The following is a 121,327-nucleotide window of genomic DNA, read 5'->3' as shown; positions in this document are numbered from 1 at the left end:
GAACATGAGCTCTCCACTGGAGTCTGTAGCTCCAATAATCCCCTCCGGCTCCTCGAGCAAAGCCTCGTGGCTTTTCTGACTCTTCTTTCTTCTTCTTTGGTTTGCTCTCCTCTCCCTTATCTTCAGAATCAGAATCAGCTCTGCGTTTGCCTCCCTCCGATTTCTCTGTCTCATGTGCTGTTTTCTGTGACTGCAGAAACTCAGCAAGGAGGTCGGGGCAATCCAGGTTCTCTTCTGGCTCCCATGCGTTGTCCTCATCTGAGAAGCCCTACCACTTTAGGAGGTATTCCACTTGGCCCTTTACCACTCGCCGGTCGAGAACTTCTTCCACCACATATTCCTCTTCCTCCTCTTCTAGCACCTCCTCCACTTTCTTCTTGCTTTGTTTTTTCCCCATAGTGCCCGCCAGCTTTCTGGTGTAAAGGGTGACGCTGCTCAGAGCAGCGCCCAGGAGCCCGAGAGGAATCGGTGCTGCGCTACTGGCGCGTCGCGTGGGGTCGGCTGGGGGAGTGGCGCCCAGGAAGGCAGCAAGCCGGGTGGCCGCAGTGCAGCCCCTCACTGAAGCCCCGCAGGCCCGGGCAACGGCCCTCCCCTCGGCCGAACAAAAGAGCCTGGCACGCTGCGCTGCCCGCCGCCCGCCGATAATCTATTTAAATCTTAATAAAAATTCCAAAGTCTTTGAGGAATATACAGGATTTCATAAGAAGGAAAAGTCCATCTTCCTGGGAGACTTCAGTTAATTAGAGGTGACTCCTTACTGAGGTTGAGTGGGGATTGCCAGTTGGTTAAAGACCAGTTAGATCGATGGGTGAAGAGGCCCTGGGGGTTGTGTCAGTCATTCCAAGATGTATTCAACAGGAACCAAGCAAAATGGTGCAACAAGTCAACTGCTGAGGTAGGGTCCACATGGTTAGTACAGGAGGATAAAACGTTTGGAGGGAAAAAGAGAAGCCTTTCCCTGCTTCATCCTATTGACCTTTTGGCTAAAGGGATGTGATTGAAAAGGAAGTGGCTGATGCCCTAGGTAGAGAGGACAGTGAGAGCAGCTGGCTATGGTCTCACTTGGGTTACATTGTCTGTGTCCTGGGTCCTTCCGTTTCCTTTTCTCTTTCCTTTTCTTTCTCCTTACTTTCCTCTTTCCTTTCTCTTTCTTTCCTTTTCTCTTTCCCTTCCCTCTTCTTTTCTTCCCTTCCTCTCCTCCTCCCCTCCCCTCCCCTTTCCTTTCCTTTCTGTTCACGTCCTCGTTTTGGTAGAACACCTCCGATAAACAACTTCTTTTTTTGAGATAGAGTCTCGCTCTGTTGCCAGGCCGGAGTGCAATGGTGTAATCTCGGCTCACTGCATCCTCTGCCTCCCGGGTTCAAGAGATTCTCCTGTCTCAGCCTCCGGAGTAGCTGGGACTACAGGCGTCTGCCACCTCGCCCGGCTAGTTTTTTGTATTTTTTAGTAGAGATGGGGTTTCACCGTATTAGCCAGGATGGTCTTGATCTCCTGACCTCATCATCCGCCAGTCTTGGCCTCCCAAAGTGCTGGGATTACAGGCTTGAGCCAGGTCTTGATCTCTTAACCTCGCGATCTGCCTGCCTTGGCCTCCCAAAGTGCTGGGATTACAGGCGTGAGCCACAGTGCCCGGCCTCCATAAACTTCTTAAGGAAGAATGCCTGGGAGATGATTACGTTTTTAGTCTGTGATATGGTTAAGCATTTTGTCCTCACCCAAATCTCATCTTGAATTATAATCCCCGTAATTCCCACATATCAAGGAAGAGACCAAGTGGAGGGAGGTAATTGGATCATGAAGGTAGTTTCCCCCATGCTGTTTTTGTGATAGTGAGTGAGTTCTCACGAGATCTGATGGCTTTATAAGGGGCCCTTTCTCCTTTGCTTGACGTTTCTCCTTCCTGCCACCTTGTGGAGAGAACCAGCTACAGGCAGTTCTTTATAACAGTATGAAAATGGACTAATAGTGGCCGGGCGCATGGCTCACGCCTGTAATCCCAGCACTTTGGGAGGCGGAGGAGGGCGGATCACCTGAGGTCAGGAGTTCGAGACCAGCCTGGCCAATGTGGAGAAACCCTGTCTCTACTAAAAATACTAAATTAGCCAGGCATAGTGACGTGTGCCTGTAATCCCAGCTACTCAGGAGACTGAGGCAGGAGAATCTCTTAAACCTGGGAGGCAGAGGTTGCAGTGAGCCATGATTGCACCATTGCACTCCAGCCTGGGCAACAAGAGTGAAACTCTGTATATATGTATATGTATGCTATATATATACATATATACGTATATATACTATATACATATATACTCTATATATACATATATGTGTGTGTATATATAGTGTCTGTGTGTGTGTGTGTGTGTGTGTGTGTATATATATATATTTGCTGTCAGCCTATGATTTTAGGTTGTGTTCCTTTGAGGCCAAGCCTGTCTGGATGCAAAGTTGGTCACCTTTCTTTACAACTAGGCTGCTCTCTCCTTTTCCAAATGGCCTGACGTTACTGCTTTTATTGTGTGAGCACCTGAGTCCAGAGAGGGCAGAGAAGGTAAAGGTGAAGGAGGGGGAGAAGAATTCCCAGTATGCATTGTTATTCTTTTCCAATCAAAGTACTAAATTCTTTACCTGGATTATTTTATTTAATCCTTTAAATAACTCCTTGAGGGAGGAATTTATTTTTATTCCCATTTTATAGGTGAAAAAATGGTCCTCAAATTCTGCTTTTTCCCTTTCCCAAACACGTCCTTTTATTGCCTGCCCAGGTATTCTGGGCTCCCAGAGGTGGCCAAAAGGAGGGGCTAAGGAACACGTTCATTACAGCCTAGGGTACAAAGAGCTTGGACTTTGGCCTCAGACTTATCTTGGTTTGAATTCCAGTGCTGCTACTCACTGTCTATGTTAACACTTGCAAGTTATGCAAACATTGTGGACATTCACAGGTTTTATTTTCTGTAAAATCAAAACCAGTGTGCAATAATATAATGTATGTAAAGATTAAGACATGTAAAGTGGCTAGCCCGGTATCCTCGGTGGATAATAAATATTGGTTTCTTTCTGCTTCCTTCTTTCAATTGGAGATGATGGCGATGAACTGGAGCTTGAAGTTGCCTTGTGGAAGGAGATGAAGGAGAAGGAGCCTTTGTGGGAAGTGACCGGGAAGGCAAAGCTCACCCTGCAGTGGCGAGTTGCCATGTCTATAGACTGGTTGTTGCATCCTGAGTTCCTGGTTCACGGCCTAAAAAGAATGTAGGGTGAGGCTGGGCACAGTGGCTCACACCAGTACTCCCAAACTTTGGGAGGCTGAGGTGGGAGGATTGCTTGAGTACAGGAGTTTGAGACCAGCATGAGCAACATAACGAGATGTCATCTCTACAAAAAATACAAAAATTAGCCTGGTGTGATGGTGCATGCCTATAGCTCCACCTTCTCAGGAAGCTGAGGCAGGAGGATCGCTTGAGCCTGGGAGACTAAGGCTGCAGTGAGCAAGATCATGCCGCTGCACTCCAGCCTGGGTGATGAAGTGAGACCCTGTCCCAAAAAAGAAAAGAAAAAAAGACTGTAAGGTGTTCTTCCAAAAGGCTAGTACTGGGCAGTGCCAGTCAGTTCTCTGACCCAGCCCTTAGAATACTTGTTACCCCTAGTTTCCTGGCAGAGGGAACTATAAAGACTGAATAAGCAGGGTGGGAGGGGTGGGTGAGGCCCCACTCTCCAGGGGTGGCCAGGATGCCTCAGCATGGGGGACACTCTCCAATGGAGCTGCAGGGCTGAGAATCAAGGTCCAGAAAGGAAGAGTATCTGGAACCCAGGAACATTCCACAGGGGGATCTTTTTTTTTTTTTTTTTTTTCCTTTTTTTGAGATGGAGTCTCACTCTGTCGCCCAGGCTGGAGTGCAGTGGTGTGATCTTGCCTCACTTCACCTGCCGCCTCCCAGGTTTGAGCGATTTTCCTGCCTCAGCCTCCCAAGTAGCTGGGACTACAGGTATTTTGTATTTTTAGTAGAGGCGGGGCAGAGTGAGACTCTGTCTCAAAAAAAAAAAAAAAGAAAAAGAAATGTTTGGAAAGACATCAACAAAATATACTTACAGAATTAATGAATGAAGTTTCTAAGAACTTCATTCATAACCCTGGTGCATAAAAACCATTTTCCCACATAATGCCTTCAATTTTCTCTAGGTCAGAAGGTGGGGGAAAAGTTCTTACTGGTAGCTATTACTCAAAATGAACACAGGAGGTCTCCACTGCCATGCCTTGGCCTAAAATGATCTTGGTTTTCCTTGGAAGTCATCTGCATCTGCCTCTCATAAGACTGTTAACTTAGTCCTTAAGGTTCAGAACAAAAATAGAAAATGTTTATGTGGGCCGGGCGCAGTGGCTCACACCTGTAATCCCAGCACTTTGGGAGGCTGAGGCGGGCAAATCACATGAGGTCAGGAGTTTGAGACCAGCCTGACCAACATAGTGAAACCCCCTCTCTACTAAAAATAGAAAATCAGCGTGGTGGTGCTTGCCTGTAATCCCAGCTACTTGGGAGGCTGAGGCAGGAGAATTGCTTGAACCCGGGAGGCGGAGGTTGCAGTGAGCCAAGATTGCGCCATTGCACTCCAGCCTGGGCAACAAGAGTGAAACTCCGTCTCGGGGGCGGAGGGGGACGGAAAAAGAAAACATTTATGTGCTGCTCTGGGAGATTCATTTTGACCAGATATCCAACTCTGAGCATCAGGCTCTGATTTTGCCTGAAAGTGTAAGTTTTATGTCAGAGAACCATCTAGGCAAATGTTCAGTGATGACTAAATGGGAGAGATGGAAAATGTAAGACATTCCCAGTCACCTCCCAAGGAAAACGATTTCCTGTGTTGCACAGGGAGGCTCGGGTAAGCAAGCATCCGACTGCTATGGCCTGGGAGGGGGACACCATTTGAGAAAGGATTCAAAGAGAAAAAAAATGAGACTGGGCGTGGCGGCTCATGCCTGTAATCCCGGCACTTAGAGAGGCCGAGGCGGGAAAATCACTTGAGCCCAGGAATTTGAGACCAGCCTGGGCAACATGGTGAGGCTCTGTCTTCACAAAAAATAGAAAACTTAGCTGGGCGTTGTGGTGTACGCCTGTGGTTTCAGCTACTTGTGGGGGCTGAGTTGGGAGGACCCTTTCAGTGCAGGAAGTTGAGGCTGTGGTGAGATATATAATTGCACCATTCACTCCAGCCTGGGTGACAGAGAACCTGTCTCAAAAGAGAGAGACAGACAGAGAGAGAGAGGGAGGAACAGGGCTGTGTTCATGAGTTCTTTACCGATGAGGACTGATGAGGTTTGGGTGCCATTCTGCTCAATAAGCTAAAAGAAACAGGATGTTTTCTAATAAAATTCCATCTCTGTATCAGAGCCCAGCAGGCCTGCCTCACCTGGGTCTCCTCTCACCTGCTGCTGCCTCGATTCAGTCTCAGGCACTCTCTGTCTCTCCCATGCCCTTCACCTGGTTGATCTCCTTTCAGGCTTCAGGGTAAACGTTTCTTCCTCAAAGAGTCTCTCCCAGAATTCCCCTGTCTCAGTAGATTTCCCCGTTATTCTCTATCACTGGCCCCTGGTTTTATCCATCAAAGAACTTTCATTATTTTTTATTTTATTTTATTTTTTGAGACAGAGTCTTGCTGTTGTCGCCCAGCCTGGAATGTAATGGCACCATCTCAGCTCACTGCAACCTCTACCTCCCGGGTTCAAGCAATTCTCCTGCCTCAGCCTCCTGAATAGTTGGGATTACAGGTGCGTACCACCACGCCTGGCTAAGTTTTGTATAAACTCACCTAGGGCAGGGATACCATCTGTTTCATTCACTGGTGCATACTGTTGAAAGGAAAACTTCAGCTGAATTAAATTTAAAGGAGTTTAATTGAGCAATGAATGATTCGTGAATTGGGCAGACCCCAGAATCACAGCGGATTCACGGAGACTCCAGGGTTGCCTTATGGTCAGAACGAATTTATAGACAAAAAAAGGAAGCGATGAACAGACATGGGCAGTGAGGCACAGAAACAGCTGGATTGGTTACAGGTTGGCATTTGCCTTATTTGAACACAGTTTGAATAGTCAGCAGTCTGTGAGTGGGTTGAAGTATGGCCACTGGGATTGACTCAAGTGTCATTACCGGTGCATGCTCCCAAGTGAGGTTTTCAATCTTGCCCGCCTGTTAAGCCAGGTTGCAGTTTATCTACAAGGATTCAAATATAGAAGTACGGAATCCTTCTCAGGCCATATTTAGTTTGCTTTAACAATGTGAACCTAGCACATAGTAGGTACTTAAGGTAGAATGGCTGAATCGAGCTTAATAAGGAAATAACTAATGGGTGAATGAGGTGCTTGTGAATAAGGAAAGTGGCACTAGGAGCCTCTAATCATTTAACGATTATTAATAAATTAATAGAAAATTAATGCAAGTTCCCCAGTCATTTATGTCCAAAAGTGAGGTATATTATCTGCCTTAAATCTGGTATTCTTTACCTAGATCAGCCTTCAAGGCTTCACTTGTGATGAGAGAACTGGGTATGAAGCAAGTGGGCTGAAGCGAACAGAAAAAGAATTCACTCTGAAGCCTGTGGAATGTGTTTGTCATAGGCAGAGAGAGAGAGTCAGAACTCTAAAGCGTCTACTGGTCATGGGGTAGATGCGGTCCAAGTAAGTTCTTTGTGTTTGCCTAGGACAGTGGTTCACAGATTTTGGTATCAACAAGAACGGTTAACTTCTATTTATTTATTTATAATAGATGGGCTATGCACCCTGAAGGAGGAAAGAGGGGATTGAAAGTTCAGGAACACAACAAGATGAAAACAACATTTTTGTTTTGAGACAGGGTCTCACAGCTGGGTGTGGTGGCTCACACCTGTAATCCCAGCACTTTGGGAGGCCGACACAGGTGGATCACAAGATCAGGAGATCGAGACCATCCTGGCTAACACGGTGAAATCCCATCTCTACTAAAATACGAAAAATTAGCCAGGCGTTGTGACAGGCAACTGTAGTCCCAGCTACTCAGGAGGCTGAGGCAGGGGAATTGCTTGAACCCAGGAGGTAGAGATTGCAGTGAGCCGAGACCATGCCACTGCACTCCAGCCTGGTGACAGAGTGAGACTCCATCTCAAAAATGAGAGAGAGAGAGAGAGACAGGGTCTCACTCACTCTGTTGCCCAGGCTGGAACACACTGGCCTTATCTTGGCTCACTGCAGCCTCAACCTCCCGGGCTCAAGTGATCCTCTCACCTCAGCCTCCTGAGTAGCTGGGACTGCAGGCATGTGCCACCATGCCGAGCTAATTTTTTTTAATTTTTATTTTTAGTAGAGATGGGGTTTCGCCAGGTGGTGCAGGCTGGTCTTGAACTCTTGAGCTCAAGCTATCTACCCACCTCAGCTGTCCAAAGGGTTGGGATTACAGGCATGAGCCACCGCGCCTGGCTAGAACAGTTAACTTTTATCAAGCACTTGCTAGGTACCAGGCATCATGCTATACACTTTTCAGGTGATTATTATGGTTAATTCTCACAAGAAAACTGTGAGTTGGGTACTAATATTTTTTCCATTTACCGATGAGGAAACTGAAGCACGGAGAGGTGCTGTAATTAGTCCAAGCTTGCTGTGGTTTTAATGTGTTGCTTCAGTGACTCTGTGCACACCAAGCCTGGGGCCACTTCTCTGGAGGAAGGGTTTCCATGGCTTCCCTGAGGCCTCAGCAGGACTTGGCCCCTTGGTGTGTGAGTTCTCTCTTTGAATCCTTGGAACCTTGGCCCACATTCGGGGTGGCAACTCCACACCTCAGGCTGGACGAAGAGATGTGAATGTGGTGTGCAGAACAGGGGCCCTCTTCAGAATTTTGCCCACAGACATCCACAGTTTAGGTAGAATAAGTACAGCTAAATGAGTGGAGAATGAAGGACAGGCATAAAGAAAAGCTCTAAGTCCAGATGCAAACTGGAGGCTGCAAGGATAAGGGCAGTGGAAAGACCATGGGCTTGAGAGCCAAGATAACCCAAATTAGAACGCCAGTGCTTTGCTAGTGAGATGATCTTAACAAGTTACTTAATCATTCTGAGTCTGTTTTCTTGTTGATAAAAGAGAGATAATAACCTACAGAGAAGACCTGGAACTATCTCAGTGCTTTCTAAAATATATTAGGAAAGAGGAAACAAGTGTCAAGGAAAAGAATGTGGTTTAAGAAAATAGATAAAAGGAGGATGAGTTTGCAGAGAAAACCTCCATGCTGAATGAATTCCTGGAAATTGATTGCTTCACCCACGCCTAACATCTCTAGGTCAAAGGGGCAGAATGTTTGACTTAAAGATAAGATGAATGGCCAGGACCTATTACCAATTTAACACTGTTTTTAGACCCACATCAGAAAAAGCCAACACGAAACTACATTCGTAAGGTGGCATAATATCATAAGGACAGAAATTAGAAAGTAAAGTACTTGATTGCCTCATTTTTTTACTACCATTTTTTAAACAGAGATGGGGTCTTGCTATATTGACCAGGCTGCTCTTGAACTCCTGGTCTCAAGCAACCCTCCTGACTTGGCCTCCCAAAGTGTTGGAATTACAGGCATGAGCCACTGCAGTAGCCCTGATTGTTTTAAATAGAAGAAGGTAAAGTATTTTCTCACAAAAATTTCTGAATGTGGGAGGCAGCCTACTGACATTTTTTCACTTAACAATCTCCACTTTATAGATCCACCAAATACCAGTATGCTTTTATATTCCTTACCCTGCAGAATCCTATGTGTGTGACCAAGCAAACCCTGCTTCTGTGTGTGATGACTGTTCTGCTTGTTTGTTGAGTTTCATGTGAAATTCGAGTGGGGCTTGCACTGCTGGTGATATCCTAAGGCATCTCATTCAGCTCTCATCATTGCTTTTATTTAATTTTTTTTTTTTTTTTTTGAGACAGAGTCTTGCTCTCTCACCCAGGCTGGACTGCAATGGTGCAGTCTTGGCTCATTGCAACCTCTACCTCCTGGATCCAAATGATACTTAAGCCTCAGCCTCCTGCATACTGGGATTACAGGTACCCACCACCACACCTGGCTAATTTCTTTTTGTATTTTTAGTGGAGACAGGGTTTTGCCATGTTGGCTAGGCTGGTCTCAAACTCCTGGCCTCAAGTAATCCGCCCAACCTCGGCCTCCCAAAGTGTTGGGATTACAGGCGTGAGCCACTGTCCTCAGCCCACCATGGCTTTTAAACATGCTTAACTTCACTATCTTCACATGCTTTGGAAAAAGGTATTTTGAGCAGTGAGTGTGCAAGGCAGGTTTTCCATGCTGAATTTTATAATTTTAATTAACAATAGTTAACATTTTCCACTAGTGTTACCAGAAAGGGGTCCCTATCCGGACCCCAAGAGAGGATTCTTGAACCTTACGTAGGAAAGAATTCAGGGCAAGTCCGTAGAGTAAAAGTGAAAGCAAGTTAATTAGAGAAGTAGAGAAACAAAAGAATGGCTACTTCATAGACACAGCAGCAGTATGGGCTGCTCAACTTAGTTATAATTATTTCTTGATTATGTGCTAAACAAGGGGTAGATTATTCACGAGTTTTCTGGGAAAAGGACAGAGATTTCCCAGAACTGAGGGAACAGGCTATATATGGTAACTTCTATATAGGGTCTTTTAGAGTATATCGACTACAGTCTTTTAGACTGTCTAGGATAACTTCTATATAGGGTAACTTTACAAATGCCATGGTACTTGTAAACTGTCATGGCACTGGTGGGAGTGTCTTTTAGCACATTAGTGTAGTTGTGATACAATGAGCAGTAAGGACGACAAGAAGTCACTTTCATCACCATCTTGGTTTGGGTTGGTTTTGGCCAGCTTCCTTACCGCATCCTGTTTAATCGGCAGGGTCTTTGTGACCTGTGTCACATGCTGACCTCCTATCTTATCCTGAGATTAAGAACGTCTAACCTTCTGGGAATGTGACCCAGGAGGTCTCAGCCTTATTTTCCAAGCCCCTATTCAAGATGGAGTCACTTGGGTTCAAACACCTCTGATGGATGGGTACGGTGGCTCACACCTGTAATCCCAGCATTTTGGGAGGCCGAGGCGGGTGGATCACCTGAGGTCAGGAGTTCAAGACCAGACTGGCCAACATGGCGAAACCCCGTCTCTACTAAAAGTACAAAAATTAGCAGAGCATGGTGGCACGTGCCTGTGATCCCAGCTACTCGGGAGGCTGAGGCAGGAGAATCACTTGAACTCAGGAGGTGGAGGTTGCAGTGAGCCAAGATTGTGCCACTGCACTCCAGCCTGGGCAACAGAGTGAGACTCTGTCTTAAAAAACAAACAACCAAACAAACAACAACAACAACAAAACACCTCTGATACTAGTAGTAATAATAGCTATACTTATTGAGTACTGACTAATCCTACCAGCATCTTTAGGAGGCATAGGAATTATTATCTTCATTTTACAGATTAGGAAACTGAGGCACAATGAAGTGAAGTATCTTGCCCAAAGTCATTTGGCTGGTAGAAGAAGCTGGACCAGTGCTCAAGGCTTCTAGTTGCAGATGCTTCTCTTCTACTGTAAGACAATCCAGGGCTCAGCACAGGACTATAAATCCACAATACCCTGGGTAAGGCTTAGCTCTCAAACGTTTCGCTTTCCAATTCACTTGAGGGCTAGGTGACTGATTGTTCTCCATCCTCCCCAATCCTCCAAGCCCCCAACTATGCTATGGATTTTGAATCACCATCCTTGAGGTTTGTTTGGTCCCTTGCCCAATATATATATTTATCTAGTGACTGCACTTATGCTGAACCTACACATGGTCATAGGATTACACAGGGAGTTCACCTAAAAGCAACAAAACCAAGGATTACTCATCAGAAGTACCAGGGCTAACGATTCTCTGGCTGATGTTGAAATTTAACACCAACTATGGAGTTCAGTGTGTTGGATAGGGGGTTGGCAATGTGTGACACTATCAAGCTTCAGACCAAACCAAAGACCTTTCATGTATGAAGCTCTGTCCTACACAACTCTGAACATGGCCCCAAACACCACTTAGTTGTACTGAGCAATTACCTACACCTTCTCCTGGAGTTCTAGGCCAGTGGATATGTCAAATAGCCATATGTACCTTTTTTCTTTTTCTTTTCTTTCTTTTCTTTTCTTTTCTTTTTCTGAGATGGAGTCTCACTCTGTCGCCGAGGCTAGAGCACAGTGGCACGATCTCGGCTCACTGCAACTTCCATCTCCTGAGTTCAAGCAATTCTCATGCCCCAGCCTCCTGAGTAGCTGGAACTACAGGTGCATGCCAACACTCCTGGCTATTTTGTATTTTTTTGTGAGACGGGGTTTCACCTTGTTGGACTGGGAAGCCTGGTCTCAAACTCCTGACCTCAAGTGATCCACCTGCCTTGGCCTCCCAAAGTGCTGGGATTTCAGGTATGAGCTGCTGGGGTTGGCCTAAGCACTTTTTATAGTGTGGCAATTACTTGAGCATTCAGATTTCCAAAGTAGGATGCATGTGGATGGTGAGTAAATGGTAGCAGAACTCAGATAAGAGTGGGATGCAGCAGTCAGGAATGACGCCCGTTCTTTTAAACCAAGACCCTGAGTGGGGAAGGCAAGTCAACCAACATTGACTGTAGGATCAACTCAAAAGCTGGTCTTTACATGGGAACACATTCTGGTTGCTCTAATGGCTTTAAGTCTTAGCATCCATTACTCCAACATATACTGTGTTTTTGACTGTGATTATAACTGCCAGCCCATATCTAAGGTGCATTTGGATGCCATACTTTTTCCTTTTTGATGTAGCCATGATAACCATCAGCATGCTTTGTTCAAGTACTTCATATTCAGTAGAACTTACCAGATAAGAAACTCAGGAGCTGCTCCTCTCTGAGCCAATGAGAAACTCAGTTGCTGCTCCTCCCACGGGCACTTATCTTTAGTTGAGTTAGCCTTTAATCAGATTGCCATTATGACTGGGCTCTGTTCTGAAAGAAAGACCTCATAAATCTTGTTTGATGATGCCAAGTAAGTCATGTCTATTTGCAGATTTCAAGATTATTTCTAAGAATTCAGGCTAGGTGTGGTGGCTCATGCCGGTAATCCTAGCACTTTGGGAGTCCAAGATGGGCAAATTACTTGAGCTCAGGAATTGAGACCAGCCTGAGCAACATGGTGAAACACCATCTCTCAAAAAAAAAAAAAAAAAAAAAAAAAAAAAAGACAGGCGTGGTGGTGGGTGCCTGCAGTACCAGCTACTCAGGAGGCTGAGGTCAGAGGTTTACCTGAGCCCAGGAGGTTGAGGCTGCAGTGAACCAAAATTGCATCACTGCACCCCAGCCTGGATGACAGAGTAAGACACTGTCTCAAAAAAGAAAAGAAAATAATTCAATAGCCATTAGGGCAGGCTTTGCACAATCACATAGACAAAAATGTCCTCTTTTGCTGGGCATGGGGACTCACACCTGTAATCTCAACACTTTGGGAGGCCGAAGTGGGTGAATCACCTGATGTCAGGAGTTTGAGACCAGCCTGAGCAATGTGATAAAACCCCATCTCTACTAAAAATACAAAAAAACTAGCAGGATGTGGTGAATCATGTGGTGTGTTCCCTGCTACTTAGGAGGCTGAGGCATGAGAATCACTTGAACCTGAGAGGCAGAGGCTGCAGTCAGCTGAGACTGCACCATTGTACTCCAGCCTGGGCAACAGAGCCAGACTCCATTCCACCCCCCTACCCCCCAAAAAAGTCCTCTTTTCCTTTGAATATATACTTTTTTTTTTTTTTGTAAAGACAATCTAGCATTTTATATTAGTCTGTTCTCATGCTGCTAATAAACACATACACAAGACTGGGTATTTTATAAAGGAAAGAGGTTTAATTGACTCACAGCTCCACATGGCTGGGGAGGCCTCACATTCATAGCGGAAGGCAAAGGGGGAGCAAAGTCACATCTTGCATGGCAGCAGGCAAGAGAGAATGAGAGCCAACTGAACGGGGGGACCCCTTATAAAAACAACAGATCTTGAGAGATTTATTCACTATCACGTGAACAGTATGGGGGAACTTCCCCCATGATTCAATTATCTCCCACTGGGTCCCTCCCACAATACATGGTTATTATGGGAGCCACAATTCAAGATGAGATTTGGGTGGGGACACGGCCAAACCATATCATTCCACCCCAGCCCCTGCCAAATCTCATGTCTTTACATTTCAAAACCAATCATGCCTTCCCAATAGTCCCCCAAAGTCTTAATTCATTTCAGCATTAACTCAGAAATCCACAGTCCAAAGTCTCATCTGAGATAAGGGAAGTTCCTTCCACCTATGAGCCTGTAAAATCAAAAGCAAGTTAGTTACTTCCTAGATATAATGGGTGCACAGGTATTGAGTAAATACACCCATTCCAAATGGGAGAAATTGGCCAAAATGAAGAGGCTAAAGGTCCCATGCAAATCCAAAATGCAGCAGGGCAGTCAAATCTTAAAGCTCCAAAATGATCTCCTTTGACTCCATGTCTCACATCCAGGTCATACTGATGCAAGAGGTGGGTTCCCATGGTCTTGGGCAGCTCCACCCCTGTGGCTTTGCAGGGTATAGCCTCCCTTACAGCTGCTTTCACAGGCTGGCATTGAGTGTCTGTTGCTTTTCCAGGCACACGGTGAAAGTTGTCAGTAGATCTTTCATTCTGGGGTCTGGAGGCTGGTGGCCCTCTTCTCACAGCTCCACTAGGCAGTGCCCCAGTGGGGACTTTTGGTCGGGGCTTCTACCCCACATTTTCCTTCCTCACTGCTCTAACAGAGGTTCTCCATGAGGGCCCCACCCCTGCAGCAAACTTTTGCCTGGACATCCAGACATTTCCATGCATCCTCTGAAATCTAGGTGGAGGTTCCCAAACCTCAATTCTGGATTTCTGTGCACCCACAGGTTCAACACCACATGGAAGCTGCCAAGGCTTGGGGCTTGCACCTTCTGAAGCCATGGCCTGAGCTGTATCTTGGCCCCTTTTAGCCATGGCTGAAGTGGCTGGGACACAGGGCACAAAGACCCTAGGCTGCACATAGCACAGGGGCCCTGGGCATGGCCAGGAAACCATTTTTTCCTTCTAGGCCTGAGGGCTTATGATGGGAGGGGCTGCCTCAAAGGTCTATGATATGCTCTGGAGGTATTTTCCTATTATCTTAACAATTAACATTAAGCTCCTCGTTACTTATGCAAATTTCTGCAGCTGGCTTGAATTTCTCCTTGGAAAATTGGATTTTCTTTTCTATCACATGGCATCATCAGGCTGCAATTTTTCCAAAATTTTATGCTGTTTCCCTTTTAAAACTGAATGCTTTTAATAGCACCTAAGTCACCTGTTGAATGCTTTGCTGCTTAGAAATTTTTTTCCACCAGTACCCTAAATCATCTTCCTTAAGTTCAAAGTTCCACAGACCTCTAGGGCAGGGGCAAAATGCCACCAGTCTCTTTGCTGAAACATAGCAAGAGTCACCTTTACTCCAGTTTCCAACAAGTTCCTCATCTCCATTTGAGACCACCTCAGCCTGGACTTCATTGTCCATATCACTCTCAGCATTTTTGTCAAAGCCATTCAACAGTTCTCTGGAGAGTTCTAAACTTTCCCACATTTTCCTGTCTTCCTCTGAGCCCTCCAAACTCTTCCAACCTCTGCCTGTTACCCAGTTCCAAAGTCGCTTCCACATTTTTGTGTATCTTTATAGCAGCGCCCCATTCTATCAGTACCAATTTACTGTATTAGTCTGTTCTCACATTGCTAATAAAGACATATCTGAGACTGCATAATTTATAAGGAAAGAGGTTTAATTGACTCACAATTCCATGTGGCTGGTGAGGCCTCACAATCATGGTGGAAGGCAAAGGAGGAGCAAAGTCAAGTCTTGCATGACAGCAGGCAAGGGAGAATGAGAGCCAAGTGAAAGAGGAAACCCCTTATGAAAACATCAGCTCTCATGGACTTACTCACTACAAGGAGAACGGTATGGGGAAACCACCCCCACGATTCAATTATATCCCACTGGGTCCTTTCTATGACACATGGGAATTATGGGAGTTACAATTCAGGATGAGATTTGGGTGGGGACACAGGCAAACCCTATGATATTTATAGTGTGATACATTTGAATAGTATTAATTAGTAGATATAGGTGATATGGTTTGGCTGTGTCCCCACCCAAATCTCATCTTGAATTGTAATTCCCACAATTCCCACATGTTGTGGGAGGAACCCAATGGGAGGTGATTGAATTTTGGGGGCGGGTCTTTCCTGCGGTGTTCTCATGATAGTGAATGAGTCTCACAGGATCTGATGGCTTTAAAAGGGGCGTTTCCCTGGATAAGTTCTCTTCTCTTGTCTGCCGCCATATGAAACATGGCTTTCACCTTCCACCATGATTGTGAGGCCTTCCCAGCTACATGAAACTGTAAATCCATTAGACCTCTTTCTTTTGTAAATTGCCCAGTCTTGGGTATGTCTTTATCGGCAATGTGAAAATGGACTAATATGATAGGTCATCTGGATTAAGATGCCATTAAACCCCTAGTGCAGAAGATGAAAGTGACTCTAGGTATATCTGCCTCATTCTTTAATAATTTTACATTCTCACAGTTTCACATTGTGCTACGTCTACACAAATCCTAAGGATGCCATGAACAAACAACAAGGCAGACCAACCCTTGGTGATATGTATGTAGCTATGTTTTGTTTAATGAATTTGTGGTCTTAAGAGATAATGGGCAAAAGTAATTTATGGATGGAACTGGAGCCTGGCAGTCCAAGCCTTTTCCTGAAGAGGGAGGGACCTACTCAAGGCATCCACTGCAGAGCACATCCCTGGTGACTGTAAACCTGTGGCATCTGGCTTGCTGGCTTTTGCACTTTCCTTAGGGATCTGTCTGGCACCCACCATGGCTCTGGCTCTGGATTCGAACCCCTCTTTTCATAAATCCTGACTGCATGGAAAGCATGTTGTAAACATGCTCAGGTAGAAATGGAAACAACTCGAGAATTTGTACACGGGCCTTCTCTGGTGATTAATTTCAATTGGCAATAAGAGCCACAACCTAAAGGAACTGAATGTTTGAGTAATTCAAAGAGTCGCTTCTATGGGGGCATGCGTGTGTGTACGTGTGCACATGTCTATGAATTAAGTTATACGCAGACTTTGAATTTCATGGCCAGATGACTAGCTTCTTCTCAAATCTGGAAAAAAAAAAAAAAAATGCATTTAAAGTCTCACCCAGTTGGGCTTGCAGCTGTTTGAACAGTTTCTTCCAGCATTATGTCCCTATGCCCTGCAGCCTAATACCTTCTCAAGTTCATCTCCCCCCAGGCACAGCCTTGTTCCAGCCACACAGTAACCCCTTGCCCTGTACTCTGCCCCCATCATCCTCATTCTGACCGAGAACTAAGCTCTGATTTTTTTAATCTTGCCCAAATTCCTATCTAAGGGGTCTGGAGAGTCATGCCCTACAAACCATAAATTCTCATCAGATGGGTTTTATTTAGCCCTATATATCATGAGTTACTTTCCAACCTGACTCTGGCATAACATTACAAGACAAGGAAGAAAATAAAAATATTTTACCCCAAAACATATTTCTTTGCCATATCTTGAAAGGCCCTGCAAAGTTGTCCTTGGTGGGAGAAGATTTGCATCTGCGAAGAATCTCCATTAACATAGCTAGATCTTTTTCTTCCAGGTCCCCCCGCCCCCTGCCCCACAATGGTAAAGATATTAACTAAAAGTCTAGCACCTTTTAAAGATCTGAATAGGAAACATTTGTCATCAGTTGTCTCTAAGGGCAGCCACTGCAAAAAGAACCTTGTCCTCCACAATCTTTTATCTTAACCTGAACATTTCCTTTCTATCAATCCCAGGTCTTTAGACAAACTCAACCAATTGTCAACCAGAAAATGTTGGAAGTTCCCTCCTACCCCACCCGCCTTTGAGTTGTCCTGCCTTTTGGGACCAAACCAATGTGTTTCTTAACTATATTTGATTGATGTCTCATGCCTCTCTAAATGTATAAAAGCAACCCACCCCAACCACCTTGGGCACACCTCCTGAGGACTGGGTCCACAGGCCATGGTCACTCATATTTGGCTCAGAATAAGTCTTTTAAAATATTTTACAGAGTTTGACTCTTTTCATCGACATGACTCAAAACCCTGTGATAAATCTTCCTTGTCTAAATTATTTGACTGGCATAAGTTGTCTTCAAAGTATGGGTCTCAACCTATACTAGCAGGTTTAAAATACCCACTTTCCTAACTTTCTCCATGTTCCAGCTAAACTAGGGGGTGGGTGTGAAGATGAGAGCTGTCCAAAGACTGAACTTGGGTATGACAACATGTAGAAGTTTGGAAGATGAGAGGGATTCAATAACAAAGGGACATGGCCAATGAAGTAGAAGGAGAGCCCAGAGAGGGGTGCTGTAGAGGCCAAGAGAGCAGTGTTTCTTCCTGGAGAGGGTCAGGAGCAGTGTGGTCAAAGGCTGCTGATGTGTGAAATGAGATGAAGTCTGAGTGTTGCCCATTGGATCAGACAGTGTAAGCTCATGGTGATCTCATCGGTAATCTTATAAAAGTATCTTGGTGGAGTGTGAGGGCAGAAGCCTAATGAGAGTGAATTGAAAGAATGTGGGATGAGATCATACCACACCCAGCAGGAATTTATTCCTAACTCAAGAATCACATGAGTTGTCATTACTGATAGGAATTGGTGAAACGGAGACTCTCATATACCAGTGGAAACCCAGTACAATCTTTCTTGATGAATAGATAGATACTGATACAATAAGCCCTGATTGTGCGACTGCACTTCATCCTGGGCAACAAAGCAAGACCCTGTTAAAACAAAAGAAAACAAAAACCCTAAACAACAACAACAAAAACACACACACAAAATCCTTTATGAATTTATCCTGATATAACCAGAAGCTTGGACACAAATTTTATGCACAGGACTTCTGCTGAAGTATTTGTAAAATAACAACTGGAAACAATCTTTGTATTTCGTTTTAAGAACATAGACTCCAGGAATTATATTACTTATCCAATTATAAGGAAATAGAGAATGAACAACCCAAAATGGCCTATTAAATGTCCTTTAAGTATCATGGATTTTTTTTTCTTTTTTAAGTTAGAAATTGGCCAGTGTGGTGGCTCACACCTGTAATCCCAGCACTTTAGGAAACTAGGAAACTGAGGTGGGTGGACCACTTCAGGTCAGGAGTTCGAGACCAGCCTAGCCAACATAGCAAAACCCCCCATCTCTACTGAAAATACAAAAAATTAGCTGGACGTGGTGGCACGTGCCTGTAATCCCAGTGATTCGAAAGTCTGAGGCAGGAGAATCGCTTGAACCTGGGGAGATGGAGGTTCAGAGAGCCAAGATCATGCCACTGCACTCCAGCGTGGGTGACAGAGTGCCACACTGTCTGGAGAGAAAAAAAAAAAAAAAGCTAGAAATTGATATTGGGAGATTCTCATGTATAATAAGTGAAAAGACCACTATGACTATCCTGGTTAAAGCCACCATATCATCTCTCACTTGAAATGTTATGCCTATTAACAAGTCTTGCATCCTCTCTCTTCTGAATGGTTCTATTCTTGACACTGTAGCAAATAGGATTATGGAATTATTTATTATTATTATTATTTAGACAAAATCTCACTCTCTTGCCCAGGCTGGAGTGCAATGGCATGATCTTGGCTCACTGCAACCTCTGCCTCCCGGGTTCAAGCGATTATCCTGCCTCAATCCCTGAGTAGCTGGGATTACAGGCATGTGCCCCCCATGCCTGGCTAATTTTTGTATTTTTAGTAGAGACGGGGTTTCACCATGTTGGTCAGGCTGGTCTTGAATTCCTGACCTTAAGTGATCCACCCGCCTTGGCCTCCCAAAATGCTGGGATTATAGGCGTGAGCCACTGCATCTGGCCAGATTATGGAATTATTAATAAACATCTGTAAAACGTGATCTTGCCACTTCACTGCTTGTGTAAGCCTTAAATGGTCTCCATTTCTTGGTCTCCCATTCCGAATCATTATTGAGACCTCCAAGGACCTGCATGATCTAACCCCTTCCTGAACTCTGGCTTTCTTGCTGCAACATTCTGTGGCCACTCCCGCTCCAGGTCTCTTGCTCATGACCAGCCTGTCTCCTCTGCTTCAGTTGCTCTTTGTGTTTCATTTCTGCTCCAGGCCAGCTTAACTCTCGCTCATTCTTCAGGCCTAAGTTTATACTTTTGTTCCCTGACTCTTTTATGTCCTGAATCAACTTGGCCACAAGTAACAACCCAAACTGGTTCAGGTAACTGCAAAGTCCAGGGTTAGCATCAGGCTTGATGCAGGCCTCAAAAAGTGTCACTAGGATCTGTGTATCTCTCCTCCTCTTAGTCCAATCCTTGATGTTGGCTCCATAGAGAAGCTCAGCCTTCATGGTGCTAAACTGGCTGCAGCAGCTCCAGCTTCTTCCTTCGCATTCAAGCCTAACAGGAAGAGTGGATGCACTCTTAAGAGGGTTCCACAAAATGTCCCAGAATGTACTCTGTTTTTTTTTTTTTTTCCTGAGACAGAGTCTCACTCTGTCACTTAGGCTGAAGTTCAATGGCGCAATCTCGGCTCACTGCAACCTCTGCCTCCAAGGTTCAAGTGATTCTCCTGCCTCAGCCTCATGAGTAGTTGGGATTACAGGTGCACGCTACCACGCCCAGCTAATTTTTGTATTTTTAGTAGAGATGGGGTTTTGCCATATTGGTCAAGCTGTTCTCAAACTCCTGACCTCAGGTAATCCGTCCACCTCGGCCTCCCAAAGTGCTGGGATGATAGACATGAGCCACTGTGCCCAGCCCAGAATTTAGTCTTATTGGCTTGAATTATTTGACTCTGGGAATATGCTTATTTTAGAACCAATCATTATTGCTGTGGGAAAGCAATATTCTGATTGGCCAGGAGAGCATCATGTGCAACCCCTAAAGTTAAGAGTTCATGTGTGGGTTGGGTCCCCAAGCCCAAACTGAAAATTACAGGAAGCAGGGGAATGGATGCTGGGAAGGCAAACAGGAAACGTCCACCAGCAATTTCTTTGTTGCATGTTTGCTAACATTTTATCCTTTCCTTTCAGAGCATTCATGATAATTAAACATTTATGTATGCTATTATTTATTTCATATTTGTCTTCCCCCATAACACTGTACATTCACCCTGAGTGGGACCATGACTCCTCTCTTCACTGTTCTATGCCTAGTGCCAAGCACAGTTCTTATCACGAGAGTAGATGTTCAAACAATATTTGTTCCATAACTGTGCTACTACAAGAAACCCAGTAGGATGCAAAAGATACATACAGTAGGTGTCTCAGTTCGTTCGTGCTGCTATAACAAAATGCCTGAGTCTGGATAATTTATAAGGAATAGAAATTGATTTATCACTGGGCATGGTGGCTCACGCCTGTAATCTTAGCACTTTGGGAGGCTGAGGCTGGCAGATCACGAGGTCAGGAGATCGAGACCATCCTGGCCAATGTGGTGAAACCCTGTCTGTACTAAAAAAAATACAAAAATTAGCTGGCTATGGTGGCACTCATTTGTAATCCCAGCTACTTGGGAGGCTGAGGCAGGGGAATTGCTTGAACCCGGGAGGCAGAGGTTGCAGTGAGCCAAGATTGCACCACTGCTCACCAGCCTGGTGACAGAGCGAGACTCTTGCTAAAAAATAATAATAATAATAATAATAATAATAATAATAATAATAATAATTTCTCACAGTTCTGGAGGAGGCTGGAAGTCCAAGATCAAGGCATCAGCAGGTTCAATGTCTGGTGAGGGCTCAGTCTCTATTCTAAGACGGTGCCTTGTTGCTGCATCCTCCAGGGGGTGAAAGTTGAGTCTTCATGTGGTGGAAGGGATGAAAGGCTAAAAAGGGAGTAAGCTAGTTTCCTCCAGCCCTTTGGTAAGGTACTAACCCATTAATCCACTAATCATCACTTCTCCAAAGGCCCCACCTCTTAAAACTACCACAGTGGGGATTAAGTTTCAATATGAAGTTTAGAGGGGACTCTTATTCAAACCATAGCAGTAGAATTTCAATTTTGGTTTTAAAAACATTTCAGCTGGGCACAGTGGCTCACACCTATAATCCCAGCACTTTGGGAGGCTGAGGCAGGTGGATTACTTGAGCTCAGGAGTTCGGCACCAACCTGGGCAACATGGCAAAACCCTGTCTCTAAGAAAAATACAAAAATTAGCCGGGTGTGGTGGTGCATGCCTGTAGTCCCAGCTACATGGGGGGCTGAGGCAGGAGGATCACTTGAACCAGGGAAGTCGAGGCTGCAGTGAGGTGAGATCATGCTATTGCACTCCAGCCTGGGCAACAAAGTGAGACCCTGTCCAAAAAATAAAATAAAATAAAAAAATCTTTCTATCCTTTTCTATCTCTGTAGAATACAAACATGCAAGGAAATAGGCCAAATATAACAATGGTTATTTCTTGTTGGTAGAATTATTATTATTAGTTTTGAGACAGAGTCTTGCTGTGTCACCCAGGCTGGAGTGCAGTGATGCAGTCTCGGCTCACTGCAACCTCCGCCTCCTGGATTCAAGCAATTCTCTTGCTTCAGCCTCCTGAGTAGCTAGGATTACGTGCATGTGCCACCACGCCCAGCTAATTTTTGTATTTTTAGTAGAGACAGGGTTTGACCATATTGACCAGGCTGGTCTCGAACTCCTGACCTCAGGCAATCCACCCGCCTCAGCCTCCCAAAGTCCTGGGATTACAGGCGGGAGCCAGCTCACCTGGCCTCTTGTTGGTAGAATTAGAGGGAGGTTTTTATTTTATGTTTATTTTTTATTTTTTGAGATGGAGCTTTGTTCCTGTTGCCCAGGCTGGAGTGCAATGACGTGGTCTCGGCTCACTGCAAACCCACTTCCTGGGTTCAAGAGATTCTCTTGCCTCAGCCTCCCAAGTGTCTGTGATTACAGGCATCTGCCATCATGCCCAGCTAATTTTTGTATTTTTAGTAGAGACGGAGTTTCACTATGTTGACCAGGCTAATCTCGAACTCCGAACCTCAGGTGATCCGCCAGCCTCAGCCTCCCAAAGTGCTGGGATTAGAGAGGTGAGCCATTGCACCCAGCCTAGAGTGAGGTTTTGAAATAACACCTTCCGATATTTTCCAAATCTGCAATGAACCTATATTATTTTATAATTAAAAATTTTCTGAAAATACTCTTTAGAAACATATTAAGTAGAGTTTTTCCATTTGGAATAATAGGCCCTCTTTTGAAAAGTAAAGGGTGTTTGTAAAGAGCAAAAGGCCTCATACTAAAAGTTTCACCCTGACAAGATGAATTCCTCAACGCTGCAGAAGGGATTACTGGCGATGTTGATTACTTCAGACATTAATAAGAGGGCAGTAAAGAACAGCAGGATCAGGCTTCAATTAATGCCTGTGAAGGCACTGCGTAAGCTGACTTTGAAGTTGGCCTCTCCTTTGCTTCTTTCAGTTTCTTAAACTCACAGCTTGATCTTTCTCAGTTTCTCCGAAGTTAGTATTTTGGTTTATAGATTATCATTATTTTACTTTGTTATCATATCCCTAACTTGCTCTTCTCCCTTGCTGTGGACTTGATGGTGGCTTTTACTATACTCTCTCTGCATCTTCTGCTAATATTTAAATATAGAATGATCTGAGAAGTGAAACTTCTAAATCAAGTTGACCAAATGCCAGGGCATTGTTTTATGAGTAAATATACACACACAGAGTCACAGGCACCAGCTCATAAACAACCTAACCGGAACCACGTAATACACTGTACTGGTCTTCTATGACATTAGATTTTGAATCTAAAAGCCTCTTCAGGATCTGACCAGGGAACTCCTCTTTAGAGTGGTACATCTTGAGTGATAGGGCCTCTGGGTCCTCCCTGGGGTTTTGCTATTGGTGGGCCTGATGTGGAGTCAGGAGTTTGAACAGGAGCAAAGATGGGATACAGAAGTCAAGACTAAGGCTGGGTGTGGTGGCCCATGCTTGTAATCCCAGCACTTTGGGAGGCCAAGACAGGAGGATCCATTGAGGCCAGGGATTCTCGAGATCAACCTGGGCAACATAGTAAGATCCTGTCTCTACAGATTTCTTTTTTTTTAAAAGGAGAAGTCAAAGCTTGAAAATGCATGTTATTCTTCTGAGATAAATGAGTGACGAAATAAACACTGCTTAACTCTCACTGTTGTGTTCTGAGTAGGTCTGTCGGGGTAGGGCTTTAGGGGAAACCAACTTGAATCTTAGTGCCTTGATTCTAGGCTTATCCCTGCCTCTTATTAGTTTCTTTTTATACTTATTTTTATTATTATTATCTTTAAAATAGAAACGGGGTCTTCCCATATTGCCCAGACTGATCTCAAACTCCTGACCTTAAGCAATCCTCCTGCCTCGGCCTCCCAAAGCACTGGGATTACAAGCCTGAGCCACAGTGCCCAGCCTACCTCTTATTATTCTGTTGAGCCTCTGAGCCTCAGGCTCTCACCTGTACCATGTCCACAGTGCTCCCTTTCTTACGCATTATTTTAGGGGCAGCTAAGATAACCCTGTGAAGTGTCCGGCTCACTACAGGCCTCCCTCTTCGGTGATTTGGGGTATGGTGTGAGAATCTGGAGGGAAACACACTGGGTGGCAGAGGCCCCAGAGAGCATCCACTGCCCATCTCAGCCAGGCCAGGAGGAAAGGCAAAGGACACTAATACTTTTTAAGTTACCTGCCCCCCTTAACCTCCACATCTTTAATTACATCCTCTCCAACCATGAGCCACATGGTAAGGGAACCTTCTCCTGCTTTATTTTTTTAATTTTTACTTTTTGAGATAGAGTTTAGCTCTTGTTGCCCAGGCTGGAGTGCAGTGGCACAATCTAGGCTCACTGCAACCTCCATCTCCCAGGTTCAAGCCATTCTCTTGTCTCAGCCTCCCAAGTAGCTGGGATTACAGGCATGTGCCAACACGCCTGGCTAATTTTTTGTATTTAGTAGAGATGGGGTTTCACCTTGTTAGTCAGGCTGGTCTCAAACTCCTGACCTCAGGTGATCTACCCACCTTGGCCTCCCAAAGTGCTGGGATTACAGGTATGAGCCATCACTCCTGGCCTCTCCTGTTTTAATATTTGAATTAACTGTCATGGCAAGAGCACTGAGATGATTTCTTCAGCCTTTTTTTTTTTTTTTTTTTTTTTTTTTTTTGAGATAATCTCGTAGTGTTGCCCAGGCTGGAGTGCAGTGGGGATCTCGGTTCACTGCAAACTCCTCCTTCAGGGTTCAAGCGATTCTCCTGCCTCAGTCTCCTGAATAGCTGGGATTACAGGCACCCGCCACCACACCTGGCTAATTTTTGTATTAGGGGTTTCACCATGTTGGCCAGGCTAGTCTTGAACTCCTGATGTCAGGTGATCCACCCACCTCTGTCTCCCAAAGTCCTGAGATTACAGGCATGAGCCATGGCGCCCGGCCTGAGATTTCTTTAGCTTTGAAATTCACCTTTAGTAATTCCGTTTCTTTCCCACTAGCAAGGAAACCCTTATAGCAGAAGGCTCTGGATGGTGGCACAGAGCTGGGCCCTGTCCTGAAGTTACCTAGAAAGGAGGAGAAGCACAAACATTAGATTCTATCTAGTTAGATAAAGCATGATGTCCTGAGATAGGGAAGGAACAGGCCCTGCGGGGAGAACACAGGAGTTAAAAAGTAGCTCTCCTAGATTCACTTTTCTTTCAGGAAGCGAAATCACCCCACTGCCTGGGGTTTAACTGTTGTCAGACAGTCCTCTTCCAATGCCCCCGGCAGAATGTCACAAGTCCAGGTTTCAGAGCTTTGAGGCTGGAGGCTCTGGCTCTCCTGGGGGCTTGCAGTGATGCCCTAATGTAGAGAACACTCATTGCCTCTGGCCCCTGCCCACCTCTGGGCCTCCTGGCACTTAACTCACAGAGAGGCCTTTTTTTGAAGTCTTTCCAGAAGGACTTTTTTTTCTTCTTCTTCTTCAGAGCACTGGCTTCTCACATCAAGTCTCCTGTCACCTCCCCAGAGGGCACTTACCTGACCACTCAGCTAAATCAATGTAGCTTCCCTGTGCCCATCCCAGGAACTCAAATATCTCCTTCTTAGCACTCATTTGAATTTCTTATATTTTATATTTTATTTACTTGTTTATTATGTGTTGTCCCACAAGAGACTGTAAGCTCCAGGAGACAGACCACCTGTTTGTTCCCAGCTGGGTCCCCCAGGCTCTTGTTGCAGGGCCTGGCCTAGAGTGGTGAATATTTGCAGTGTGAATGCAGGCATGGATGGAGTTTCCCTTACTTTCAGTCACCTGGGTGGGCCTACATCCATAGGAAGGTACACAACAGATCCTGGGAAGGACTTTCACTGATTTGGGGTTCCAGGGATCACCCAGGAAATGGTGTTTTGTTTTGTTTTGTTTCCCAGACTGAGTCTCACTTTGTTACCTAGGCTGGATGATCTCAGCTCACTGCAACCTCTGCCTCCCTGTTCAAGAGATTCTCTCCTGCCTCAGCCTTCCTAGTAGCTGGGACTACAGATGTGTGCCACCACGCCTAGCTAATTTTTGTATTTTTAGTAGTGATGCGATTTCACCATGTTGGCTAGGCTTGTCTCGAACTTCTGGTCTCAAGCGATCCGCCCACCTCGGCCTCCCAAAGTGTTGGGATTACAGACGTGAGCTACCAGGCCTGGCCCAGGAAATGATTCTTAACTTTTGCAGGGTGTAGGATCTCTTTAGCTATTTGATAAAACCAGTGGACTCCCTTTCTCAAAAAAACAGAAATATGCATTCAAAACTTTGTTTACATCTAGTCTGTCTATCTGGTAAATATAATTAAAAGAAAAAAGAAAAAACTCTGCTTACAGGTTGGGGGTTTAGAGACTCTCAACGCCCCAGGTAAAATCTCTAGACTTAAGAAAAGTCAAGGGGAGGAGAGAAATTGGAGAACCTACTGTCTACACCACAACTTCTTAGGAGAGACTTCTTAAAAGGAGGGCGTGCTGCCGGGAGCAGTGGCTCACGCCTGTCATCCCAGCAGGTTGGGAGGCCGAGGCGGGTGGATCACCCTGAATGCAGGAGGCGGAGGTTGCAGGGAGCCGAGATCGCCCCATTGCACTCTAGAGTGGGCGACAGAGCGAGACTCCGTCTCTAAATAAACAAATAAATAAATAAAATTCTGCTTAAAATGATCTTTGCCCTTAGACTGCAGAGTTTACTTTTTAAAAAGTGAAATGGGGGCAGAAGGGGATAAGAAATCGCTTCTAGTTCCTTCTCTGCCCACTGCGCCCTCCCTAGGAGGCTCGGGATAAGACAGCCTCCGGCACTTTTCTGCGAGTATATCGGAAGTATCTTTGTCAGGTCTGATGAACGTTTGTGGAAGGAATACAGGACACAATCGTGCGGCAGAATCGCGAAAGGTCCCCCAGAGTTCTCCGCGCAGAGAGTTCCTAGCGGGCCATGAGCTCTCGCCTGCCCACCTGCTCCGAGCTGCGGGCTGTCGGGGTAGAGGAGCGCGCGCGCAGGTGCATTCTCCCCAGGTGCGGCCGCGCTGGGCGGGAGCAACTGCGGCCGAGGCGGGGGCGGGGAGGGGGTACAGAGGAGAGGCAGAAAGGAGGGAGGAGGAGGAGGAGGAGGAGAAGGGAGGAGGAAGGAGAAGGGAAGAAACAAGATGAGAAGTGGGGGGTAGCCGGGAGGAGTGCGCAGGGAGGAGGCAGCGGGGAGGAGCGCGCGGGGAGGAGGCAGCCGCGCTGGGAGGAGTCTGAAAACTTTCAGCGCGAGGGCATTGTGGGAAGCAGCCATGGTCTAAGCCGGGCGCCTCACCTGTCAGCCGCACCGGCTCTTGCGCTCGCCTCTCGCCCTCGCTACTCCAGCGCTCCTTGCTCGCAAGGCGGCGGCGGCGGCCGTCCAGCCACCATGGTGAGTGCGGGGGAACAGCCGGCCCGGGTAGGCTGTGGGGGCGCTCGCGCTCCGGGGAGGCACCTGGAGCGTCCGGGCCGGACGCGCGGCCGGGTGGGGGTGCGGGCCGAGTCCTGCCGGTCCCCCGAAGCGTGCGCCCCGGTGGACCCGCCGCCCGGGACGGTGCGGGCGCGCCAGGATCGCTTGCCCGGGATTCCTGAGGCAACGCGGGGCGGCGGCTCCATTCATTCATTCGATCCGCGTTGGCCGAGTACTTAGTCTATGCCGGGGTCGGAGCTGGGCGCGGGGATGTCGCGGGGGACTAGGCGGAGCCCCTGCTCTCCAGGAAGCTTACCTTCTAGGAGGGGTATGCGGAGGGAGGGAAGCATGTAATATACAAGTAAAATGAAGAGAGCTTCTATAGTAAGAAGCGCTCTGAAGTCTCAAATACAACCGGGTGGAGTGGCAACTTTTGATTTGGCAAAGCCTCTTCAAGGACATGACATTCTAGCTGCTGGAGGTCCTGGAGGGGCGCTACAGGTGGATTACAGAGAGCAAAGCGGGGGGTGGGGGGAGAGAAGGCCTTGTTTGTGGCAGGAGAGGTGGGCATGTGCCAGGTGAAGCGGGTTCTTATAGGCCAAAATAAGGAGTTTGGTTTTGGTTCCACCTGAGTAGCGGAAACCTTGGGAACGTGTTAGCAAGAAAACTGACCTTACCCGTTGTGCACTTTTTTTTTTTTTTTTTTTTTTTTTTTTTGAGATGGATCTCGCTCTGTCACCCAGGCTGAAGTGCAGTGGTGTGATTTCGGCTAACTGCAACCTCTGCCTCCTGGGTTCAAGCGATTCTCCTGCCTCAGCCTCCCGAGTAACTGGGATTACAGGTGCGCGCCACCACACCCGGCTAATTTTTGTATTTTTAGTAGAGACAGGGGTTTCACCATGTTGGCCAGGCTGGTCTCGAACTCCTGACCTTAGGTGATCCGCCTGCCTCGGCCTCTCAAAGTGCTGGGATTACAAGCGTGAGCCACTGCACCCGGCCTTGTGTGCACTTTTAAGAGATCCCTTTGGCTGTGGTTGGAGAATGGACTGAGGTGTGTAAGGGCGGGGGATAGGGGGTCAGGTTGGAAGCTGAGGCCGGCTGCAGCCCTGCTTGTGAGAGATCTGGTGAACTGCACTTGGGTGGAAGCGATAGCTCAGGCTCCTCTTGCTCTTGCCTGCTGTTTAGGGACAGCCTTTTGAGAGTGTGGTGGTCTGAAAATCTCTAGTCCCACTTCCCCAAGTGTGTGATCACTTCCCAAATCCACAGAAGGGAAGTGACCTGCACCCTGTGGGCCCACCGGAGGCAGGAGGGGGTGGGCCACGTGGGCTAAGAAAGTTGATTAACAAGGAGAGCTGAGCACCTGGCCAGCAAGACCACAGATGCTGGTTCCTGCTAAAGGTTTGGCTGCACACACTGGTGGCGTCATTTTTGTCTGTTGAGGGTTCCTTGTAAATACAGCGTGATGCAAAAACAATGCTGTAAACAATGGAGTAGCTTTCTTGGCTTGCTCAAGTTTCCCAAGGAACAAGGTGACAGATGCCCAGTCCACCAGGGTCATTTGCCTAACGGAGGCTGGAATAAGGCCCTGCCTTTCTGAGTCATCAAAGACTGCTTTTGTGCTGAGGAATGGGCCAAGGTCTTGTCTATGAGGAAAAGCTCCTCCTCTGGAAAATACCTATGGTGGAGTTTTATTTTTTCTTGCTGGTGTCATATGTATGATGAGTTGATCAGAAATGTGGGAAGTTTCTTCAGCTTTTCTACCAGATTTTGCCAAATGGGAAGCATTATTATTATTACTATTTTCTTCGAGATGGAGTCTTGGTCTGTCACCCAGGCTGGAGTGCAGTGGCATGATCTTGGCTCCCTGCAACCTCCATCTCCCAAATTCAAGCATTTCTCCTGCCTCTGCCTCCTAAGTAGCTGGTATTACAGGCACCTGCCACCATGCCCGGCTAATTTTTGTATTTTTAGTAGAGACGGGGTTTTGCCATGTTGACCAGGCTGGTCTCAAACTCCTGACCTCGTGATCCACCTGCGTCGGCCTCCCAAAGTGCTGGCATTACAGGCGTGAGCCACCACACCTGGTGGGGAAACATTAATATTATTGGGCATTTGTGATAAGCCAAGCAGGATATCCTGGTCTTTATATTCATGATCTCATTCAATCCTTGCAACAAACAAACGAGGTTAAGTCTGTTATGCTCATTGCATTTTATCTGCTCTGAACTGTTCTAGCAGTATGGCTTTGGACAATTCCTTGGCCTCTCTGTCTCAGTTTGCCCATTTGAAAAATGGAGATAATGTCTCCTAACTCATAAGGCAGAGGTTCTGAAAGTATGGCCTGGGTACCCCCAGGAGTCCCTAAGACTTTTACTGGAGGTCTGCAAGGTCAAAACTATTTTCATAACAATACTAAGATATTCATTTTCCCATTTCATTCTCATTCTCAGAAGACTACAGTGAAGTTTTCTTGCGTCTACATAAGCTGAGATAGTACAACAGATTGAACACAGATGCAGATAGGAAAGTCCAACTGTCTTTGATAAGCCCAGATATTAAGGAGATTTGCAAAATTGTAAAACAATGCCATGCTTTTCACTATTTTTTTTTTGTTTTGGAAAATATTGTTATTGGTCATAAAAATGTTATTTATGTTTAATGTGTAATAGGTTTACTCTTGTTTTTATTTATTTTTATTTATTTATTTTTGAGACAGGGTCTTTGTGTCACCCAAGCTGAGTGCAGTGGTGTGATCACGGCTCACAGCAGCCTCAACTTCCTGGGCTCCAGCAACCCTCCTACCTCAGCTTCCCGAGTAGCTGGGACTATAGGCACATGCCACCATGCCCAGCTAATTTTTTATTTTTGAGACAAGGCTTGTTCTGTCACACAGAGTAGGATGTAATGGCATGAACATGGCTCACTGCAGCCTCAACCCACTGGGCTCAAGGAATCCTCCTACCTCAGCCTTCCATGTAACTGGGACCACAGGTGTGTGCCATCACACCCAGGTAGTTTTTTGATTTTTATATAAATTAGATCTTACTTTGTTGCCCGGGCTGGTCTTGAACTCCTGAACTCATGCAATCTTCCCATCTTGTCCTCCCAAAGTGCTGAGATTATAGGCATGAACAATTGGGTCCAGTGGAATTTTTTACTTTTTACAGAGAATGGAGCCTACCTATGTTGCCCAAGCTGTATTGTTTAAAAATATATTAATATCTATTTTTTTCATTTTAATTTCAAATACAATAAATATCAGTGGATATAACCTACATAAACAAAAAGGTCTTTGGGATTGGCAGGCGGATCACCTGAGGTTGGGAGTTTGAGACCAGCCTGACCAACATGGAGAAACCCTGTCTCTACTAAAAATACAAAAGTAGCTGGGTGTGGTGGCTCATGCCTGTAATCCCAGCTACTTGGGAGGCTGAGGCAGGAGAATCGCCTGAACCTGGGAGGTGGAGGTTGCAGTAAGCCAAGATTGCACCGTCACACTCCAGCCTGGGCAACAAGAGCAAAACTCCATCTCAAAAAAAAAAAAAAAAAAAAGAAAAGAAAAAAAAAGGAGTGTAAAGGCATCCAAAAAGTTTCATAATCACTGTCCCAAAGTTTAACAGGTACCATGAGTGAATGGGTGTGAAGGTGCTTCAAGCAGCTTTGCCGTTGTAAGTGCTCAGTAACCATCACCTCTTCTCTGTTATTACCTTCAAGTCATAAGAAAGAATTGGCGGCCCTCGCCCAGCAGCTCTGAGATCTTCGTTGAGGCTCACTGTGTAACTCCCTGTCTTTCCTGGTGCTTCATTCCTGGCTTTTGCTGACTCTTATGCTAGGAAACTGGTAGATGCTTACTGGCAGATCTAGGCACCTAGTACTTTACACACAGAAAATGGTTCTTGATTCCATGGTGCCAGTGACCTTGGTTTCTGGCACAGAGATTTCGTATCTGGTGCATGTTGGGACTGTATTTGTTTCTGGATCACACTGTTTGAAGCAATTGTGTATTTCTCCATCTCACCTTTTAGAAATCTCTACCTTGGAAAACAGTGTTAGGGCTACCACGCTTCAGGAATCCCACGGGCTGAGCCCAGGGTGCTTAAAAAGGCTTATGAGGCAGAATGTATGTTGAATGGTTGGCAATGTTGACAGATGAAGGAGGATTATGTTGTTTATGTATGTATTTATGTATTTATTTTGCCTTTAACAAGATAGCTGTGGGGGTGTATAGGGTGACAGTTGAAATGCTTTGGGGTACTTTTAATAAAAACACAAGTGGATTTTGATGTATGTAGTCCACGTGCTTCTGAAAAGTTGAGGTGATTCAAAACCACATTGTGAACAAAACAGTAGAGCCACCCATTGAAAGAAATTCAAGTGGTGGTCGCTTTGGGAACATGAATAACCATCTTTTTGTGCCGCAAATTCTGTTCTCATAATGTGTGTTATTTATGTAAAGTAGGATAGACTTATGCTAAAAAAAAATCAAGGTTTTTTCTTGGGTGTATGATTTAAAATCTGACTTGAGAGAACTTATCAAACAGAACTGGAAAGCCATTTTTTATTCAGAATATATTTAAGTTTGAAATATTAGGAGTACACCCTTCTCCCCCCACAAAAAAAAAAAAAAAAAAAAAATTCCCTGTTCATTGTAGTCTCATGGAGCTGTGGAGGGGGAGGGTGACTTTTGCTGACTCCCAACTATGAACCTGTAGGTCCTGCCACGCCCCCTTCCCCTTCTATATCAATTTTATTGTCTGAGGCTTGAATGAATTGTAATAAGCATGTAATGATTTTGGCAGTTTAAGTTCCAGTTTGAGGGTGAAGTGATCTGTTACACTAATGAGTGCTTTCCTCCTTGGAGACTTGATCTAAGCTGCTGGCCAGTAGTTAGTGTAAGGTCGAGGGCTTTGGGATCCAGGGAGAAATGACCTTTGTGGTGTTCAGTTGTCCCCAGAGGGCTCACCTCTCCTGGCCCTTCCCACAGGTCTCCTAGAAACACCACTGAGAGTTGTATTTACTCCTCACCAGGATTGTTACTTCTGAGTTTCTATCACTCGTTGTTTTTTTTTTTTTTTTTTTTTTTTTTTTTGTGGTGAGTATTGTCAACTGCTGATAACTTTTGTGTGGCATTTTGCCAACAACAGCTGTAAGGAAGCAGCACGCTGTGTATTTGCTCAACTGTGTTGCCAATGTCTTGTCCTTTTGGGTCCCGTGAATTATTTCATTTTAAGACATAATGATAAAACCCTTTCCAACACACACATACACACACACACACACACAACTCCTTAAATAATCCCCCAGAATAAGTACCTTTTTTTTTTTTTTTTTTTGAGACGGAGTTTCACTCTGCTCACTCTGTCGCCCAGGCTGGAGTGCAGCGGTGCCATCTCTGCTCACTGCAAGCTCCGCCTCCTGGGTTCACACCATTCTTCTGCCTCGGCCTTCTGAGTAGCTGGGACTACAGGCTCCTGCCACCGCACGCCCGGCTATTTTTTTTGTATTTTTAATAGAGACAGGGTTTCACCGTGTTAGCCGGGATGGTCTTGATCTCCTGACATGGTGATCCGCCCGCCTCGGCCTCCCAAAGTACTGGAATTACAGGCATGAGCCACTGTGCCCGGCTGACAGAATAAGTTCTTCTTGATGTCTTCATGAATTGTTCTTTTGATATTGTTTTGTGGTTACAATAGCCAGTGGTTCTCCCAGAGACCTGAAACTTCACTGTGGTTCTGTGGTTCATTTCTTCCCTAGGGCCTGCCTTTGTCTCTCTCAGTCTCCCTTTCTGGTATACCTTGTTTTCCCCGATACTTTCTCTGTTTAACCTGACGTGTCCAGGAAAACTCCCTTTAAACCTATGATACGAAAGCTCCCCCATAACCTGTGATAAGAAAGAATGTACACAAATATCAGAGGCAAATGCCCCTAAATTCTCTCAGTGGCATATGAAACTATCCAGCCAGCACCCTGACTAAGGAAATGTATTTCTTGACCGGGCACGGTGGCTCACGCCTGTCATCTTAACGCTTTGGGAGGCCAAGGTGTGTGCATTGCTTGACTCTGGAAGTTTGAGACCAGCCCGGGCAGCATGGTGAAACCCCATCCCTACGAAAAATACAAAAAGTATTAGCTGGGTGTGGTAGTGCACCCATGTAGTCCCAGGGAGCCGTGATTGTGCCACTGTACTCCAGCCTGGGTGACAGAGTGACATCCTGTCTCCAAAAGAGAAAGGGCCCAGGGCTAGAGGCTCATGCCAGCACTTTGGGAGACCGAGGAGGGAGGATTGCTTGAGCCCAGGAGTTTGAGACCAGTGAGACTCTGTCGCTATTAAAGCGAAAAAAAAAATGTATTTCTTGTATCACTGCTAGTAATAAGGCAAGTTAAAAATTTTAACAGTGAAAAAGGGATCCTGAAAATCATTCAAGTTAGAAATAGAATGCTATTGACCATCATGAGGAAACTGGCCACTGCCAACACCCACTTCTAAAACCTTTCCTACAGGCATCACTGGGCTCTGAAAATCCTGCCTCTCAGTAGCTTCTGAAACTGCCTGGGGAAGAACATGATCCCTCATTAGTCTTTCAGTGTGATGGGGCATGAACCTAGTACATTCAGTTAAGAATAAGTGCACAAGAGATTCTGTATTTAATGTCCTTGTTGGATCTTCCCTAAGAGGATTTTCTGGGCTGGTAAGAAATGATTGGTGTGGGTCGAAGCTCAGTGGACACTGAAATGCTGTGGGAGACTTCCTTCTACGCTAGGTATATCAAAGATGATGAATGAAGGCATGGTTTGCAAACTGGGGTGCCTGTACCTTCTGTGTACTCATCGTTGTAGACAGGGGTTGTCAAGGGATAAACATGACCCATCCCTGGAGCATAGTTCAGTGCCTGTACCTTCTGTGTACTCATCGTTGTAGACAGGGGTTGTCAAGGGATAAACACGACCCATCCCTGGAGCATAGTTCAGAATGAGAATTCTTTTTTTTTTTTTTTTTTTTTGAGAGGGAGTCCCACTGTGTCACTCAGGTTGGAGTGCAGTGGCATAATCTTGACTCACTGCAACCTCCGCCTCCCGGGTTCAAGCGATTCTCCTGCCTCAGTCTCCTGAGTAGCTGGGACTACGGGTGCATGCCAACACGCCCGGCTAATTTTTGTATTTTTAGTAGAGATAGGGCTTCACCGTGTTGGCCAGGCTGGTCTCGAACTCCTGACCTCAAGTGATCTGCCTGCCTCGGCCTCCCAAAGTGCTGGGATTATAGGTGTGATCCATGGTGCCCAGCCGAAAAAATATTTTTCTGTTAATATATTAATATATTTGGCTCCCAGATGCAAAATTCACACACACAAACCCTAAGACATACATTGTTTATGACTTGCTGCTTAGGCTACCCTCCTCGTCTCATGAGGCCACCTGCCTTTCCTGCTGTTACAGTTATTTGGATAGAAAATTTGGAGAGACAATTTACTAAAGCAGGGGACAGTGAACTTTCTCTGTAAAAGGCCAGATGGTAAATATTTTAGACTTTGTGGACCCTACAGTCTTTCAGTATTCCTCAACTCTTCTGTTGTAAAGGGTAAGTGCCACAGACAAGACACAAATGGATGGAGCTGTGTTTTTTTTTTTTTTTGAGATGGAGTCTCACTCTGTCACCCAGGCTGGAGTACAGTGGTGTGATCTCAGCTCACTGCAACCTCTGCCTCCTAGGTTCAAGTGATACTCCTGCCTCAGTCTCCCAAGTAGCTGGGATTACAGGTGCCCACCACCTCACCTGGCTAATTTTTAAATTTTTTTTGAGACAGAGTTTTGCTCTTGTTGCCCAGGCTGGAGTGCAATGGCATGATCTCGGCTCATCACAACCTCCACCTCCCGGATTCAAGTGATTCTTCTGCCTCAGCTTCCCGAGTAGCTGGGATTACAGGAATGCACCACCACGCCGGGCTAATTTTGTATTTTTAGTAGAGATGAGGTTTCTCCGTGTTGCTCAGGCTGGTCTTGAACTCCCGACCTCAGGTGATCCTCACGCCTTGGCCTTCCAAGCTAATTTTTGTAGTTTTAGTAGAGACAGGGTTTTGCCATGTTGGCTAGGCTGGTCTTGAACTCCTGACCTCAGGGGATCCTCCCGCCTTGGCCTCCCAAAGTGTTGGGATTACAGACATGAGCCACTGTGCTTGGCTGGAGCTATGTTTCAATAAAACTTTATTTACAGCAATATGCGGAAGGCCAGATTTGGTCTGTAAGTCATGGCTTATTGACCCGTTTTCTAAGGCAGCTTCCACTAATTCATTCATGGGTATATTGGGCAAATAATTTGGATGCCTGCCCCATGACAGGCAGGATTGGCTACGTAATTTGCGGTGCCCAGAGCAAAATGAAAATGCAGGGTCCTGGCTGGACGCGGTGGCTCATGCCTGTAATCCCAGCACTTTGGGAGGCCAAGGTGGGTGGATCACCAGGTCAGGAGTTCAAGACCAGCTTTGCCAAGATGGTGAAGCCCCATCTGTACTAAAAATAAAAAAAGTGTAGCTGGGTGTAGTGGCAAACACCTGTAATCTCAGTTACAGGCTGAGGCAGGACAATAGTTTGAATCTAGGAGGTAGAGATTGCAGTGAGATGATCATGCCACTGCCCTCCAACCTGGGCGACAAAGTGAGACTCTGTCTCAAAACAAAACAAAATTATGGACTGCAGATACTGGGGAGGTGGGGGAAGGTAAGGGTTACAGTAATATCACATTTTTTTTTTTTAAAAAACATGATTTAGAAGTCTGTATAGAACTTTTTTCTTTTGTTGTGTAAACAAGTACTTACCTTCAGTTTCATTACTAAGAAGTCATGTCTTCAGTTCTAAACCCACTACATAAGAGAGTCCTGCCTTTCAAAGTCCATTCTGTCTCTGATAATCTAGTCTACATCAACCATTTTTGCAAAAACTATGGGGAGAGGGCAAGACTTGAATATACAATAAGGCAGGTTTGTCTCAGATGGATGCTTAAAGTTTGTTAGTGGTCAACTTTGAAAGGGTATGATGGATATACCATTGCTCGCCTCTTACAAAATTTTGCTTGTAACAGAAGTCATCTTTGTCAAGGTATAAAAGGCCCTGGGGATGGATTTTTAATGAGTGTTGAGTAGGAAGAAAATGAAAGTTCTTAATAACCATTAAGTGGTCATTACCATGCAGGGTGTTGAGTTTAGCATAGTAAGCATAGCCTCTTGAACAACGTTCAAAAAAAGCATCTCAAAATTAGCTGGGCGTGGTGGTGCTTGCCTGTATTCCCAGCTACTTGGGAGGCTGAGGTGGGAAGATTGTTCGAATCCAGAAGGCAGAGGTTGCAGTGAGCCGAGATTGTGCCCCTGCACTCTAGCCTGGGCAACAGAGTGAGACCCTGTCTTAAAACAAAAACAAAAACAAACAAACAAAAAATCTCTTTGAAATATGAATAGAGTTATTAATTTTGTTTTGTTATTTTTAATAAGTTATTATTTTTTATTGTTATTAATTTTTAAATTTCTATTTAATTAAATAAATATTATTTATTATTTATTATTTATTAATTATTAGTTATTAATTATTTAATTTTAACTTATTTTTAATAAGTTATTAATTTTGTTTTGTTTTGTTTTGAGATGGAGTCTCTCTCTGTCACCCAGGCTGAAGTGCAGTGGTGCAATCTCTGCTCACTGCAACCCCTGCCTCCCAGGTTCAAGCGATTCTTATGCCTCAGCTTCTCAGTTAGCTGGAATTACGGGCACACACCACTATCCTCAGCTAATTTTTGTCTTTTTAGTAGAGACAGGGTTTCACCATGTTGGCCAGGCTGGTCTCAAACTCCTGACCTCAAGTGATCCACCCCCGCTTGGCCTCCCAAAGTGTTGGGATTACAGGCGTAAGCCACCATGCCTGACCCCAAGTTATTAATGTTTTATTCAACTTCAGAGTTGTACTGAAAATTTCCTGGAATTTCTGCCCCCTATTTCCAGTCTCTTTTTTCTCCTTGGATGACTTGAAACACAACACAGGACTAGTCTGCTTCTCAAAGGACTCCAGGAGAAATTCAATCAGCGTATTTACTATAGGAAAAAATTAAACAACTGACAGGTGTTGTGGATATATTCAAAGTTGATTACTCTGTCAGGGAAAAATGATGAATGGAAAAATAATACTGTTTCAGGGTATTTCCTACCTGTTCATCTGTGTGTTCTTTTTTTACGAGACGGAGTCTCGCTCTGACATCCAAGCTGGAGTGCAGTGGCACAATCTCGTCTCACTGCAACCTCTGGTCCTGGGTTCAAGTTATTCTCCCACCTCAGCCTCCCTAGTAGCTGGGATTACAGGTGCCCGCCACCACGCCTGGCTAATTTTTGTATTTTGAGTAGAGATGGGGTTTCACCATGTTGGCCAGGCTGGTCTCAAACTCCTGACCTCAGGTGATCCACCTGCCTCGGCCTCCCAAAGTGCTGGGATGACAGGCCTGAGCCACCATGGCCAGCAATCTTTGTGTTCTTAACTGCAGTGGTTATTACTAATAGGAAAAAACCCCACAAGTATAAGATCTATTTCTTGATTACAAGATACTTGTCGTGTTGTTGGGCAAAATTTTTTACATGCATAGCAAATCTAGAGTGGAAAATTAAGCTCTGAAGTATGTCGTTAAATTATATAATTACTGCAGGAATTCAGTGGGGAGGAGATGGGAGACAGGCCTGGGGCTGAGCCTGGAAGGGCGGGATGACCCCGCCTTTGGTCTTCAGAAAGCAGTGTGTGTATGAGTGTCTGGATATATGTGTGAGAGGGAAGGGGTCAGTGAGCAGAATAAAGAAAGGGAATAATTATTAAGGAAATAGAAATGCTGGAGGAGAACTGGGTGAAGGTCGCCTATGAGGAACTGTTTTCTTATTGACACTCCCGTCTCCACCCTTTCTCCCCAACTCTTCCCCTCCAGTTAACCCCACTAACGAATTATTTATCCAGTATTATTGGAGGGACATTTCCCACGTGTAAATTTTTCACATAACTGAAAAACAAACCTAAAAAAAAGTTAGAGTTAAAAAATTATTAATAAATTCCTTTTAGGCCAGTTGCGGTGGCTTACGCCTGCAATCAGAGCACTTTGGGAGGCCGAGACGGGTGGATGATTTGAGGTCGAGTCGAGACCAGCCTGGCCAAATGGTGAAACCCTATCTCTACTGAAAATATAGAAATTAGCTGTGCATGTGGCAAGCACCTGTAATCCCAGCCACTCGGGAGGCTGAGGCAGGAGAATCACTTGGACCTGGGAGGAGGAGGTTGCAGTGAGCCAAGATCACGCCATTGCACTTCAGCCTGGGTGACAGAGCAAGATTCTAAAAAACAAAACAAAAAAACAAAAAAAAAAAACCACCTGCCATTTGAATTTGGGGAAATGAATCAAAAGTAGCTTGTGGCTTATCCAAAGTCAAGAGGTGCCTCAGCCACTCAACTGCATGGCTTAGGGGATGACCTTACCTTACCTTCTGCACAAGGTGTGATGCTGTTGAAACTGCAGGTCTATTTAGGAGTCTCTGTGTATGTCTTTTGTCTCTGAGTGGATTATCTCATGTATCTTTTTTGGATTTTTTTTGTGTATCTTTAAAAAACCATCTATAGCTGGGCCCGGTGGCTCACATCTGTAATCCCTGCACTTTGGGAGTTTGAGGCAGGCTGATTGCGTGAGCCCAAAAGTTTGAGACCAGCCTGGGCAATATGGTAAAACCCCGTCTTTACTGAAATAATACAAAAGTTAGCTGGGTGTCTGGGTGTGGTGGTGCAAGCCTGTAGTCCCAACTACTCAGGAGGCTGAGGTGGGAAGATCAATTGAGCCCTGGAAATTGAGGCTGCAGTGAGCCATGATCACACCACTGCACTCTAGTGCAAGATCCCATTTCAAAAAACAAACACACAAAAACAACAACAAACCATCTACCATCTCCCTCTATGCCCCTATATGTCTGCTCCCAGGCTCTTCCTCTGCCACTTTAATGTGTGCTTTGAGAAGGGAAGCTTATTTTTTAAATCTGTTTTTAAAAATTGACAAAAATTGAATAAATTTACACTGTACAACAGGCTGTTTTGATATGCATACACATTGCAAAATGGTTAAATAAAGCTAATTAGCATATGTATGACTTCACCTATTTATAATTGTGTGTGTGATGAGAACACACAAAATATACTCAGTAATTTTCAAGTATACAGTACATTGTTATTAGCTATAGTCACCATGTTGTATTGTAGACCTCTTGAATTTACTCCTGTTGTCTCATTGAAAGTTTATATCCTTCAACCAGTATCTCCCCAATTTCCTCTGTCCCCCCAGCCCCTGGTAACCACCATTCTACTCTCTGCTTCTATGACTTCATCTTTCTTTGATTTCACATTTAAGTGTGATCATATGGTACTTTTTCTGTGCTTGGCTTATCTCACCTAAGATAATGTCCTCCAGGTTCATCCATGTTCTCACAAATGACAGGGTTTTCTTCTTTCTAAAGGCCAAATAGTATTCTATTGTGTATATATATGCCACAATTTCTTTATCCATCCATTGATGGACATTCTACATCTTGGGCCATTGTGAAGAGTGAGGCAATGAACCTGGGATTGCAGATATCTCTTCCAAATGCTGATTTCGTATCCCTTGGGTGTATACTCAGTAGTGCAATTGCTAGATCATATGTGAGTTCTATTTTTAATTTTTTTGGGGGACCTTGATACTGTTTTCTATAATAGCTGTACTAATTTACATTCCCACCAACAGTGTACCAAGGTCTCTTTTCTCCAACCTTGCTAACACTTATTGTCTTTCATCTTTTTGATAGTAGCCTTTCTAACAGGTGTGAGGTGGCTTTTTACTGTGGCTCTTAATTTGCATTTCCAGATGATTAGTGATGCTGAACATTTTTTTCCCCATATACTGGTTGGCCATCTGTATATCTTTTTTTCAAGAAATGTCTATGTAAGTTCTTTGCCCGTTTTTTTTTTCAGTTGGGTTTTTTTTTTTTTTTTTTTTTTTTTGCTATGGAGTTGTTTGAGTTCCTTATGTATTTTGGACATTAACCCCTTACTGGATTTATGGATTGCAAATATTTTCTCCCATTCCATAGGTTGTATCTTCACTCTGTTGGTTGTTTTCTCTGCTGTGCAGAAGGTTTTTAGTTTGATGTAATAGAGGAGTTTATTTTATTTTACTTTTATATTTATGTATGTATGTGTGTATGTGTGCATTCATTTATTTTTTTATTTATTTATTTTTTTTTTGAGACGGAGTCTTGCTCTGTGCCCCAGGCTGGAGTGCAGTGGCGCGATCTCGGCTCACTGCAAGCTCCGCCTCCCGGGTTTACGCCCATTCTCCTGCCTCAGCCTCCCGAGTAGCTGGGACTACAGGCGCCTGCCACCACGCCCGGCTAATTTTCTTGTATTTTTTTTAGTAGAGACGGGGTTTCACTGTGTTAGCCAGGATGGTCTTGATCTCCTGACCTCGTGATCCGCCCGTCTCGGCCTCCCAAAGTGCTGGGATTACAGGCTTGAGCCACCGCGCCCGGCGCATTCATTTATTTTTGAGACGGAGTTTCACTCTTATTGCCCAGGCTAGACTGCAATGGCACGATCTCGGCTCACTGCAACCTCTGCCTCCCAGGTTCAAGCGATTCTCCTGCCTCAGCCTCCCGAGTAGCTGGGATTACAGGCATGCACCACCATGCCTGGCTAATTTTGTATTTTTAGTAAAGACGGGTTTCTCCATGTTGGTCAGGTTGGCCTCTAACTCCTGACCTCAGGTGCTCCACCTGCCTCAGCCTCCCAAAGTGCTGGGATTATAGACATTAGCCACCGCGCCCGGCCTATTTTTATTTTTTAAAGACAGGATCTTGTTATGTCATTCAGACTGAAGTGCAGTGGAGTGATCATGACTCACCACACCCTGGGCTCAGCGATCCTCTTGCCTCAGTCCCCCGAGTAGCTGGGACTACAGGTCATGATACCATGCCAAGCTCATTTTTTCTATTTTTTGTAGAGACAAGGTCTCACTATATTGCCCAGGCTGGTCTCGAATGCCTAGGCTCAAGCAGTCCTCCAATCTCAGCCTCCTAAGTGCTGGGATTACAGGCATGAGCCACTGTGCCTGGCCAGGAGTTGATTTTGATAGCAGCTTAAGACAAACACCATTAGAAAGGCAGAATTGCATATTGCTTGGAAGGATTGCTGGACTGGACGATGAGGGACTTCATTTCTGTACTCAGCTATGCCGATAACTGCCACCTCCCCGCAATGTCTAGCTTCTCTGGGGCCTGTCCTCGGTTGTCAAATGAGAACTTGGGCCTGAGATACAATCTTAAAAACCCTTTCTGCCTCTCAGTCTGTTATCAGCTACAAGAAAATATTAATATGCCTCTATGAACATAATGTACGTTATTTTCCGAGTATGTCACAATCCAAAGCAAGGCTGGCCTGATGCTCAGTTGTTAAGCATATGTCCTTGTGTTTCTGTTGCCCAGGAGCCAGGCTCATCCAAGTGTGGCTGGAAGATGGGGGTTTTCATGTCCACAGTTGGCTGGAGGGACCAACAGCCACGCACACAGGAGGCACGTGGCTGCATTGCTCACGAATCTTGCATTGCTCATGAATCTTGCATTGCTCGTGAATCTCTGTGTGCCTAGCTGCCATAGTAAGCACAGTTTTGGCTTCAATCAGATCAAGTGGAGAAGCAGCACAGCACTACTATTTTGCTTTAGGCATATATTTATTGAATACCTACCAGAATTGGGACATTATTAAGACATAAAACGTTAACAAAACTGGCTCGCTGCAGTGGCTCACGCCTGTAATCGCAGCGCTTTGGGAGGCCGAGGCAGGTGGATCATGAAGTCAGGAGTTCAAGACCAGCCTGGTCAACATAGTGAAACCCCGTCTCTACTAAAACTACAAAAAATTAGCTGGGTGTGGTGGCGGGCGCCTGTAATCCCAGCTATTTGGGAGGCTAAGGCAAGAAAATCGCTTGAATCCGGGAGGTGGAGATTGTAGTGAGCTGAGATGGTACCACTGCACACTCCAACCTGGGTGGCAGTGAGAGATTCTGCCTCAAATAAATAAATAAATAAATAGATAGATAGATAAATAAATAAACAACGTTAACAAAACTGATTATGCTTCTGCTCCAAGGAGGGAAGGCATGCATACCTAGAGCAGCTTGGATGTCGTTCTAAATAGAGGGTTTCTCTCAAGAGCATGGAAGGTGAAGGTATGATCGGGAGGCTCATGGTGCGTGGGGAACTATGTGCTTTGAGAGGGCCCTGAAAGTATGTTAGAGACTTGGATTAGTGAGAAGCGTATTTCAGGCATGATGGGGAAGGAGGAGCTGGGGCAGTGAGACTGGTTCCTGCAAGGTGTGTTTCAGGTTTGCAAAGCAGATTGGTTTGGCTGCACATGGGAACGAGTTTGGGAAACACCCACATACCCCTAAAACGTCAGTCATCTAGTCCCGGAGAAAAAGTGGAGTCATTTGGTGGAAGATGTTGATTTGCAAAGGAAATTTTCTTCTTGTCATTTGTCTGGAGGGCAGTCCAGGGAGGTCTGGCTTTTTTTATTTTTTCCCCTAGTTTAGAATCACTGAATCATCATTTCCTGGGGATATAGAATACAAGTAAAGTAAAGTAAATACAAGGTGCTGCTTGGGACAAACACTTAGACTGAAATTCTTGCCTTTCTGTGACTTTTTTGGATGATAGGGATAGTATGTACCCCTATAGATGTTACTGATTTAAAGTATTAAAGTGGTTTAAAGTTTTATGTTCATTTTCTGATATATAAGATGAGTTAAACAAGCACACCCCGTGCCTCAGAAAAACCTGAACTCATCTTTGCCTTGGACATTTTGAAAAAAATATATTCAGGCAATAAATATTTATTGAACAGCTATATGTCAGTCGATGCATATTAAGTTCCAAACCATTAAGTATATTTAAGAATAAAACATTTAAAAATGTAATGGACCTAAATGCGAAAACTTCAACTCTGGTCCCTTGTGTGAATCACTGGGAAAAAGACCTTTTTCTTACATCGGTTGCAAGATAAATGTCTTTCAGTCTGAGAAAAAAACCTTTTAAAAGTGAGCTTCCTTGAAATAATAGACTTGTCTGATTTATTAGCAAAATTGACATCAAAGTGCCTTTAAATCATGATAGAAACAAATTCTGGAGCTATTAGTTTAGCAAACATTATGCCAATAAAATTTGCATTGTTGCAATCTCTTTTACACATAAATCAGTTTCAGGGTCAAAACACTGATATTTTAAAGGCCACACTAAATCTTTCTAGCAAGTGTTACATTAAGATTTTTTTTAACATAGCTATCTTTTAAATCCCATTTTTCCTGAACTCATTTTTTATAACCAGTGAATATAATAGTATTTTATCAGTAAAAGTTCAAAAAGCAGAAAATTTAAGGTAACTAACTTAGCAATAATCACTGTGTTTATAGCAAATGTTTGTAACATGAGTGCTTCTATAATATACTACTAATTTAGAATTATATTCTGTACTAGAGTCTTGACTATGGAAACTAAGAATTTAGGACCTTGAGCAAAAATGGCCAAAAATGATGCAAAATTCTTTTTTGGTTAACTGTGAAATTAGATAATCACAAAGATAGTAGGACTTTAATTTTTTTTTTTTTTTTTTTTTTACACAAAGCATCTTGAAGCAGTATTTTTGTAACACCCTTGAAAGATATATAATTAAATGTCAGTTTTATTGCCAACTGCCAGTTATTTGTGGATGCCAATGACTTTATAGTTTATTTCTGTAGCTACACATTGCTAAAATTGGGTTAGATTTCTGCATTTTAAAAGAACGAATTAAAATATTTGGCAAGTGGAAGAAGTGAGCAAACAGTGTGCTTTTTCTCTAATGAGTGATGTAAAGAAAAATTATTTCCAGTAAAAGGGACCTGAAAATATCTGTTGCATTCTCCCTCCAAAAAGCTTTATGCAATTCAGCTACTTGGCAGGTAGATTAAAAATAAACAAAAAGCCAGTGTTTAAAATTGAAGATGTTAAATCTCTCTGCACGTAACTGATTGCTATGACACCGAAACAGTCCAGGGCTGGGTGTAGTTCTGGCACTCACTGTACTACTTACTGCTTTCATGTAGGGAGATGGAAGCCACCGAGTAGAGAACAAATGCCATATTCATTTCACTACTCACCCTCAGTCACATCACATGATAAGTGTAGAAAAAGGCCCTGAAAAAATACGTAGTGGGATTTGAGCATGAAGCCTAGTTCACTATCAGGTAATTAGCCCTGCAGTTACTTTAATGGCAATTAAAATAGTATTAAATTATTTCCCCATGCCTGAAGCTTAAATCTATAATCATTAAGTGATGTCATCTTTAAAGCAGCCAGTGGTCCTTAAGGATTTCTGGTATAAGAACAACTTTGAAAATTTGGCCTGCTGCAGTGGCTCATGCCTGTAATCCCAGCACTTTGGGAGGCCAAGGCGGGCAGATCACTTGAGGCCAGGAGTTTGAGACCAGACTGGCCAACATGGTAAGATCCCGTCTCTACTAAAAACACAAAAATTATCTGGGTGGGGTGGTGCATGCCTGTAATCCCAGCTAGTCAGGAGGCTGAGGCAGGAAAATAGCTTGAACCCAGGAGGTGGGGGTTGCAGTGAGTTGAGATTGTACCACTGCACTCCTGCCTGGGTGACAGAGCAAGATACCATCTCAAAACAAAAAAAAAAAAGAAAAAAAGAAAGAGAAAGAAAATTTGCTAATGTTTCTGGGTCTTTTCCCAAGAGCACTGCTTATAATTCCAAAATTTTTCATATGCTTCCAGGATGCCTACAGACACTCCTTTTCCTTCCAGATTATCTTGGAACCTAGGACTTGTTTTTTTTTTTTTTTGAGATGGAGTCTCATTCTCGCTCTGTTGCCCAGGCTGGAGTGCAGTGGCTCGATCTCGGCTCACTGCAACCTCTGCCTCCTGGACTAAAGCGATTCTCCTGCCTCAGCCTCCCAAGCAGCTGGGACTACAGGCGCACACCATGATGCCCAGCTTATTTTTGTATTTTTAGTAGAGACTGGATTTTGCTATGTTGCCCAGGCTGGTCTCAAACTCGTAAGCTCAAGGGATCCACCTACTTTGGCTTCCAAAAGTGCTGGGATTACAGGAGTGAATGAATTGTGCCTAGCTGGACATTTTTTATAGAGGTATAGAATCCAAGCTGCATTTGATACCTACCCTACCACTTATATTTTGACAATTCTGGGAAAGTCTTTCAACTGTCAACAACTTAATCTTTTTTGTCTTCAATATGACGCATTGCCTAGATTTGGGGATTAAACAATATAATGTACATAAAAGTGCCCAGCATCATGCCTGCCATGCAGTGGGTCATTTTTACTGATGAATGTAATTGTCATGTAGAATACCATGTTCTTGTTATTTGGTCAGCATATTTGTCTCTTTTTGGAAAAAGGTCTCCTGGGAAGTTAGATGATGATCAGAAAATTTCTTGGGAGAGCTTAGAATCAGAGTAGTAAGATTTAGTGGGCCAAATAGTCTCTGATGTTCTTCAACTCATAGCTGTTGTATCTATCTCCATTCCAGTTCAATAAATCAGCAGCAGATACTCAGAGAAGCCGGACAGGACATCTTTCCCCAGAGAGGTGGTCCCAAACTCTTCCAAATTGTTTTCTCTCTTTCTTTCTTTTCCCTTCCCTTCCCTTCCCTTCCCTTCCCTTCCCTTCCCTTCCCTTCCCTTCCCTTCCCTTCCCTTCCCTTCCCTTCCCCTTCCCTTCCCCTTCCCTTCCCCTTCCCTTCCCCTTCCCTTCCCCTTCCCTTCCCCTTCCCTTCCCCTTCCCTTCCCCTTCCCTTCCCCTTCCCTTCCTTTCTTTCTTTCGACGGAGTCTCGCTCTGTCACCTAGGCTGGAGTGCAATGGAGTGATCTCGGCTCACTGCAACCTCCACCTCCTGGGTTCAAGCAATTCTCCTGCCTCAGCCTCCCGAGTAGTTGGTATTACAGGCATGCACCACCATGCCTGGCTAATTTTGTACTTTTAGTAGAGACGGGGTTTCTTCATGTTGGTCAGGCTTATCCCGAACTCCCGACCTCAGGTGATCTGCCTGCCTCGGCCTCCCAAAGTGCTGGGATTACAGGCGTGAACCACCACGCCTGACCCCCACATTGTTTTCTTTTTCCGGGACTCTAAGCAGACCATTGCTGTTAACACATCTTTCTTCAGGCAGACCCTGGAGCCTGGTTGACTTTTGGTTGTCATCCAGTCATGTCTTACTAACATTATGCTGTGGTCATGTTGACTGGACCACCTCTCATACAGAGGGCTAATTTTATTGCCTACAGGCTACTTTATTTTATTTTATTGAGACGGAGTTGTCTCACTCTGTTGTCGAGACTGGAGTGCAGTGGCACAAGCTCGGTTCACTGCAACCTCCGTCTCCCAGGCTCAAGCGATTCTCCTGCCTCAGCCTCCCACATAGCTGGGATTACAGGCATGTGCCACCACGCCCAGCTAATATTTGTATTTTTAGTAAAGACAGGGTTTCAACATGGTGGCTAGGCTGGTGTTGAACTCCTGACCTCAAGTGATCCACCCGCCTTGGCCTCCCAAAGTGCTGGGATTACAGGCATGAGCCACTGCACCTAGACTGGGCTGTTTTATTTTAATTGCCAAGTTACGGGGGATTGTCTGTCATCTTTTATGAGCAGTCTGTAATAGGTTGATGCTGGTGTTACGGATCTATTTAACATAGACTCAAAAGCCTCATATTGGTAAACAGCAGTCCCATTGACACTGCGCATATGTGAAAACGGCATTGATTGCAGGGAGGATTGAGGCGTGGATGCCGGGAAGACCTCAGGCTTTGGTGTCAGACTGATCTCGTTAGAATCTCTCTCTCTGCCACTTACTAGCCTTTGAGCTCAGCCATTGACATAGGTATTATGGGACCCTATCCATGGTCTCCTGTGAATACTTTCTGTTCCTTGCTGTTGGTTCTCGTGATTGTTATGGTTTGTGGCTACTCACATTTCATGCTTCTCTTAGCAAAGCTATGTGTTTATGGCTTGGAAACCTGGCTTTGCTTAAAAAGACCGTTTGATCTCTTCATTTGTTTTTGACAAGTGACCAGTTGAAGTAGTTTTTTTCAGAAGCATGGAGAAGGAAGGAAGGAATAATTGCCCACTATCTGTCATAGAGGTTTATCATCAAATAAATTACACTGCATTCCTCATTTAACCAATTAACCCAACTGGTGATAAAGTAGTACAGTAAGTCTTCACTTAACACTGTTGATAGGTTCTTCGAAACTGTGTCTTTAAGCAAAATGATACGCTGTATGCCATAGGAACTTGAAAAAAGGAACTTGATTCTCTTTTTTTAAGAGGTCTGCCCTTATTGCCCAGGCTGGAGTGCAGTGGCATGATCACGGCTCACTGTAGCCTCAGTCTCCCAGGCTCAAGTGATCCTCCCACTTCAGCCTCCAGAGTAGCTGGGACCACAGGCATATGCCACCATATCCAGCTAATTTTTGTATTTTTTGTACAGATGTGGTTTCACTGTGTTGCCCAGGCTGGTCTCGAACTCCTGGGCTCCAGCCGACTTCCTGCCTTGGTCTTCCATAGTGCTAGTATCAGAGGCCTGTGCCACTGCCTGTCCCTGACTCTGGTTTCCGTCAATTAGCCTGTGGTAAAACTAGTTTTATTACATAGTATGTTGTTTTGCTTAAAGTTTCAGTTTTCAAGAACCTATTGCTGAAGTTAAGTGAGGACTTAAAAACTGTATTATATTCTGTGGAATAGAGAGTACTGTGTGCATAAGAACAGTTTATATGCTCGGATTATTTGCTGTAGAATTAAAACACTTTTATATTTATTAGGAAACTAGGACCGATTACCTTAGTTTTTCAGGGTTCACAAGTTTGGTTGGTTTTACAAATCTATGCATGCATTCATTTTACATTGGTTAGTACCACAGTCCTCAGGAATTTGAAGGTGGCTCGTAAACCTGGGAGGGAAAGTGATTTTTGTTTTGAGAGTTGGGTCAGACCCTAAAGAGTCATTACTTAGGGCTGACTGGAATTAATTAACCCGATCTTTTGCTTTCCTTGGATTGTATCCAAAATCAACCCTGGTTGGTTTCTGCCAGCATTAGCTCCTTCATACTCTGCATCTCAAAGATGTGTTATAGACTGCAGCCCATGACTAAAATTTACCAAGCAAGGAGAACTGATGACTATGTTCTTAGTTTGATACCAAAAAGTACTCAAAGATTTTCCAACATGGTTTATGGCACATTGACATTTATTTTCAGAATCAGTGATATTGTTTTGCTAACTCTGTCACCCCATTGGTAAAATGAATTGAAAGTCTAAGTGAAATACTAAATCACATTTATTTAAAATAAAGATTGGGGCCAGGTGCACTGGCTCATGCCTATAATCCCAACACTTTGAGAGGCCAAGGCAGGAAAATCGCTTGAGCCCTGGAGTTCAAGACCAGCCTGGCAACATAGTGGGACACCCCTCTCTACAGATAAAAGAATTAGCCCGGAGTGGTAGTGTGTACCTGTGGTCACAGCTACTTGGGAGGCTAAGGCAGGAGGATCTCCTGAGCCCAGGAGGTTGAGGCAGCCGTGAGCTGTGATCGTGCCACTGTACAGCAGCCTGGGTGACAGAGTAAGACCCTGTATCAAATTTAAAAAAAAGTAAATAAAAATTGAGTCTTAGTTCTTATTGTTAGCCTGAAATCTCCTGTGTAGTTTGAGAACACCTGTCATATTTTTTAGTTTAATGTACAAACCTCATTTTGATTGAAGTGTAACTGAGAGTTCTATATTTGAAATGAGAATGTTTTGCAAATAGCGGAGGTTCATGTGACCAGTGAGAATTTCGTTTGTGAAGTTTGTTAGGGTCTTTGGAAAACTAACCCCATGTTCAAGTCCCTGATTACTTTGTCCTGGAGGGCCAGGAATGGTCTAAATGTTACCTTTCAAGTGCATTTGATTTCAGAATTAGGTGATGCCTGAGGAGCAGAAAGGCCAATCCCTTGCCATTTTTGCTGCTTTATTAAACTTCTTATAGTGGACATGGTCTCTGCTGAGGCTGCCAGCTATGAACTAGATGGGGCAGAACAGAACATGAAAGGCAAAGAACAGCCAAGTCCCACTGTTAATGCAGAAAACAAAGAACAGAGTGCGAGATATCCAGTGATGCCAGCCGTATCCACTGAGGCTCTTCCCACTGTTTTTTTCTCTTACTTGCTTCGCGAAGTCTTTTTCCCAGTCACAGAACGTCAGGACCTCTCAGGGTTGGAAAGCTCCTGCCACTTCCATTTTCTGAAGCCACTGGTATGTGAAAAAATGAGGGTAGTGTGGAAACAAGGTTATACATATTGGGGCACATCTGATGCTAGTGGGTGGCACATTTTAAAGGCTTGTGCTTAACAAGGTAATGAATGTGTCATTTATAAAATACATTTCCTTCTGCCTTCTGCAGAATGTTTTAAGGATTTATATAGATGCATGGGCCCACTCTGTGCATGCCAGGAGCTTGGGCTGGGAGTAGGACATGTTCTTATTGATGTGTAAAGGACGTCTCTGTCTTTTGGCCTCATTGGGGTTTCTCCGTGACAGCCTAAATAAGGCCATGATTTTAAGTGTGGGACCCTTTGTGGATGTGAGGGCTGCCCCTCCCTTCTTACCCCTTTCACTCAAGGAACTACCTTCTATTCTGAGGATGATTTGTTTGTCTTTGCTATCCTATACATTGCTGTTCACCTTTTAGAAAATGTCTTATGAAGGGATAGAGGGGCTGTGTCAAAGTGTATTTGGCTTAGCTGTGTTCTCCAAACTGGGCTATAGTTGGTAAAAATATTCAGAGTTGAGGATCTGCTGCCAGCCTGCCCGGCTTCTAAGCCCAGTTCTACCGCTTATAGCTGTGTGACCTTGGGCAAATTACTTAATCTCTCTAATCCTCAGTTACCACATTTTAAAAGATGGAAAATAATTGTTATCCTCATGTGTTTGTTGTGGGGATTAAGTGAGGTAAAATACTTAGCACAAGATGTGACATGTAGTAAACGATATTCCAAATAATGTACAACAGTAGTAAATTAATATTATTTGGCACGGAGAAGCTGAACCTCATCTCCAGGCGTAAACTTCAAAGGCACACTTTGAAACTCATAGGAAAATTGCTCACTAAGGTTTCAAAATGGCATATGTGGGCCGGGCATGGTGGCTCACTCCTGTAATCCCAGCACTTTGGGAGGCTGAGTGGGTTAGATCACTTGAGGTCAGGAATTCGAGACCAGCCTGGCCAACATGACCAAAACTCTTCTCTACTGAAAATACAAAAATTTTTATTGTAAAATACAAAAGCTGGGCGTGGTGGCACATGCCTGTAATCCTAGCTACTTGGGAGGCTGAGGCAGGACAATCACTTGAGTCTGGGAGATGGAGGCTGCAGTGAGCTGAGATCATGCCACCTCAGTCCAGCCTGGGCGACAGAACAGGACTCTATCTCAAATTAAAAAAACCCAAAAAACCCCACACAAAATGGCATACATGAAACAGTAATAGAAGAAAAGTGATTTTTGATTGTTTTTATTGACAATTTTGAGTTCCTTACTCATTTTTATAACTTTACTGCACATTCCTGATTTACTCCTTCTCTCTCTCTCTACTACTGAACAGGAAGATGTGGCACTCAAAGGCAGTGGTTTAGCCTGTAATCCCAGCGCTTTGGGAGGCCGAGACGGGCGGATCACGAGGTCAGGAGATCAAGACCATCCTGGCTAACCCGGTGAAACCCCGTCTCTAGTAAAAAATACAAAAAAATAGCCGGGCGAGGTGGCGAGCGTCTGTAGTCCCAGCTACTCGGGAGGCTGAGGCAGGAGAATGGCGTAAACCCGGGAGGCGGAGCTTGCAGTGAGCTGAGATCCGGCCACTGCACTCCAGCCTGGGCGACAGAGCGAGACTCCGTCTCAAAAAAAAAAAAAAAAAAAAAAAAAAAAAAAAAAAAAAAAGGCAGTGGTTTTTCAGGCCAGGCTTTATAATCCCCGAATACCTTCCAAACTCTCTTAAACCAGAGTAGCTCTAATTTTACATTTTATTCTTCATAATTAAGTTTTATTTTTCAGAACTAGAGTTTCCATGTTTAGAAAAAAATCCTCAAAACGTAAAAGCCACTTCTCTAAGAGCAAGGAATTGGAAAGGGAACCAAAATTTACTGCTCTGGTGTTTTATAAAGGCTCACATGCTGGCTGGGAGTGGTGGCTCACACCTGTAATCCCAGCACTTTGGGAGGCCAAGGGGACTGATCATCTGAGGTCAGGAGTTCGAGACCAGCCTGGCCTGCACTTCTTAAAAGAATGTTACACTAAATGAATCTGTAAGAGAGGAATGTTTTAATACCTCATGATTTATTATAATATAAATGATAACTACCTACTTTATTAGGAGTTTTCTATTCATCATACGGTATTTGTTGAACATTTTCTGCATAGTATTTTTTGTTTTTTTAAGTGGGACAGCACATCTGTGCATTTAGGTATGTAGACCTTTGTGTGTTGTTTCTAGAAAGGAAATAGTACTGGCCAACATGGTGAAACCCCATCTCTACTAAAAACACAAAAATTGGCCAGTCGTGGTGGCACGTGCCTATAATCCCAGCTACTCGGGAGGCTGAGACAGGAGAATCACTTGAACCCAGGAGGTGGAGGTTGCAGTGAGCTGAGATTACACCACTGCACTCCAGCTTGGGTGATGGAGTAAGACTCTGTCTTGAAAAGAAAAAAAAAAAAAAAAAAGGCTTACAAGCCTGCATGTATAAATGGAAGAAGACTTGGGTCAATAAATGTGATATTTGTGTTATTTTATAATATTTGGCTTCTAAGAAGTATGTAAAACAAATGCTTTGTGACTACTGACCTGAGAATCGCTCTCCGGATTCCAGTATTTTGAAGAATATATGGTTATCATTGGCTTGTGGATAAAGGTCTAGTGTCAGATAGTTAAAACTGAACCTTGGAAATCATCTCACGTTCATCTCCCTGGAGATGCTGGTCAACTTACATAAACATGTAGAACTGGTTCTTGGCAAAATCTAGGCTTCTGACCACAGTTTATGCCACTGTGCCAGATTGTTTCCTATGGCCATTATTTTATCAGCTCAATAGTAAACAGGCAGAGAATAAGCAGGCCTTAAGACAATTATAGGACACCTAAAACCTTCAGCCTCCTGAGTAGCTGGGATTACAGGTGCCCACCACCACGCCCAGATAATTTTTTTGTATTTTTAGTAGAGACAGGGGTTTTGCCATGTTGGCCAGGCTGGTTTCGAACTCCCAACCTCAGGTGACCACCCACCTCGGCCTCCGAAAGTGTTGGGATTACAGGCATGAGCCACCATGCCCGGCCAAATATTTCACTAAAAATACAAAAAAATTAGCCGGGCGTGGTGGTGGGTGCCTGTAATCCCAGCTACTCGAGAGGCTGAGGCAGGAGAATGGCGTGAACCCGAGGAACAGAGGTTGCAGTGAGCCGAGATAATGCCACTGCACTCCAGCCTGGGCAACAGAGCAAGACTCTGTCTCAAAAAAAAAAAAAAAAAAAAAGGTTAAGATGGTAAATTTCTCAGACTTCACCACTCTACAGTTCATTCATGTAACCCAAACCACTTGTAATTCAAAAGCTATTGAAATAAAAAAAAGATGGGAAATTTCATGTTATGTATATTCTATCACAAAAAATTTTTTTAATTTGAAAATTAAAGTAATGGAGCTAAAATTTAAACCATAATAAAAAGATGTTGCACTTCTTAAAAGAATGTTACACTAAATGAGTCTGTAAGAGAGGAATCTTTTAATACCATAATGATTTATTATAATATAAATAATAGCTACCTACTTTATTAGGAGTTTTCTATTCATCATACAGTATTTGTTGAACATTTTCTGCGTAGTATTTTTGTTTTTTTAAGTGGGACAGCACATCTTTGCATTTAGCTATGTAGACCTTTGTGTGTTGTTTCTAGAAAGGAAGTAGTACTGCTTCCCTGGGCCAGGTGCGAACTGAAGAGTAATATATTTAGAAAATTAGATTACAAGGCTGGGCACTGAGGCTCACGCCTGTAATCCCAGCACTTTGGGAGGTCAGAATGGGTGGATTGCTTGAGTTCAGGAGTTTGAGACCAGCCTGAGCAACATGGCAAAACCCTGTCTCTACAAAAAATACAAACGTTAGTCTGGCGTGGTGGCGCATGCCTGTAGTCCCAGCTACTTGGGAGGCTGAGGTGGGAGGATTGTTCGAGCGCAGGAGGTTGAGGCTACAGTGAGTGGTAATTGTGCCACAATCTGGGTGATAGACGGAGACCCTGTCTCCAAAAAAAAAAAGAAAAAGAAAATTACAAAAGAGAGAGGGGTGGCCATGGGGTCAGGTGTCTTTTTATTTTCCCCTGTCATATGTTAAGCCATTTAGTCTAAATTTTCACTGGCTCAGCCATGTTTTGCTTTTGTCAAAAGACAACTGTGTTTGAGGTCAGGATCCCCAGATTCTTGTCCTGAACAGTTTAATAAGCCACGTAACTTTGAGAAGAGGCTTCTCCCCAGAACTGTGAGGGACAAAAATCATTGCTCCATGGAGCTCATATTATAGAGTAGAATAATGGCAATACATAAAAAGTAAATAGGCCAGACAAGGTGGCTCACACCTGTAATCCCAGCACTTTGGGAGGCCGAGGTGGGTGGATCACGAGGTTGGGAGTTCGAGACCAGCCTGACCAATATGGTAAAACCCCGTCTCTGCTAAAAATTCAAAAATTAGCTGGGCACAGTGGCGTGTGTCTGTATTCCCAGCTGCTTGGGAGGCTGAGGCAGGAGAATCACTTGAACCTGGGAGGCGGAGGTTGCAGTGAGCCGAGATCGCGCCACTGCACTCCAGCCTGGGCGACAGAGCAAGACTCTGTCTCAAAAAAAAAAAAAAAAAAGTGAAACAATAGTGGTGATGGTGCATTTTATATAGGGTGGTCAAGGTAGGCCTTACTAAGTAAGAAGGTTTTTTTTTTTTCTTTTCTTTTCTTTTTTTTTTTTTGAGACAGAGTCTCTCTCTGTCCCCCAGGCTGGAGTGCAGTGGCGCAATCTGGACTCACTGCAACTTCCACCTCCCAGGCTCAAGCAATTCTCTGCCTCAGTCTCCCAAGTAGTTGGGATTACAGGTGCCTGCCACCATGCCCAGCTAATTTTTGTATTTTTAGTAGAGACAGGGTTTCACCATATTGGTCAGGCTGGTCGTGAACTCCCGACCTCAAATGATCTGTGCGCCTTGACCTCCCAAAGTGCTGGGATTATAGGCATGAGCCACCATGCCCAGCCAGAAGTGGGGTTTTGAACAGATTCAGTGGGGGTAAGGGAGGGACCCATGAGACATCTGGGGGAAGTGTTCTGAGCAGAAGGCATAGCTGGTGCAAAGGCCCTGTGGTCTGGTGAACGAAGGGAAGAGTAGATGACTTCAGAGGTTGTGAGGGGGCATGTTGAGTATGGCCTTGCAGGCCATGGTGAGGATCTGGCTCTTTCCTGGAGAGAGGTTTTCAGCAGGGGAGTTACCTGCCCTGACCAAAGACAAATCTGGCTGTTATATTAATAACAGATTGTAAGGGAGCAATGGTTGAAATAATTCTTATAATGTTCTTAATGCAGTCTCCTCAAACTTCCCCAGTCAGTCCATTTTTATTTATGTTTTTTAGACGGGGTCTCCCTGTGTCATCCAGGCTGTAGTGGAGTGGCACAAACACAGCTTACTGCAGTCTCAACCTCCTGGGTTCAAGTGATCCTCCTGCCTCAGCCTCCCCAGTAGCTGGGACCACAGGCATGTTCCTCCACGCCCAGCTAATTCTGTAGCGATGGGGTTTCGCCATGTTGCCCAGGCTGGTCTTGAACTCCTGGGCTCAAGCGATCCACCTGCCTCGACCTCTCAAAGTGCTGGAATTACAGGCGTGAGCTACTGTGCCCAGCCGAGCCTGTTAAATTTTATTGAAAAACAAAGTGTGGAGTACTCTGAAGGAAACTGAGTATTTATAAGGAAATAAGTATTTATAAGGAAATTTAGTTGCTAGATTGTTTTCTAATGCATTAGTGTAGTGTGTTCTAGTCAATATGCTACAGAGTATCAAAAATGAGAGGTATGTGTAGGTCTGCCTAATGAAAAGATGGGTCATTTAAAATTAGGAATTATACATTCTGCAACTTTCTAACATAAAAGTGACTGGAAAGAGTCCTTTCTTCTGCAGTGCTTCAGGTACTTTATGGATTGACCAAAAAAATGGCATCCCCACCAAACATGTAGCATTGGATTCAATCCCAATTACTTAGCCTAGAGTTCTAAGCTTGTCAGAAGGGAGGGGCCCTTCCAGAGGAGCAGGGCAGCTCTCTGCAGCCCAGCTTCCCTGGGCCTGCCGGGTTAATGTTGCCTCATGTCTGCCAGTGATGTTGAGCAAGATGGGGTTCTCCTTGAACCTTGAGGCTCAATGCCGACCATGTCACCTCCTTCTGCTCTGGGGCCTTACTTCACCATTTAGGAAGAACTTATATCAGCTCTGTTCACTGTTTGTATAAATTCATTTTTGTACTGTTATAAAGAAATACCTAACAGCCTGGGCAACATGGTGAAACCTTGTCTCTACAAAAAAATACAAAAATTAGCTGGGTATGGTGGTCTGTGCCTGGAGTCCCAGCTACTGAGGAGGCTGAGGTGGGAGGATCACTTGAATTCAGGAGGTGGAGGTTGCAGTGAGCCAAGATCGCACCACTGCATGACCACACCTCTGTCACTGCCTGGGTGACAGAGTGAGACCTTGTCTCCAAAAAAAAAAAAAAGCCTGAGACTAGGTAATTCATTAAAAAAAAAAAAAAAAGAGGTTTAATTGACTCATGATTCCACAGGCTGTACAAGAAGCATGCTCGACTTCTAGGGAGGTCTCAGGACACTTAAAATCATGATAAGGAGAATGGAGAGCCAGACATCTTATGTGGGGGAGCAGGAACAAGAGAGAGAGATGAGGGAGGTTCCACACACTTTTAAGACAATCAGATCTCATGATAACTCCCTCATTCACTATCACAAGAACAGCACCAGGAGGATGATGCTAACTCAAGTATGAGAACTCAGCCCCCATGATTCAATCACCTCCTACCAGGCCACCTCTAACATGGGATTTCAGTTGAACATGAGATTTGGGTGGGGACACAGATCCAAACCTTATCACTCTGATTAAAAGAATGCTTACAAATACTGGGCTCTTTCTTGACCCAAACCCAATATCGACAAAGCCGTATTTTATTGAGTAGGGTGTGTTGAGGCAGTGTCTCTGAGTAATACCTATTTCTAACTGTCCAGAATTCCAGAAAGCCCAGTTCTTCCCTTCCTGTATTGGAGTAGCTACTGTATTTTGTATTTTTCTCTCTGTCTCTCTCTCTTTTTTTAGACAGGGCCTTGCTCTGTCACCCAGGCTGGAGTGCAGTGGCATGATCATGGCTCATTGCAGCCTCTATCTCCCAGGCTCAAGTGATCTTCCTGCCTCAGCCTCCTGAGTAGCTGGAACTACAGGTGTGCACCACTACACCTGTCTAAATATTTGTATTTTCAGTAGAGATGGGGTTTCGCCATGTCGCCCAGGCTGATCTCAAACTCCTGGGCTCAAGCAATCCTCCTGCCTTGGCCTCCCAAAGGGTGGGATTACGGAGGTGAGCCACTGTGCCCAGCCTATTTTGTATTTCTCTAGCAATCTTTACTTAAATTTTTAAACATTATGACAGTAATGTGTAATTATTGTAGAAACTTTAGGAAAAAACCAGAAATGTAGAAAAAAGCCATCTGAAATTATGCTCTGGGAGAGCCATTGCAATGTGGTTTATTCTATTAATTTTCTTCTTAAGATGTTATAAAAATAAATATGAACAAAGCTGAAATAATTAGGACCTGAAAAAGAAAGTTTGTGATCTCAGTTTCACACACACACACACACACACACACACACACACACACACATATATGTTTATATCTATAAGAATGTAAAGAATGTACATATATAAATATTGAAAGTATAAAGGTAACTTCTGACTGGAAGAAAAGTAAAAGGACAATCGAATTTATATCATCTACAGTTAAAATGACCTAAAAAGAATCCTTTGTTTATATAAAAAAGTGAAATGCGAGCATTACTTTCACACGGCATGCATTTTGCATTTCCTGACGTGATTACCAGGAGGTGTTATTTGGGTGTGGTGCTTTCAACAGTGAAAACATGGTCATCTACTGCACTGGAATCTGTCTCGTTTCTTTTTGACTTGACAAGGTGGCCTGCCAGAGAGGTATGTATGCAGTTTTTCTAGTGTTTGACCCAAGTTTGGCTTTTTATTTATTTTTCTAGAAGTTGAGAGTTTGATGTTCTTTTAAGTTCTCTTTCCCTTTGTAATGTGGTAAAATGTTTTCTTAGTAGAGTGCCAACTCTGGTGACATTTTTGCTTCTGCACTTGGCTGATTAGTGTTAGGAATGGAGGTTTCTGGTATCCTCAGCCTAGTGAAGGCACAGAACATATTCAAATTTAACCTCAGAATAATAATTATTTGTAAAAGTTCTGAGAAGGTTATAATTACAGATAATACATGGGTAAAAAAGAATAAAGCCAAAGGAAAAAATAACCGAACTCACTGAAACTTCAAAGCAAAGCAGTTTGAGGATCAGCCTTCAAGAAATGCCAGCTATTTCAAAACACATTGTTTAAGATTTATAAGAAGTTAGACATAGTTCTGAACTATAATAAGGCTTTAGCATATATTTGTTAAAGTAAATTAGAATGGTGTTGAATAAAAATATCAAGTACTGCTGGATGACTTAGTAGAATAAATTTTGAGACTAAATTTTATCTCGACATCAGAAGTGTAGCATTGTATGTTATATTGAAAGGCAGGAAACATAATCTTCAGAAGTATTTTGGGAAATTGTACATAACACCCTTTTTTTATGTTTGTTTGTTTTTGTTTTTGAGATGGAGTTTTCTTCCTGTCCCCAGGCTGGAGTGTAATGGTGCATCTTGGCTCACTGCAACCCCTGCCTCCCAGGCTCAAGCGGTTCTCCTGTCTCTGCCTCCCAAGTAGCCGGGATTACAGGCGCCAGCCACCATGCCCAGCTACTTTTTGTTTCTTTTTTTAGTAGAGACGGGGTTTCATCACGTTGGCCAGGCTGGTCTCAAACTCCTGACCTCAGGTGATCTACCCACCTCAGCCCCTCAAAGTACTGGTATTAGAGGCATGAGCCGCAGCACCTGGCCCATAATATGTTAAAGCTGCAGTGGTCACTATTTCATTCTTCCTAAGCCCGCTGATGAGTTTTCAAGGCTTCTGCCTAATGCTCTCTTTCTTTGCTGTGCCATTCTGAGGCAACTTCATTTCTGCTGTTGTTTCTCTATAAATATTTTCTTACAGGTTGTTTTCTTTTGACTCATGGTTGTATGTGTGTAAATTTTAAGCCTAAACCATTTCTATTGTTAGTTTAAGATATTTTTCAACTAACTAGAACCAGATCTGCCAATTCCCTGTAACACTGCTGCAAAATTCAGTCTTTTCCTAAAGGTAGATATTTGAGCTGGATGCCCAAACATAATTCACAGATTTTACATTAATATCCTTACTAAAAACACTCGCCTTCCTTTCATTTGATCTAGAAGAGTCTAGTAATTTCCAGAAACATCTTTATTTTATTTTATTTTTTTGGAAACAGTCTCTGTCAGTCAGGCCGGAGTGCAGTGGCATGAACTGGCTCACTGCAACCTCCACACCACCATAACCTCTGCCTCCTAAAATCAAGCCATCCTTCCACCTTAGACTCCTGAGTAGCTGAGACTACAGGTGTGTGTCAGCATGCCTGGCCTAATTTATTTTAAAAAGTTTTTTGTGGATATAGAGTCTCACCATATTGCCAAGGTTGGTCTTGAACTCCTGGGTTCAAGTGATCCTCCCACCTCAGCTTCCCAAGGTGCTGGGAGTACAGGCATGAGCCACCATACTGGGCTGATCCTCATCTTTTGTATCCTCCTGTCATTAGAATCAATGACCTTGAAAACTAGAAGAAAGGAAATTCTGGCATTGGCAGAGCAAGTGTGCTAACTTGAGATTGCATTGTGAAGTCAATTAGTGGGTACACTCCCAGGTTGGCAGCAAAGATCTGTAGCTGCTACTTTGGAGGTGTGGGATCTTTGTTCAGCCACTACTTGGCTGGTGGCTTCTGTCTCGCTGGAGCCAGGGGTAGGACCTAAATTTAAGAGCATGAAACTAGCTATCAATTGGGAGGTTCACATGTCTAGCTTTACTTGACTCTCATCACACTCTTTTTTTTCTTTGGAAAAGGTGCATTGTTTAGCCTGTGAAATCAGAGATGCAGGGTAGGGTGGATTGTGTAATTCAACATTCCACCTAAGTTTGAATAAAGACATCCTTGCACTTTACATTTGTGTTGTCCACTTCACCTTTCAAAGGTCAGGAAAATTGCATTCATTATTAAGTATCTTTTGGAATTGATACTTCCATCTTTTTTTTTTTTTGAGATGGAGTCTCGCTCTGTTGTCCAGGCTGGAGTGCAGTGGTATGATCTCGGCTCACTGCAAGCTCTGCCTTCCGGGTTCATGCCATTCTCCTACCTCAGCCTCCTGAGTAGCTGGGACTACAGGTGCCCGCCACCACACCTGGCTAATTTTTTCTATTTTTTAGTATAGACGGGGTTTCACCATGTTAGCCAGGATGGTCTAGATCTCCTGACCTCGTGATCCACCCGCCTTGGCCTCCCAAGATACTTCCATCTTTATAGTTCCTCTGCCTTGTTTTAGTGACTTCAAATTTCCTACATTATTTTCTAAACTCAGGCATACAATTTTCATCACAAAGGCATTACGTGGCCAGTCATCCTGGGACTTATAAGAACAATTTTCATTGAGTACGTTGCCTTTACCACCATCTTAAGTGCCATGCTGTTAGGAAAAAACTAATGAGTTGTTGCATGAAGCAAAAAGCAATTACATATGGAATTTTGAGCAGTAACATTTAGTAACACTAAAATTGCGCCATGAAATTGGGACATTAAAATCCTTACTGATAGCATTTTGCATACCATGTTAGCCCTTCTTGACTCATCTTGCATATACGTTAAAAAATTAATTTGCTGTATTTGAGTTTGAATAAAGCTTTAACTTTCTGAAAGAGTGAATTTATAAGTAAATTATGACCTGCTTGGATATGGAAGATCTTGAAGCTGGGGTGGATTGCCTTCATTAAGTGACAGTAATTTACAAGAAGAAAAACAACACTTCTTACTCGGTTGTTGGTAGATATATTTATGTTTGTTTACATTTAATAACATCATAAAAATTTAAAATTGCTTTCAACAGGTTCAAGCAGTCATAGGAAAAGTTTGGTCTGTACTATCAACCATACTGAAATTTTCATTGCTAGAAATGTTCAGATTTTAACACAATTAAGTTAATTGTAGTAATGGAAAGACCATCTTACTTTGGTTCTACCATATATTGATTTAGGTAGCACAGGATATAGATTTATTGCAGTTTCACTATGAAAAATGGTTGGTTGTTCAAAAAATATTCCCAGATTATTTGGTTTCCAGAAAGTTACATTTTTTTGAGAACTGTGAATGAACCATGGGGTAGAATCAAAACTCCAAAGAAAATGCCTCTTCCTGAAACCACTGATGAAACTGGTAACAATTTATTTCACACTGAGATCCAATATGTTTCAGAGTAAATGAAAGTCAAGTAGGCTATTAAAACAGTTTGGCTTTGGCCAGGCACAGTGGCTCACACCTGTAATCCCAGCACTTTGAGGGGCTGAGGCGGGCGGATCACGGGGTCAGGAGATCAAGACCATCCTGGCTAACACGGTGAAACCCCATCTCTACTAAAAATATAAAAAAATAAGCCAAGCGTGGTGGCGGGTACCCGTAGTCCCAGCTACTCGGAAGGCTGAGCCAGGAGAATGGCGTGAACTCGGGAGGTGGAGCTTGCAGTGAGCTGAGATTGTGCCACTGCACTCCAGCCTGGGCGACAGAGCAAGAGTCTGTCTCAAAAAAAATAAATAAAATAAATAAATAATAAATAAAAATTTTTTAAAAAATAAGATAAAATAAAACAGTTTGGCTTTGGTGCATTTGGGATTTGTGTGGTGATTTGTTAAAGTTGTTTAAGAGCTGTTGGCCAGGCGTGGTGGCTCACACCTGTAATCACAGCACTTTGGGAGGCCAAGGTGAGAGGATCACCTGAGGTCAGGAGTTTGAGGCCAGCCTGGCCAACATGGTGAAACCCCGCCTCTACTAAAAATACAAGAAAGTTAGCCGGGCGTGCTAGCAGGTGCCTGTAATCCCAGCTACTCGGGAGGCTGAGGCAGGAGAATTGCTTGAACCAGGAGAATCGTTTGAACCAGGGAGGCAGACGTTACAGTAAGCCAAGATCGCACCCCTGGACTCCAACTTGGGCAATACAGTGAGACTCTGTCTCCAAAATAAATAAATGAAAATTAAAAAATTTAAAAAAAGTAAAACTGGATGCTTTCTCAGTAAGGAAGAAAGCCCAGCAGACAGTGACTGTACCTTCCTCCCCTCCTTTCTTACCATCCTCCCATCTCATTTCTCTTAGAAACAGGGGTTTGCCTGCCAATACAAGGTTTGTTTAGTTATCTTAAAATCTCAAAGGAAGTAATGACTCCTCCTCTCAATAACGTTCCAGACCCTCAGTAAAGATACCCAAGCAATCTTTTCTAAGTTCCTCATTGCTCCCTAGGAAGAGATAAGGGCCCAAGCCAAACTGTTTTGATCAAGCTAAACTAGTTAGATGGCTTCAGATCTTTTGCAAAATGTTGGCAGTTCAAAAACTTTGCTTAGAGCTTTTTCTACCTATTTTATTGTCACTTCTTTGATAAATGTAATACTAGTGACACAGAATGACTCAGTACTAATGTCATTATTGTCTTCGGTTGAATTTTTATTTCTTCTATCTTAACCTCTGTAAGCCTAGGCCTTTTGGCTTCTCTGCTTGTTTTTATGATTGGCACAGAAACTCTTAGTATTAGATGGGGCAGAGGGAGCTTTAAGTGTTACCCTCTCATGGGCCAGGTGTGGCAGCTCATGCCTGTAATCCCAGCACTTTGGGAGGCTGAGGTGGGCAGATCACTTGGGGTCAGGAGTTCGAGACCAGCCTGGCCAACATGGTGAAACCCCATCTCTACTAAAAATACAAAAATTAGCCAGGCTTGGTGGTGGGTGCCTGTAATCCCAGCTACACGGGAGGCTGAGGCACAAGAATTGCTTGATCCCAGGAGGTGGAGATTGCACCAGCCTGGACGACAGAGCGAGGCTCTGCCTCAAAAAAAGAAAAAAGAGAGTTACCTTCTCATTATATGGATGGTTCAATATCATAGTGACTTTAAAAGTGGGCAGGGCCAGTCTAATTGGTGCCAGTGTGTATCTCTTTGCTTTCTACTCAAGGAGGAAATGTTGCATTGCTGTTTAGAGAATGGGCTCTGTAATCAAAGCCCAGCTTTGAAACCTTCTAGCTCATTGATGTGGAACAGGGTACTTAACTTTTTTAAGCCCTAGAGTCCTTATCAAGTGGGAATAATAATAGTATCTACTTTATTTAAAATATATTTTAAAATAAATATATTTAAAAATATAATAATAATAGTATCTACTTCTCATGGTTATGAGGAAGATTAAATTAGGTACTGCGTGTAATGTGCTCCTTCCATGGTATCTGAGACATGCTCTACACATGTCAACCATCAACTATTATAAATAGGTCTCTGGTATTAGCAAAAGACTTCTCTGGTTATAATTATTTGCATGACTGGAAGAAATGAATAGTATGGGTTTTAGCTTTGGTGGATGAGAAAAAGTGTCAGATGCTAAGTGCAAATAGCCCTGGACTGGGAATGTGGAGATCATCTTAATTCTACCTCAAATTGTACCACTGAAGGTATAATCACCAGGTCTCTGGGCCTTGATTTCTTCAGTTTTCTTTCTTCCCTATTTGTATACTTTTATTTCCCTTTCTTGTCTTATTGCGTTAGTTAGGATTTCTTGTATGATATTGAAAAGCAGTAATGGGAGAGTTCATCCCTGCCTTGTCCCTGATCTGAAAGGGAAAGCTTCTAGTATATCGCCATTAAGTATAATGTTAATTGTAGTTTTTTGTAAAAGTTCTTTATCAAGTTGGAGGCATTCTCCTCTATTCCTAGTTTGCTAAGAAGTTTTATCATGAATTGATGTTCAGTTTTCTCAAACGCTTTTTCTGTATCTATTGATATAATCGTGTGATTTTTCTTTTGTAGACTGTTGGTGTGATAAATTATATTAATTGATTTTTTTTTTTTTTTTAAGAGACAGGGTCTTGCTCTGTCACCAGACTGAAGTGCAGTGGCATGATCATAGCTCACTGCAGCCTTGAACTCAGGCTTAAGTGATCCTCCCACCTCAGCCTCTTGAGTGTCTAGTATTACAAGTGTGTTTCACCATGCCTGGCTATTTATTTTCTGTAGGGATGGAGTATCCATATGTTGCTCAGGCTGGTCTCAAACTCCTGACCTCAAGTGATCCTCTTGCCTCAGCCTCCTGAAGCTCTGGGATTACAGACATGAGCCACCATACTTGGACAACATTAATTTCATTTTTTATTTTTAAGACAGAATCTCACTCCGTTGCCCAGGCTGGAGTGCAGTGGTGCGATCTCAGCTCACTGCAACTTCTGCCTCCTGGGTTCAAGCAGTTCATCTGCCTCAGCATCCCGAGTAGCTGGGATTGGAGGCATGTGCCACCACGCCTGGCTAATTTTTGCATTTATAGTAGAGATGGGGTTTCACCATATTGGTCAGGCTGGTCTCAAACTCCTGACCTCAAGTAATCCGCCCTCCTTGCCCCACTCTGGGAAGTGCTGGGATTACAGGTGTAAGCCACCACACCTGACCATACATTAATTGATTTTTGATTGCTGATCTAGCTTTGCATCCTGGAATAAAGCCGACTTGGTTGTAGTGTGCAATTCTATTTATATATGATTGGATTCGAATTGCTAAAATTTTGTTGAAGATTTTTTTCACCTATGTTCATGAGAAGATTTCTTCCGTTTTAGGATAAGAAGTTTTGTACCAAATCAGCTTTATTGTCCTTTCTAATGCTAGAATTTTGTGAGTCTAGGAATGAGTTATTATTTCATTTTAAATACCTCACTGTGGTAGATACTAAATAAATATTTGCTAAGTTGAATGGAATCTGCTGACTTTATCTTTGGAATGTAGATGATCTGGTTTTATAATATTGAACTGTAACAAGATAGAAAACAACAGTGATGATTTTTGAGATTAAAAATAAAAAGCCATAAAATTCAAAGCCAGAGATATACGGTGGATTAGTTTGCTAAGCTGCCATAACGAAGTACCATGAGCTGAGTGGCCTAAACAACTGACATTTATCATCTCATAGTTCTGGAGGGTAGAAGCCCGGCAAGAATAATTTCTTCTAGGAACTCTGAGGGAGAATATGTTGCTTGACTTTCTCCTGGCTTCCAGTGGTTTAAGGGCAGTCTTTGGTGCACCTTTGCTTCGGTTGCATTGCCCCAGTCTCTACCTTCACCTTCACATGGTGGTGTGTGTGTATGTGTATGTGTATGGCTAGGCCCAAATTTCCTTTTTATGAGTCCACCAGTGACAATGAACTAGGGGCCTACCGTATGCTAGTATAACCTCATCTTAACTAGCTACATCTGCAATGTCTATTTCTTCTCTCTCTCTCTCTCTTTTTGAAATGGAGTTTCACTCTTGTTGCCCAGGCTGGAGTGCAGTGGCGCAATCTCGTTCTGTGCAACCTCCACTTCCTGGGTTCAAGTGATTCTCCTGTCTCAGCCTCCCAAGTAGCTGAGATTACAGGTGCTCGTCACCACACCCAGCTAATTTTTGTGTTTTTAGTAGAGATGGGGCTTCACCATGTTGGCCAGGCTGGTCTCGAACTCCTGACCTCAGGTGATCTGCCCACCTCAGCCTCCCAAAGTGCTAGGATTACAGGCATGAGCCACTGCACCCAGCTACAACATCTATGTCCAAATAAGGTTGACTTCTGAAGTACTGGGGGGTTAGGACTATAACATATGAATGTGGGGGACACAATTCAATTCATAGCAGGTGGATTATTCTGTCCTTTCAGTGTAACTACCTGTCTATCCTTCCTTCCTTCTTTTCTTCCATTAAATGTTACTGTGCCATACAGGTGAATGGGCAGCAGACAGACAATGTTATGAGGAATTGTCTTTACAGAGAGAATGTTCACATTTCACGTAAGTGGCTACTTAATAGTTCATAGCGGTTAACCTTTGATTCTGCAGGTTACTTGTAGCTGGCATTGACTTCATACATGTCAACAGTTTCTGTGTCTTGTTTCTATGTCTTTCCATTTTTTCCCCTTATTGTTCCTCTTATCCTGTTCTTCCTAGCTCTGTTCTACCCCCTCAGATCCACTTAATTTGCCTTTCCCTGAACATTTCACAGTAGCTAGTTCTGCCACCAGATGGTGTGCAAGGATTAGGAAAACAATTGAAATATGTTGGTCAAAGTCTTTTCAACATTTGATTTCAGGAAAAAGGCTGACATGACAGGCCTACCTGAGATTCTGAGATTGACAGCAGGCCCCAAATGACATTCTGAGATTGTGTAGATATCATTTTTTATATAAATTTTCCTCTCATTTATCATAGAAACCTGAGCCGGCAATCTTGAGAGAAAAAAAAACCTATAACATTTCATGTATATATAAAATGAGAGACTTTGATCTCAGAACAGATTTGACAATAATATTAGGCTGAGATATGGAAGCAAGGTTCTTGGGTCAGAGGACCACTTCCTCAATAGGTAGTCTCAGAAGCCACAGAAAGGAGAAATCTCTTGAGCCAAGCAAAGCTGTAGAGTGTTAGTGTGATGAGGGACTCCAACCATCATCTGATTCAGCGGCCTCAAATGCGGCCTGCAGCCAAAGGGAGCTTGCAGACCACATCCACACACAGTGTGCTTTGTTTAGCTTGAACAAGGTTTTATTTTATTTTATTTTATTTATTTATTTTTTTGAGACAGAGTTTTGTTCTTTTGCCCAGGGTGGAGTGTAGTGGTGCGATCTCGGCTCACTGCAACCTCTGCCCCCTGGGTTCAAGTGATTCTTCTGCCTCAGCCTCCCGAGTAGTTGGGATTATAGGCACCTGCCTATAACCATGGCCGGATAGTTTTTGTATTTTTAGTAGAGATGGGGTTTTGCCATGTTGGCCAGGCTGGTCTCGAACTCTTGATCTCAGGTGATCCACCTGCCTCAGCCTCCTAAAGTGCTGGGATTACAGGCGTGAGCCGTGTCCAGCCTGAACAAGGTTTTATTATTACTAACTGACAATGTTAAGACAACCCCAATATTTCACCTAATCATCCAGATTTCAGGCTTTTGGGAAAAAATTCTGAAGACTCAGCGACAGTGATTGACATGTTTTTCTTGGCCACACTTGACTATGGCAGAGTTGTGGCTGTGTCTTTCGTTGGAGCTTGTGATTCATAGTTGCTGCTCTTTCCTCCACCCCCTATTGTATGATGCTGAACCTTTACCCTTATTTAATATGTTACCTGACTCTGCCCAGCCTGTGAAAGGCATTTGGATATGTGACCTGGCTCTCCTATTTCTTGGATGAAGACATGAGGTCTGGAGAGAGAGACGAGGGGAGTTGGTTCAGGCCACACCTGCCTTCTGATCCACCCTAACTGGTGCTATGTCTGCACCTAGAAACCGGTGGGAAAAGAGTAGAAGTGATTCACCTTAGAGGAGTGATGTAGTACAAGTAAGGAATCAGCAGGGAAGGTGAAAACTCAAAATTCAAAATTCCGCTGCTGCCACTCAATTATAGAAAAAGAAGTTAGAGGACCAGGCGCTGTGGCTCATGCCTGTAATCCCAGGACTTTGGGAGGCCAAGGTGGGTGGATCACCTGAGGTCAGGAGTTCGAGATCAGCCTGGCCAATGTGGTGAAGCCCAGTCTCTACTAAAACTACAAAAATTAGCTGGGCGCAGTGGCGGGCACCTGTAATCCCAGCTATTCGGGAGGCTGAGGCGGGAGAATCACTTGAACCCGGAACATTGGAGGATGCAGTGAGCTGAGATTGCACCACTGCACTCCAGCCTAGGTGACAAGAATGAAACTCCATCTCAAGAAAAAAAAAAAAAAAAAAAGGATACTAGAAGAATATACATCCATAAGTGAAAAAATGGGGAACCCTGAAGTAAACACCTTACAGGGAACTTGAATAAATACAGAATCAGAAGATCATTGGTCAGCATTCAAGCGAAAGAAAGAAACTCCAGATTACTCACCTCTAAGTACATCCCTGCTGTTTCTGGGATAAACTTATTATTTAAATAATAATAATGGAAAGGTGATTGATGAGACCAGGTGATTAAGGAGACAAGGTAAGTAAGTCAGCTAGACAGCAAATAGTTTGTTGTTTCCCAAGAATGTCCTTCTGGGTACCTGTGAAATGGCTGTCAGAGGCTCTTTCCATCGGAACGTGGAAACTGTTAGAGAAATAAATAATGGGATGATTCTGAATGGGGAAGCATAGATTGTTTTTGCCTGCCTTGATGAAGATAAATGGGAGTATGAATGTGAGGTGCTGACCCCTGGATAATTTATTTTTTATTAATTAAAAATTTTTTTTTTTTTTTGAGACAGAATCTCTCTGTGTTGCCCAGGCTGGAGTGCAATGGTACAATCTTGGTTCACTGCATCCTCCACCTCCCGGGTTCAAGTGATTCTCCTGCCTCAGCCTCCCAAGTAGCTGGGATTACAGACGCCTGCCACCACGTCCGGCTAATTTTTGTATTTTTGGTAGAGATGGGCTTTCGCCATGTTGACCAGGCTGGTCTCGAACTCCTGACCTCAGATGACCCTGCCTGCCTCAGCCACCCAAAGTGCTGGGATTACAGGCATGAGCCACCGCGACCTGCCTGGGTAGTTTATTAATGATTACAGACATTTACTGAATACTCATTCTTTGCCGGACTCTACACTATAGAGGTTGACATGTGTAATATCGTTTTGTTCTCCCAGCATCACTGAGGTCCTTACCTTTTTTTCCCTATTTTGTTGATGAGGAGACTGGAAAGATCAGGTAACTTTTTCACATCGACTTAGCTCATAAATGACAGAGGTAGAATTTAAATACAAGCTCTCAAGCTACTGATTACCAAAGTTTTCCCACTTAACCAAGCTACTCCACTGCCTCCCAGCACCCTCTGCCTGGCCTAATAATAAATGCCCAGTGGGCCCTGGACAAAATCCGAAAGCAGTGATTGAGCTATACCATTTTGGCCGGATGGCATGCAACAAGCTTGAAAAAGCTAACATTTAAATTTGTGGAATGTAACAAATTTGTTTCAAAGGGTCACTAAAATAGAAGACTGGAAGATGTCAGTGAATCTTCATCCTAAGAACATGTGTAAAAGGTATCTGGGAAACTTCCATCTGGCAAATCTGATTTCTACCCAGAGCATGCTGGTAAAATCTATACTAAGGGTACATCACGAAAGACTTCAGCAGATGGCCTTTTTAAATTAATTTTTTTTTTTTTTTTTAATTTTTGAGACAGAGTTTCACTCTTGTTGCCCAGGCTGGAGTGCATTGCTGCAATGTTGGCTCATCGCAACCTCTGCCTCCCAGGTTCAAGCGATTCTCCTGCCTCAGCCTGAGTAGCTGGGATTACAGGCATGAGCCATCACGCCTGGCTAATTTTATATTTTTAGTATAGATGGGGTTTCCACATGTTGGTCAGACTGTTCTCAAACTCCTGACCTCAGGTGATCCACCCACCTTGGAAGTGGTGGGATTTGCAGATGGCCTTTCTAGGGAGAAGGCAACTTGGCTTGTGGAAGAGGGAACTAGATTTGGCTGGAGCCCTTTGAGAAGGTGAATGTGCCATGCTGCTGAAGAAACAGTGAACATCCCTCGTTTCCACCTTCAGAAAGCCCCTCTGATGGGTGTTCAGATGCAAGGGAGAAGGTTGAGAGGGAGTAGCCTTGGAAAGATAGTCTTGTGGCTTTCAGAGTGCGCTTAGAGGAAGGACATCAGGATAATTGTTTTAAAGGCTCATCCCGAAATGCAAAGGTAAACCATGGAGCCCTGGAGGAATGAGTGTTCAGATGAGTCGTGTGTAACATTTTTATAATTGATCTAGCAGAAAGAAGAGGGCAGCTGGGTCTCTTGGTTTGCAGATGCTATTAGGCGCTTCTGGCCAGAGAACTGTTAAACCTATCAGGATAAAGCTGCCAGAAGATGTGACAAATACAAGTGCTAATTGAGTTTATCGTATCTGGAGAAAAGTAATTCAAGTTGTAAGTTTCTGATACCCAATAAAACCCTGGGCTTTTTAAAGGAGGGCTTTCTCAAGAAAACCACAGGAGGGACTGACTCCTGGATAATTTATTTTATTTTATGTTTTATTTGGTTTTATTTTTTTGAGACGGAGTCCCTCTGTGTCACACAGACTGGAGTGCAGTGGTACGATAGTCTTAGTGTTGTAGGGGTTAGTTATAGGGGTTAGTGTTCTCTAACCCTTATAGAAAAGCCAAAGCACTTCTCCACCCAGAATATTAATAGAGGGCTAGTTGCTATTTCTCAGAATTTAAGAGTTCCACCAATATGTGAGTCCTCATTCTGAACAAGAAATGGAGTTAGGCATGATTCAGGAAGAAAAATGCAAAATGATAAGGGAATTAAGAAATCTATGGTAGGAAAAAAAGCTCAAAAAAGCTCTTTAATCCAAAGTTGATCGCTGAGGATCATATGTAGTAACTTCCTAAAGCACAAAGGATAAACACGGAATCAGTAAAAACTATCAATCCTTTCTACTTAAAACTTGTAGACTGAACACAGTGGCTCACGTCTATAATCCCAGCACTTTGGGAGGCCAAGGCAGGAGGATCACCTGAGGTCAGGAGTCGAGACGAGTCTGGCCAACATAGTGAAACACCATCTCAAAAACAAAACAAAACAAAAAAATGTATTAGGTGGTGGTGGGAAAAGGGGAGATGTTGGTCAAAGGGTACAAAGTTTTAGTTAGGTTGAATAGGTTCTGGGGATTTAATGTACATCTTGGTGACTGTAGTTAATAATAATGTATTATATACTTGAGCATGCTGCACAGATCATCCTATCACCTAGGTATTAAGCCCAGCATCCATTAGCTATTCTTCTGGATGCTCTCCCTCCTCCCACCCCCACTCCCCATTGTTCCCCCCATGTGTCCATGTGTTCTCATCATTTAGCTCCCACTTCTAAGTAAGAACATGCAGTACTTGGTTTTTTGTTTCTGCATTCGTTTGCTGAGGATAATAGCTTCCAGCTCCACTATGTCCCTGCAAAGGACATAATCTCATTCCTTTTTATGGCTGCATAGTATTTCATGCTGTGTATGTACCACATTTTCTTAGTCCAGTCTGTCATGGATGGGCATTTAGGTTGACTCCATGTCTTTGCTATTGTGAATGGTGCTGCAATGAATGTACACAGGCATGTATCTTTGTAATAGAATGATTTATATTCCTTTGGGTATATACCCAGTAATGGAGTTGCTCAATCAAATGGTATTTCTGCCTATAGGACTTTGAGGGATTGCAACACTGTCTTCCATAATGTTTGAACTAATTTACACCCCCACCAACAGTGTAAAAGTGTTCCTTTTTCTTCACAACCTCATCAGCATCTGTTGGTTTTTGACTTTTTAGTAATGACCATTCTGACTGGTGTGAGGTAGTATCTCGTTGTGATTTTGATTTGCTTTTCTCGAATGATTAGTGATGTTGAGCTTTTTTTTTTTTCGTGTTTGTTGGCTGCATGTATGTCTTCTTTTGACAAGTGTCTGTTCATGTCCTTTGCCCACTTTTTAGTGGGTTTTTTTTTTCTTGTAAATTTGTTTAAGTTCCTTGTAGATGCTGGATATTAGACCGTTGTCAGATGAATAGATTGCAGAAATTTTCTCCCATTCTATAGGATTCCATTCTAAAAACTGTCTACTCTGATGACAGTTTCTTTTGCTGTGCAGAAACTCTTTAAGTAGATCCCACTTGTCAATTTTTGCTTTTGTTGCAATTGCTTTTGGCATTTTCGTCATGAAATCTGCTCGTGACTGTGTCCTGAATGGTATTGCCTAGCTTTTCTTCTATGGTTTCTGTAGTTTTGGTTTTACATTTAAGTATTTAATCCATCTTGAGTTGATTTTTTTATATGGTATAAGGAAGGAGCACAGTTTCAATCTTCTACATATGGCTAGTCAGTTCTCCCAGCACCATTTATTAAATAGGAAGTCCTTTCCTCATTGCTTATTTTTGTCAGGTTTGTCGAAGATCAGATGGTTGTAAGTGTGAGGTCTTACTTCTGAGTTTTCTATTCTGTTCCACAGTCAACGTGTTTGTTCTTGTACCAGTACCATGCTGTTTTGGTTACTGTAGTATTGTAACATAGTTTGAAGTATTATAGTAGCCTCAAAGTAGTAGCCTTGTAGTATAGTTTGGGTAGTGTAATGCCTCCAGCTTTGTTCTTTTTGCTTAGGATTGTCTTGGCTGTTTGTGCTCTTTTCTGGTTCCATATGAATTTTAAAATATTTTTTTCTGATTCTGTGAATAATGTCAATGGTAGTTTAATGGGAATAGCATTGAATCTCTATATTGCTTTGTGCAATATGGTCATTTTCATGATATTGATTCTTTCTGTCCATGAGCATGGAATGTTTTTCCATTTGTTTGTGTCATCTCTGATTTCTTTGAGCAGTAGTTTTTGTTAGCTGTATTCTTAGGTATTTTATTCCTTTTGTGGCAATTGTGAATGGGAATCCATTCATGAGTTGGCCCTTGGCTTGCCTGTTGTTGGTGTATAGGAATGCTAGTGATTTTTGCACATTCATTTTCGTATCCTGAGACTTTGCTAAAGTTGCCTATTAGCTTAAGATGCTTTCAGGCTGAGATGATAAGATTTTCTGAATACAGGATCATGTCATCTGCAAATAAAGATAGTTTGACTTCCTCTCTTCCTATCTGAATATGCTTTATTTCTTTCTCTTGCTTGATTGCCCTGACCAGAACTTCCAATACTATGTGGAATAAGAGTAGTGAGAGAGCGCATCCTTATTTTGTGCTGCTTTTCAAGAAGAATGTTTCCAGCTTTTGCCCGTTCAGTATGATATTGGCTTTTGTCACAAATGGCTCTTATTATTTTGAGGTATGTTCCTTCAATATCTAGTTTATTAAGAGTTTTTAACATGAAGGGATGTTGAATTTTATTGAAGGGCTTTTCTGCATCTATTGAGATAATCATGTGATTTTTGTCTTCATATCTGTTTATGTGATGAATCACATTTATTGATCTGTGTATACTGAATGAACCTTGCATCCTGGGGATGAAGCCAACTTGATCATGGTGGATACGCTTTTGGATGTGCTGCTGGATTTGGTTTGCCAGTATTTTGTTGAGGATTTTTGCATTGATGTTCATCAAGGATATTGGCCTGAAGTGTTTTTGTTGTTGTTGTTGTTGTTGTTGTTGTTGTTGTTTTATCTCTGCCAGATTTTGGTTTCAGGATGATGTTGGCCTCATGAATGAGTTAGGAGAAGTCCCTCCTTTTCAGTGTTCTGGAATATTTTCAGTAGGAATGGTCCCAGTTCTTTGTACCTCTGGTAGAATTCAGCTGTGAATTCATCTGATCCTGGGCTTTTCTTGGTTGGTAGGCTATTTGTTACTGTCTCAACTTCAGAACAAGTTATTGGTCTATTGGTCTATTCAGGGATCAAATTTCTTTCTTGTTCAGTCTTGGGAGGGTGTATGTGTCCAGAAATTTATCTATCTCTTCTAGATTTTCTAGTTTATGTGTATAGAGGTGTTTTTGTGTTCTATGATGGTTAGTTGTATTTCTGTGGGGTCAGTGATAATATCCCTCTTATCATTTCTGATTGTGATTAACTGAATCTTGAAAGTAGATCTTAAATGTTGTCACAACACACACACACACACAGATTTTAACTATGTGAGGTGATGGATATGCTAATTAGCTTGATTGTGGTAATCACTTTATAATGTATATGTATAAAAATCACATTTTATACAATAAATATATACTATTTTTCAGGACATGTATTAAAGTGTATTACTCCACCTACAGGCCAGTAGACTCATGACATCCTCATTCTATGAACCTGCACAGGCTGAAAAAAAACTGTATTAGGTAAAATCAAACGATTGCTGGGCACGGTGGTCATGCCTGTAATCTCAGCACTTTGGGAGACCAAGCCAGGTGAATCACTTGAGGTCAAGAGTTTGAGACCAGCCTGGCCAACATGGCAAAACCTCATCTCTACTGAAAATACAAAAAAAATTAGCCAGGCGTGGTGGCAGGTGCCTGTAATCCCAGCTACTCAGGAGGCTGAGGTACGAGAATTGCTTGAACCCGGAAGCAGAGGTTGCAGTGAGCTGAGATCATGCCACTGCACTCCAGCCTGGGCCACAGAGCAAGACTCTGTCTCAAAAAAAAAAAAAAAAAAAAAAAGACTGGAGGCAATTTCTTTTCTTTGTATTTTTAGTCTTTGCATGTGTCAAAATGTCACATCGCTTGATTGATAATTTGGCTGGATGTAGACTTCTCATCTTTCAGCATCTACTATTGCAGGTTCTGGTTTCTGATCCATTGCATGTAAACTGTCTTCCTGGAATCTCAGGCTACTCTCTTTGTCATGGTTGTTCTGAAGTTTCATGTTGATGTGTTTCTAAAAGTCATTGTGCTGCATACTTGATGAGCTTTTTAAAATCTGAAGTCTCATCTACTTAGTTCTGGAAAAAATTTTGAATTCTTTCTTTGGTATTTTCTTCCTCTCCATCATCTCTGCTCTATCTTTCTAGATATCATTACATCTTCTTGTCTGATTGCCTATAGTTTATTTTTTTTTTAATTTTTTTAAAGACAGAGTCTTGCACTATCACCTAGGCTGAAGTGGAGTGGCATGATCACGGCTCACTGCAACCGCTGCCTCCCGGGCTTAAGCAATCCTCCTACCTCAACCTCCTGAGTGGCTGGGACTATAGGCATGTGCCACCATGCCTGGCTTTTAAAATTTTTTTTTTGAGACAGATTTTGTCATGTTGACCCAGGCTGGCCTTGAACTCCTGGTCTCAAGTGATCCACCCACCTTGGCCTCTGAAAGTGCCAGGATTGTAGGCATGAGTCACCACACCCAGCACCCCCTCTATAGTTTTATATATTCCATTAATTTCCCATCTATTAAAAATTATTTTTGAAGGATGGGAGCTCACTATATTTTCCAGCCTGGCCTTGAATTCCTGGGCTCAAGTGATCCTCCTGCTTCAGCCTCTGGAGTAGCTGGGACTACAGGCATTCCACTGCGCCCAGCTTACATCTATTTTTTGAGGGGGTCCAGTTTATTGGAGATACCTTTGACTTTATTTCGGTTATCATAGTTTTTGACTTTTAAGAACTTTTTCTTGTCTCTTTTTTTTTTTTTTTTTTTTTTTGAGGCGGAGTTTCGCTCTGTCGCCCAGGCTGGAGTGCAGTGGCCGGATCTCAGCTCACTGCAAGCTCCGCCTCCCGGGTTCACGCCATTCTCCTGCCTCAGCCTCCCGAGTAGCTGGGACTACAGGCGCCCGCCACCTCGCCCGGCTAGATTTTTGTATTTTTCAGTAGAGACGGGGTTTCACCGGGTTAGCCAGGATGGTCTTGATCTCCTGACCTCGTGATCCGCCCGTCTCGGCCTCCCAAAGTGCTGGGATTACAGGCTTGAGCCACCGCGCCCGGCCCCTTTTCTTGTCTCTTTTTAAAAAAGGAAACTCTGTTTTATTAACATAGGAGCATCCTCTTTTAACCATCTCTGAGTATATTGTGTGTGTGTGTTTGTATATAGCAATTTGTTCAGCTCTGTGATTTGTTACTGTATCTGGTGGGTTTTTTTTTTTTTCCTATTCTTTTCTGTCTCTTTCTTGTCACAGGCTGTTTTCAAATGCTTGGGACTCTTATCATCTACTCATATTTAGAAGCAGGGTGTTTAAATGCTGACAGGCAGTTCTGAGGGCATAGATAGGTTGACTGGAGTCTTCATTGTTAGTACCTAAGGTCTTTTCTCTGCCATTTAGTGGCTTCAGGGAAGAATCATTCAGTCTCTTGAATTAAGAGATGGGTTTTTCTGTGCAACAAAGCTAGAGATGGAGGTTCAGAAACCTTACATATATAGCTTTTCAGGCTCTGAATTAGGTTTAGGATCCAGGAGGATTGCAGACATCTGTAAATCTCTCTCTCTCTCTTTTTTTTTTTTTTTTTTTTTGAGACAGAGTCTTGCTCTGTCACCCAGGCTAGAGTGCAGTGGCGCAACCTTGGCTCACTGCAACCTCTGCCTCCCAGGTTCAAGCAATTCTCCTGCCTCAGCCTCCCAAGTAGCGGGGATTACAGGCATGTGCCACCATGCCCAGCTAATTTTTGTATTTTTCGTAGAGTTGAGGTGTCACCATGTTGGCCAGACTGGTCTTGAATTCCTTACCTCAGGGGATCTGCCCGCCTCCATCTCCCAAAGTGCGGGGGTTATAGGTGTGAACCACTGCACCCGGCCAAGTATCTCTTCTTAAGGGCGAAGATGATGTAAGTCCTTTGAGTGGGGATGTAAGCCTTAAGTATATAAGAACTGTGGCAATCCAGCCTGGTGCAGTGGCTCATGCTTGTAATCCCAGCACTTTGAGAGGCCCAGGTGGGTGGATCACTTGAGGTCAGGAGTTCGAGACCAGCCTGGCCAATGTGGCGAAACCCTATCTCTACTAGAAATACAAAAATGAGCCAGGCATGGTGGCACATGTCTATAATCCCAGCTACTCAGGAGGCTGAGGCACGGCACGAGGATCACTTGAACCCGGGAGGTGGAGGTTGCAGCGAGCCAAGATCACACCACTGTGCTCCAGCCTGGGCGACAGAGTGAGACTCCATCTCGAAAAAAAGAACTGTGGCATTTACACTGGAGCTTCTCAGATTAGGTAATGCCTTGCTTTGTGTGAACAGTGTCAGCAGCCCTGCTTGGGAGGCTACTGACTCTGGGGGCCGGAGCAAACTGTGCTAAGAGGTTCTCCAACTGCATGGAGTTCCTAAATTTCTATACCCTTGGATAGAGCAATTGGAAACTTATTGTGTGGTATAGTGTGTGTGTGTGTGTGTTGCATATGCATGTGCATTTTCACTTAGCTGTAGTCCCTAGAAATCTGCATGTGGCTCATGTCAGTTACTCGACAGGGAAACGTTCAGCCGTTCTCCCTTCTTTCAGAACGCTGCCTTATCCCTTGTATTCTAGGGACATGGTGCCCCCAAGTGTTGCTCTCAGGCATTCTCTGGGGAGACATGTCTGGTTTCTCTTGGGAATTCACCCTTTCAGTGACAACTTCCCCTATTTTGCCAACTCTGTCATCTCATTTCTGTCTCTATCTTCCAAAGTTTGGTTGAAGATTTCTGTCAACCTTCTTAGCTCAGGAACACCTTTCTCTCTTAAATGAAGACATATGCCTTTGCACACTCTGAAGGGTTAAGATGCAGGAGTGTTGCAGATGTCTACAAATATTTCTTCTTGTATTCATCCGTTCTTGCTTTGCTGTAAAGAAACACCTGAGACTGGGTAATTTATAAAGAAAACAGGTTTAATTGGCCCACGGTTCTGAAGGCTGTATAGGAAGCATAGTGGTTTCTGCTTCTGGGGAGGCCGGAGGAAACTTACAATCATGGTTCAAGGCAAAGGGGAAGCAGCACCTCACATGGCTGGAGCGGGAAGAAGAGAGAGAGGGGAGTTGCCACACACTTTTAAACAACCAGATCTCACAATAACTCACTCACTGACTCTCGTGAGAACAGCATCAAAGAGATGGTGCTAACCCATTCATGAGAACTCTAGATCCTCATGATCCAGTCACCTCCCACTAGGCCCCATCTCCAACACTGGGGATTGCAATTCAACATGAGTTTAGTGGGGACACAGATCCAAACCATATCACTTCTTTTTTTTTTTTTTTTTTTTTTTTTTTTCCGAGACAGGGTCTCACTTTGTCACCCAGGCTGGAGGGCAGTGGCATGATCTCAGTTCACTGCAGCCTCCACCCCCAGGGTTCAAGTGATCCTCCTGCTGTAGTCCCCCAAGTAGTTGGGACTACCACTGCACCACCATACCTGGCTAATTTTTGTATCTTTGGTAGAGATTATGGGGTTTCACCATGTTGCCTAGGCTGGTTTTGAACTCTTGAACTCAAGTGATCTGCTCACCTTGGCCTCCCAAAGTGCTAGAATTATAGGCATGAGCCACCACACCTGGCCTTCTTCTTCTTCTTCTTCTTTTTTTTTTTTTAAATTTAATACTTTTTTTTGTAGTGACACAGAGTTTCACTATGTTGCCTAGGCTAGTCTTGAACTCCTGACCTCAAGCAATCTTCCTGTCTCAGCTTCCCAAAGTGCTGGGGTTACGTGCAGGAGCCACCATCCCTGGATTGTTTTATTATGTTGATTACAATCTACTAAGTTTGTTTTGTAACCCACTGGATTGCACCTGTTGTAAAAACAACGCTCTGATTAATGTGAATGAAACCTAAACTGCAGATTCGCACTTTCCTGCCCTTTCACTTTCTTTAGTTTATTGCCAGAATTAAATGACGTTTCTTTGAAATTAGAGAAAAACAGTTATTAGGGCTCCTCCATCTTAACAAGGCAACAATGATCATTTTTAAATGATCCTTATCTATGACTGTTTTCCCTATGCATATATAATTGTCATCTTAGTTGTGTAGCTAGGAGATACTTTGGTTACACAGTACATACATTTCTTAAGACTTAATTTTTTTAGAGCAGTATTAAGTTCACGACAAAATTGAGTGGAAGCTACGAGATATCTCATATAGCTCCTGCCCCAACACATGTGGAGTCTTTCCCGTTATCAACGTCCCCCACCGGAGTGGTACACCTGTTGCAACTGATGAGCCTACGCCGACTCCTCTCTGCAGTTAATTTATTTTTTGTTTTGTAATTTCAACTTTTATTTTAGATTCAGGGAGTACAGTGTGAGCTTGTTACATGTAGAGTTCATTGTTGGTGTTGGACATTCTATCGGTTTGGACAAATTTATAATGACATGGATCCTCCATTATAGTATCATACTGAGTATTTGCACTCCCGTAAAATCCTCTGTCCTCCACCTGTTCATCCCTCCCCGACACACTGCCACAACCACTGGCAGCCCACAGTCTGCAATTCTTTTTGTCGTTACTACAGGGTCACCTGAGTAGTGTACTATCTCTTTGAGCTAAAGTTTTATTTGTTGAAAGAACTTTGGCATTTACTTAGTATTAGACCTTCAGATAGAATGTTGACTGATTTGTATTGAACTCATGGATATTCTTTTTATTAAGCACTTTTTTTTCTAACTACAGAATCATACATATGAATTTTGGAAAATACAGACAAGTACAAAGAAGAAAATAACATTTACAATTTCACTATTGTAAGATAACCACTGTAACACTTTAGTGTATTTCTTTCATGTAATTTTTTTTGCAAGAATACTTTTACATTTTTGCTATACTACACACACAATATAATCTTTTTTATTTTTATTTTTTTGAGATGGAGTTTTGGTCTTATTGCCCAGCCTGGAGTGCAGTGACGTGATCTCATCTCACTGCAGCCTCTGCCTCCCAGGTTCAAGCAATGCTCCTGCCTCAGCCTCCTGAGTAGCTGGGATTACAGGCACCCACCACCACACCTGGCTAATTTTTTGTATTTTTAGTAGAGATAGAGTTTCGTCATGTTGGCCAGGCTGATCTCGAACTCCTGACCTCAGGTGATCCGCCCCCTTGGCCTCCCAAAGTGCTGGCATTACAGGTATGAGCCATTGCGCCTAGACATCTTTTTTAAACAACATTGTATCATAAGCATTCTTTCTTTGTTGAAATTATTTAGTAAATATCATTTAAACTCTATTATTGGATATTTAGGCATTTTTTAGTTTGTTTTTGTATGCTAATATAAAGAAGTGTAGTAAACATCTAATGCCTCAATATTTGTCTGCATTTTAGGGCATATTCTTAAGAAATATTTTATTTATTAATTATTATTATTATTATTATTATTATTATTTTGGTAGAGATACAGTCTCCCTATGTCACCCAAGCTGGTCTTGAACTCCTGGGCTCAAGTGATCTTCCCGCCTTGGCCTCCCAAAGTGTTGGGATTACAAGCATGAGCCACCACACCTGGCCAAAGACAGATTTTAAAAGCAGAATTACTGAGACCGAAGATACGGGCACTTCTCTTGACACTTACTGCTGAGTCACTTTTCAGGAGAGTTGGAGGTCTGGGCGGGGGGTGATTGTTTTTGAAAGATGAGAGAGACTTGGGTTATTCAGCATTTGCAGGTGAGGTGCCCCAGAAGAGGGGGCACAGCCTGGCAGTGTAGGAGTGACGGTGCCGTGCTCTCAAAGAGGTAGGTGAGGGTTGAAAGCCAGGATATGAGAAGCGTTGTGCTCTCTGATGCAGGAAGAAAATACATCGTGTTGGGGAGTGGGTGTGACAAGTCTGTGCACACAGCTATACAAGGGTGGGAGGAGCCAAAGGAGTCCCCAGAATGACTTTTATCCTCTCAGAGTCAGGGAGTGAGGACGGAGACTGGGAATATGGGGGCATGGTGGTGATATGAAATGACCCACGTGGGGGATCAAAGGGGAAGATGCTTGGAAGTCCTTTGCATTGAGAGGTACATGGAGGGTCTCCGAGTACCACAGGAGATTCAGCCGAGCTTGGTCATCAGACCTTAACAGTGGCACTAATTTTGCAAAGCCCTCTTTGGTTTTTCTCAGGGGTGTCTAGTGACCTCCATGTAGAAGTAAAGGTGAGGGTGGATGGGCTGATTGGGTTTGGGAATTTGCAGAGTGGTTGTAGATGCAGGAAAAAGGACTGAGGAAGTGAAGATCAGAGCAGTGGCATTAAGTGATGTGTCATTATCTGGGCCACCGGACGACGGCCTCTCAGGTTGATGGAACCTGTGTAAGAGCACAGATTGCTGTAAATAAGGTGGTAATAGCCCCTATATGTAGTGTAATAGCCTTCAGAACCATGGGCCAATCACAGCCTGAGTATTTGTCTGAGCAGCTCAGGTCCTGAGATAGGAGCTAGTCCTGAAAGGCTGGTGTTTGGAGTGTGACAATGCTGGGGACAGGGCAAGTTCTCTCTTCTTAGAAGCTGGCTGTGGGTCCATTTCATGGATCCAGGTCAAGAGCAGGGAGATGTGAACCAAAGCTGCTACTGGAAGCCTTCAGGGTTCCTCTTCGCCTAGAAGGAGAATGCCGACACCGGCCAGAGCGCGGACTCAGCAGACTGGTGCTGCTCCGCTCCGTGCTTCCCTCAGGGGACTACCAGTGTCCCCCAGAACATGCTTCAGAAAGAGATTAGAAAACGCCCAGAGAAGTTTGCGTTCTGAGTCTAAATGAGAATTTGGGGCTGTGCCCAATTAGGTCAAGGATTGCTCTAGTAGACACTCTGAGGACAAAGAAAGCTGGAATCACCTGATGTCTTTGGGTTTGAAGGATAATCTGTTAACAAGTGAGACCTTCAAGATGGCGGCTGACAGAAGTTGTCCCTTTGGAGGTGGGGATGGAGGTCTTGGTGGGACCAGCTGCCCACTTGGTGCCAAGCATGTGAGTCAAGTGTAAGAAGTCAGCACGCCTCATTGGATGTTACAGCTGTTGCTGAAGTTTGTGTCTCTTGGGAGAGTCCCTCCATTGTTCCTTTTGTCCCAACAATATTATTGAAAGGGAATGCTAGAGTGTTGTTTTCCGAAGTCAGATGAACTTGTTTATGACATCTACTTGCATTTAAGTTGGCTCTTGGCAAATATTGAAAAAGTCTTCCCATGCCTTTTTTTCTACTCTCAAGCGAATACTAATCAAAAATGGTATTTTTTTAAATTAACCTTTTGAAGAGTATTATTCAAATACGCCCTGAATGACTAAACTGATAAATTGGATAAAATTAATTGCTGGAGGTGATGAACTCTTGTGAATCATTACAATTCATTCTTCCAGTTTGTTCAAGCTACCTCATTAAATCTGGAGAGGTGACAGACGCGACAACACAAGCCCAGTTCTCAAGCAGAGCAGAACTTGAGAGGGCTAAATCTCCGAACACTGCCTCATGCAATGCAATTATTGGATAAGTGTGAATCTATTTGTTACTGTTTTTGAGTTTGAAATGCATATTTGCATTTTATATGGGCTTAATGGATGTATTATTTTCCTGATCATCCTTTCTCCTTGAATTTGTTGTTAGAATGAAGCATTGCTCTTTGTTTGTTGTTCTACATTGTTGATTCTTGTTTAAGAAGGCAGGCATCTGATCCTGAGATAAGTTTGCATTACAGACCAACTAGAAAAGCATCCATTATTAAACCCAGCAATAGTTACACCTCTCAACAGAACTTCCAACGTTGATCTAGGTGCCCTGGATTAAAAGTAACATTTAGCCTATGGAGAATTCCCAGAGGATGCTCAACGATGATGATTATGAGATCTGAAAATAGAACCAATAAAGAGAAGACATAAAACCTGGTTTATTTTGTCTGGAAGGGAAAGACTAAAAGAAGACTTAAAGGCGGCTGGGCGCAGTGGCTCATGCCTGTAATCCCAGCACTTTGGGAGGCTGAGGCGGGCCAATCACGTGAGGTCAGGAGTTCAAGACCAGCCTGGCCAACATGGTGAAACCCTGTCTCTACTAAAAATACAAAAATTAGCTGGACATGGTGATGGATGCCTGTAATCCCAGCCACTCCGGGGGGCTAGGCAAGAGGATCACTTGAGCCTAGGAAGAGGAGGTTGCAGTGATCCAAGATTGTGCCACTGCCCTCCAGCCTGGGTGACAGAGTGAGACTCTGTCTCAAAAAAAAAAAAAAAAAAAAAAAAAAATTAAATCCGTGAAGTTAGTTATTCTTACAAAGATACTTGATACATTCTCCTTTTATATAATCTATGGATAAAGTCAGGGAAAACTGGTTTAAATTATAACAAGAGATTTAGGTTAGATGGCAGAAGAAAAATTTCTAGCAGGAAATGCCAGAGAACACCAGGCAAATGTGTGGACTTCATTTTCCCAGTAAAAATGGAACTGTTTAGTAGGCATTGGATTGAATAATCTTACCACTGTGATGATGCAATGCTGAGCCTTATTCTCTTGTGATCATATAACCATTCTATTTTATGCTCTTAGAATGTCAGTCACTTTTATGATCTCTTCTTGGAAGCAAAAATACCCTTCTCAATACAATTCTCAGAAGGTAGTGTTTGATTATTGAATTTGATTATTATTATTATTTTAGATAGATAGGGAGTCTTACTATGTTTCCCAGGCTACTCTCAAACTCCTGGGCTCAAGCAATCCTCCTTCCTCAGCCTTCCAAAGTGCCAGGATTACAGGTGTGAGGCACCACACCTGGCCAAGATTGTTGAATTGTTTATACCTGTGTTGTAGTGAAACAGATACTGGAAAAAAAAAAAAAATGCTGTGTTAAAATTCCAGACTGAAGGTGATTTTTCTTAAAGCTGCTGATGAGGAGGGTTTTTAAATTGGTTTCTCATAACCTGTGATGTCTTGGGCCTCATATTATTATGATGGATGTTTCTTTTCTAAGAAGATTACCTATTCACTATTCACAATAGAAAGTGAATAGAAAGATATGTACTCACTTCCATGCCCATCAATGGTGGAATGGATAAAGAAAACATGGTAATATACATATATATCATGGAATACTACACAGTCTAAAAAAGAACAAAATCACTGTCCTTTGCAGCAACATGGATGCAGCTGGAGGCTGTTATCTTAAGGGAATTAACACAAGAACAGAAAATCAAATATTACACGTTCTCACAAGCAGGAGCTAAACACTGGATACTTATGAACATAAAGACGGCAGCAGTACACACTGGGGACTACTAGAGGGGGAAGAAAGGGAGTGGGGCAAGGGCTAAGAAACTAACTTAAGGACTATACTCAGTGCCTGGTTGACAGGTTCAGTTGTACCCGAAACTTCAGCATCACACAATATACCCATATAACAAATGCACACATGTACTCCCTGAATCTAACACAGAAATTGAAATTATTTAAAAAGTAATTTGTAGTTACCAGAAAAAAAAAAGATGAATTATTAAGAACCTCAAGCTGGGCATGGTGGTTCATGCCTGTAATCACAACACTCTGGGATACGGAGGCGGGGGGATCGCTTGAGCCTAGGAGTTTGAGACCAGTCTGGGCAACATAGGGAGACCTCGTTTCTGCAACAAAATTTAAAAAGTATTAGCTGGGCATGGTGGCACATGCCTGTAATTCCAGAACTTTGGCAGGCCAAGGTAGGGGGAATCACTTGAACCTGGGAGGCTGAGGCTGCAGTGAGCTATGATCATGCCACTGCACTCCAAAAGAAGACCTCATATTCTGTAGGCTTGAGTTTGAGACCAGTCTGGACAACATAGGGAGACCTCGTCTCTACAAAAAAAAAAAAAAAATATATATATATATATATGTGTGTGTGTGTGTGTGTGTGTGTATGATGTGGGTGTGTGTGTGTGTGTATATTAGCCAGGCATGGTGGTCCATGCCTGTGGTCCCAGCTACTGGGGAGGCTGAGGTGGGAGAATCGCCTGGGCCTGGGAGGTTGAGGCTGCAGTGAGCTATGCTCATGCCACTACGCTTCAAAAGAAGACCTCAAATTCTGTAGACTGAGGGAGTGGGGGCAGTTAGGGGAAGATCTGAGTAAAAAGCATGGTTTCCCATTTGACCCTCAGATATCACCACCTAGTGAATTGTAATGGTTTATGTCACAACATTTAGGCCTCAGCCTTTTCAATAGAGTTGAATCTTTTTTTTTTTTCCGAGACAGAGTTTCGCTCTTGTTGCCTAGGCTGGAGTGCAGTAATGTGATCTTAGCTCATTGTAACCTCTACCTTCCAGATTCAAGCAATTCTCCTGCCTCAGCCTCTGAGTAGCTGGGACTACAGGCATGTGCCACCACATCCAGCTAATTTTGTATTTTTAGTAGAGACGGGGTTTCTCCATGTTGGTCAGGCTGGTCTCGAACTCCTGACCTCAGGTGATCCACCCACCTTGGCCTCCCAAAGTGCTGGGATTACAGGCATGAGCCACCGCACCCAGCCTGAAGTTTAAGCTTTTATCTGTAAAATGTTTTCTTAAAATCTAATAACTTTTTTGTTCCCAGTATATATAATTTCCTTCGTGACATAATTAACTGAAGCAATGCACTTTATTTTTTAAAAACAAAACAACTGAACAAAATAAATTATGATTCTAAACCTGATCTTCTGATACTGTGGATTGAGAAAACTTAATTCTTATAAAATAAAGATTAGGCCATCTGACAATTTCCAAAAATTAAATACACCATACCTGCAAGGGTTTTTAAAAATTTCTTTTTAAGAAAACATTCTACCAGAGCCTTAAAAAATTTAGTGATGGTGTCTCACTGTGTTGCCCAGACTTGTCGCAAACTCTTGGGCTCAAGTGATTATCCCACATTGGCCTCCCAAAGTGCTGGGATTACAGGTGTGAGCCACCAAGTGCTGTACCTTCCAAGGTTTTGAAGTAAATTTCCAGATGTTCTAATGTCTTCTGCTTATTTAAACCTTTTAAAATTCATCACCATCATTTCAAATACACATTTTGAAACTTATTTGAAAATAAAATCAGGTTGTTTCCTGGTGTAGCCAATACAGTGTCTAAATTGTTAGGAGTCTATGGTGATGCCAAAGACAATTGTAACTTGAGATGGTTGATTCTAAAGCTCTCAGCCAAGTAACATGCAAAGTGGAGAAAAGAGCTTACATTTAAGGCTGGATGCAGTGGCTCATGCCTGCAATTCCAGCATTTTGGGAGGCTGAGATGGGCGGATCACCTGACACCAGAAGTTCAAGACCAGCCTGTCCAACATGGTGAAACCCCGTCTTTACTACTAAAAACACAAAAAAATTAGCTGAGCATGGTGGTGTGCACCTGTAATCTCAGTTACTTGGGAGACTGAGGCACGAAAATCGTTTGAACCTGGGAGGTGGAGGTTGCAGTGAGTCGAGATATGCCACTGCACTCCAGCCTGAGTGACAAAGCAAGACTCTGTCTCAAAAAAAAAAAAAAAAAAAAGCTTACATTTAAGACAGCTTCTCACTTTCTCTTGCCCCTTGCTTCAGCCTCACTTCCTTTTCTTCTCCCCTTTATTTCTATATTATCATTATGTTTCTATAGTTAAATATGGTGCTGGAATGTAATTTTTAAAGTAAACCCTTCTATTGCCTTAACATTTTTTTTTTTTTTGTCTTGTAAAGGAAGAAATGTTTTAAAAACAGAAGTACTACTACTTTCTTGATGTATTTTTCCCTATATGTGTTTATAACACTTAAAAAGTATTAAAATAAGGCCAGGTGCGGTGGCTCATGCCTGTAATCCCAGCGTTTTGGGAGGCTGAGGCAGGGTGATCACCTGAGGTCAGGAGTTCGAGACCAGCCTGGCCAACACGGTGAAACCCCATCTCTACTAAAAATACAAAAATTAGCTGGGCATGGATGTGGGGACGCCTGTAATTCCAGCTACTCAGGAGGCTTTGCAGGAGAATTGCTTGAACCTAGGAGGTGGAGGTTGCAGTGAGCTGAGATTGTGCCACTGCACTCCCGCCTGGGCAGCAGAGCGAGACTCTATCTCCATCTAAAAAAAAAAAGAATTAAAATAAAAAACTTAGTTTTCTCCTCTAATAAAAGTAAACTACGTCTGTGATATACACGTTTCTTTTTTTCTCTGATGGGTTAAATATAATTTGCCAGATGAGATAGTTTTCATGCTGATAAGTGTTTTTTCATCTGTTCAGAATTATCTTTCTATGTAAATCCATCACTGAATTTCAGTGTCTTTGCAGAACGGCAGAATGACTTGGTTGATCAGGTTCTGTTTTTTGTGTGCTTTGTTTGTTCTAGATACATTTCATATTGCTCTTCAGTCGACAAGGGAAACTACGGCTACAGAAATGGTACATCACTCTGCCTGACAAAGAGAGGAAGAAGATCACCCGGGAAATTGTTCAGATTATTCTCTCCCGTGGTCACAGGACAAGCAGTTTTGTTGACTGGAAGGAACTAAAACTTGTTTATAAAAGGTGTGAGTAACTTTTTTGAGAGCTCAGTTTCTCAGTCTTGCTTTGGTTTGTTCTAATCCTGAACATTTTAGATTGCTATACCAATTCCATCACTTACTGAAATCTTTGAAGGCTGGGGCCCAGATATTTGTACCAATAGACTAACTAGAAAATAACTCTCATTTTATTGAAAGAAATTCTAGGTGCCAGGATTCAGGATTCTAGGTAAATAAACTATACCTTGATAGTGCATGCATGCATTCAAGAAAAGTGGTATGAAAACCTGTTCCATTCCTGGCATTGTTCTTTTTTAATTTTTTGGAGATGGAATCTCACTCTGTCACCCAGGCTGGAGTGCAATGGCACAATCTCGGCTCACTGCAACTTCCACCTCCTGGGTTCAAGCGATTCTCTTGCCTCAGCCTCCCGAGTAGCTGGGATTGCAGGCCTCTGCCACTATGCCTGACTAATTTTTGTATTTTAAGAGAGGTGGGGTTTCACCATGTTGGCCAGGCTGGTCTGGAACTCCTGTGCTCAGGTGATCCACCTGCCTTGGCCTCCCAAAGCGCTGGGATTACAGGTGTTAGCTATCATGCCCGGCCATTCCTGGCATTGTTCTAATGGCTGTAAATACATCAGTGAACAAGACAGATGACATTCCTGGTCTCATGTAGTATACATATTTATTAAGTAACTAAATAAAATATTTTCAGTTAGTAACAAGTGCTTTGGAAAAAATGAAAGTTAGTGTGACAGAGAGATGGGGATGTGTTCGGTGGGACAGCTCTTATTATGCCTATTACTTGAATTTGTAATGAGTACATTGAGGACACAAAGAGTTTAAGTAGTCCATTCCCAGTCACAGTAATTGAGTGTTAATTGCTAGAGCCAGGCTTCAAATCCAGATCTTTTTGGTTTTAAAGCCTGCATATTCTTTTTACCATACCTGCTTGCCATGGCAAGACCATTACTAGAAAGCACCCTCCATAGGTGAGAGAACTAAGCCTGAGAGGTAACATGATTTTGCCCTTGGAGACCCAGGCAATTGATGCCTAAGCCAGGAACAGAACACAGCTAACTTGACCTTGTATCCAACACCCCACTGCAACTCCTGGAAGCAGTTATGCTCCTTAGATATGCTCTTGCAAAGGGTGTTTATAAAACTCATTGGGAAAAACAGAGGTAACCTTCACAGACTGATATTCAATGGAGTAAATTACCAGCAAGTGCCCGCAAAGCTCCATCTGCTGGGCCCAAGGTTGGAGTCTGACAAGTTGAGGAGGGAGGCTCACACAGAATGACTGAAGCCCATTGTCAAGCTGTAGGGTGGGGAGCGTGGGCTCCTGACAGCACTGGTCAGGGCTTTCTATTTTACAAAAAACAATGGACAAGCTGGAGAGGGGTGTGAAGACACCCTGATTACCAGGGGCGAAAGGATAATAGCTCTTCAAGGTACAATTTTGTTGAGAGCCTTTCATGCGTAATTAACGGAAGTAATCCAACCCCCACAGCATTTTCATATATTCTGATTTATATTTCAGGAGGCTATTGGGGGTGATGGATAATGATTTCATTCTTGGATGAGGAGAGTCTCGGGGGGGAGGAGGTGACTTTACAAATTCATGGGAAAAACTGTCTCCAGATTGCTTAATGTATCGTCATATTTTGCTTTTGTTATTTTTCATTTCAAGGTATGCTAGTTTATATTTTTGCTGTGCAATAGAAAATCAGGACAATGAGCTCTTGACGCTAGAGATTGTGCATCGTTACGTGGAGCTGCTGGACAAATATTTTGGAAATGTAAGTGTTGTCCATGTCGGTTAGGATTAGCTACAGTCCCCATCTCAGCTCTTACTTCAGTTCTGTCTCTCATCGCATCCCTTTTCTCTCTCACATCTAAAATATGAATTGAACTTGAACCAAAGATCACCTTAGTCCCCTAAGATTAGAATACAAGACTTTTCTCCCTACCTGTAATTCTCAGTAAATGAAAGACCCAAAGATTTCCTTTTTCCTTTTTAAATAGAGACAGGGTCCTGCTATGTTGCCCAGGTTGGTCTTGAACTCTTGGCCTCAAGTAATTCTCCCACCTTAGCTTCCCAAAGAGCTAGGATTATAGGCATGACCTACCATGTCCGGCCACCCAAAGCTTTCAAGAGGTGGATGTATCTTTATCTTCATACTACAAATGCACCAGAGACCTTATTTCAGTGAATCAGAATTTAACTCTGAAGGATTTCTTGATATTCTGTTCTTTATACTTCGTTGACTTTGTCATCTCTTTTCTGTTTTGACTTTTTATCCTTTCTCTGGCTTTTTTTCTAAGCTATAAGTATTCTTAGTTATTTATGCATGAGAAAAATAGCAACAAACAAGAAAACCAAATCCTTTTCTTTCACATTGCTATTCAATAATCTTTGTGCGTTTTCTGCCAAGTGATGTGCTATACTAGGTGCTCCTGTCCTCAGAACTCATTCACTTGGCAGTGCTTACAGCATGGGTCCATCTTTAGTCTCCAAGGAAATCAGCAAGTTACCACTGAACCCTCCTGTGGGTTGACACCAGCGATTCCTCTTGAGTCTTCACCTGCCTTCACCTGCTTCTCGCTGCAGCATCGTACCCTCATTCACCATGACGCTTTCTTTAAATTCTTGATTTTGCCATGACATTGATTTCTGCTGACTCTTGTCCTGTTATTTCTGAAGGCCCCTCCTTGGTTTCTTCCACTCAGCCATCCCTAAATGCCCTCATTTCTTCCTAACTCTGTGTGTACTGACTCTCTGCCCTGGAAATCCCTTACTATGTGACTCTTCTTCCCCTGGTTGGTGACAGTCTTCACTGGGCTTCTCATGGTCCAGAACCAAACTCATCTACTGAAAATCTGTTCTGTCTTGTGATTGGAATTTGTTATGTTCCAGGATCCTTCCGTGCAAAAGGATGCTGTTTCTTTTGTCTTTTTCTACACTTTACCGGAATCTGCCTCTATCTATTCAAATTGGGCTGACATTCATTTCCTTCTTTCCACTCTCACTGGTATAGGTTCACTTGGAATTTCAATTTTGCTTTTCTCTTAAACATCCTACCTGGCTTTTTATGCCTCTGAGCTTTTCTCTGTTCGCCCTCTGGCCTTATTAGTTACCATCTTCCTTAAAAAACCCAGATATAGGTGTGGCATTCCTTCACAGCCACTTTCCATCATGTACAATAAATAAAATCAATCTCCCTAGCCTGTCGTTTAACCTTTCAAAGCATGGATCCCTGACCACTCCTCCAGCCTTATTGCACTTCCCTTTTTTATTGATTGATTTATTTATTGAGACAGAGTTTTGCTCTTGTTGCCCAGGCTGGAGTGCAATGGCATGATCTCTGCTCACTGCAACCTCTGCCTCCCGAGTTCAGGTGATTCTCCTGCCTCAGCCTCCCGAGTAGCTGGGATTATAGGCCCCCACCACCATGCCTGGCTCATTTTTATATTTTTATTAGAGATGGGGGTTTCACCATGTTGGACAGGCTAGTCTTGAACTCCTGACCTCAGGTGATCCGCCTGCCTTGGCCTCCCAACGTCAGGCGTGAGCCATCGCCTCCAGGCTACATTTCCCTTTTTATATACCTGAGAGTTCTCCAGCAACAAGGAATGACCTTGGAGTGTCCTTCATTGGCACCCAATTTGCTCGACCACCAAATTGCAATTCTCTTGAGACCATGCTTTGTGACTCATTATATAACCCCCACCGCTTAACTTGTAACAGCTGTGGGCCAGATCTGATAGCAAATGTTCCAAAACATTTAATCCAGTTAACAGTCTCAAGAAATAAATCACTGGATTTGGAAAGTGTTTTCTTCTCTTAGTACCCTCTTCCTTTACTCACTGAAGATTTTTGTTAAGTGTTAGGATAATTTGCTTCCAAAAGAGTTTTTTTTAATTATTATTCTCTTTAACGGAATGAGCAGTATTTGCAATATTGAACACATTTTATCACATTTGTTGCAACACTTTTCATAAGGATGAACACTGGATAGACTTCTAAAAGAATTTTTCCTCCCTCCCTTTTCTTCCCCGTTGCAAATAATATTGTAAGACCTAAAATGTTGCTTCAGGGATTTCAGGTTGTTGGTCAGTATATAACAGCAATAAGACAACTAGACCATCTTTTCTTTCTCTTCTTGGTGTACCCAGTTTATTTTCATTTTTTAAAGGAGAAATTTGCAAATGTATAATAGCATGTTTTCAAACATATTATTTAATTTAATACTTTCTACTGTTCAAATGAATTCTCACATTTTTGTACTTTCCTTTGAAATAAACTACAGACTTCGCCTTTGGCAAGAGCCTGAAGAAGTTTCCCTGAGGTCTGAGCATTCCCGTAACCTACCTTTTCTTTCTCATTTCTGAACTCTGGCCTGACCTGGCGCATTTTCGTAGATTAAATCCAACTGTGATAATGTGAATTGTGGCTGAATTTTGATCTCAATCTATCTGACCAAATTTCAACCAGACATCTCAGGGCATTCTGCTTCTCAAGAGAACTTGAGTGACCTTCGCCCATGCTAAACCCAGTTAAAGTGCAAAGAGAGTCAGAATGAATTCCCATTTCTCTAACATTAATTTTCCATTCTATTTTGGTATACCTTTGGAAGCTCTGTCTTTGTCATGTACCAAAATTTAATTTATTAAAAAATTCAATGAATCTTTCATTAAGCTAAGAGCAGCTAAGAGCAATTCAAGGCTATGTGCCCAGTAGAAGTTCAGTTCTTATTAATTAACAGTAATGAGCAAAGACGTCCAGTACTGATTCTCATTGACATAATCTCAGCAATAAAATATTTCTCTTTGGTTTTCTTTTCCTCCCATATTAATACTAAAGCTTTCCTTGAATTCTGCCCTTATATAATGTTATCTAGGGGAAAACTTGGTACTGAGCTTCTCTTATAACACTGGAAAATATTATCTGCTGAAGACAGATGGATGAAAATCTCTGGCTACTAATTTAAAATATATATATTTTTAGCACTTTTCAATTCCAAGGAGATTTACAAGGATTAACTAGTTAATCTTCCGATCTTCAGTAAGTAGCATTAACCCCAAATTATAGAGGCTCAGGGGAAATGCCTCAAAGTCTCATGCCAGATAAAGGTCTGAGGATTTAGATACCTGCCATATTTCTGCATTACAGACTATAGTGTGAATTTTTACTGGTGCCTCCATGTGTGAGGGTGTTGATGTCCCAGAGAGCTTGTGAACTTGATGTAGGGAGTTTTTTGTGTGTTTGTTTTTTGCTGTTGGGGAAGAGCGCTGTGAGTCCCCCAGATGCTGGTGTAGGCTCACTGACTCACCAGTTCAAGGATTTGGGGCCTATTATGTGTCTCTGTTTTACAGATGAGAAAAATGGCCCTCAAAAGGGTTAAGAAGTATTTACTTTGCTAACCTTGTAGGGCTGCTGGGAGGGGCAAAGAGATGATGTGATAGCAATACTCAACAAACTCTTCATTGCTATATAGTTGTACATTGCATTATAATTATTCTTGTTTTATTTTATTTTATTTTATTTTGAGATGGAGTCTCACTGTTGTCACCCAGGCTGGAATGCAGTGGCGCGATCTCAGCTCACTGCAACTTCTGCCTCCTGAGTTCAAGCAATTCTCCTGCCTCAGCTTCCCTAGTAACTGGGATTACAGGCGTGCACCACCACGCCTGGCTAACTTTTGCATTTTTAGTAGAGATGAGGTTTCGTTAGGTTGGCCAGGCTGGTCTGGAACTCCTGGCCTCAGGTGATCCACCCACCTCGGCCTCCCAAAGTGTTGGGATTATAGGTGTGAGCCACTGTGCCCGGCCTGTTCTTATTTTATATATAGCTTTATGGTACTTATATAGTTTACTGTTATTTGAAGCATTTGCTGCATGTAACTTGAAACTTTTTGTATTTACTTTAGAGCATAATTTAATAAGGACATGTGCTTCTTAGATTCTGTCCAAAAGGATTCAGTTGGTGAAATGCCAGAAATAATCTCACTGCATCATGAATTCTGCTGTAAGAAAAGAACCTGACGCCAAATTACAGTAAAGCACAAGGCTAGGACATTGAAGATAAAGTTAAATGATAGTTTCTATCTTTGCCCATGTTGCCCAGTCTGGTCTCGAGCTTTTGACCTCAAGTGATCAGCCCGCCTTGGTCCCCGAAAAGTGCTGGGATTACAGGTGTGAGTAATTAGGCAGTAGCTTCAGAAACGTGAACTGGGACTGGGAACGGTGGCTCATGCCTGTAATCCCAGGACTTTGGGAGGCCAAGGTGGGGGGGGGATCACTTAAGGTCAGGAGTTCAAGACCAGCCTGGCCAACATGGTGAAACCCTGTCTCTACTAAAAATAAAAATAAAAAAATTAGCCAGGCCTGGTGGTGTATGCCTGTAATCCCAGCTACTCAGGAGGCCGAGGCAGAAGAATTGTTTGAACCCAGGAGGTGGAGGTTGCAGTGAGCCGAGATGACTCCACTGCACTCCAAGCCTGGGTGATGGAGTAAGACTGTCTCAAAAAAAAAAAAAAGAAAAAGAAAAAGAAAAAGAAAAAAATATTGAATATGAACTGGTCTAAGGGTCTTCCTGGATGTTCTCTCTCATTCTCAGATGGCAGCAGACTCAAAGAATAACCGTAGGGTAGCACTTTCCAGTTGCTGTATGTGAAATAGTTGCTCAGTTGTAACATTCTTTATAATGCCTATGGAACTTGCATATTCATTTCTCTTCAGATCTAAAGATAGTAACTGTATATCAAGGGGTGTGTGTGTGTGTGTGTGTGTGTGTGTGTGTATCATGTCTCTAACTCTGCATACCACCTTACCTTACCCTTATCCCTTGAAACTAGTACAGTAAATTAATTGCCCCATGGCTGCTGGAGGACCCAGACCTGGAGATGCGTCAAAGTGGGGTATAAGAAGTTCCTAGAGAATTTTCATTAGTATCTGTCAGGTTCACTTTGCAGGATTTTAATTGTTTGTTTCTCCTAATGAGGCTCCTGTCTGTCTTGGATTCCTGGTCTACGCCTGCCTTGAACTCTGAGGTTCCTCAGCTTGCTACTGTGACTCCTGACTTGTGCCTTTTCTGACCTCTGGTAACTGCTTACTTCTCATACCTTCTTTCATGTACATGGATGTCTGATCTATTGTGATTTCTCTTTGTTTCTTTCTATTGTTTAAAACTGCAAAAATGTTGCATATTTTTACATACCCCTCTAAACATATAGTTTTTAAAAATGGGATTTCATTCTGCATATTATTCTGCAACTTTCTTTTTTTCCCCCTTACTAGTCTATCTTAGAGCTCTTGCCATATTTGTGCATGTAAATCTACCTCATTCTTTTCAGCTTCTACATAGAAAATGCTTGCAACATATACAACAGCAGGGAAAGGAGACAGTATCTGTGATACCGAAAGAATCATTCAAATTTCTAAGATAAATATTACAATAGAAAAAAACAAAGTCTTTAAGAAGCAATTTGTAGACAAGGCAAGAAATGGAAAAGGCCAGTGCACATCTAATAAGATGTACAGTCTCACTAATAAGCAGGGAAGTACAAGTTTAATTAATGTTCATCTGAAAATTTAGAGACTATCCATTGCTGGAGATGGCATAAATAGGTAATCACTCCTACTGTTAGTGAAACTTTTAAGTTTTATAGACTACTTTGGAGGACCACATTTTAGTATTTATCAGTTTTAAATATATAAATCCTTTGACCCAACAATTCCCCGAGGTATTTATTCCTACGCTATACTCAAATTAGTGTACAATATACAACAAAAATTATGGCAGCATCATTTAGAATAAAAAGTGGAAACAGCCCAAAGTCTGCCCATATCCATAAAGGAACTGCTTAAATGAACAATGGTATACCCCCAGTATGCCATGGTAATTCTGTGTAGAAGTTGGATTCATTTTGATCTGTCAACTTAAACCATGTTCCTTGTGGAGTTTGCTAGTTTATTGACCTAACTTGTAAATTATGGAGGAATTTGCTAGAATATTGACATCTATTTCATGCAAAGTTATAGCATTCAGTACAACCATAGAATTGTATCTGGGATGCCATTAATCTCTTCTAGCATATTAGAAACAAGGCCTATATATATTTATTTTTATTCTTTCAGAAGGAGTCTTGCTCTGTCATCCAGGCTGGAGTGCAGTGGCATGATCTTGGCTCACTACAACCTCTGCCTCCTGGGTTCAAGTGATTCTTCTGCCTCAGCCTCCTGAGTAGCTGGAATTACAGTCGTACACCACCATGCCTGGCTAATTTTTGCATTTTTAGTAGAGATGGGGTTTTACCTTGTTGGCCAGGCTGGTCTTGAACTCTTGACCTCAAGTGATCCACCTGCCTCAGTCTCCCAAAGTGCTGGGATTACAGGCATGAGCCACCATGCCTGGACAAGGCCTCTATTTGAACTTGCTCCTTCATTTATCTTACAAGCATTTTTTATGCCTTACAATGTGCCAGAAACCAGGGGTATAAAGATGATGAAGACAAAGTTTCTGTCCTGAACTCACAGTATGGGGGGAGTGATTAGTAATCAATAAGCATAAACTAGTGCACAGAAGATGTAGGTGAGAACCCACAGGAAGTGATGTGAAATTTGAATGGGGAAAAGGGGATTTGGGGAATCGCCATGTGCCTGACTTTTGAATTTGGCCTTGAAAAAATGAGCTTGGTTTTGCCAGCAGGAGAATAAAGAAAAGGACATTTGAGGACACAATCCAAGAATTCTTGGAATGTGCAGAGGGCAAAGGCACAAAAAAGCACCGTGACATTGTGAGTTTGTGGCATGTGTGTCAGATGCACGGATGAGCACTGGCGCAGGAAACTAGACAGCAGGGCCCAGGCTGGTAAAGATTCCTATATGCCTTTGTCCTGAAGACCTTACACAGGAGAGGCACAAGATCAACAATTTAGCAAAGCATTAGTGGTCAGTGGTCTTGAGCAGGCACAGCCGCCACCTGGAAGGTCATTGCAGTGGCCTGATTGAGAAGTGTTGCAGGCCTGAGCAGCAGCTGTGAAAGCAGAGAAGGGAGGAAAGGTAGGGACTTATTTAGACAATAGAATCAGTAGGAACTGATGACCAAATCCAGAGAGATGAGATCAAGGGAGGGAGAGGAGTGAGTGGGGAAGAGGAAGTATGTTGGTTGAACTCTAGATTGAATTAGATGGAGCAATTAGAAAGAGGTTGCAACTCCTAAGCAAAATAGGGACTAAAGGAAAAAGAATAATCTTGATGTCAGTTTGGGACATGGTGACATGGATTGAGGAATAGGCAAGTAAATATGTCTAGTTAGTGGGTGAAGATATTGGACTAGTGGCCCAGAGGGCGATCAGGGCTGGTCATCTAGGTTTGTTGAGCTCCCTGCATGCTAGACACAGCTGTAGAGAGCCAGCAAGATGGTCCAGGAGAATGCATTTTGCAAGGAGAAGAGGCTCCCTTGAGGACCATGAATATTCCAGGAGAAGATGGATGGCTAGAATATAAGTAACATGAAGCAGAGATGTTTGTCTGTTCTGTTGATTGATATGTGCTAGGCACACCTTAAATACTTCTTAAGCAAATGCAGGGTAGGAGGGAGATAAATTATCCAAGGAATCTGAGAAGAAATTATCAGAGATAGACGAGAAAAAAAGGCATTAAACGGTATTGCCAAAATCAGAAGGGCAAAGGAGAAGAGATTTTCAAGGCACAGACTGGTGAAGAGTACCACATGCAGCTGAGAGGTAAACATTGGGGAGGTCTGGAGACTTTCTTCTTCTTCTTTTTTTCTCTTCCCTTTTTTTTTTTTTCAGTTATACTTTAAGTTCTGGAGTACATGTGCAGAACATGCAGGTTTGTTACATAGGTATAAATGTGCCATGGTGGTTTGCTCTACCCATCAGCCTATCATCTACATTAGGTATTTCTCCTAATGCTATCTCTCCCCTGACCTCCCACCCCATGACAGGCTCCGGTGTGTGATGTTCCCCTCCCTGTGTCCCTGTGTTCTCATTGTTCACCTCCCACTTATGAGTCAGAACATGCAGTGTTTGGTTTTCTGTTCTTGTGTTAGTTTGCTGAGAATGATGGTTTCCAGCTTCATGTCCCTGCAAAGGACAGGAACTCATCCTTTGTTACGGCTGCATAGTATTCCATGGTGTATATGTGCCACATTTTCTTTATCCAGTCTGTCATTGATGGGTATTTGGGTTGGTTCCAAGTCTTTGCTACTGTGAATAGTGCTGCAATAAACATGCGTGTGCATGTGTCTTTATAGCAGAATGATTTATAATCCTTTGGGTATATACCCAGTAATGGGATGGCTGGGTCAAATGGTATTTCTGGTTCCAGATCCTTGAGGAATGGCTACACTGTCTTCCACAATGGCTGAACTAATTTACACTCCCACCAACAGTGTAAAAGCATTCCTATTTCTCCACATCCTCTCCAGCACCTGTTGTTTCCTAACTTTTTAATGATCACCATTCTAACTGGCGTGAGATGGTATCTCATTGTAGTTTTGATTTGTATTTTTCTAATGACTAGTGACAACAGCTAGAATAGACAATTGCGATCTAATTAAACTAAAGAGCTTCTGCACAGCAAAAGAAACTATCATCAGAGTGAACAGGCAACCTACAGAATGGGAGAAAACTTTTGCAATCTATCCATCTGACAAAGCGCTAATATACAGAATCTACAAAGAACTTAAACAAACATACAAGAAAAAAACAACCCCATCAAAAAGTGGGTGAAGGATATGAACAGACACTTCTCAAAAGAAGACATTTATGCAGTCTGGAGACTCACTGAGCAGAGTTTCAAGAGAACAGCTTCAGTTGGGTGGGTGGGGTATGGTATGGAAAGAGAAGGTGTCAGTGAGTAGAGGAATAAGTAGGGAGTAAGACAGCAAGGATACTGTGTGAGCATGGGAAATGAGCCTTATTTGGATGATGGGAGCGATCTTGCCATACTTGCTACACTGAAATAAACACCAAAATCCATCAGACTCTGCTTTGCTGTGTGTCAGGGGTTCTTGCTGTGAAACCCCACAGTCCAGCGGCCTCAGCATCACCTGGGAAGCTGTTAAAAGTGCAGATTCTCAGTTCTTGTCTAGACCTCCTGAGTCATAAACTCTGGGGGTGGGCCGCAGCACCGTGTGTTTCAATGAGCCTTTGGAATGAGTTTGAGAACCACTGGTGCTGTGACATGATTTTGAGAAAAATTAGCACCGTTGAGTTAATTTTCCTCTGAAGAGTTAGTTTCTGAGAGAGTTCTAAAGCCAGAAGCCAAGACTTACAGAGCAGAGAGCAGGAGCAATGAAGCTGTGCCCTCCTGCCTGGAATGCAGCTGTGGCTCAGTTTTCTTGGTGCAGAGAGAAAGAGGAGCCGAGTGGCCTCATTCCCTTACTGAGCCTCAAATTTCCTGTTGCAGCACAAAACATTATTATCTAAGGACGTGCTTTGCTTTGATAGAATGTGGCATTCCATGTATTAAAGGCCTGGCATTCCCTGTTCTTTTTTTTCTGTCCCTAAAATGCCATCTGATATTTTAATTTTTGGTATGCCACATGAGTGCAAACCAAAATAGCTCGAGGTTTGGGCAGATGTTTCCCCTGATACAACTGCAAGTTTTCAAAACATTTGTTTTTGTTCTATCAGGTCTGCGAGCTGGATATTATCTTTAATTTTGAAAAGGCTTATTTCATCCTGGACGAGTTTATAATAGGTGGAGAAATTCAGGAAACATCCAAGAAAATTGCTGTCAAAGCCATTGAAGACTCTGATATGTTACAGGAGGTCAGTACACTTTCCCAAACCATGAGAGAAAGATGATGATGATGATGATAGTGTTAATAATTTATAATATTAACCAAGACTTATTGAGTACTTACTCTGTGCTGGGTACAGTTTCTGAACTATTTATATGTATTAGCTTATTTAATTCTCACAACAACTTGAAAAGGTAGGTGGTGGTATTACTCCCACTTTACAGGTGAGTAAACTGAGACACCAAGAGGTTGAATGACCTGCTCAATTTCACACAGCTAGGAAGTGTGGAATAGAGATTTGAACCCAGGTAATTGGGCTTTAGAGTCTTTCTTCTTCACGTTTGGCTGAGCTTTGGAGTGCAAGAGTCCTTCACTGCCAAAAAGGTATCAAATACTTAGTGCTATTCTTTTCAAGAATAATTTTATGAGATGTATAAAAAGACTTGCATTAAAATACCTATGCTGCCCTGGGAAAGGAGAATAGCAGTACTTTGTTATTTTGTTTGCCAGGGATATTAAAGCTTTATTATTGAGCATGGCATTTATCATTTTAATTAAAATTTCTTACACCTTTTGGGAAGGCTGTGCGTGTGCTCCTGTTTGCATAAAGAAATTGGGAACACCAAGGCTTGCTTGCCAAGGTGTAAATGGGCCCAGAAGCATCCATTTGGTACTGCCCTGGACTCTGGGATTTCTACATAAAATAAAGTGGGAATGTCCTTTTAGAAGCAGCACAGATTTACATCATACTTCCTCAGGGAACTTACCTACATTAGCCCCTTCATTCCTCCCAGGACACTGTGAGAAAGAGCGCTTCACCCCGCTGACCTCTGCCCTCCCAAATGAGATGCTCTGAGGGCCTGGGGTCCATCCCAGCCCGGCCACGTCTAGATTCTTCTTCCCATAGCCTCAGTGGGTCTTCCCGTCTTCCTATTTTCAAATAAGTAGGTCAAGAGGATCCACAGCATTGTAAAGTACCTTTTTAAAATTGGCATTTGGCCGGACGCAGTGGCTCACTCCTGTAATCCCAGCACTTTGGGAGGCCGAGGCAGGCAGATCACTTGAAGCTAGGAGTTCGAGACCAGCCTGGCCAACATGGTGAAACCCCATCTCTACTAACAACACAAAAATTAGCCAGGCATGGTGATGGGCGCCTGTAATCCCAGCTACTCGGGAGGCCAAGGCCGTAGAACCACTTGAACCCGGGAGGCAGAGGTTGCAGTGAGCTGAGATAGCGCCATTGCACCACCTGGGTGACAGAGCGAGACTCCATCTCAATAAATAAATAAATAAGTAAAACTGGCATTAAAACTATTTTTTTTCTGCTATTTGGAATAGGGTCATTAAATTAACAAAACACCATTAGGTGTGAACTCCCAGCAACTGTTTTGGTGCATCTTTAGGCTGATTACTTGCTCCCGCCCAGCCAGAGGATCAGTCTTCTGGTGAATGGATGTGGAGGGAAACATCTATTTGAGTGGGTGCCGTAAGCAGCTGCGTGTGCCCATTAGAAGGCCAATGCATTCATTACCAGAGGTGTCTCACCTCAAAACATGCATTTAAACTCTGATGTTGATTTGGCCGTCTCCAAATGCCACAGGGAGGAAAACTTTACAAGGCATTTGAGAAATCGGTGGTTTGGAAATTTCACAAAAGAGTGTTTCATAAAATATACTGGGAGTTGGTGGCAGGTGGAGGGAGTGGAGGTTTTTTTAACTTCAGGACCTCAGGGTCCTGACTGTGGAATCTCCTCACAGGAGAAACAGACTTTTTAACGGGGTCTGTGGCACTTCAGTAATTAAAGCTGAATTGGGGGCCAAGACACACCTGGGTTAATTTGAAATCCTCTCAAATTAGGAAGCAGGTTGTCATAAATTTGGTGTTGCTAGTTCCATTTAAATCTAGGATTAGGTATTTCAAGAACGAGCTCATTTACAATTAAACGCTAATTGGTAGTTCATGTTCCTGGTGACTGAGTGGAGGGGCTTGATGGGTAGGTCTCAGGGGACCTTGCCTTTAGCCCTGGTGTCCCTATTACGAGCAGGCAATGTCATGGCCGCCCTCTCAGTCTCTTCTGTTGCATTAACAACACTTGCCAAATACAGAGCGTGTTATTAGCCTTCTCTTGGGCTCTGGTATTCAGTGAAGTCAATGAATATTTTGAGGAACTTGTTGAAAAATTGACTTTGTATATCTTGGCTGCTTAAGAAGTTTAAACTGGATAGGAGCCAGTAATATACTTGCATAAAGGAAAACAAGTAGTGCTTTTTTTTTTTTTTTCTCTCTGTGTTTTGGACCCAATCATATATTTGTAGTAACTGAAGGTTAAGGGAGACCTTTGTGACATTGCTTTAGCTGTGAGAACGGCTGTCAATCTTCAGTAGCCCCTAAGACTTTTTTCTAACTTCTACTTAATAACAGTTTCTTAGAATAATAATAACTTTTAAAAAGCTACACCTGCCTGCATATTTAGTAAGACGACACATAGTCTCAAATCTCCAGATGCTCAAAGCTTATTCGGAGTGTGTGGTGGCTAGATGTTGATAAGAGGAAAAGAGAGGAACTGTTTACTTGGTTGTGAATACTTATTTGGGGGTAACAACAATGTGGACAATGGCACGAAGTTATTAGAAGGAAAATTAAACCCTCTGGCCGGGCGTGGTGGCTCATGTCTGTAAGCCCAGCACTTTGGGAGGCCGAGGCGGGTGGATCACTTGAGGTCAGGGGTTCGAGGCCAGCCTAGTCAACATGGCAAAACCCCGTCCCTACTAAAAATACAAAAATTAGCCGGACGTGATGCTGCACACCTGTAACTCCAGCTACTTGGGAGGCTGAGGCAGGAGAATCACTTGAACCCAGAAGGCAGAGGTTGCAGTGAGCCAAGATTCTGCCACTGCACTGCAGCATGGGTGACAGAGCAAGACTCCATTTCAAAAAAAAAAAAAAAAAAAATGCTGGGCACAGTGGTTCATGCCTGTAATCGCAGCACTTTGGGCCGAGGCGGGTGGATCACGAGGTCAGGCGTTCAAGACCAACCTGGCCAAGATGGTGAAACCCTGTCTCTACTAAAAATACTAAAAATACAAAAATTAGCGGGATGTGGTGCTGGGCGCCTGTAATCCCAGCTACTCAGGAGGCTGAGGCAGGAGAATCGCTTGAACCCGGGGGGCGGAGGTTGCAGTGAGCCGAGATCATGCTACTCAGACTGGGCAACAGAGTGAGACTCTGTCTTAAAAAAAAAAAAAAGAGAAAAAAAGAAAAGAAAATGAAACTCTCAAAGGTGATAGTGGTCATTAACCACAGGACTTGCAATACATGGGAGCAACAAACAGTAGATGTTTTACCCCGACTAACAGCCTGTCAAGAAGAGGGGCTCAAGGCCAGGTGCAATGGCTCATGCCTGTATTCCCAGCACCTTGGGAGTCCCAGGCAGGAAGATCGCTTAAGTCAAGAGTTTGAGATCAGCCTAGGCAACAGAGTGAGAAGCTTGTCTCTACAAAAAAATGATAAAATTAACCAGGTATGGTGGTGTGCACCTGTAATTCCAGCTACGCAGAAGGCTGACACAGAAGGACCGCTTGAGCCCAGGAGTTTTGAGACCAGCCTAGGCAACATAGTGAGAACCTTGTCTCTACAAAAAGTAATAAAATTAGCCAGGTGTAGTGGTGTGCATCTGTAATTCCAGCTACTTGGAAGGCTGAGGTGAAAGGATTACTTGAGCCTGAAAGGTGGAGGCTGCAGTGAGCAGTAATCACACCACTGCACTCCAGCCTGGGTGAGTCTTGGAAAAAAGAAGGGAAGGGCCAGATTATATCTCACGAGCAATAGGATACCATGTGCCCTTGTGTGGATGCATGCGAAACTGGTAGGTACACCCCAACACTGTCACCCTTAAAAGCGTAAACCATGTTAACAGCTAAGCCAAACCACAATGCAGTAGGAAGTCGTAACATGCAGTGTATTCAGTGTACTATATGCATAAGAAACACCACAGAGCTAGATGTATCCAGAAGAGGCCCCAAGATACAGACTCCAGCTCCTGTCTTGCAAAGGTAAGGGCAACTAAGGTTCTGCCAGCTCTAAAAGTTTGCCCCAAACCTTTAAAGTGGCAAGCTCAAGAAAATACCAACTTTTACCTTATTTGTTTACATAGCTTGAGTAACAGCCTGGCTGGGCTCAGACAGGGCAGCCAGTGTGGTGTTTAGCAGACTGAGTCATCTGGCGATGTGAGTAGTGCCAATGACTAGAGGCCACTGAACCACAAAGACAGGAAAGTGTCATCTCCAGGCCTCTCTCAAGGCTGCAGGCAGGGCCTAGCAATGCCCCCATCTGGTCATGGGTTTTTGTCAACTTTGCAAAAGTAAGATATTTTAACTGCAAAAAGTACACAGCCATACAATATAATATATGATAGAGGAGTGTCAAACAATTAATTAATGAAAATAGCATGCAACTGTTTTTTATTTGGTGATATTTGTCATCTTCAAAATTCATAATCTGTGGTCATTTCTTTTCTCATCCTAAGTACACTTTATACCTGATTTTGTATTTGTAACTTTATATTCCCATGTAAATGGTGTAAACTCTAGATTCCACAAAACCAACGTGGCCCAATGGCCTATATGATCCCTCTGCTAAGTTAAAAGATCCCACGGGCAGCATCTGTAGACGAGTAGAGGGGTACGGGACTGTCTCGGCCAATGCCCACTTAGGAAGTGAGAGCTTTGTTGAGTAGATGTGGATGACTGAACACAAGTGTTTTTCGGCAGAGGAACTCTGGGATTCTAGATAGAGCTGGTGAAAACTGGTTAGAAAACCTCCTTTGAAGGTAAGGGCAGATTTCTAGCCCTGATATCTCCTGAGCAATCTCACTCAGCAAGTAGCCTTGGTCTCTTCAGCCCATGTCAGTCCGCGTATTTCCCAGCAGGTTCATATGATTCATATACCCTGGGGTTTAAACTGAAGAGTGAGTTGAACTTGGATTGCTAAATGAGCCGATGGTGACTCAAACGAAAGAGGCAGGTTGACTTTTTGTCCTCTTGAGCTTTCTTATTGATTCCACCTGGCGCCCTGGTGTGACACAAACATATATGTTTAAAGTAGGAGAGCGGGCAAGAGAAGGCCCATCTGTCTGGCATGGTATAGGACCGGTAACATCACTGTTAACTTTGAACTCTACCTGTAATTGTGAGTCTGTTCAAACATTTTTTTTTAAATGCTGAAAAAAAAATATTATGGCTTTGGGGCATGTTAGCAAACTTAGTAACTGATGGGCAGTATGAAAAGAATGAGATCACATCCTTTGCAGGGACGTGGAGGGAGCTGAAGGCCATTATTCTGAGCAAACTAATGCAGGGACAGAAAAACAAATGCTTCATGTTCTCACTTAAAAGTGGGAGCGAAATGATGAGAACACATGGACACATAGAAGGGAACAACACACACTGGAGCCTTTCAGAGAGTGGAGGTTGGGAGGAAGGAGAGGATCAGAAAAATAACTAATGGGTACTAGGCTTAATACCTGGATGACGAAATCACCTGTATAACCAATCCCCATGACACCTACTTACCTATATAACAAACCTGCATATGTACCTCTGAACTTAAAAGTTAAAAAGAAATATAATTGGTATACTTTGGGAGGAAGCCTTTGAAATCATATGGCAGAAATTATATATTTTTTTCCTGTGAACTTAGTAGAGAAGTAAAGAAATTCTTAAGAATTTTGGTCTTATTATCTTTTTTGTGTTGACAATTTGCATAATAAAGATGCCCTGCACAATATTGGTAATGATACATATGTTATACAGATATAATTCAGAATTCTTTAATACAGGTACCTGGATGTGGTCCTCCTGATCATTTTAGCAAACCTGCTTATCTTAAGTCAACAGTGATATCTTGGCAACTTTGCTTGAGCATTTCTCTCTCTCTCTCTTTTTTTTTTTTTTTTTTTTTTTTGAGACGGAGTCTCACTGTCACCCAGGCTGGAGTACAGGGGCGCAATATTGGCTCACTTCAACCTCCGCCTCCCGGTTCAAGCAATTCACCTGCCTCGGCTTTCCGAGTAGCTGGGAATACAGGTGCATGCCACCACACTTGGCTAATTTTTGTATTTTTTGTAGAGATGGGGTTTTGTCATGTTGGCCAGGCTGACCTCAGATGATCTGCCCACATCAGCCTCCCAAATTGCTGGTATTATAGGCATGAACACTGCGCTGGCCAAGTATTTCTCTTATCAGACATTCCCTTTATGATCAAGCTTAACTTTTTCTCAGTTGAAAGTTACTTAATTCCAGCTCCATATGGATGTGTGTATACAAATTATACTCAAACTTTGGTTAGAATGCAAAGATTTTATGTCCATGTATCCTTTTGACAACTTGTTTTCAACAATGGCAAATAAATAAAAGAATGCAGAAGATTTCACAGTCTGAGGAAGGATGTGACTTAAAGGGAAAATTGTTCTAATTTATTGTTCGCTTTCAGACAATGGCAGAATACATGAATAAGCCTACATTTTAACTGGAAATCTACTTGAAGACTCCAGCACTACATGTTATGAAGCTGTAAATAAGCAACGCCTCGCATCCGGTTTTTTGATGGAGCCTCAGGCACCATGCCAAAAATAATTTAAAGGGATTCTTTGTTAACTAACAAAGTTAAAGTTGTTTAACATATTTATAATTACTGTGTGTCTGTATTATTAAAAAACAACAAAGAAAAAAAAGTATGTGTCTGTATTATACTGTATAGAGTACTTGTAGCTCTAAATGTTTCAAGTAACTACCACCTAACCCAACAGACAATATTTGTAATGTTTTAACTCCATGTTATATTTTTAAGCTAGTTTAGATAAATTAGATGCAATTTTTTGTTTTGCATTTGATCTTCTACTGACAGGTTAACAACGATATTGGAATAATCCATGATTTTGAATGTGAAGTATATATGATGTCATTAATACATTTTCTAAATGTTTAGTTTTTTAACTTGTATAATAATTCAAAATTATGTTAATAGTACAGAGTTTATATGTAATGCTGGACATTTTTCATACACTTAATAGTACTGTAACTGCAATTCACATACAAAGTGTCTGATTTTAATGTGCTGAATTCATTTTTTGTTTCAGAATTGGGATTAAGAAAATAACCAAAGAGTATAGAACTTAATAAGTGTTTTTGATGCCTTAGAAGCTGCTATCTTGACTGAGGTTTTAATTTATCTTTTAACTGAATATAAGGGACATTCCAATAAGGTTTTCTACAAACTATATATTTATTAAGGTTCATAGAGACCTAGAGATACAGTGTCTATGACTTCCTTTATTATTCTAAAATAGTATAAGGATTAATAACAATAGCAATAATAATTATTGCTACTATTTTTTAAAATTCATGTTCCAAGCACTCTTAGATGCTGAAAATGTCATTTCAAATATGTTTTAATGTATCTCTAATGTATTTGAAGGCTTATTACATGGCTTACTTAGAGTATTTAAGATTATCATGGCCTATATGGTAGACTTTTTTCCCCTTTTTTCTTTTCTCACCCTTTCCTCCCCAAGGAAAAGATTTGCTGCTGACCATTATTACTGTAAATATATCACATTTGTGCTTCCTGGAATGAAAATTCTGTATAACCAGGTACTAACAGTGATCCAACATATTACAGGGCAATAGCTTGTATGCTGGATGCAGTGGCTCACACCTGTAATCCTAGCACTTTGGGAGGCCGAGTCAGGTGGATGACTTGAGGTCAGGAGTTCGAGAGCAGCCTGGCCAATATGATGAAACCCCATCTCTACTAAAAATACAAAAATTAGGCCGGGCGTGGTGGCTCACGCCTGTAATCCCAGCACTTTGGGAGGCAGAGGTAGGTGGATCACGAGGTCAAGAGATCGAGACCATCCTGGCCAACAGGGTGAAACCCCATCTCTACTAAAAATACAAAAATTGGCCGGGTGTGATGGTGCATGCCTGTAGTCCCAGCTACTCGGGAGGCTGAGGCAGGAGAATCGCTTGAACCTGGGAGGCAAAGGTTGCAGTGAGCTGAGATTGTGCCACTGCACTCCAGCCTGGGCGACAGAGCGAGACTTTGTCTCAAACAAACAAACAAAATAATTAGCTGGGTGTGGTGGCAGGTGCCTGTAATCCCAGCTACTCGGGGTGCTGAGGCAGGAGAATGGCTTGAACCCAGGAGGCAGAGGTTGCAGTGAGCCAAGATCACACCAATGCACTCCAGGGTGGGCAACAGAGCAAGACTGTGTCTCAAAAAGGAAAAAAAAAAAGAAAAAGTAAAAGCTTGTAGTATTCTGTCTTGCTGCCTGCCATTTGATGTTTTACCTATGCATTTTCAATGTTAGCTTTGAGGTCTGGTATCATTCATATTAGAGTGGTTTGGGACCTCCAGTGATTTCCTAGAAGAGTATGTTTCCTATTGGATTCTTTGGGAGATCCCATCTGGTAGATTTTTAGAGAACCTGATGGAAAAATATTCTCTTTAGTTCATCTCAGCCGACATATTTAGGGAAAACAGCAAAGTAAGCAGGAGAACAAAGGGAAAAATTCACCAATTCCTCAATGTAACCATTATTCAAAGTGAATAACTCAGATTAGCATATAATATAATCATTAGGCTTTTACTGTCCAATATTTCTTCAAGTTACCATGTAATTACAATTATGGCATCAGCTTGAAGTTTATCATGTATGATTGATCACTCTGTTTACTTTAGCTTACCTTCAGTTTTGTGGTTTAACTTTTTAATGCAGTAGAATTCTTTCTTTTCTTTTTTTTTTTTTAAGACAGAGTTTCGCTTCTTGTTGCCCAGGCCAGAGTGCAATGGTGTGATCTCAGGTCACTGCAGCCTCCGTCTCCTGGGTTCAAACGATTCTCCTGCCTCAGCCTCCTGAGTACCTGGTATTATAGGCATGCACCACCACGCCCAGCTAATTTTGTATTTTTAGTAGAGTTGGGATTTCTCCGTGTTGGTCAGGCTGGTCTTAAACCGCGACCTTAGGTGATCCACTCTGCCTTGGCCTTCCAAGGTGCTGGGATTACAAGCATGAGCCACTGACCCTGGTCGAATTCTTTATTTTTCAATACAGTTTTATAAAAATGGACCTCATGTAAATCCATCACAGTTTTTCCAGTTCTTTTGAGATTTATCACCATATTTGGATAAAGGTATATCTTGAACCTCACTCATATATACTACACATGTTCTGGATAATTCCGTATTAGACACTCTAGCTATGGACAGGGCTTCTCAGACTTCATATCAGTGTCACATATAGAAAGTAAATGTGTCTCGTCTGGGCGAGGTGGCTCATGCCTGTAATCCCAGCACTTTGGGAGGTCAAGGCAGCAGATCACCTGAGGTCAGGAGTTCGCGACCAGCCTGACCAACATGGTGAAATCCTGTCTCTACTAAAAATTCAAAAATTAGCCAAGTGTGGTGACGCATGCTTGTAGTGCCAGCTACTCAGGAGGCTGAGGCAGGAGAATTGCTTGAACCTGGGAGGCAGAGGTTGCAGTGAGCTGAGATCGCGCCACTGCACTCCAGCCCAGGTGACAGAGTGAGACTGTCTCAAAAAAAAAAAAAAAAAAAAAAAACGAAAAAAAGTAAACATATTTATATGGCACAGTGGGGTAAATTTGAGGGATTTTAGGGACATCTTACATGACCCAAGGCTAAAAATAGTCATTGTGTTTTCTCTATATCATATAATTACCATAAAACTACCAAGGGAAAGGAAAGACGATAAATGTTAAATTTCTATAAAACTTTCAAAATAAAATGTTTTAACATTTTTTAATGAGTAACTTGGTGTGTTTTCATGAACATACTTTTTTAAAGTCAGATTTATGTTTGATATTGCTACTCATAATTCCTGGTGGTGTCTCTTTAATGCGACCTCTTTATTTTCTTGGTACCTACCAACAAGAAGCAACTTCAAAAGTAAGTGGTAGCAAATGGGAGAATCGTGTTTCCTACTTTTGCTCCTACTGACTTTTCTCATCATTCAACTACATTTTGGTAATCTGATTTCTTTACATGTAATTAATGATGTGATTGTTTTTTAAATCTAGTGACAGCTCCTTTTCTTTCATTAACAAATGTAAAGTTGACAGTTCTTGTGATAAAGCAAATGGATTTTTGATTCAAACTGTTTTTTCCATATCAAACCTCCTAAAATAATGATAAAGCTTTGGTCAAATGTATTGTTCTAATCTTTTTTGAGACAGAGTCTCACTCTGTTGCCCAGGCTGAAGTACAGTGGCGTGATCTCGGCTCACTGCAACCTCCGCCCGTGGGTTCAAGTGATTCTTGTGTCTCAGCCCCCCGAGTAGCCGGGATTACAGGTGTGTGCCACGTGCCTGGCTAATTTTTGTATTTTTAGTGGAGATGGGATTTTACCATGTTGGCCATACTGGTCTTGAACTACTGGCCTCAAATGATCTGCCCACATCGGCCTCCCAAAATGCTGGGATTACAAGCGCGAGCCACTGTACCCAGCCAGTGTCTTCTTTAGAATTCATATTATAATACCTATGAAACATCGTTGGTCAACTGTGTTTAATTTCACCTTTCTGAGTTATAGTCAATACATTTTACTGGTAAATTTTACCTGATAATGTGCTTATTCACAATGGTCCCTGAAAATTTTTGATTAAGTTCATTCAGATGGTGGGGAATATGAGTAAAGCAAGCCAATAAATATTCTCCAATAATCTGCAAAGGAAGACAATTAATGTTTTTTTTCAATTCTTACTTTAACTCTTGACAAAAGTTTGCTGGTAGACCGTGTACTTTGGTATTAAGCAGCAATAATCTATTTTGTCACATATTGCTAAAAACAGAAACATCTGTAACATCTAGGGCTGCCTTTTTTTTTTTTTTTTCAGTCAGGGTCTGGCTCTGTTGACCAGGCTGGCGAGCAGTGGCATGATCATGGCTCACTGCATCCTTGAACTCCTGGGTTTAAGGCATCCTCTCACCACAGTCTCCCAAACAGCTGGGACTAAAGGCATGCACTGCCATGCCTGGTTAATTTTTAAACTTTTTTTAGAGAAGCTGGGGGAGGGGGATGTTCTCCCTGAGTTCCCAGGCTGATCTTGAACTCCTGGGCTCAAGTGATCCTCCTGCCTTGGCCTGCCAAAGTATTGGGATTACAGGCATGAGCCACCATACCTGACCTTCTCAGGCTTTATTAGACTCACCTTCTGATAGAACCATTTAATGTGGAATTCAGCCCTACACAAGAACTTTTGATAAGTTCTTCATGAATAAGCTCACACATTAACTGAATCTCAGCATCTTTTCCTTGCATCTGTGCTATCACATAATTTATGCAGTGTTTCCATTACATTTAACTTATTTAAAGTGTTCATTTATTATTTTGCTTACTAGTTTGTTTTGCAACTTTACAGAATAAATAATGTTTTAAGCATTTCTCTTCAGGGTTTCACAGTTATTAACTAACAAGGGTCAATTAACCTGAGATGATTTATTTACAACTTAGCCATTCTGGAGTAGAATTATTTTAATGTCTTTGGCATGTTCTCTATCCAGTGATAATATTATTCAAAAGTGGCACTTTTTCTCTTTCCTTTGGAAAATGTTGAGAACTTCCACACAGATTGGTAAAATGAGCAGTTCTGCAATTGTGTGAGTTACATGGGCTTTTGCTATTGTTAGCTGACTTCATAACCATTTTTATGAGGTATACTTGATATTGTTATAACATTTTTTTAAAAATTAAAAAATAGAGATGAGTTATTATTATGTTGCCCAGGCTGGTCTTAAACTACTGGGCTCAAGTAATCCTCCTACCTGAGCCTCCCAAAGTGCTGGGATACAGGTGTCAGTCACCACACCCAGCCTGCTATGACTTCTAGGAAACTTTGTTTCTTATATTATACTTGCCCTTGTTTAAACTTTTATTTAATCTTGTGTGTAAAACGATTGCTTAGTAGAAAGATGCCAGTATAATTTACTTGATACTATTACTTTACTTGATAACATTTTGAAGAGAAGAAGACATTTAGGCTGAAGGAAAGGAAGAATTATGGGCCAGGCGTGGTGGCTCACGCCTGTAATCCCAACACTTTGGGAGGCTGAGGCAGGTGGATCACAAGGTCAGGAGTTCGAGACCAGCCTGGCCAATGTGGTGAAACCCTGTCTCTACTAAAAAAAAACAAAACAAAACACAAAAATTAGCCAGATGTGGTGGTGGGCACCTGTAATCCCAGCTACTTGGGAGGCTGAGGCAGGAGAATTGCTTGAGCCTGGAGGCAGAGGTTGCAGTGAGCCAAGATCACGCCATTGTACTGCAGCCTGGGCAACGAGAGCAAAACTCCGTCTCAATAAATAAATAAATAAATAAATAAATAAATAAATAAATAAAAAGGAGAATTACGAAGAACTTGGTTCCACATGTGAGATAGTCCTCATACTGCATCAGTAGTGACTTAAACTTTTTTAAACTATTATTTTTTTGTGGGGAGATCTGTTGAATTTGGGAAGCCTCCAGTTTTAATAAAATTTTTTTATTATGGTGGAAACATATCTGTAAAACTTAGGACTGTAGAAATGCTAAGAATAAAGAACTAAGGGAGTTACACATGTTTGTAGTCAGAAATTAAGTTCAAAAAATAATTTAGGTCATTTGCATTTTTTAGTATGCAAAATAAATGGAAAAATTAAAGTGCAATAAAAATATAATTTCGAAAATGAAGGCAGTTAAAATTGAAAACATCGAAATATTAATTATCATTTAATAAAATAAACTTCAAAAAAGTATAAAAATATAAGTATCTTTACTTATGTAGGATTAAATATATTTCAGATAATCTGTCCTCTATAATGAATTGATTTAATTATGTTTTTCTGTTTTTAGAAATGAGCATCTTTTTATTTCTGGAAACAACTTTTTAATGAGATTTTATTAAGCATTAGACTGTGACTAATTATAATATTCAAAGCCCAAACCAAAACGATGGATAAGTAAATTAATAAAACAAGGCACATTAATAGAAAAAAAAATGAATAAAATCAATTATGGGTTCTACTTGAAACACCTAATCTCATGATAATAGCAATAATAAAACAATTTGTACATACTTTATTAGTTGAACATTTATTAAAAATATAAGAGCACAGAGCAAATTAATTTGGAAGAAAATTTAAATCTTTTACATACAAATACCCTCAAGAATAATAAATCATAGAGTATTAACAAAATTAAACCAGCTGATAATTTTAGAAAGTGCTTCACGTGTAGAGAATTTTATTCAAGTCCTCTCACTCTCTGCCAGTGATTGCTTTTTTTAATTTTTTTGAAATGGGGTCTCACTCTGTCACCCAGGCTGGAGTGCAGCAGCACGATAGCAGTGCAGTGCAACCTGGACTTCCTGGGCTCAAGCAATCCTCTCACCTCAGCTTCCCGAGTAGCTGGGACTGCAGGTGTGCGCCACCACACTCGGCTGATTTACAAAAAACGATTGCAGAGAAAGGGTCTCACTATGTTGCCCAGGCTGGTCTCAAACTTCTGGGCTTAAGTGAGCCTCCTGTCTCAGCCTCCCAAAACGTTCTGGGATTACAGGCATGAGCCACCTTGCCCAGCTATTAAAGCCTTTTATATTCAAAATATCTTGAGCCAAAATACATAATTACTGAATTTAGGAATTTTTCTGAGACAGCCATCCAAATACTATTTAAATATTATTTCAACTCTGGTGAACTTTTGGATCAATAAAAATAATGATTTGATTTTTTTATCTCTGTACATAATTTTCAACTATCAGTCTCTCAGAGCAAACAAGTGGGCCGTAGTGCACTGGTTGTGATGTTCTGAACCGTCTGACCGAGTATCATATTTGTGTTTAGAGAGTGAAAGTGGAGCGGGAACTGAGGACCTTCATGCCGGTCCTGGCTGTGCCACTGGCGAGGCTCTTGGACTCGCTCTTTGGAATGGATGGAATGTTAGAATCAGATGAGATCATAGAGTGGTCTAATTCACTCAATAGATAGAAGAGGGAAGAATAATCGTTGCTGTGACATTTATGTTTTGATCAAGTCCCAGTGCTAGTCATTCGTTTCATTAAACTTTGTCTTCATCAAAGGTGTTACACCATGAGAATATTTGATGAGTCTGGTATGAAATATAGTCCTAATGACATTCAATCATGCTTTTCAGCCTTTTAAATGATACAAGTGAAGAATATTGAGTGCTCTCTAAATGAAGGATGTTATTATAAGAGTAGAAAGAACCACTCCTGGAATAAAAGGGGAATTGCAAGTTTGTATTGGTTGGGAGTGGTGGTTCATGCCTGTAATCCCAGCACTTTGGGAGGCTGAGGTGGGCGGAAATCACCTAGGTCAGGAGTTTGAGACCAGCCTGGCCAACATGGCAAAACCCCGTCTCTACTAGCTGAGCGTGGTGGCTCACACCTGTAGTCCCAGCCACTTGGGAGGCTGAGGCAGGAGAATTGCTTGAACTGGGGAGGTGGAGGTTGCAGTGAGCCAAGATGGTGCCACTGCACACCAGCCTGGGTGACAGAGTGAGACTCCATCTCAAAATAAATAAATAAATAAATAAAAGTAAATAAATAAAAAGTTTTCATTGTCGAATTTTGGAGGAGGGATTTCTCATATGTTTCAGAAGGAAAGGAGAGAACAGAGGAAGAACACATTTTTTGCTGGTATTGAATTTGCAGCCTCTCTTGAAGATTGGTTTATTCATGGTGGAATTATGGCGAGTGGAATGTGGGTTGAAGTAACCCATACCCACTGCAGGTCTGGCTTATAAAAATCTCCCATATGAGACCTCCATTCTTTGTTTACAGCTAAACAAAAAGACTCCAGGACCCAGAGAAGGCAGAGCCATGAGGTGGGAGGAATCTGTCAAAAGGCTGTCAGGAAAGACAACCAACTAGGACAGCCAAACTGAACTAATATATGCACAGAAGTCAACCTTTATTGTGTTATGCCCCTGCACGGGGGGTGTTACAGCATTGAGCCTGCCCCAATGCACAAACAAACTGTGCGCAACCATCAGCAGGATCAGGATATGTGAAATCAAGTTTATTTACAGGAAGTGCACAAGTAAAGCACCCTTTAGAGCTAACACAAGCGACTACCTGGAAAAAGGTAGATAATAAGCATGATTGGGAAAGCCGGCTTCTAAAAAATAGACACCAAAATGTAGAAGTAGAAAGATTGTGATGCTGCCATTCACACACCATGTCAGTTTTGTAGAGGCACAAATTGGGTCCCACAGGTTACCCTGCACCTGCATACAAATTTTGTTTGCCTGTCACTGTATAAAAAATTGAATCAATCATGTTATTTCACACACAAATAGTCTTTTGTTTTTCTTGGAAAATTGTAAGAGCTAGCAATATTGAGCCTGCACTTCTTTGTGGCAAGAATCAGCTGGAGCTGGAGGCTTGCACTGCTGTTTCCCACAGCCCCCACCACTGCACCTACCCACTTCTCTGATTTGTATACTAGCTTAGTTCTGGGCATTTTCTCTTTCTTTTCTTTTCTTTTCTTTTATTCTCTCTCTGTCTCTGTGTCTCTCTCTCTCCCCTCCCTCCCTCCCTCCCTCCCTCCCTCCCTCCCTCCCTTCCTTCCTTCCTTCCTTCCTTCCTTCCTTCCTTCCTTCCTTCCTTCCTTCCTTCCTTTCTGTTTTTGACCGAATCTTACTCTGTTGCCCAGGCGGGACTGCAGTGGCGTCATCTTGGCTCACTGCAATCTCTGCCTCCCAGGTTCAAATGTTTCTTGGGCCTCAGCCTCCCAAGTAGCTGGGATTACAGGTATGTGCCACCACTCTCGGCTACTTTTTGTATTTTTAGTAGAGATGGGATTTCTTCTTGGTTGTTGCTTGTTCTGTTCATTCCTTTTACCTAAATGTTGTTCACTCCATCTCCCTATATCCAGATTCTTTAACACCCAACTCAAGTACTGCTGTCTTCCTGAATCCTTTCTCATTCCATTCTTTCTCCCTTCTCTGAAATCCCTTTGAATTAAATCTATGCCTCACAAGGTACTTAATTTATCACTTTTAATGTTATATTGCAGATATGTAAATATAAATTACCTGGACATAAAAAGTCCAGGATGAGTGGGAGGGCTGTGTGTGTGTGTGTCTGTGTGTGTGTGTGTGTGCGCGTGTGTTAGAGAGAGAGAAATACCTTTTTCTGAGTCTCCTAATGGTCTATTGATATCTTACATACATTGACACAATTTCTCATAGCTACTAGATTAGAATCTAAAACCTCTCCTTTAAAAAGCTGTATTTTTCTTTTTTATCCTTTTTGAGACAGGGTCTCACTCTGTCATCAAGGGGGCAGTGGCATGATCTTGGCTCACTGCAACCTCTGCCTCCCAGGCTTGAGTGATCCTCCCACCTTTGCCTCTGGAGCTGGGACTACAAGTGCATGCCACCAGGCCCAGCTAATTTTTGTATTTTTTGTAAAGAAGGGTTTGTTTTTTTTTGTTTGTTTGTTTTCCAGCTGGGTGCAGTGGTTCACGCCTATAATCCCAGCACTTTGGGAGGCCGAGGTGGGTGGATCACCTGAGGTCAGGAGTTTGAGAGCAGCCTTGCCAATGTGGTGCATGGTCTTTACTAAAAATACAAAAAAATTAGGCATAGTGGCAGAGGCCTGTAATCCTAGCTACTTGGGAGGCTGAGGCAGAAGAATCGCTTGAACCCAGGAGTTGGAGGTTGGAGTGATCAGAGATCTCACCATTGCACAACCTGGGCAACAAGAGTGAAACTCTATCTCAAAAAAAAAAAAAAAAAAAAAGGTTTTATTTTTCATGTTGCCAAGACTGGTCTCGAACTCCTGAACTCAAGCCGTCCTCCCACGTCAGCCTCCCAAAGTGCTGGGATTACAGGCATGAGTCACTGTGCCCAGCCAAAAGGTATATTTCTCTTAATACTGCCAAAGATTTTTTGAATAATCACAAGAAGTTCTTGAATCCAGCAAGTTGTATGATCATTTCTACAGTATATCATCAAATAGTTTATTTTTGATCAAGAGAGTTTTTACTGTCTTTTATGTTGTCTTGAATCCAGAAATAACATTAAAATATTGTACTTCTGAAGCATGATAGGATTCCAAAACTTCAGGTGACAGGTGACACTCTACTGTCCAAGACCTTTTCTGTTCTGTCTACTACTGGGTCCCTACCACCCATACCGGTGCCTGGCATGCAGTAAGATATCAGTGACTGCTGAAAGTTGATGAACATGGTGATTACTTGGTTGCTGCTGTTCTTGTGATAAAATGATCAAAATTAAAACTGAGCACTTAGCAGTGGCACCATGAGGATATGTTTTCTTTCTTGTGAAATAAAAATAAGAGGTTTGGAAGCAGAAGTTAAACTGCCACATTTCCAAGCCAGCCTTCATTCAATACCATTTACATGCGTGACACACCAAGCTTTTATGTTGAAGCTGTTCATCTGGGTGGGGAGCCCATTGCCAAGTCTTGCCAGCACGATGAAAAAGAACCTGATGGCTTGTTGATGTGATTGTACAAGGAGGAATAGGCTTTTCAAAAATATGACTCAAGTCTACCCAAATATGTGAACTTTTTGTATTTTTAAATGTGTCATGTGGATTATGATTTTAGTGCAACATGATGATAGGGGATCACTTTTTAAGATTATAAAACTTTTAGATTATTATTATTTCCAAGTCATGAAGTAGAAAGCAGTGGCATGCTGATTGCTCTCTGTCTCTTCAGTCTTCCTTTTGCCCTTTGCTACAAATGTGTTGACTTTCTCTTTGGATACCATGTGAGATCTGTGTAAATGCAAGTGATGTGAGGATAAGGCCTAGGAAGGCATATCTGTAAAGAAAAATGGAAAAACACCTTTGAAGAAGCTTAGCTGTAGCTGAAAGTGATAGTTACCAGGAGATAACTGACTACCAAGCACATTGTATATTAGACCCAGCTAATACATTATTCATAAGGGACAGGAAAAGCAGTTTCCCTCCTTTCCTCCCTCCCTTCCTTTTCCTTCCTTCCTTCCTCCCTCCCTTTTCCTTATTTCCTTCCTTCCTTCCTTCCTTCCTTCCTTCCTTCCTTCCTTCTTCTCTCCCTTCCTCCCTCCCTTCCCTCCCTCCCTCCCTCCCTCCCTTCCCTCCCTCCCTCCCTCCCTCCCTCCCTCCCTCCCTCCCTCCCTCCCTCCCTCCCTTCCTTCCTTCCTTCCTTCCTTCCTTCCTTCCTTCCTTCCTTCCTTCCTTCCTTCCTATTTAGAACAGATGAGCAAGTGAGGAAGAACAGATAATAGTAACAGACAGTTGTATTTCATGTTGATAAATGTAAAGATTACCCATATGTTTGAGTCACACATTGTGTGCTCTTGTTTATATATGGAAATGTAATGAAACAAGAACTTAGAGTGAACAATTGTAAAAAAGGGCTGAGAGTCAAGTTAAGGCCCTTTATACAGTATTGACTTCTCTCAATTGTTCTTTATTTTTCTTTTGAGATGGAGTCTTGCTCTGTTGCTCAGATTGGAGTGTGGAGTATAGTGGCATGATCTTGGCTCACTGCACCCTCTGCCTCCCGAGTTCAAGTGATTCTCCTGCCTCAGCCTATTGAGTAGCTGAGACTATAGGCATGCACAACCACACCCGACTAATTTTTCTATTTTTAGTTAGAGACGAGGTTTCACCCTGTGGGCCAGGCTGGTCTCGCACTCCTGACCTCAGGTGATCTACCTGCCTCAGCCTCCCAAAGTGCTGGGATTACAGGCGTGAGCCACTGCACCCAGCCATCAATTGTTCTTAATAATTGCCTTTTAGTGACAAAGGCAAATTATAGGCTGTAGAAAATTAGGCTTAGTGATAAAGGGTCCATGTTATAACCTAGTGTTTCCTTTGGAAGTGTATACAATGGGAGTGGCTCCTTCACTTGCTCCCAATAAAAATCACACTGCAAAAATTAACACTTAGAAAAATAAAACTCAACAGAAAATTGATTGAGAAATCACACTAAACAGAAAATTGATTGTATATTTAGTAAAAATTGCAAATATTAATATTTAGAAAAACAAAACTCAACAGAAAATTGGTTGGGAAATGATACTTGTGTCTCTCTCACTCTCTCTCTTACTTTCTCTTTCTCTCTCCTCCTCATCCTTAGAGAAAACAGAATATTCAAATCAGGACTGCTACCTGTGGGCAGTCTGCCACATACCAGGGCTTCCCAACCCATTTGCTACGCTCTGTGGGGGTGACATAAATGCCGTACAGGTGACCTGAAAGTATTGATTCTTTGGCCCCAGAGAAGCCTTTTTTCTTTATCAAAGAAAATATACCAAAAATAGGATTATTTTCTATGAGTAGCATGACATAAAAAGGTTGGGATGCTGTGCCACAAACTACTTTATAACAACTAGCCTTACAAACTTGACCCTATAGAGAAGATTTAGAAAAGTAATCGGATTAATATGACAGTCTAAATGCACTAAGCTATTGTGCATGTGCAGAGCCCTCCACCTGGAATATTCTACCTTTTGGTCTCCTGCCTTGGGAATGCCCCACTCACTGTTGACCTGGTAACCTTTGGTCACCATCCAGGGCTCAGCTCATTGTCAGCTCCTGTGAAACTATCCCCATGACTCCCTTCCCCAGCATGAATGGATTTTATTGGGTACCACAGGAGCAGAGAACGCTGTGACTCCTATATATGTGAACCTACATGGACAACAGGCCATTTCTCCCTCAAAACTGAGCTTCTGCAAGGCACGGGCTGTGAGCTTATATTGCTATCCAGATGGATTACTTAATGTTTATTACATCAATGCCTATGTCACACTTTCAAATTCACATGGAAGGTAGTGCACTCAAACCATAGCCATGGGTTTCCTACCCACCACATCCCCACATCTTCCGGGACACATTTAGCTGTAGAGTCAGGGGTCAGGGTCCTGCTGTTTCTTTTTGGTCGTTGATTTTTTTTTTTTTTTTTTTTTGAGATGGAGTCTTGCTCTGTAGCCCAGGCTGGAGTGCAGTGGCGCCATCTCAGCTCACTACAACCTCCGCCTCCCAGGTTCAAGCGATTCTCCTGCCTTAGCTTCCCGAGTAGCTGGGATTACAGGCATGTACCACCACATCCAGCTAATTTTTTTATGTTTTTAGTAGAGACAGGATTCCACCATGTTGACCAGGCTGGTCTCAAACTCCTGACCTCAAGTGATCTGCTCGCCTAGTCCTCCCAAAGTGCTGGGATTACAGGTGTGAGCCACCATGAGCAGCCTTCCTTGATATTGTTGGTAGAGCCATTTGAGGAGATTTGCTTTTCTTTGTTGACAACCTGTACTGGAAACAGTTAACTCTGCGTGTCTAGGTTGCTCAAGCTCTGCACATTTAAAAACCTGCCTCCAGAACTGGCTGGCTCTTGAGACATAACATCTGAGCCCCTGGAATGTTTTGCCTGATAAGAATGTTCTGCATACCCCAGCCTTGGGCCATGCTGTACCAGTGTGACCAGATAGGTTGATCTTAGCTTTGTGATTTATGCCAAACACTGTTTTTGCTCTGGGTGAGGGGGCTGGAGTCTGGGTGGCTGAGGTCAGTCACATGGGTGCTGCATGCCTAGGTAACTGGTGTCTAGGTAAAACCAAAAGACATGGAGGTTTGGTGAGCTTCCCTGGTTGGCAGAACTTTGCATAGGTTGCCACGTGTTGTTGCTGGGAGAATTAAATGCATCCTCCTGTGACACCACTGAAGGGAAGCTAAAAGCTTATGCCTGGCTTCTCCTGGACTTCCCCCCATGTGCCTTTTCCCTTTTCCTCATTCTAATTTATATGCTTTCACTGCAATAAACTGTAACTGTGATTATAACAGCTTCAGAATGCTGTAAGTCCTTCTAGGGAATCATCAAGCCTGAGGTGGTACTGGGGACCCCCGACACAACCCAGTTCAGATGCTATTGTTCAGTAGTTTGGTATGTGAAAACAGTCATAGAGGTCGGCTGCGGTGGCTCACGCCTGTTATCCCAGCACTTTGGGAGGCCGAAGTGGGCAGATCACCTGAGGTCAGGAGTTGGAGACCAGTCTGGCCAACATGGTGAAACCCCATCTCCACTAAAAATACAAAAAATTAACCAGGTGTGGTGGTGCACACCTGTAATCCCAGCTAACTCGGGAGGCTGAGGCAGGAGAATTGGTTGAACCTGGGAAGCGGAGGTTGCAGTGAGCGAAGATTGTGTCATTGCACTCCAGCCTGGGCTACAAGAGCAAAACTCCATCTTGATCAATTAAAAAAAAAAAAAGAAAAGAAAAAGAAAAAAAAACAAAAGAAAAGAAAACAATTGTGGGCACCAGGAAGGGGACAGCTGGAGGGAAAGTCTGGGAAGGTGTTTTGGGGGCAGAATGCAGTGGGGTCTGTGAGAAGGTCAGGGCTTCTCAATTTCCTGGGATTATGTGGTGAGAGCCAGAATTGACACGGCCGAGTAAAAGCTCTCAGCCAATATTTGAAATTAGTACACTTCAGGCTTTGTTTCTTCTGACTCAAAACATACCTCCATGTTCCCAGGGGAAGGGGACAGTAAGCAAAGGGTAAGTACGTATGACTGGCAATTTTGCCGATTTGAAGGTTCTAACTGCCCAGGGCAGCTTGCCCATCAGCCTTGCTAGGACTGCCCTGCAGGGAGCAGGGACCATAGACCTGCATGGGACTGGTGAGAGACAGGCTTGCCCAGCCTTGTTGGCTGCTTAGCCTTTCGAGGCCGTGGGAATTGCTTTACAGAAGCCATTTAACAACATCTCAAAATTAGCACCTAGAATCCCTGAGTTAATCGATAAGGTGGGTTTTGGACCTGAAGTGCTGGGGTTCATGACTTGACTCTGTCCCCTGCCAGCTGTGTGGCTTCTGGCAGGTAACTACTCCCTGCCTCAGTTTCCTCATCAGTGCTCAGGACAGGGTCTGGCACCTGGTAAGTGCTCCAGAAATGCCAGCTGCTGTTCTTGGTTTCTCTTATGGAGCTCTCTGATAAGCAGCAAAAGCGCTATCCTAACCCTATTGTAGGGAAGAAGTTTTATGTTGCCTAAAATAGCTTCATTGAAGAAAAAGGCCCAGAACTGGGGCAGCATTTTGTAAGCTGGTTATAGAAATTGTACTTCAAGGCCGGCCACAGTGGTTCATGCCTGTAATCCCAGCACTTTGGGAGGCCGTGACAGACTGATCACTTGAGGCCAGGAGTTCAAGGCCAGCCTGGTCAACGTGGTGAAACCCTGTCTTTACTAAAAATACATATTTAGCCGGGGTGGGGGATGGGGATAATGGAGACTGTGGGGAGGATAGGGGGATAGAGAGGTTGGTGCATGTCTGTAATCCCAGTTGCTCAGGAGGCTGAGGCATGAGAATCGCTTGAAACCAGGAGGCAGAGGTTGCAGTGAGCAGAGATCTCACCACTGCACTCCAGCCTGGGAGACAGAGTGAGACTGTCTCACAAAAAATAAAAATAAAAACAATAAAGAAATTGCATGTCAATACCATTTATTACATAGTATATTCAAAGGAGAGGGTTTCTTTCTGTGAATAAGTTGAGGTGTGTCCCCCCGGTGGTCTTCCTCCCCCACTTCCCCGTAGGCTCTCTCTTGACTTCTTTCCACTGCTCACAACTGGGAAGGACAAATTCTTGCTTCACCAAACAAAGCAAGTATAAGGCTAATATCATCCCTGATGCCAAATGGACAAATCTCACAAAATGGGAACTTAATCATAGACACATTCTTAGGCTTAAGACAATCTCTTCTTTTGACATATTCAGAATAACCCCAAAATAAGCCTCATTTTTGCCCAGGTTCAGAAGGCCATAGACCAACTGTGATCCCTGGAACACAGGAGTCTGAGTGTGCTGAGAGTCTGATCGGACCTGGCTACCTTATATGATACAGCCAGCCTGTTCCTCCACAAGACAGTAAATAAGGCATAATATGATATTTTATTTCTCTGGGGCCATGGACTCCATTTTCAAACTCTTAAAAGATTGAGCAGTATTGGAATGTTTAAAGAAATAAATAAAAATCCCTAGTAAAATTTCTTCTGTTTTTAACAAAAATTCAAATGGTATTCAGAAAAAATGAAAACATAATATCCAATATGGGATGACACAGGTAAACAGCATACATCGTGGAAGAATTTGTGTGTGTGAAAAGC

The 121,327-nt window shown here is 42.9% G+C and overlaps 1 protein-coding gene and 1 pseudogene across 3 annotated transcripts; one reads left to right on the top strand and one right to left on the bottom strand.

Annotated features, from left to right (window-relative positions):
• The window catches only part of LOC103217956 (chromobox protein homolog 1 pseudogene), a 1,043-nt pseudogene extending 168 nt beyond the window's left edge, over positions 1-875 (bottom strand).
• A 25,510-nt stretch (positions 876-26,385) lies between these two features.
• AP1S3 (adaptor related protein complex 1 subunit sigma 3) lies at positions 26,386-107,952 on the top strand. Of its 3 annotated transcripts, none has more exons than XM_038001460.2 (5): positions 26,415-26,610; positions 86,199-86,377; positions 88,048-88,156; positions 98,024-98,161; positions 104,623-107,952. In XM_038001460.2, the coding sequence occupies exons 1-5, from the start codon at positions 26,437-26,439 to the stop codon at positions 104,656-104,658; spliced, it is 636 nt and encodes a 211-aa protein (XP_037857388.1). In that variant the 5' UTR covers positions 26,415-26,436; the 3' UTR covers positions 104,659-107,952. The 3 variants fall into 3 exon arrangements, with proteins under 3 accessions (XP_037857389.1, XP_037857388.1, XP_007964640.1); XM_007966449.3 differs by lacking the exon at positions 26,415-26,610 and adding an exon at positions 26,719-26,989; XM_038001461.2 differs by lacking the exons at positions 88,048-88,156; positions 104,623-107,952 and having other exon boundaries at positions 26,386-26,610; positions 98,024-98,116.
• The last annotated feature ends 13,375 nt before the right edge of the window (positions 107,953-121,327 follow it).

Source organism: Chlorocebus sabaeus, chromosome 10, assembly GCF_047675955.1.
Source record: "Chlorocebus sabaeus isolate Y175 chromosome 10, mChlSab1.0.hap1, whole genome shotgun sequence".
Classification (NCBI taxonomy): domain Eukaryota; kingdom Metazoa; phylum Chordata; class Mammalia; order Primates; family Cercopithecidae; genus Chlorocebus; species Chlorocebus sabaeus.
Note: the sequence above shows the minus strand (reverse complement) of the source record. Positions and strands in the feature narration are given on the sequence as shown.

What these genes read in the sequence shown, in the direction of transcription:
- AP1S3 (XM_038001460.2), top strand. Translation starts at nt 26,437, where the DNA reads ATGAACGTTTGTGGAAGGAATACAGGACACAATCGTGCGGCAGAATCG. An exon ending in CGCAGGTGCATTCTCCCCAG is followed by an intron (nt 26,611 to 86,198) that starts GTGCGGCCGCGC and finishes TGTTTGTTCTAG; the next exon opens with ATACATTTCATATTGCTCTT. An exon ending in ACTCTGATATGTTACAGGAG is followed by an intron (nt 98,162 to 104,622) that starts GTCAGTACACTT and finishes GTTCGCTTTCAG; the next exon opens with ACAATGGCAGAATACATGAA.